Source organism: Lepidothrix coronata, unplaced genomic scaffold (genome assembly GCF_001604755.1).
Source record: "Lepidothrix coronata isolate B3197 unplaced genomic scaffold, Lepidothrix_coronata-1.0 Scaffold5, whole genome shotgun sequence".
Lineage (NCBI taxonomy): Eukaryota > Metazoa > Chordata > Aves > Passeriformes > Pipridae > Lepidothrix > Lepidothrix coronata.
The window spans coordinates 9845401-9989579 of record NW_016690185.1 but is presented as its reverse complement, the minus strand read 5'-3'; the positions used below and the strand labels follow the sequence as shown (position 1 = coordinate 9989579).

At 38.9% G+C, this 144179-nt stretch overlaps 3 protein-coding genes across 7 annotated transcripts in view; 2 read left to right on the top strand and 1 right to left on the bottom strand.

The window, feature by feature from the left end:
• Positions 1-20971, top strand: part of PTPRK (protein tyrosine phosphatase, receptor type K) — a 397810-nt gene extending 376839 nt beyond the window's left edge. For 3 of the 5 annotated variants that reach the window (XM_017829151.1, XM_017829132.1, XM_017829123.1), the window contains 13 exons: positions 419-495; positions 3152-3188; positions 5009-5106; positions 5797-5913; positions 6679-6833; positions 7956-8091; positions 9918-10067; positions 10639-10812; positions 13533-13664; positions 13886-14011; positions 15969-16132; positions 17363-17498; positions 20680-20971. In XM_017829151.1, the coding sequence (XP_017684640.1) occupies positions 419-495; positions 3152-3188; positions 5009-5106; positions 5797-5913; positions 6679-6833; positions 7956-8091; positions 9918-10067; positions 10639-10812; positions 13533-13664; positions 13886-14011; positions 15969-16132; positions 17363-17498; positions 20680-20733 (1556 nt within the window). In that variant the 3' untranslated portion in view covers positions 20734-20971. Of the gene's footprint in view, positions 1-418; positions 496-688; positions 707-3151; positions 3189-5008; positions 5107-5796; positions 5914-6678; positions 6834-7955; positions 8092-9917; positions 10068-10638; positions 10813-13532; positions 13665-13885; positions 14012-15968; positions 16133-17362; positions 17499-20679 lie in introns of all 5 variants that reach the window. The other 2 variants (XM_017829141.1, XM_017829117.1) reach the window with 1 other exon arrangement.
• Positions 20972-41192: 20221 nt separating this feature from the next.
• On the top strand, positions 41193-119849 carry THEMIS (thymocyte selection associated). The gene is made up of 7 exons (XM_017827563.1): positions 41193-41283; positions 57219-57377; positions 65023-65481; positions 68166-69211; positions 104699-104849; positions 113760-113904; positions 118104-119849. The coding sequence occupies exons 1-7, from the start codon at positions 41193-41195 to the stop codon at positions 118111-118113; spliced, it is 2061 nt and encodes a 686-aa protein (XP_017683052.1). The 3' UTR covers positions 118114-119849.
• Positions 119850-127600: 7751 nt separating this feature from the next.
• Positions 127601-139881, bottom strand: CUNH6orf58 (chromosome unknown C6orf58 homolog). The gene is made up of 6 exons (XM_017827635.1): positions 139560-139881; positions 135300-135386; positions 132218-132402; positions 130896-131029; positions 130206-130444; positions 127601-127719 (listed from the first exon to the last, which is right to left on the bottom strand). The coding sequence occupies exons 1-6, from the start codon at positions 139879-139881 to the stop codon at positions 127601-127603; spliced, it is 1086 nt and encodes a 361-aa protein (XP_017683124.1).
• Between the last annotated feature and the right edge of the window lie 4298 nt (positions 139882-144179).

The window sequence follows — 144179 nt, the reverse complement described above, 5'->3', positions numbered from 1 at the left end:
ATTGCTAACCCCCATGTTTTGACTTCATTAATGTCTCAATATGAACTTGACTAGGCTTGGGTTGGAAGTGAGGAAACAGTAATCAGCATTTTTGGTTTTCTAGATTGCCCGCAGTGGAGTTGATATTGAAAGGGACTTTGAGCAAGTAACCATTTTTCTTTGTGTCTTTTTAACCACGTGTAACAGTGACAACACCTTTCAGCTACACTTAATGAAATAAGTGAATGTTTTTTGAAATAATTGGAGACCTCAAACAAAACGGTTCTTTGTAATTCTGTATGAACACTTCATATTTAAAGATTGTAAATTGTGAGGTGCTTATGCCGGCTGATTTTGGTTTTCTAGATGACTTACCATTAGTATCTTACTTAAAAAAATCACACTTCAAAAAGGCTCCGTAACCACTTGGTTTTTACAGATGACCACTCCAGGGTGATTTTGCAACCTGTTGAAGATGATCCATCTTCAGATTACATTAATGCCAACTACATAGATGTGAGTGGAATGCACAGCTTTCTCCCTCTCAATTTGCCAGCTTCTCTATGTGAAATTATTGCATGCTATGCCTACAAATTTATTGAAAGCTTTCTTTTATTAAGAACAAATGTACACTTTCCTTGTTCTACGTCCTAGTACTCACTGACATTGTTGTGCTTTCTTTCACATCTGACTTTGGTTTGGGCTGTAGATTTGGCTGTACAGGGATGTAAGTACCACTATATGTGAATAACAGCATCCTATTGTAAATATTTAATATAGATATTGTTATTAATTACTTTCCTCTTCTATTTCTATCAGTTGATAACTATGCATGCCTCATCTAATTTACCTCATCTGTTCCTTTAAAAAATTTCTTTTTTGTGTGAATATTTTTTGTACCTGTTTTGAAAAAATAATTTAGCCTTTTAGCATAATTATGCCTTTTAGCATATTATTGGATGTTAGATAACTCAGGTGAGCCTATCTATTAAAGAGAACTTGCTGTTCTCATTTTTTAGTGATGATTTTCGCCACTAGCTTTTCTTTTTCCCTTCCCATTTATATGTGAGAAACTAGATAGTATGCTGTACTGTAATTGTCTGAAAATGTACCTGTGGAGTAGCCATAATGTATGTTTGGCAAAAAGGGAGGGATTATGACATTTGTGGGCTAGGTTGGGTTTTGCAGGGGGGGGGTTGTTTGTTTTTAACAACGGTTTAGACAAACAATATTTAGGTGTCATTTATCTTAATGTGCTAACTTAGGTATTACAAAGTATATGCACAAACACATTTTATAAAAATATTTTAATGTAGTAGAAATTTTCTCACTTCTGCAGAAAACCTCTAAAGTTCAAAATTCCATACTTTAATCAGAATACAAATTAAATTATAAATTAAAAAAAAAGTGGTACAAATTTTGCCAGATGCTTTGATTAACAACATATAACTTTTCTCTAATTAACACCGTAGGAATAAACAAGATGTTGTATTCAAAGTAATTCCAAAGTAATTTGAAAGGTAGTGGAGTAACTAATACAAATGTTTTTCAAATACGTGGAGTTTGATTACTTTTCTTTATAATTGAACCTTAGCAGTTTTTCCTGACCACTGTTAGTTGATAAATTATTTAAGAGCCCTTGAATTTCCAGGATATAAAGATTTAGCTCTATATATATATATATATATATATATATATGTCTTTTTATTTGGATATTTTAACAAGGCAGTCTCTGTGAAGTGATAGGCCCATGATATTTTGCCTGGGGCCTTAAACAAGAAAACTTTCCCAGATTTGTAAGAATTCCAGTTCCTTGAGAATATTGTTTTTCTGATTTAGGAGTGAATTGAATCTCATTAGAGCCAGACAAGAAAGCTACAAGTTAAAACTGGTACTTGGCAATTTTTAAGTGGCACTTCTATCTTCTGGAAAGCATTACTGAATGTAAACCAGTGTAGCCCAGGTTCCACTTTCAGAATTTGAAACTGGGGCTTGATATTAAGAACTCCAGGAAAAATTTTTTAGTCATTTGATGTGATCTTGGTCTCTTATAAAGCCAAGAGTAAGATACTCAGAAGTTTTTTCATAAGCCCCAGAGGAAGGTATTCTCTCTCTAAACAGGATAATGAAGCAGTCTGTGGAAAAGAATAAAACTTCCTTGGGTTTGTTGAAGTCCTTCAGTTTAGTAGTATCTTGTGAATATCAGGAATCCAAGGGCTTATGCTCCCCTGTAATGCAGTGCTTCAAGCAAGTGGCCTAATAAAACTGTAACCTAGAAAAAAAATTGGAGTTATTAACATTTGCACATCATGAAATTCTGTATTGTCTTCTCACCAACAATACTGAACTCTCCTTCCTCTTTGTAGCTAAGTGCCTAGCTTGCACTGGTCAAAATGTACTGTGAATTATTTCCTTAAGAGCAGCACCTCTTTGTCTTGTAGTTTTTATGTGGGCAATTAGTGCTATATAGTACTGGGTCTAGAACCATAGACCCAGCTATCTGGAAAAGCTTAGTTGTGTAGGGTTACCCATCTACATATCTATATATATCTATATCTATCTATATCTATATATATATATAAACAAGTATGTGTATATACTTGTGTGTATCATGCCCACTATAACTGATGCACACTTTGTGCAGTCAAGCAGAACATTTCACTGCAGTAGGACCTCGATATAGTGCCCACATCAGTGTCCAGCTCTGTCCCCATTAGTTAGAGCTGGGGTATATACCTCTGTGCCTTACAAAGATTCTCTGTTTAGAAGAAGAAAAAAGGTGTATATTTTTTCATATTGGCTAAGTTGGGAACACAGATCAACTACTGAGATAATATAGTAGCAAAGAATTTTTCATAAATTTTAAGTAAATGGCCCAATGTATTCGGCTGGGGAAATAATGTCAATAGATAACTAATTTTTAGGCACAGGGGACCCATCTAGAATACTCCTTCCCAGTACGCTACAATGTCTGTTCAAGTCAGATGTTCTTATTTTCATTTTATCTGTTGTCATTCGAACCTTTTCAATATTAATTGTTTTTTTAGATTTTGAGATTCATGCTGCTCTTAAATATTGGTTTGTTCTGAAAATGTTGTCTAGAATTAAGGCTTTTATTTTCCACTCTCTGTTAGTAATATGGTACTCAAACCAACTTATATTGCTGTTTTAGGGATATCAGAGACCAAGTCACTACATTGCAACCCAAGGTAAGGATCTACCAGCTTTAATCAAATCAAACAAGTGTTCTCTGTAGCATCCTGAAGTGTTTTGGTAAAATGGAAGTAGATGGAAATACAGCATACATAGTATTGTGAGTTGTCATCTTGTGTTATGGTAAAATAACATAGGTTATTTTGTTCAGGTGGAATGTGAATAAATTCAAAAATTGCACTAATTTATCATGTTAATTAGCTATTGAGCAAATCTTTTAGTGATAAATTCAGATGATAAAGTCAGAAGCTACTACCATGATTTCCAATTATGAAGATGAATAGAGAAAAGAGATGTGGACAGAAGAGAACAGTTTCAACCTGCCTTGAGGCATTTTTCTTTCCATATTACAGTGTATTATTTTATTGTCTAGGATTTAGTCCAGGATGCAGTGAAGATAGTAATGATAAATTAAACTCTGTCTCAGAAAATCTGGGTAAAGTAAGTCCAGAGGACAAAGAGGACCCCTCTTTATAGGAAGGAGTGAGGGAAATCTTTGTCATGTAACACCCTACTAATAAAAAGGGGAGTTAGAGAAAAAAACTGAAATTCTATGGAAATTATTAATTTTGTGTTTCTGATAAAAAACAATGTTTTTCCTCACAGTGAGGAAAAACAAATAGATTAGTCTAAGATTGCACTGAAATATCAGAGGATATGAATTAAAGTAAAAATAATTAGATTTAGGTGTGCCATTATTTCATCTCTAAGTATAATCAGATAGCTGTCTGGAAATATCCTGTTATTCGTGCCCTTGGTCGATTGTAGCTGCACACAGGAAAGACAAAATAAAGACTTGTTTTAAAGCAGAATGTTCAAAGTTCTGTCCATGTGTTTAATTTTTGTGTAATTGCTGCCTAAATAGGTCTCTCTATGGTATTTAAGTCTACATTTGCTTTTTTTTTTTTTGTTTTACTATGTAAATCATTGCACATAATAGTGTGTAAAGGAGACAAAAATTTATTGCTGTTTTTGTGTGCAGCCTTTGATCTAACATGAAGGAATATGTTTTAGTCTTCAAATGTGGCACTTAGGTTTAGTGGTGCGCTCAGCAGTGCTAGGTTTGCAGTTGGACTTAATGATCTTAAAGGCCTTTTCCAACCTAAATAATGCTATGATATGTGTGTTATATACAGTAATATTTATATTACTGCTGGATTGTCAGGAAGCTGTTTCTAAGGTTATTGTATCACTGTAAAAGCCTCTGTCACTCAGCATGTCTCTGCAGCAGAGCAGGAGGCAAAGCTTAAATTAGTGCTCTTCATCTGCCTCACAGAAAAGTAGTTAAGTTAGTTTATATACACTGCAGTGGGAAGTTTACGGCTCAGCACCTACTTGTGTTTCTGAGCTTTGCCAGCATCCGGATGGTAAGTGCACAGTATCTGTACCAGCAGCCCTCCTGCCTGATACTTCACTCTGGCATGGGCATCTTGGTGAGCACCCGAAGAAACTGACTCTTAACACATTGCATTGAACAAATGGAAAACAGGTCTGGAAGTGTAACTATAGATGTAGTTACACACTGCTGTGTCCTTGTAGTTTTCAAGCAACTTCTGGCATTTTGGTACATGAGACACCTGCTATTAATTTCTTTCAAGTGGTAATTCAGTTAAATTGAGAAGATTCAGCATTGGTTACAAAAAACAATATAGTCTGGAAACTGTCACAATGTTACGATGATGTGGTTTTGCTAAGCTTTCATCTCTGAGCAAGTGTGCTCATGTACATCAGCTCTGAAAACCACTGGATTTTATTTTTAGCACTTGCTTTGACTATTATTTTTTTGCAGAATATTATCTGGATTTTTTTCTTACAGGTCCAGTTCATGAGACTGTATATGACTTTTGGAGAATGATTTGGCAGGAGCAATCTGCTTGTGTTGTGATGGTCACAAATTTAGTGGAAGTTGGGAGAGTAAGTTTTTGGTTTTGTTTTATTTTTAATGCTGCAAGCTTAAAAAACAACCTGCTGACAAGACACACTATCAGCAGAATGTAGAAGGGTCTTGTGAAGGATGATCCTACATCCTGAGAGGGGAAGGGGCAAGAGTCCAGACATTGCTGCCATTATAGCATTGCATAAAAATGACTTCTGAAGGTGTTTGCCTTGTTGCTTTCATGAGTAGTGAAAAATTGTCTAAATCAAAAATTCATATTTCAGCAATATAGATTTGCATATTGTCACTCAAATGAGGAGAGTAAGTGGACTAGTGAGGAAATGAGCTTCAATATCAGTGGCTAGAAATCAGCAAATTATTTATAGTTCAGCAGTAACACATCCCTCAGGGAGTTCTATAAAGTATCTGGGATTACTTGCAACAGTTTGATTATGGATACAAAATACATCCGAGTTTAACCTAAGTGGAAATGTATTCCATAGCTCAGCACTAAAAAAAAATACAAATGCTCATTTAAAAGTGAATTTGGCATCTAAGTACAGCTGTGTAAAGCAGTGGAAACTCCTTGTAGCTAGTGCTTAACTTAACAGCCATTAGCCATGACAAGCCACATGAGTGCATGGTCATTTTGGAAATAAATGTGGTGTCATTTATCCTCAAGCTTTTCTTTTCCATTGGTGTAAAATACATACCTATTTTGTATTTAGGTCAAGTGTTACAAGTACTGGCCTGATGACACAGAAGTTTATGGGGACTTCAAAGTGACCTGTGTAGAGATGGAGCCCCTTGCGGAGTACGTCGTCAGGACATTCACTTTGGGAAGGGTGAGCAGTGAGCACATTTTGAAAGGGCTCAGCAAAATACTGTTCCCTGGTAGCAAGTAGGATGAAAGAGGCTATGCTGACATGTTCCTATTCCTGTAGAATACCAAATCCCTCTGGCTCATTAGCAGGCCCACAGTATAGGCACCCTTACCTCACCATGGGAGTTTTGCATTGCATCAACACTATCCAAACATGTATCTCACTGTGGGACATTGAATTTCCCCAGAAACGTCAACTGCTGCCCTCCCCTCTCTGATAGTCACCTCTTCTCCATAGCCATGCTTCTGAGCTAAGCTCAAGTACCAGGTTATGAGTCATGCCTGCTGTTCGCCTCCATTCACTCTGTTTTGACTGCCGCTGAGTCAATCTCAATCAAAGGACAAACTCTGTGAAGTGCAATATATGTGACACAGTTGTGGTCTTATGGTAAATCATTTTACTTGCCTTTAAAGGTATCAGACCATTGTCTTAATTAGCAAAACTTCTGAAAATCAATATAAAATGCATCTAAGTCTATAACAAACAAAAAAAAATCTAACGCAGCAAAACTAGCATACTTAATGTTGAAAGTAAAAATACAAACTTCAAAATTAAAAAAACCCCAGTAACATCTGTAAGCTTCCTGTGGGTCTTTGCTTTAAATAGTGAAAGGATGAAAACTGCATCTAGATTCTATCAGTATGTGTGATCGTTATTTGAGTCAGATAAAATCTAGTCTATGAAATACTTTGAATGTCATAACCTTTGGTTTTTTGCCTTTTTCAGAGGGGCTACAATGAAATCCGTGAAGTTAAACAGTTTCATTTCACTGGCTGGCCAGATCATGGAGTTCCTTACAATGCCACAGGCCTGCTTTCCTTTATACGGAGAGTCAAATTATCTAACCCTCCTAGTGCAGGGCCTATTGTTGTCCATTGCAGGTGTGTACAGAAGGGGCAAGATTGATTTTTTCGACAAATGTGTATATGATTATTTTCAGTAGTCTACTCTGGAGCATTCATCATTTTGAATTGTTTTGGTTTTGTTGTTCCATTTTTGAATTGCCTAATTCACACTAATTCAGCAGTAGGATTTGGCTGTCTAAAGCAATGTCTGGAAATAACCAGATTCTAGTACACTTTTCCTAAAAGCAATAGCCAGAGAATTTCTTTTTCCTGCAACATCTGCACCAGCTAAATCATATAATACTTTAGGCTATCATTTTAGGTAGCCTACAACAATTTTGTGACAACATTCGAGAATGAGCGTAGATATATCTGCTCTGATAGTTTGGTGTTGCATATAATGTCTGAACAGATTATTAATTTAAATCAAAGTAAGCAACTAGATGAAGGAAGATGGAATGAGGTTAATGGCAACAAATACAGAACGTTGTTTTTCCTGTGCAGGTTTTGCAAGCTTTTGTTGTTGGGACACAGTCCTTTGACAAATAGAATTTGTTTTCAGTAAATGTGTGATTTTCTTAAACATTTTCATCAAATGTTTAATTACATTTTGTACATAAAGTTGCTTGGCCTTTACAGATTTTAATAATTCAGTGTGCAAAAACTGTCCATAGCTTTATGTAAAACCAAAATAAATCATGAGTGAATCTTCTGAATACTGTGTTAAATGTGCTGTCTGAACTAGCTTGGAACTTGGCCGGTAAAACATACATTTGAGTTTCTGGTTGCAATATATATCACTTAAAATCATCCTTAGTCTTATTAACGAAAAGATCTGTCATATTCTGAAGTGCATAAGCTTAATCATGCTCCAGATTTCAGTTAAACTAATTTTTTTTCCTTAAGTATTGACCTGGATGATAAAAGGAAGTTCTTTTTTTTTTTTTTACTGTTACTTAGTGGCTAAAATCTGGTGGGAAAAGGTTGTTTTGGACACATCAAAAGATTTAAAGAACATTATGATGAGAAGATAAAAATTAGATAGTGTTTGTGATGGCAAAACTGAATGTCGTTATAAAAATGCCCTCAGTAATAGTTATAAAGTTTGTAGATGTTTTTCTGGGGATATTCCTAACAGTATTTACTGGTTCTTTTTAGTGCTGGTGCTGGACGGACAGGTTGTTATATTGTGATCGATATCATGTTAGATATGGCAGAAAGAGAAGGTGTTGTGGATATCTACAATTGTGTCAAAGCTTTACGGTCCCGTCGCATCAACATGGTACAGACTGAGGTATGGCAGTTCGCCTTCAAAGCCTTTTGAAACAGACTACGTCAGAATTTCACTGTGGCTGTGAAAAGAGCAGGCAGTGGCCTTCTTGAGGGTTTATCTCCATCAGGGAGCATTGCTTAGTGTTAACAGTGCCCAGAACAAGGGTGGTGCAACAAACGTGACAACTCTTTTAGTCTTCACACAAACAAGTGCCCACCTCACTGGGTAACAAAAGGAAAGCAAGGAGGATTTTTTTAGGGAAGACCTTACGTAAGACCTGTCTGGGACATTTCTCCCCAGCTCTGGTATCAGCAATTCCAGGAACCCACAGGTGGAATTTCAGCGGTTTGCCACTGGTTTTAGACCGTCTCCAATCACTTTATCTATTGACTGTTGCACTTTATGTCTATTTCTCTCTCCCTTTTCAACTCTGTTTTTGTTTGCTTTATTAACCTTGCTGCCAATCTTTTACCATTTTTTACCCTTTTGTTTTTTCAACATGTCTTCAGCAGCTTCACAGTAAAAACCATTGCCTTAGTAATGAAGCTTAGTAATGAAGTTCCCATTCTGCCACCAGAGTACCATTAAGCTTCCACGGAAACATAGGTTATTGGTTTATATTAAGACAGGCGACCCGAAGTGGTTTGCCTTTTCTCTCCATAGGGACATCTACCTGAGAAGTTATTTCATCTGTGACCGCATGGAAATCTCTGCAGTTGGCAGCCAGGCATATCAGTGTAATTTGGTGCAGTTTTTATTCCATGCTTCAACCTGTGTCAGTTGAACAAATAAATGTTCATGGTCAGCTAGTCCTGCTACAGGACCATTAACCTTTGGGAAGTGCCTGGGATGTAGTGTTTCAGTCTGACTGCTTCAACTATCCCACCTGAGTCTGCATGTGAATTAACACCTCTATTATTATTCCTTTCTCTTTCTCTCCTTTTTACCTCTTACCTTCTCTCAGAGGTTCATACTTACATAGAAAAATAAAGCTGTAATTGCAGCAAGTTCTTGTTATATAGGCAACCGTGATGCCAATAGCTCTATACCTGTGTGGGTAAGGCAGCAAAGGCTGTAGAGACAGAACATGACCATGGTCCCTGGACACGTGCTGTTTCTACAGGCACATATTAAAGTATGTGCTGTTAGAACCTCATTTGTATACACAGTAACTAGGTGAGGCTGGCACAGTTCTAGACATGGTTTACATCTATTACTCTAGGGGTGAGTAAATATAATGGGCATTGTGTAAAAATTGACAGAAGACTTAATTGAAATAGTAGTGCAGTTATCTAGGACTCAGGCTATCTCAAGGCAAGTCGGAAAAAAATGGGAAGAAATGGTGCTTTTGTTGGAACATACTTGTATTTATTACTGGCCTAGAGCTGGCTATGAGGCAATTGGGGTACTAGCTTGCACATGCATGAGGAGAGTGCAGTGTGCCAAATACTGGCTAATCACACTAGTAGTGCTTGAAGCAATTTACTCTTTCTGTTATTATCAGAAGTCTGAAACCTATTAAAAAAATTAGTATTGCCAACAAGTCATTGGCATATGCACAGAAACCCATAAGCACTGCAAGAAAACTAAAAACCTCATGTTAAATAAATTGCTATCCCCGCTTTGTTAAATTTTACTGAATTTAAATTGGTCATGAAGAAAATGTCCTTGTTAACTGCACCTCAATAAGAACAAGACTGTGTTTGTATTAAAACATTATTTAATGTACTGATGGACACTACCTTGATGAGTTTTACAGTGTGCAGTAAATCTGTTTATCCTAAAAGAAGGAAAGATCTATTGTTTTTAAATGGCTATAATTTTTGTTTCTTTTCCTGATTTGATAGGAGCAGTACATCTTTATTCATGATGCCATTCTAGAAGCTTGTCTGTGTGGAGAAACTGCCATTCCTGTCTGTGAATTCAAAGCTGCTTATTTTGATATGATTAGAATTGACTCTCAGACAAACTCTTCGCATCTCAAAGATGAGTTTCAGGTATTCACAGTCCCTACTAACTCTTGATGCAACAACAATTTTTTTGCCTCTAGATGCATTTAATTTATTTCAATGAAAAGGCTTTTCAAATAACTTTAATAGCATTTGGTCTCTAGCTTTTGTACACAAAATAAAGCACCCACATTTATGTGCTTTGCAAAGTTGTTTTAAATATGGAATATCCTTTCTTTAATAAAATAGCTTAGAAATATCTGTCTGGAATAATGAGCAGTGAGTAGGAACCAGCAGAGAGTTTTGACTTGCATTTGCACAGCTAAGGAATAGCTCTTTAGGGCTCCAAAGGATCTTGATTTTTTATTCCTTTCGGAAAGGATGCTGTCATGCGGAATGTGTCCAGTGGTATGCGGAGTGCCTTTCATACCCGCAGCTTAACCTCCCTTGAAAAGCACCAGCATGTCCAACAAATGGATAGGAGCTCATATTTGCTAATGTCTTCTCGCTAGCGCCTCACGTTTTCTCATATTGCAATATTTTACATTAAAACTTGCGGAATCTTGAGTCCATTTTGTGTTGATTCAGCGCACTAAAGCAAGCATCCTCTTTCCCTTAGACCCTGAATTCTGTGACCCCTCGCCTGCAAGCGGAGGACTGCAGCATAGCCTGCTTGCCAAGGAACCATGACAAGAACCGCTTCATGGATATGCTGCCACCTGACAGATGTCTGCCTTTCTTAATTACTATTGATGGGGACAGCAGCAACTACATCAATGCAGCTCTTATGGATGTAAGATACTATCTTCTTTGTCTGCACAGTTTGCCATGAAAAGCTCTGTAATATAAGAGAGAGCACTTGCTGGTTTAAGAAAGGGTAATTCTTTGTTACTGCAGTGCCCAGTAAAACGGTCCTAATGAAGAAGTTTGGGGGGGAATGGGTAAGAAGCTCCACTAGCTTGTGTTGTTTGTTCAGAAGGTTTGTTATCTTTAGCCTTTTGCATCTTTGTGGGACCCACTGGAAATCTCATGTTTTTAACAGCATTATATAAAGCTCGAGTCTCTAGATGTCCAAATCTCAAATCCCAGCAGGATCTCAAAAATCTGCTGTTTGTCAGATAACCTGTCTGAGCATGAGGTTACTATCACTATTTCATAAAAAAAAGTTTTCTATATTGAGGCAGGAGTGACAGAGGAAGAAAAAAAATTGTTTCTTTGGCATGTTTGGGTATAGACTTGGGGGTTTTGTTGTTCATATTTTGAGTTGCAACTCTTTAAAGTTTAACTTTGAGTGACAGAAGTACATGTCAGGGGAAAAGGTGAATTAACAGGAAAAATGGAGTTGAACCTGCTTATACAGGTCTAATCGATAAATCTGTTCATCACACATGCTGCCATATGCCTGCTTGTGCCTCCCATTGGCATTTCCAACAATAGGTCCCTAAAGCTACCTTTTCAGTAAATAATTAAACAAGTGGCCTGATTTCCAGGGACACCTCACCTTCCTCAAAAATAAAGTGGTGTCAGAAACTACCATGTCAAGGAGAGATGCTGGAATAAAATAGCAAATAGCAGCAGAAATCGTTAGCACTGAATGATGTAGCCATCTTTGAGTTCTGCCTGAGCTAGTGCAGGAAACATTTGAACTGATAGCAAAATGCAGTCCCTAATCTCAGAAATAGCTATTGTGCCAAAAGGATTAGAGGAGCAGCATATGTAAGACCAATGTATGAGGGAGTCACTGGGTGACTGAGTCAATGGATGAATAAAAGCAGTGAGCAGAATTTTGGTAGCAATCAAAACTGCTTAGAATTGCAGTTAAAATTACATTAAGTACATGGATAAAATTGATGGACTATGGACCAACCAACACAGCTGCACGGAGGAGTGTAGTCTGGGGTGAAAGGAAGACAACACAGGCTGTGGGTGGCAAGAGGACTCTGAGTGTGCAACAGTATGTGGCAGCAGGGACAAGAACCAAGCAATGTATTAATGGATCAGAAATCAGAGACAAGTAAGGAAAGGCAGAAATTTTTAAGACTGATTTGTTCACAGGGGGGGAATTACTCCTGGACAAGGAAAGAGAACTTTCAATAGCAAAATAGAAACGGAAACTTTCCCCTTATCTTTCTCTTATCTCAAGAAAGACTAGAAATTATGGGTAAGAGGGATAGGAAAACATCAGCTAGGACATGTTCTGTTTCTTAAAAATACTGGGGAAGAATCAAAATTGGTTGTTCCTGTGTTCTCCCTGGGCAGATCTAGGAAGGAAGACACAAGCTGCTACTACCCCAACATGATTCCTGCATTAGAAAAGGATAGGAAAAATTTAGATTAAAAAAACTGGCAGCCTCCTTACTCTCTTGTCAAACAAGTACTGATCATAAAGACAAGTTACAGTACAATAATAACAAGTTATTGGAGGGTATGTCAGTATATTGCACATGAAGATCCCTTATATCAATCTTCAAACAAGTAAGCTTCCATACTGGAAGCGGTTTATCTATGGTACTAGGTCTTTCTCTTAAGTTAATTTACTTAATTCAGTAAAAAAAGAGCCAGACTGCTTTTGTTACCAGCATTGGTGCTAAACATGGGGCTCTCTGTGTTGCATATAGTAGTCCCAGCAACTTCTTTTTCAAACTGGTGACTTAAAATCCCATCCACCTCCAAGAACATTCACCACCTTATTCCATTTCTCGGATCAACCTCTTGATGCTTCCTTACTACCTCATATCTGTATTCCTTCACTGCAGAACTTTTCCATGCATGGTTGCAAATTGCCTGCAAAAGACTTCTGATCTCTCCTCTTCTGCTTGATGCTTGTAATAAATGTACATCATCAAATGAGCCCGTCAACTGTTAGTTGTGTCTCAGTTAATCTATGCAAAGCTGGAAATCCCTATTTGCAGTTGTGTATAACACAGCATACAGAAAATGGAACCTGCGGTCATGACAGGAAATAGTACTTTGCTGTTTAACTTACGCTTTCTGCTGGAAATGGGCCCCAGTAATCCTGAAAGTGGTTCTGTGGGTGACCCTGTGGGTGTGCAGTGTGAAACAGAGTTTGGGATTGAGCTTAGTCCCTGGTTCAGTCACGGAGTTCACCTATAGCCTGCTGTGGATAGGGTGACTTTCTGAGACCTCTGCACCCCTCCCTGTAACGTGGGGTGAAGGTTTCCTGCTTGGTCTCCTGGACACAGTGCCTGGAGCAGAGTTGCCTGAGCCTCAGTTCAGCAGAGCCCTGAAGAGCACCATCAGTGCCCAGAGCATATCTGAACTGAGAAAACAGGGCTTGGTCTGTAACCGAGCAGAAGGCAGACCTGAGCAGAGTCAACCTCTTTGTTCTTACTGGAAATGATAATGTATTTTTAACTGTAACATCTTTGGTGAAATCTGGTGTAGTTGATGTTATAGCTTTGTTCTATTTTTATGGTTTTTTTCTGTTGCAGTGTTTCAGTAGAAGTTAAGTACTTCCCCTACAGGTACTAATAAAATTATTTGCCTTTACAGAGCTACAGGCAACCAGCAGCTTTTATTGTCACACAACATCCTTTACCAAACACTGTGAAAGATTTCTGGAGATTAGTGTATGACTATGGCTGTACTTCTCTTGTGATGTTAAATGAAGTCGACTTAGCACAGGTTAGTTTGGAGCTTGAATTTTCCATGTACCGTTGCATGCTTTAATCACTCTGTATTCACTACATGATGAAAAGGTAGAGGAGTGCAGTGATTTTACAGTTATTCTCTACTTTACAGAAACTAATCAACACTAGTTGTTCACTGAAGGTCTGCAGTGGAATAAGGCAATGCTCAAGGTGTAACTTACATCATTTAATTATGTCCATTTTGTTCTGGTGCAGGGCTGCCCACAATACTGGCCCGAGGAAGGGATACTGCGGTACGGTCCCATCCAAGTGGAATGCATGTCGTGTTCAATGGACTGCGATGTCATAAACCGAATTTTCAGGATATGCAACCTAACAAGAGTAAGCATTATCATAACAATATGTGACAGAAAAATATGTTATTTTTAATGCTCTCTAGGCTGTTCTACTTTTTAATTTTGAAAAACAGTAGAATACTAATGTTCTTAAGACATTAACCAGAAAACAGTCAGACAAACATCACTGTCTAATACTAATTTCTAGTGCTTTTCTTTAGCTACGCACTAAACAGAGAGAGACTTAGGGAGAATGAGTGTTTTTCTGTGACATTTTCCCTCATGAGTAGATGTATGAGAAGTATTCTGTAGTCTGCTTGTTTGGTGTACAGTAAAAGAAATATCCCTGTAATGAACATGTAGTGACAAGTATTTAGTTCATAGGTTTGATAAGATGTTTTCCATGGTAAATCAGGAACAGGAAAGCTGAGGCTGGTTATACAGCCAGGACCTTCTCAGCCTAAGATGTGAGAACCACAACATAAAAGGAAGATTGTGGCACCCTGTAAAGCAGGGCGTGAAAAAAGTCTGAAAGCTCCTCTGCCTCTGAAGGGTTCTTCACCACTGTGCCTCGACCTACATTTATCATCTTTTTCTCAAGCTCAGTAGCAGTGCCAGTCTTGCATTCTTGTCAGCTCTTTCATACCTTGCACCATCTTGTCTTTTTACTATCCCACAGTGTTTCACACTATTGAAGCATCTTCTCAGACCCTGTTTGCCACACAGCATTTCCTCCTTTGTCTCACCTCTGTGCATCACTTATTTATGTTGCCTGCCATTAAAGAGTTACAGATACTTGTGCCACCATTCTATGTACAATTAACCAGCAATCCCTATTTTACTTACCAAGACTGCTTTGTATTTTTCATCCAATACTGACTTTACCACTGACTGCTACTTGGAGTATATGTTTAACTTTCATTAATGTTGAAGGATAGCTGTGGGGAAAACTGATTACTGTGTATACACAAAGATTTTTCTTTTTATTTGATTTTTATTTTCATTTTTCAGAGAGCAGAGGTCAGTTTTCATGTGGCCAGTGTTTTACTCAAACTTTTATTTTGCTTATATTCAGAACTATGAAAAACATTTTCAGCTTTTCATGCCTTGTTTGAAAACTACAGGAGGGTGTGGGTGTGGGCACACTGGCAAATATTACATCATAGCACTTTTTTGTTGTATTTTGAGACTTCCTCTTTTTTTTCTATTTTTTTTGGTTCATTTCTTATTTTTGTTTTTTCCATTTCTTCTTTTTTTATGATGTTTTGATTTTCTACTCCTCTACTCACTCTCTCCTGTGGCTTTTTTGCCTATACGTCTTGTTTTTAAATATCTCTCTGCTCTGTTCTTCCTTTTCTAAAATCCACAGTCCTACTCCTTTTCGTCATCTTCAGCTGCAAGAAAGTGAATAGACTATTTATTCTTCCTGTTATTGAGGCCTTTCTTGTGACAGTCTAATTGTATTCAAAGCTCTCCCTCTATCGCATCTAGCATATGGAAAGCTCAGAGACTGGCAGCAAGGCTGTCATGATTATCATCTGGCAAAAAGAGAAGATTTCAAGGACAGTAGTTGCATTTGTGCACCAATATTACTTCTTGTTTATTTGTAATGGAATCAGTTCATGCTTAGGAGTCAGAGATCTGTCTTCATATCTGTGGGTCTAAGAACTTAACAGTGATTTTTTTATTGATTATTGATGTTAAACCAGCTTGGCACTTAGAATCTAGGGAATTTGTCCATTTAAAAGTCAGAATAGGGTACATTAGTGATTGATAAACTGTGATGATGTCTTCAATGTAGTCCTCTTTTTTTTCCCTTTTTTGAAATCTTCCTTGAGCTCAAGTGGTACAATTTAATGGAGAGCCTACCATGCAATGTATATACTTGTTGGTATCTGTTCATAATATAAACACTTAGGTTTCATGTTAGTTTTATATTTTTGTTTTCTAAACTAAGATGTAAAGGTGTCGTTTTGACCTAAAGCTCTTTGGTTTTCCCTCAGCCACAGGAGGGCTATCTGATGGTGCAGCAATTCCAGTATTTGGGATGGGCTTCTCACAGAGATGTACCAGCTTCCAAGAGATCCTTCTTGAAGTTAATTCTGCAGGTCGAAAAATGGCAAGAGGAATGTGAAGAAGGGGAGGGCCGGACCATCATCCATTGCCTGTGAGTAACTTGGAGAAAGTCAATTGCTGTTCTTCAAATAAATGGTTATAAATTACTTCTTGTTTTAAATTCAAGCAGTATTCTTATGGATACCTTCTTTTTCACATGCCCTTGTTACTTTTATTAAAAGAAAGTAAGTACCACTGCTTTTGGTCAACTTTTGGATTTGTCTGTATTAGGTCAAGGTACCATGGGAACATGATACTACTGTGATACTGTGTATTTGCCTTCTTCTGTACATAATAGCATGTTTTTCAGGTACTAGACCTTTACAGATAAACAACTTCTGCCTGGTTTCAGAAGGAAGTCTTTTTTGCTGAGTGCCAAACAGTTATTTTTTTGTGCCACTCTTGCATGTAGTGTGCTGCATTTTTTCCAGAAGGAATTCCTACAATACTTTGAGGTGTTTAAACTGAAAACTATGGATATATGAAACCAGAGAAAAGTTCTACTACAGTACGTGATCCTACAACTATTGTCAGTAAATGACTGCTGGCTGCTTATCTGGACCTGATGCTTAAATGGGAGCTGGCTTGAGAGTTTTGAAAAGATGGCATCTTTTCCTCCCTAAGCAGAAAATAATTGATCTCTTTCCTACCTTATTTAAATACGAAGTTTTAAATATAGAAATTGAATTATGCATTTTTCCTTAAAAGACTTCTGTTTAAATGTTCAGAATGAACTAGTGACCCCTTTCTGCCTATCCCACCTCAAACTTCATAAGAGGAAATACCTACCCTAATTTCTTTGAAAATAATATTAAAATAGTTCAGAAGTGTGCCTAAAGGTCAACAAGATATTGAATTGCTTATTCTATCTGGCTAGATAATCCTCATATTACAGGATAATTTAAGTGAGTGTCTTTCCAAAACTAAGTGGAAAAATTATTTGCCATTGAACTTGGTTTTTTTTTTATTTCTAGTTCTCTACTTGCCATGGAACTTGTGTTTTGGGGTTTTTTTCTAATACATATATAATTTAGACTTATAGTACAGCTGGGCAGCATGGTTGACTGTAAGGACAGAATTCAAAAGTGGTAATTGAGAGAAAGGTCAGAAAAACCAAATTTCTTAGACCAAACTCACGGGTGCTGCAATGAGATTCCTAAATTCTGATCTCCCTCTGGGACTCATGAATCACTCATGCTTACAGCATGAAAGAAGACAAATGCATTTTGGGTGTTCTCTTAGGTCGTAGTGATATGTAACCATCTGTTTTCCTTGTGTACAGAAATGGTGGTGGCCGGAGCGGGATGTTCTGTGCCATTGGCATTGTGGTTGAGATGGTAAAAAGGCAGAATGTGGTGGACGTTTTCCATGCTGTGAAGACTTTGCGGAACAGCAAGCCCAACATGGTAGAAACTCCGGTAAGTACCAGCCCATCAGGGTTACTGCAAACAGCAAGGGAACCAGAGGCTCTCTTGTGTGAGCTGCTCTCTCAGTCCTGTGCCCACAAAACAGTGCAAACCTATGATGGGCCACAAGAAGAAAGGGACAGATACTGAGTGTACACACAAGTCAGCATCACAAGAGGGGTGACTAAGCATTTTACAGTACTTTTCTTGTACTGGTAGCATGATTTTCACAGAAAATATTCTGAGTTAACAGAATGCACTTTAATCTCCCAAAATAACCCTGTCTGTTTGAAAGGAAGTTGCAGCAGGCTGTGCTCAAACAAGCCATCTTGAAATTTTACAAAGACATTTCTCCTTGATAGGAATAGGCTGTAAAGTATAGATTCGTAGCTAGATATGTGAATATTTTTCTCCTTAGTAACAACTGCTGCTTTGAAAGTTTTATTGAATAACAATTAATCTTTTTTGCTCAGATTTGTAGTAGTCAAAATGATACCTCAGAACTTTAAAATCAAAGACTTGGATCTAGTATGTTGCAAATGAATATATAGAATCTAGAATCATTTAAGCTGGAAAAGACCCTTAAGATCATTGAGACCAACAGTTAAATAATAAACAATATAAACAGTAAACTAATTGTCACGTGAAAAGTGGCAGAAAAGAGAAATTTTCTGTCTAACCTGTGTTAATTTATTTTCTGTCTATCAGTGTCCCCCCCAGGAGATCAAAGCCTTTTAATGTCCAAAAGAGTCTGTTAGCGTCTCACCTAATGAGACCCTTCATTTGACCCTTAACAGATTTGCTAAAGTAAAAGCAACTTACAAAGATGTAAAACAACCTACAAAGAATAAGTAAAGCAAAAACTTAAGCACATGCCCTAAAGCAAAAGTGACTTACAAGTAAGTGAGACAACAAAGAATAAGTATAGCAAAAAACTTAAATACACACTATAAAGCAAAAACAACTTACAATGAAGTAATACATAAAAATTTTAAATTACTATGAAGCAAAAGTGAAATTAGTATATATTAATAAAGCGATCGCTCAGCCCAAGGTGTCCCGAGAAGGTGGAGGTAGAAAAGGTAACCCGTTGGTTACCCCCACAGAGTTGATGGAACTTCTCCCCGATTTTTGCTTATGTCAAATCTCTTTTTATGCCTTTTTTCTTTAGGCAGTTTGAGTGGATATAGTCAATAAACTAATTTTGGGGTGATAGACAGATGAAATAGGCCCAAGGGTCCACTTCCTCAGTTCCTGGCAGCCAGGATGTTCGAGAAAAAAGACCGTGTTGTCTCCACATCACTCCTTCCTTCATTTTAATCCTTTTATTAGTTTCTGGGAATGTCTCCCTAGGTGCTAAGGTTTTCTAGGAAACCATCAGGAGGTTTTATCTCCTTTTGTGTAGCCTTTCTATCACCTTGCACTAATATAAACAATATGAGTCTGAATTAGCGAAACTGCAAGACTAAATATCTGTATGTACATTGCCAGAACTCAAAATAATCTTCACTCTTCTGGATAATCTTTATGCATACAGTATGAGTGCATAGGCATAGGAATTTTTGCTTCAGTCAGAAAAGCTGAGCAGTCCTTAAAAAAATTCTCCCACATGGACATTTTTCCTTTTTATAGGTGAATGTGAAAGCAGCTTGAAAAATAGTGTTTGGGAATTCCTGCCATTTGACTCTCACACTGCCAGCAGCCAGTGTCTTCAGCCAGATGGCTGCCTACAGCATAAAAATCAGGGATGCCAATTGAAATTTAAAACATTTTGCAGTTTATGCATACTGGAAATTGCTTCTGACCTTGTGAACTTGCATATTGAGCAAAATGTCTATAGCTACCTCTCCCCATATTGCCCTTTTTTGCAAGTGTCAGTGCTCACTTAGTATCAAGTAGCTTTTGTGGCATGATTTTCTTAATTATTGTGCGTCAGTTCCATGCCTTGCCATCACATGAATTAAGATAGTTAACATGGTAACAAATAGAACGTCCTGTAACAGCAGTGACACTGGGCTAGGTATTGCTGGTTTTGCCACAAATACTTTGCATTCTCCTGCGCCACAGACATCTGAGACACAACATATTAAATTGCTGCCTGGATTTTAGTTGACTGCTGTGAAGAAAACAGGTCAGATCTCATGGAAAATTATTTGTGTCACAGTAAAGGGAGGCCAAGGTAAATTGTGTGTGTTTCTGATAAACGCTCTGCAAAATAATATTTCATTTCAAAATAGACCTGAATTCCACTGTAGCTTTAAAGTGAAGTTACAAAATTTTTGTAGTTATGTATTTCTGTTGTGTGGGGTTTTATTCAGAACTCCTGAACAACAGCAGATGTTGAGTCGTTAGTTAGAAAACAAACCAGGGAAACCAACATATAACACTGTCATGTGCCCTACATTCAGCAACATGATCAGATAACAACAATGAGCAGCACAACAAAGCCTTTAAGATATCCCCACAACTTCCTGCTAATGGATCACGCTGTCTTCCTTTGCAAACAAAAATAAATCACAAAAGCAGATTTCTTTTGTTAAGTCACAAGGGCAATAGAGATCGCATTAATTTTCTTGTTTTTTTCTTCTTCTTCACCTCTCCTCTCTCTTTCCTCCTCCCTTTCCCCCAGTATCAGCTCTCGACAGCAGCCTTGTTGAGGGAAAATACTAACCACAATGAAGTTTTAGCTTTACCTTCTTTTTTAAATGTGTATCTGATCTCTTGGATGTTACATCAACACGACTGTACAAAGGGGCTGTGAACCCTGAGCAGCCTTGTATCATGGCTCAGTATTCCCCATCCATTCACAAGCAGCAGGCATTAGTTACTGCTCAGTATCAGCTAACTCAAGTATAAGTGATCAAGTGTAAGAGTTGAGGTGCTTTCACTGCAAGAATGCTCTGACTGAGAGGAGAGCTTTTCGTGTTTGATAAACCAGTTTAGAAGCTGAAAAAATCAGAGAAGCACATAATTGCATTCCATGGTCAGGGATTTTTTCCACTTCATTGATTAGGGTGAGTTTTTAAATCGGAGCTGGTAACGTACTTTACTTGTGTAATAGGGGAAAAAAAATAGAAAATCCAAGCATGTCTGGCTTACTAGTTAGCAAACAGTGTTCTTGGTTGTAGATGCTGCTGCTAAGATTTTAGAATCTTTATTTAACTTCAGTTTTTGTTTCTGTTTCCCCTTAAAGGAGCAATATCGCTTCTGCTACGATGTGGCGCTGGAGTACCTGGAATCCTCTTAGTTGGAAGGGATATGGCAAAGTTCACCAAATACATGAATCTCAATAAGCTGTTTTGACAACAGTTCTTGATCCTGTGAAGAAAGATTTTAGGGAAAGAGGGGGGTGGGAGGGATTTTAAATTTTAAATGCAAAGTATTTTTCTTATGAAGTTGTGTATCTTAATAAAAGAACTCAATCTGTTTCTATGCTTGTATACAGTATCAACATTTAGTGCCACATAAATACTATTTAATGAAAACCAGAGTCAGAAGAGATTTGCGCAAATTAGGACTTTTTAGTGTGTGTATATGCAGCCGTCTCTCAAAACAGTTAGAGCGACCATCTGTTGCATGTATCAATATTTCCTATATGGTATTTTTTTTTCCTTTTGATACATTGTTAAAGTACAATAACAGTGCAAATTGATAGTAAGGTTCATTCTTTATACGTTTCAAGTGTTGCATATATATATTATATATAGTAAAAAAAACTGGCTTATTTTGTTTTAATGTGCAATGATGGCTGGATCACATAAAGATCTTTATAAAGAAACTTAAACATAAGCCAAAGACTCAAGTGTAAATATGTCTATATGGAGAAAGCACATGTATTTATTGTTTACTTGCATTCCTTTTATGATGGCTGAAAAAAAGAAGAATCATTTTTCTTGAAGAAAGCTTTTTTTGCTGAAATCAAGTGTAAACAATTTTTGTAGTTTATTTTTTGTATGTTTTAGTGTAAGTAGAAAACATACTTTTTATGCATAGACCAAGAAACATAGGTATAGTGGTTTTGTTGTGTACATGCTTGTGATTCAAATTCATGTAAACAACTTGATTATAGAAGGTCTTTAAGTACAGGACCAAAATCTAAACATTTTCCTGAAAATGTATAGTTTTTCACAGTTGCATTAGTTAAGTACTGATCAAAAAACTATGTAAGGAAGTACACACTTCAAAATGGCCTTGCCTATGACTTGCACAGTATTGGAAGAAATTTTTAAGCTTCATTAAAATTGTACAGGAACCAATTGTTTCAAAAAAATATTGAAGCACAGGTCAACAGGAGAACTGTGAGACAAATAGATGGGTCTGCATATGCCCTTAAGGGTAAAAAAGTATTTGTTTAGCAAATTGTAAAATTAAGCAATGTTTAATTTGATGTTTACAAACATGTAAGCTTTGCTTCCAAGAAAGCAAAATTTGAATAAACCAATGCGAGATTCTGATTATAGTTGTGGTGTACAAAATATTACTTTGCTTTCACTTAGCTTGCATCCATTTCTTCATGAAGTTTCTTACATATTATTGGCAAAAATCATTCCAGTCTCTTGTTGATCATTTTTAGAACTGACGGTAAAATTCTATGGTACTTTTAAATATTCTGTAAAGTAAGAGTGAATTAAATTTTTATTTAAAGATTATTTTATATTTTTTTCCTACTTTAATACCCTCTCACTTACTGTTCTTGTTAAGGAGTCATTCTTGCCTGGAAGATCAATATATTTGGATAAGGAAAATCTCAAAAGGAAATTGTATTATTTTTCACCCCATTGCTTCAGGGAGTATTTGAAAAGATGCCATGTCATCTGTATGTCCTAAGTTTCTTCTTTTACTTGAGATACATGGTATTACCCATCCAACACTATAAATGGCAGAGAAACGTTTAGAGAAATACTAGTTCTCAGATTTTTTCAGTGCCTCCATCTGTATTGCATAGCTCCACCTCTTCCAGATCTAAGAAATTCCTTTTTGTGGCATCCACTGTTAATTCCTACCTGTGAACAGTAAGGTAAGTAAATGAGGTTTGAAAACATTCACTGGATTTGGCTTCTTAATACTCAAATTGCCCTATTTTTTCTTCTGCCACACTGGAAAGTGGATTATAAGCTGCATGCAACATTTCCAGCTTTTCCTGTGAGGTAACAGCATTTGGCTAACTTTAACAGTCGAAGTGCTGGGTCTGTCACTCAAAGCTAGCTGTCTGGTCACCACATTTTGTGGAAATAACACGCCATCTTCACAGACTGATGCATCCTGCCTGTTTAGTGTCTGTCTGGCACTAAATGGTTTGGACTCTGGAAGAATATTCCTCTGTTGTCTGTAAAGGATGTTGAGAAGATTAGGCTAGAAGTCTAGATTAATTTTTTGACAGATGAGATGTGTAGCTTTTAGGGTAGTGGAAAGCAAAAGCCACATTCTGTACTGCCCAGAATGATATTTATGTTTTGCTTTTTTGGTTCCTGACCAAAAATGTAGATTACCATTAGGCTGACTGAATACTTATTTTCGTGGAGAGCTGCTGTGTATGGGGCAGTGGGGTCCATTCACATCAGAATTTCATAATCCTTGTTAAGACTTTTGTGTCCAGCTTCCCCTGTACATTAAGCATGACTGGTGTAAATGCCATAATGAATTCTGGCATTGCAGCAAAGGAGTCTTCCTTAGGAGAATCCCCCTTAACTGGAAGGTATTATAGTTGCTAGTGGTTATTCTGCAAAGGGGAACTCTACCTATGTTGTTTGAGTACTCTGAGAGTCACATAATTTCTGTAACTGTAGCTGACTGTGGTGACCTAAAGAGCTTTTTTGATAGCTTTTTCAATACAACAGAACTTCCCATCTGTGGGAAGTTCTTCCTAGCAAGATCAGGGGAAAGTATGTAGAGGGAATATTATATGTAAGAAGTAGATCAGAAATATCATTCTCCAATAATAGTACCTTTTGAGGGTCTCTTAGGCAAAAGACAATGTTAGAATCTGCTTTTAAGTGTAAAATCAGAAGAGACAGATTGTTTCATTGTGCAGCTCTTTCTTCTGTCTTATCTCATCCAGTGGCAGCAAATGCCATCTTTGTTTTCTGAGAACACCGGCTCTGTTCCCCCAGATAGATGCTGTGCCAGTGTCCTTTTCTTACACCTGTGCAAGACAGAAAAAAGGGAAGTGAGGGGACTATAGAAACCTGACCCAGAGGGAAAACAAGTATTTCTCATGAAAAGAGTGTGCAGTGGAAGAAGAGAAGTCTTCCTGACCTTGGGCACTTGAAGAGGGAAATATTTCACTCCCTGAGGCAGTGAGACACCACCAGCACCAATATCACAAGGTACCAGCAGCTCCAGCCCTGGAGCGGTCCATAGGTTTCAAGACTCCTTAAAATCTTTCTGCTTGCTATTAGCCTTGAAATATTAGCACAGACTCAGTCAAGTGGCTAAAGCCTGCATGGTACATTGTCTCTGCTTTCTTCAGCAGCATGAAATGAAAACTGGACTCACACATGCAGTAAATACACAGAGAGCAAATGGGCATCAAGTCAGAAAACAGAGAAGCACAAAAAGCTTCATCCATAGAGGTGTGTGAGGTGATTCAAATTTAAAAGGAATGAAGCTGAAAGTGGTTTAATATCACGTAATGAAAGGAACCAAAGGAATGTATAAGTTCCAAAAAACATGATTGCTGTGTACAAGAAGGTATTCTTTGCTCTAAAACTGGGAAGTGATGACTCCAGTGTTCTAGTCTGTGTAGTTGGCAGTGGAAGGAGTTCTGTGAGTTGCTTTGATGGCTTTGGTTCATTTTCTGTAAAACGGTAATCAAAGAGGTAACTTAGGGATGTGTTCAAACTATCTGAATTTTCCCAGAATAACCAGATCTTAGGATCCAGCACTGAAGAGCCGTAAATCCTTGGACATATCTAAAGCAGTTTCATGGAGACTGAAGAGTCTGCAAACCTCAGCATTCTGTATAGAGAGAGGCTTTGCTCTTTTTTTTTCCTCTTTTTTTTAGCCCTTTCAATTTGCCTTCCCTGATCATAGTGACCCAACTCCAGCAGAAGGAGGTGTGAAGAGACTCAGGTTTTGACCTTTTGTCTGGGTCCAGAGAGATCAGACCCCAGCTGGTAAATGAGATCCTAGTATTTACATTTCATGCTTCCTGGGTAAATGCTGCCACCGGGAAAAAAACAGCTTTGGAAGAGACTTTGCCTCCTGGAAAAGAGTCACAGGCATATGAGTTAGAAGCTTGTAGCTTAGTATTCTCACTATATACAAGCAGTTACTGAGATTTATTTCATTTGGGAAGTTGCTCAGATAATATATTTTCTTAGTTTATGCTATGTCCTACATACTACATTAAGAAACACAATATTCCTTCAAGAAACATGAAAACCAAAGCTACTGAAGGAGCATACTCTTTCAAATGAGTTAACAATTTCAAAATCAAAAGTCTAAGAAAAGCAGACTAGGGGAGCAATGGTAGGCAAGTGCTCTGTCATCGAGTCTCAAGCTTGAATTGAAATGTTAAAGTACAAGGAAGGGGCAGCCTGAGCAAAAATGTTGCAGGATCACTGCGTGGCCAGGCCACCTGGACTGGCAAATGACTGTATAAAGGGCCTCTTTTAAATTTCACTCTGCTGCTGTGTCTGAAGAAACCCTGAGATCTTGAAATAATTGTAAAAGCTGCTTTTATAGTGCTCTGCTCTCTACTGAAAAGTAACTCATTTTCAGCTGTACTTTCCTGTGTCATGTAGAGGTCTGAATTAAGTGATCATAATCTCACAAAAGAATCTTTGTGGTGGTTTATTGCTTGTACTCTTCTTTTGTTAAATAGTCAAAGATCTTGTAACCTCTGCAAATCCAGGATAGTCAAGGGTATCTGTGAACATTTATGGCTTTAGTTTCTGGGTTTGAGTAATCTGCTAGGATTAGATTATATATACTAAGGATAAGACTTTCAGAATATGCAGAAGTTTAGTCCCATAAATTTTCCTTCAACTTTATTCAGAAAAACCTTTGTTAATTTTTTAATTAGAGGCTCTGTTTGAGCAAAATTTTGAGATACAGATAATATAGAAGTGTTGTTAAATTATTTTGGGCTTGCTAGATGTTTTTTCTTTAAGCCTGAGTAAAAGGATGTTGTTGATTGTGGTGGTGGTTGACAGGCATGAATGTTATTTTGGCCCACGCTTCTTAGAAATTAATTCTTTCCCTGCTGTTGGGTTTAGAGTCCTAATTTATGCAGAAATTGACATATATGATGACAGGCACAATAGGATGCTTACCTAATAATAATGTTTGTTAACTGTGTCTTGGCCAACAAAGAACAGATGTTTTTGTGCCCTGTTGAGATACAACAGCTTGATTTCAATAGTCTCTTGTAATGCCTTCTAGCTTCCATCTGGATTAGAAAATAGTCCCAACTTCACAAATTACATCAAGATAAGTTTGAAATCCCCATATGCTCAGAAATTTTTTCAAATCTCCACTAAGTAAAACAGAAAAATAGCAGTCTATGTTAAAAAGAAAAATCAGCAACAAACTCTGTCTTCTGCATGGCAGAAAAACATGATCTTTCTGCAAGCTTTCAAGTACCCTGGAGTTCTTTGGTAATGAGCACAAAAATGGCATCTGGCAAAACACAGTACCTCCAGATTTTGATAATATCTGTGCATTTTCCTGCCAGGTGTAAAACCATGTGAGCTCTTTTAATTTCACAGCACAAAACTTTTGTCTTTCTTTTGTGTATCTAATCTTCTAGAATAATATCTGAAACAACACCGTATTTTGCCGAATCCTGAAATGTTGAAGAAAGTTACCTTTTGTGCTCTGATAGAAAATGTGAAACCAAATATTATAGAATTGGAGTTTCTCTCTCAAGATAACCAGAGTGAGCTGGTTTTTGTAGTAGCCATAAAGTCAAACTATGATAAGTTTCAGAAAAGTTTTGGAAATCATTTGTTTTGTTTAAGTCCCAGCAGGGGAAATCTCATTTCATTTGTTATCAAGGACATTAAGTCTCTCTACTTAATATTTTGTTAGTCTTTCTGGTCCACTTGCTGTATCTATGAGCAGTACAATAAACAGCCCACCTGGACCCACAGTTGGAACTATCTTCAGCACAGAACCTGGTCCTGTAGCCTTTTTCCCCAGTTTTAGGATGAAGTTGTTATGAAATTTGCTGATCATACAGATTAACAATGCAAAATTGCCTCTGTTTACTGAAAATGTTTGAAACCACCTGCTGAAGAGGTGTATGCCTTCATTTTAAATTAGGTGGAAATCACAGAAAGCTATGACACTGCTGCAACCTTTTCTGTTGCACAAAAGTCGTATCATTGAAGCTTCAGTTGGTGCCTTTTAAACTGTGTAAATAGGTTGCTGCTTAGTTTCATCTCTTGAAAGGATCAAGGTTTCCAGCTTCCCTTGCAGTAAGAAATACAGCAGCGTTTGAACAGTAGTTCTCACAGGTCAGACTACTTCAGGGATAAGGATAAAAATGGAGCATAAAAGCACTAGGCATAATATAGGTTCTAATATTTCTTCTCCAGCAAGACGAGCTGGTTCAGCTAGTGTGACAGTGAGCTGTAATTACAGCTGTGAGAAAATAGCTGTGTGGTTTTGTCTGTGGCAGAGGCTTCTAAAAATTTCTTTAAAAAAAAAACAGGGAAGAAGTGCAGGCTTTGTTTCTACTTCAATGTGCCTTCCTTTAAGGCACTCGTTTACTTCAAATAATAGCCTTCCTTAACACAGACCCCTTCTAAGATGATAGTTCTTTAAGCAGTCAGCATCACAGCCTGCAGCGGTCTCTGTCCTTAAATACAAGTAAACTGTTGGTATGTGGATTAAAGGTAGCAGAGATAGGTATGATGGATCTTATAGTGCATTCAGGGGGCAACTGCAGTGCGCAAAGGCTGGAGGAATAGGCCTTTAGTTTTTCCACTAGAGGATTTATAAACTTTGTGCAAGAGACAGAGAAAAAAAAGTATTTAGTGAACTGACCAGGACCAGTATGAAGACTGGAATCTTATTCACTTGTTATTTGGGCAACAGCATAGAAAGCACTAGCTTTGGATATAGGAACTGGGAGGATGGAGAGTATAATGAATCTAGACAAGATTGGAACTTCCCAAAAAGCACGGTTATGAAATGTATGGAAGAATATAAAAATCCTGAATGCTACAGTCAATGAAAAAGTTTTGAATACTGACTAAATGTTGTGTTTGTGGTCAAGAAAGGTTGAACAGTTGATTTGGGCCACTGAGGATAAAAAATGCTGAGCAAGGGACAGTGCCAAGGAAAGAAACAGGCAATTAATGTGAACAGATCCTTCAATAAAGGAGATTTCTGAGTACATATTGTGAAAGATTTAAAAAATAACAATGCCCCCAAACCAGGCTTAGCACAGGCAGGGGACTTGAGGTCACATACCTCATTTTATGAGCTATGAACTACAGTTGGTTTGGGGAGTTAGTCTGCCTTGAAGCCCACAAGGTGCTATCTTTCTGATACCATATTAGTTGATGCCAATCAAGAAAAGGAGAATGCTGCAATACTGAACATGGTCATTCAGATAGTTCTTATCTTAGTTTTGAGGACAAGCAACAAATGAGAAGTAAATGTGATGGGAAGTCGTAGCTCAGATGTGTTTTCACAGGCATGGTCTCAACCCCTACTCCACTGTTAGGTGAGAACCAAATACTACTTCACAGGCTTCTTTTTGATGCTTGATTTTTAGCATAATTATGGCATGGGTTTTTTTTTAATTTCTTAGAAGAAGAAAATTTATACCAAGATGAGCAACTTTAGAGATTGGGGTTGAGAGAGGAGAACATTTTAGGAAAGCACTCTGACAGGCAGCTGCTTGACTGTGGCCTCCAGGGAACCACCGTAAAAGAAGATTTCAAAGACCAAAATGGATTCTGAGTGTTCTGAAAACATAAGCCAACTTGATAAAGGAAATAGCTTTAGAGTCCTACGCCAATTAGCATTTAGAGAAAATTGCAAAAATTGGATAGTGGAGGGGCACATGCTCTGCAATTTTCTGTCTGTGTTTACAGTCCAACATGGCAAAATAAAAATTGAATTAGCAGATGACCTCAGGAAAAATAGAGACTAGAATGTAACAATTATTTTGTTGATATACACATACAAGTCTGCATTTTCCACACACCTCTGTGGTCATGTAAAGACTCCTCACAGTACCATGATGTCCTGATCTTACTTATTACTTTGAATTTGCCAGTGAGGTGTGTACCCTAGACTTGTCACAGGCATGCAAATATTTAAGGAAGACAGATACTCACCTCTTTGCAAGCCTATGTCTTTTTCAGCTTCTATACTCTATACTCCCACCTGATCATTTTTCCTCTTCTTCCAGTGGTCTTTGTACTTGACTGGGATCCAGCAAATGAACACTGTATAGGTTGCTCAGTTTTGTTGGTTTGGTTTGGGGTTCCTTAATTCTTGTTTGCACTGATGTTTTTTTTTACTCAGCACAGGCTGAAGCAAACCAGGCATAGATGGAATATGGTATTATCTCCATAACGTATTTCAACTTTTCAGCAGAAACAATTTCAAGAGTTAGTTTCAAATTTACACTAAATAGCTGGACTAACACATCCCACGCTCTAATCTCACCTGAGCCAGGGTCAGCTGGCATCTCTGAAAGCAAGCTTCATGGAGGTTGTCATTCAAAGTGTGCTGAGTGTTTTCAGCAGGACGAAAATGACTTAATTTCAAATCGAAACAAATGAAAATGCTTTCTTGTTCCTTCCAATGCTTCTCTGGGGTGGGGAGGAGGTGAAAAAGCCTGCTTCCTTCCAATTCTTTTACAGTGCTTCCAAGTCTTTAAAGGTCTATGGACTTTAAAACAGTGCGAAACAACAAAGGAAGAACTTTGGTAAGTGATATGTTTAGGTGTGTTTAATTTGAAAAAGATTAACCCAACAATGTAGGGGGGGGAGGTTGGTTAATTCCACAGAAGATCATAGATATTGAGGGAAAGAAAATGGGAATATCTGTGTATGTGCTCCAGTATGTATGGTGTAACTGGCTTTCTGTCATGGCAGTTCCTGAAATGGGCTGCTGTGAAGTGATTTTTAAATGAGACCTTAAAATTAACTACTAAAGGGAGTGTGGCAAAAATAACTTTCCCACACTCAGCTTTTAACAACATTACTGAGGCTAATGTCCATGTGGAAGTTGGGAGACATTCTCCTGTCTCTTTGCCATGGTGCTGGGTTAGAACACACAGCCCAGGGACAGAAAATAATATTTTATGTATTTAAATTTAAATTTGCTTTAATATGCAGAAATACAATGTTCTGGGAAAGTCATAACTGCCCAAAATGAGGTGAGGCACCCCAAGTTACAAGAATCGCTTAAGTCAATCACTCTTTTTGCTACTGTTCAAGCAAGGAGAGAGGACTGCTACAGGGAACAGCATTATGATGAGCGCCTGTCATAGGGCAGGTCGGATGAGCAAGGGGCTCCTTTTATCTGCTAGTTTTAGGAAGCTGTACCACATCCTCAGCTGCATGTTAAAACAGAAACCAGCAAATTTTCTTCAACCTTTTTTTTTTTAAATCTTGGGGATTTTTTTTTGTTTTGTTTTTGTTTTGGTTTGGTTTTGTTGTTGTTGTTTGGTTGTTGTTTGTTTTTTGGTTTGGTTTTTTCCTTGGGGGGGTGGTGCTGTAACTCTACTTACTTTGATTTTATTATTTCTTCTAGGAAGAGTTTGAGTGTTTGGATTGAATGATTTTTCCTCTTTTTTAAGTACCTTCTCTTATATGATGTATTAAATCTTCCTTGGCAAGCTCATCTTCAGCCATATTGTGTTGGTGGGTTTTGTAGGTGACCAGAAAGCAGAATTCAGAAAAAGAATTAACAAAATATGTTGTTTGTAAAATGGACTTTGGTGCGATAGCTTTGTAGATTTCATCCTCTAGCCTTGGCAAGTCTGAATTAATTTGTTGACATAATTCTACAAAAGCACTTACAAATACATTCCTCAGAGAGATGTGGAAGGAGCTGCAGAATCTCATTTTTCAAAATGTATCTATCTATTTTTGCTGGCTGTTTGTTAAATTTCACAGTGCACTCAGCACCAGAAGGTCCAGGATGCTGTAGTGCCCCACAGGCTCTCAGCATCCCCTGTCTTGGGGTCTCTGGCAGTATGGTGAGGGGAAGGAATGAGCAGGGTCCAACTGCTGTGCTGTATGCTTCATCCAGGAGAACATGTGCTAGGAACACATTGAAGGAGATGCCCAAGGGTCACAAATGCTCTTGGATGTCAAATAAATGTACATGCAACAAACTGAAATCAATATGAAAGGCTGGCAGAAGGACTTAAACTCCAAAGTGAGAGCCCCGGGATATTTCCTTACAGACTGTTTGAAATCTTAGATAATTTACATGAAGTTTGTGGAGAAGGACAAGGTGAAAGGGCCTTGGCTGGATCATAACATGTTCCATATTGCAAAGCTGCCTACAAGAAGAAATGGATGCAGTGTGTGCTACTCAGTGAGTTACCACTTTGCATATGAAGCAATAAGATTTATTTAGCCTTGGAAATGCTGAAAAAGTAAGTAAGAAAACACAAGGTGAACTTTTTGGATTGGGTATTTTAAAAGGAGAAGGGTAAAATACACACTAGAAAAGTTACAATAAATGCTACCTATGAGTTCTTCAAGAAAAAAATCTTTTTGCAGTCTTTTTATAGGTTGTGCTGGAGAGAAGCCCCTGTGCTCTTTCCTCCTCCCCAGCTGGGAAGACAGGCTAATTGAACATTTGATAAGAAAATAAATTTGTTTTCCAGCACTTTTCACAAACGAGTCTCTGAAAGCTTAGCTTCTCATAGCGGTAAGTGTGCTGCATCCTGTTAGTGATTCTCTCTGTTTGTCATAGTCTACCACAGAGATGACGACTGTGCATCACTCAAGAAAGGTGTTGGCCAGCAGCCATTCACTGTACTGCATTTCTCTCTTGTGTGAGGTAGAGGATGGAACACGTGCCACCACTGAGGGCATTAGAGGTGTTTTGGTGACCACACTGTTTATGTTAATGGTACCAGGCATGGCAGAAAAGGCAACATTCTACTCTTCAAAAGGGAGAAACAGGACTGGAAGAGAAAAAGAAGGAGATGCTCATGTTTGCTTGATATGAAGCAAATGTATGTTGCTTATACTTCTCTCAGAATTTTTGATAAAAAACAACCTCTATTTAATTGCATTGAGACCGTTTCCTGAAACCAAATAACTTTATGGCTGATAAGTAAACAAAAAGACATATGATATGAGCATGAAATAAAGCACTAGCTGTATCTGTGCCTGTGATGAAGTGCAGACAGGCCTTATCTCAGCTAGATTCAATACAGCCCCTAACCCACCATTCCTAGGGATGAGGGCAGGCTGAGAACTCCCTGGGCACTCTCTTCTCCCACTGGCTTAAACTCTGGTGAGTGCCAGCCTGAGGGTCTGGTTGCCTCTTCACATAAAATATCTCTCTAGCCTCTTTATTTCAAATCTTAGTTTTTCCACAGCTTTCTCAGACTTTTCAAAATTCCTTTATATATGTTCAGTTTGACTGTGTATTTAAAAAAAAAAAAAAAAAGAAAAAAGAAAAAGCTGACCAGAAAAGGTCCAAGAAAGAAGTCCACTAATCTTCATAGTGCTTCTCCTTAAGAAAGAGCAATGGACACCTGGAACACGACCATAGATTCAAATCATTGAGATAGCAAATACATCTAAGCTTTTGTGTGGTAAATTATAATGATAACCAAAATGCCGTGCAGCAGGGTATCAATACCTTGGGAAAAGTAGGAAATTAAAATCAGTTTAACTGATATGTTGGCAAGTGTTAACTGCATTTTATATGAAGACTTTATCCTTTAATGAAGCACAATTTTCCTGCAGAAACATTTGCTTTTAAATTCAACTTCATACAGACAGTGAAAGTATTTACAATTAAGTTTGTTCTTTCTGTGTACCTTTTAGAGAGGCTCCCACAAATGAAAGAAAGAAAGAAAGAAAGAAAGAAAGAAAGAAAGAAAGAAAGAAAGAAAGAAAGAAAGAAAGAAAGAAAGAAAGAAAAGAAAGAAAAAGAAAAAGAAAGAAAAAAGAAAGAAAGAAAGAAAAAGAAAGAGAAAGAAAAGGAAAGAAAAAGAAAGAAAAAGAAAGAAAGAGAGGGCCGCAGAATGCTTGGGTTTGTATATATTTTAAAATGACAGGTGGTATTTCAGTTCCACTAAAAATGAATAAATACATTCAGTGCAATCAATTCATCATTAATTTGAAAGTCAGACAACAAGTCTGTCATTTAAGATAAATATTAAGGATGACAAAAACTTCAAGGCAACCATTATTAAACTAAATATTTTGTTGATTTCTTTTACTGGCTGTTTAGGCTAAACTGTGGTTTCTAATGCTCACATAAAAAGGAGTTATTAGTGCTTGTTCTTCCAGTAATGTAGACATTAGGGAGGTAAGGTGTGCAAGATGCCAGTTTTCATTCTAGGTCTTTTAAAGCTCTTTGCTGTCAGGAAAAGTCGAAGTGTTTTGCTTCTCTTCTATGGAAAATTGACGGTTGATAGGTGAAACTTCAGGAAAAATTAGGGAAAGTAGATATGTAAATTCCATTGGGGGAATCAATCTTTAACAAATATATTTAAATTAATTCAGTGTCCTTTTCTTTGAAGAGTGGCAGGGTGCAAAAAAATTATTTTGGATTTCTTTAACAGCATCTAGAAACCTACACTGCCTCTTTAAAAATAAATTACTAGCACACCCCACTCAAGAAATCACAAAGGGAGAGAGTGATATTTGAAATGAATTCAAAAATTTCTCCAACATGTCTCCAGCTGTCAAAAATGCATTGAAGATATGCCAAACATATTTCAAAACACTTTCTGTAATTTGAAGATCTCTCAAGTAATTTTTACTCCCAAAGTAGATCTTTAATGGACCCATACTTCTCTCTAAAACTGTGGGATGTCTTTTTATTTAGATCCCTCCCATCTTTTTTCTTTCCCCACAAAAACAAACAAGTGAACAAACAAAACCCAAACAACAATCCACAGAAACCAGATAGATAAGGAAATGTGCCGAGCTGTTTGGGTCTGACTTTTTTCTTTTTCTTGGTTTATTTTTTTTGAGAGAGTAAAAATTAGTTCTGTGGTGAGTGCGCTCAGGCTGGGCTTTGGGGTTCTGTACTCAAGGCCCGTGTAACCCTGGATATGTCGTAAGTTCTTTGCTTTGAGTCTACTCCAACAAAATGATGCCCCAAACTGAGTATATGGAAGATAGAACCCAAATATGCTGAATATTTACTGAGCTATTGGAACACTGAGGGTGCCTGAATAGGTTTTATAGTATGGTGCTACTCACAGAGAGATAAATATTTCCATTAGAATAGTGAATTCACATTCTGTGCTGTCAAATAAAAAGTGGTAACACTAGCTGAGGATCACCTGGTTGGCCCATTTTGTATAAACACTCATTTTGACAGATGCTTCTTTGTACTGGAAAGGCCTAGAACTCCTACTGTATTACACATTTACATTCTACTTTATCTTCAAAATACTTTATAAATGCTTCAGTATCAATCATCTTAATATATTTATAAAGACAGGTAGCATTAATAGACGTCAATAGACAGGGGAATTTTTAGCTTGATAGTCTATACTCCCAAGGCTACTTTTAGCTTTGAGTCTATACTAGCGTAGAGCTTAGAAATCTCAGTGTCCTTTCCTCTTTGGCTGAAAAAAATATTTGCAGAGCTGCCTGTCTATGCAGCACCCGAACCTTTCAGGGTTTTAAGTGTTCCATTCATACACAGTGCTAACATTTTAAATGTATTTATTAAGACCATGATTCTAATCACATTTACCAACAGTTCGAGAGAGATTTCTGGAGATACATTTCCTACAGTTTACTGATGTATGCAAAGCCATACACTTCTTTGTTGAAGAAACTTTGGAAAACTTCATGTCAATATTCTTTGCAAGACTGTAACTTAAAATGCCATTATCAGCAAGGTGTTTCTATGGGAAGCCACAACCAGCTGAAAGCCATAACTCCTCCTTATTAAGAATCCACTCCAACCTCTGTTAAAATCAATGAAAAGATCTTTCTGACTCCAGCAGGTACAGAATTGCTCAATAAAACGTAGAAAATGCCCACAGGTTATTATTGTTCAGTCCATAAAAAGTCAGCCAAAAACTTACTATTTTTCACAATGTAATGTGTGTACACGTACTTTAAAAGCACTGGGGGATCCTGGTTCTTCAATAGACCATTCACTGGAGTCAAACATTGGCAAACAACCCTCTGGGCTCAGGAGCTTTTACTGACAGCCTTTTGTTCATACCTGCTAAGCCATTTAAATTTCATACGATGAACATGTCTAAGATCTCTTTGCCGAACTGTAAGGAAATGTCAAAGAACCCAAAATGTATATCCTGAAAATATAAAGGAATGTTCACAATAAAATCACAAGGCCCTAAAACCAAGATTTTAAAGCCATGAGCCATCACAATTCACAGGGGTGACCAACTGCTTTCTGAAGGTGTTAGCATTTTCAACATGATCATTTTTATACCAAGTCCAAGAACTTGGAGCAGAGCAAGATTGTAACTTTAGAAAGGTATATTTTATTTTTATCTGTGGGCTTCAGCTGATGGTGAAGCAGCATAAAATTCTGTGGAAAATTATCCTTGTTTTTTAACATGGCTCCTAATTTTAAATTCCAGCAGGATCTTTCTGTGCCTTTGTCTGCAGGATTGAAAAGCCCTGTACCCAAAGTGACTCATTCTATGGGGACTATGAGCAGAGGCTGTCCATGGAAGTAGGAAAAAAAAAAAAAAAAAAAAAAGAAAAAATCAAAACAACTTTTTGGGGTCATTGAAATATTCTGTGCAATGAGTGCTTTATATTTTCAGGTGAAGTTATAAGCAATTGTTGGAGTCACATAAATGTTAGGCTAACAAAGTTAGATTTCTTTAGAAGGAATGATTGCAGTGCTTAAGAGCTGATCATCTTTGGCTTTAAGGGGAAATTAATCCCATTCACCCATGCATACCAAAGTAGCAGAAAAAGCTTGTACACAAAGATCCACACACCATGTTGTAACTCATGTTACAACAGCTCATGTTTCAATTAGGTCTTTAGCCTATTCAGCCCCTGTCTCTCCAGGACTAATCCAGGTGTACCATTGTAGAGGTTAGATTTTTTTTCTTATGTTGGGGACAGCTTGCTCAAGATGCTGAGATCATCATCTTACATCCCAAAGACCACTGGAAGTTCAGTGTTGTGCTTCTTGGGTGGGTTGCATAAAACCTGAGTGATGTTACCAGAACCACTGCTGATTGGAAGAGGAAGATCACAGCTCTTGAAAGTCTCTGCAATTTCTTTTTAAGCTCAGTTCGCCTTTGGAGCAGTTTCAGTATACTACTGTTCACTTGACTTAGGTTCCTATAAATGAAAGGTGACACTACAGGTGACCATCAATATATTGTCTCTCCTTTTCTTTATCAGAATTGTTCTTGATGGTGTTTTATAGTCCTATATTTATTCAAGACCAAAACATCCCTGGTGTCCACTTGTTCCCTTGAGAGATTATTTCACAGCTCAATCCACCTGTGTCAGGGAGAATTCCCTACAGTTTAGTATTACTTTATTTTTAATGAAAGGTGGAGTTTCCAACTTTGTCCTGGTTCCATTCAGGGAAGAGTTATTCTTTTTACAGTAGGTGGGAGGAGGTGTGTCTAGGACTCAGAGGTTTTTCTATACCATCTCACGTCATTGCTGGGAGCAGGGAAAAGAGACTCTTGCTTCCAAGGAGAAAGGGTTCCTTCCAATCGAGAAAATGTGGCAGGAGGAGCTGTCCAGAATTCTTTATTGTCGTGGGCTCCATGGCGAGCGTTTTTGCACATGAATCACTCTCTCTTTTGTATACTTATTACTATTGTTGTTACTGTTCCTTTTCTTATCTCGTTGCCACTTCCAGTAAATTGTTCTTATCTCAACCTGTAATCCTTGCCTTTTGTACCTCCAATTGGAGGTGGGTCAGGGGGAGACGTGTATTTTTTATAGTGGGAGTACTAAATTGGAGAATACCATTCCTAAAGCATGACAACATTAATTGGTGCCCAATGTGGGGTATGAAGTGTTGAGATAACAACAGATCTGCCCAGAGTGGACTGGAAACAAATTTGATCTAAGCATTTGTTGTATTAGGTGTGGAGTCACTGGTCATAATATTGCTTGGTCTGTTCCTGTGGATGTGATACCTAACCCTGAACGTACTCCCGTACATACTGCTCATGGGGATCTTTTTCAGAGCAGGGAGAGGGACCAGGATTGCTTTATTGCTGTAGTGTGTGATATCAGTTTATGATACGATAACATCAAGGGCAATGAGAGTCATTTGGGATGCATATTCACTGTTGCTCTCCTACCCTTATCATGGGTGCTACCTTTGAGAGCCCATTACCAGCACATAATGCATCCTGATGCCATCAAGGTACATAGGGGCAGAACCTCATGGTATCTTTATTTCTGGGATGACAGGAGGATCCCAACAGCTGACTGTACTGGAAGCTGAAGTGATCCTGACTGGGAGCAAGTGGCAGAAACACCCCATTATGACTGACCCAGAAGCCCCATGCATCCTTTGCATAGATTACCTCAAGAAAGGGTATTTCAGGGACCCAAAAGGGCTTTTGGGATAGCTGCTTTAGAGACAGGGGAACTTAGTTGAATACGTTGCCTGGTCTCTCAGAGGATCCTTCTGCTGTGGGACTGCTGAGTTCTGAAGAACAACAGGTACTGACTGCTACCTCAACAGTGCACCATCGGCAATACCGCACCAACTGGGACTCTGTGACCCCATCCATGAGATGATTTGTGAACTGGAGAGCCAAGGAGTTGCCAGCAAGACTTGCTCACCCTTTCATAGTCCTATATGGCCAGTGTGTAAGTCCAGCGGTGAGTGGAGACTGACAGTGGACCATCATGGCCTGAACAGAGTCACACCACCACTGAGTGCTGCTGGGCTGGATATGCTGGAACTTCAGTATGAACTGGATTCCGAGGCCTCCCAGGGCCTGGCTGTTCTGAGTTTCCATAAAGCATCTTCCTCTTTGGAATTACAGTTCTGCCAAATCAAGTATCAAATACATTTCCCTTATGTTTATAAACTCAATAAATGGGACATATCTTTCTGTTGACATAATGCCTAGTTTCATATTTATAGGATTGTTTTAAAGTTTACTTTCAACTAGCTCAACTAATGGCTGCATTTATCTAGAGAATGGTCTGAGCTTAAAACATATTGCAAACCTTCACAGGTTCAGAACTGATTTTATTTGGAAACTTGGAACATTTTATTGACTTTCTGAAAACCAATAACTAAACCAAATTAATATTCACCAGCAAGGTAGAAAAATATTCTTGGATATAGCTTTCAAAATTCTTTGTTTTGCCTATGTGTCCATTCTTCTGACTTGTCTGACCATTATTTTTCAGGCATAATCCCCTACAGTTCTTGGCCACCTTCTGGGAGAATAAGCAGGGGCTTTTCCACATGGAGAGATGTGGGTCCCTGTTTGTGTGCATCTTCCAGAGCAGTTGGAGTTGCCAACACCATGGCTGCATGAGGACTCATGGTCGCTTTGGCTCTTGCAGGTGTAGATGCTTGACTTGACCTTCACCCCATTGCTGGCAGTAGGAGATGGAGTGGCGAATGCTACCTGCAGATTCACACAGGACATAGGTAGCACTGAGGTCCAAATAGGCTCTTTGGGAAGAATGCAATAACTCAGAAATGAAGGTGTGGTAAGGAGAGGTTTGTGATCTCTGTTCTTTCAGTATGGGAAGAATAGGCTCAGATATTGCCTCTTCTCAGTACAGTAGATATACATTTTTTAGCAGCATGTCCTAATCTTCAGTATTGAAACTTGGACAAAGCAAAAGGAACTTTTCTAAGTCAAGATCCTCCTAAGAATTTAGTCTGCAATACAATAATCTCCCCAAATGGTCCCTTATTACCAGCAGTCCATGATGATAATGTGATGATTTTCCACTCTGGGATCAAGGATGTTTTGGAGATGGCAAAATATTTTCCTCTGCACTTGGCATTGCACGTCAAACTGGAAAAAGCTCCTGCAGAATATTTGGAGAGCAGATCAGTGGTCCTCATTCACCAGTCTATGTGTTAGCAGAGATGGGCACTCCTCTGATAACATGTGACCAGTGGGTAGCATTCCTGATTTAAATTGCAATCTCAGACAAGTGCATATGTAGTTCCTTCATTGCAACAAAGATGATTGGTTTTGTTAGGTTACATGATAAAAAGCTGGTCTCTGCAACACAGAGGAGCAGAGAGGGACAACAATGGGTGGGGGAACCCCAGAGGTATTTCCACGGTGATTCCAGGCACATCACAGGAGAGCCATCAGCACACTGAGGCTCATCTCCCCACTGAGGCATGAGGCATGAGCCTTGAGGGCTGTTTGCATGCCCCAGTGACAGCAGGATCAGAGGCCAGTTACTGGGTGGACTGTGCCTAAGTCCAGCTACTGCAGGGATCCTCACTGCATACATATATATATATATATATATATATATCCCACTAGTACATCAATCAGCCAGAGAAGGGAACAGGATGAGGCTGTTGGTGCTTGCTGTGGTTTCTGTCTAGGTTTTCCTGTGTGTACTTATGTGTATAGGTGCTGTATATGTCTACGTGAGTGTCTGTGCCTATTGGGAACACATACTTGTGGTTGACCATGAGAGCACAGAGCTGCAGCTGCCTTCTTCACACTGCTCAGCTTCTGGATTCACCAACATAAAACAGGTTTTGTGCTGAATTTTTCTTGTATGAAATCCATGTCTGTTTGTACATTTACTCTGTTGGATTCAAGCGATTTTGAAAGCCTTTATTAATTTGTATGTGCACTTGCCATTCATGTTAGATGTTCTTTTGTGGTGTTGTTCCTGGCAGTCTTATCAAAGTGAAGAGCCAAATACAAGTGAATTGACGAACTGTAGAAATAGCTTTAGGGGTTCTTTACCTGTCCACATTGTTTTGGTCTATGGATAAAGTCCAGCCGCTGGCACTGACACAATACCTCACAGCCTTGGGAGCTGGTACCAAGAAAATTGGCTTTGATTTCCTAGAATTGCACATAATCTTTAAACATATAAAGATGTCCCACTGAAAAAACTGAAACTACTCATACATTTCAATGCTTTATGCCTGTAAGAACCAGTTTTTTACAATATGGGTCTTTTGACTACCACTGAATGCATGTGATTTTCCCAGCTCATTACTAAATCAATTATATTTGTTTAATTTCAAATGCATTTTGTTGGGAGGGGAGAATAAGGAATTGTTGTATTAAAATAGTTGATGAGTGGTTGGCTGTGCATGTCCTCTACTTTGGCTTTTACTAATACCTGTCACTCCTAGATCCAAAGTCCTGTTATTGCTCTGCACCTGCAGGCTCCCCACTTAGAAAACCTATTTCATGTTCTCTGGAGAAATATTTGTTAAGACCAAGGTAAGAAACTCTTCAAACTCCATAGTTAGCATGGCAGCTCAAAGGCCTGTGCACCCACAATAAGAATTTGGGAGTTTCATATGTGAAGTTTTTAGTTTGTGAGTAATATTGCCTCCTGTAAAATATTACATATTGGTGAAATGAAGCTAATAACCTTTTTGAAAATAAATAGTCAATTATTTTGCTCATTGTTTTGTCACAATGTCATGCTTTCTACTTTCCCTGACCTCTCAGGGAGACAGGAGAACAGAGTAAGGAAACATGAAATCACAGTCACTTCAGCCTTCCTCATGACCTGAGTCTACTGCTTATTTACTATGGCCTTGTTCTTCAGACGAGTAATCCAGCAATAACGATGCTCGATCAAGCTCAGAATAGCAGAGTTGGAACCAGTGCTGGGGGTTTGTCATCAAAGCAGTCTGATTTTCCCTTGGTACTGGGCTGTAGTCTCTTAAAATCCTTTCCCAGTTACAGCATCTCAAATTCAAATTCCCACAAATTGCTGGTGGCATTAAAAAATGTTGGCCATTTTGCACAACAGCATTGTCTCTTAATGTCCATTTACATGATGAAGTCATTTGTATTCTATTTGTATGTCTTAAATCCAGACAAAATATTTAAGACAGCAAAATGGTTAATTTCTTTTCTTCAAAGGCTGTTTTTAATTTTGAAGTGAACAAACACTAAACTGTTTTGCCATGCTCCAGGTGGAAAAATAAACCACAACAAAACCCCACCCAGACATGGTGTTTTTCTCCCACTTTAGGCAGGGCTGATATTAAGTATCTTCTTTTCACAGGTTCGATAACCATCACTGACAAAATGAAGTTTTGTAGCAGATCGCCCTGCCTCCTCCCAAGCCCAGTACCCACAGCAACACACCCCCCCCCTCCTTCTCCCAGCCTGGCATGGACTCTGGGTGCGTGTGGGTGAGGGGACCACCAGTTGTCTCACCCCAGTCCAGCTGCACCCACGGGAGGAAGCAGCCACAGAGGGAAGGAAGCAGAAGTACCTCCCCGTGCCACTCCTCCCCTCCGCCGGGGAGCCCCACAGCGTACCCTAGCACGGCATGCACCAGCCGGCAAGTGTTACTGCCTCGAAAGCTTTTCAGTGGTCTTTACGTGCCAAGCCCACATGCTGCCTTGCTGCGGACCATGGCCTCTACCCTGGAGAATTTCATTCATTCTCTGGACCCCAGAGCCCTTCCCAGGGTCCTCGAAATCCAATCAGGCGTCTATTTCCAAGGTGAGCATCGAGTGCTTTCTGTCAAGGCTTTGTGTTTGACATCAGGCCCCCCTCCTGACGAGAATGTGGGGGAGGCAGAGGGAAGATGCTGATGGAGTTGTCTCCTAGCAGTTTCCCAGTTTTCACTTTGAAGAATGAGTGTTTGATCAGTGGCTTTGAAAATGTCTTTGGTAGGGTGCGCATTTGGTCTTCTCACTGGCAGTGAAGAAGAAAATTTAGTTAGTCCTCATTGTATCCTGGAAAGAGTAGGGGAATGAGACATGAATTTGCTTTGCTCTTACACAGAGCCATCAATCCAGCAACCACAAATCGCTTCACAGAGTTTATTTGATTAAAGCTAGCTTGCACTTCTAGAGCTGCCATGAAGAGGTGCTTTCTGGCTCAGGGAGTCTGGAAAGTGACCGTGAGGTTATCCTCAAGTTCTGTCCTGCATTTGGCGATACTTCAGGTGGTGCAATAATACGAAGTGGTGGGTATGAGTAACACAAGTGACATATTTTACTGTGTTTTCCTGCTGCAGATCTTTTTTATGGTTTTTTTAGTGCTGGGCTCTGCTTGCATACAAAACACAGTGGAAAGGTGGTAAAGAGGCTTGCATTGGAAGGAAAAATCCTTATCTTGGTCAGGGCATGGGCTTTGTTCCATGACAGTGAAAACATCATGTCAAGCTCATGTATCAGTCTAGGAAAAGAAAATTACCGCCATGCCACTGCAAGGGGAAACTCGGGCTCCAGCTAAATAAAACAGAGAGAGTTTCATGACACGAGCTGAAGTCTGATTCAGCTTCAGCCAAATACCCACTTCAGGATCCACAATATCTGTCTTTACACCAATCTAAAAATCCTCATGCTGGTCCTTAGTAGGAGGAGACAGGAGGTGGCCATGGAACATCTGAACAGCAATTAGTAGCTGTGGCTGGAGTGGACGATTATTCCCTCCATGAGAACAGCCTTTTGGGGCAGAAAGAAAATGGAAAAGGGCATACTGAGTCTGTGATCGTAGTGTCAACAACAACTGTCCATGTTGTCCCAGTTGCCCATTCTGGCTGCTCTGGAAACTGCCTAGGACACATGAATAGTATTAATATACAAAAAGGCATTTTGGAAAATACACATAACTAAAAATACCAGAAACTTTTGAAAATACACTTTTTCTGATCTTTGCTATGTGGCCTGTTCAAGTTTTATGTTTTAAACTGGTCTGACAGCTGGGACTGAATTAAATTCCTGATAAGGAAGCTACTACCTAAGTGATGAAGAGTGGAACTGAAATTAAAAAAGGGAAAATCGCATCCTTAAGTTGGAGTAGCCACTATATTTGTCCCTTTCCACACACCTAGGAAACATAAGTGATATGAAAACAATTTGTATATATATGTACATCTATGTACGTGTACATGTACATATATATGTATTATATGTGTACACAAAATATTGTGAGATATGTATATATATGTAAAAAATGCAGTGATGAAATGATAGTAGCCCAGCTGTCTGCATATTTCTGAGTTCCAACTTGCTGCTCATGGATGGTAAAATTCATATCAGTTAATCTTTGTAGCTGGGGTATTTCAATTTGTGCTTCCACCTACTGTGTAAACCCATCTACATGAGGAGGAAAAACCAATGGCAACTTAGCCCACAGCCCATTCTGCAGCTGTGTTCTCACATGTGAGACAAAAAAGCTATTAGCTGACTGTGATAAAAGTGCCTGCACAGCCTTGGGAGGGGGTGGTATGTGCTCTAAAGACCCGGGAATATTTGCATTAAAAAGTGTGCTGCTCTGATGCTTTTTTTGATCTTCAGCAGCACCACCTCTTCCTGTCCTCTGCTCCTGGTGGTTTCTCAGCTGTACTCATACATGTTCCACCTGCAGAGTAGATGCAGCACTAGCATAGGTTCATGTGTCTCTTGCTTAATACAACATGCAAGACTGATACAGACATTCTACTTGTCTCCTTCCCCCCACAGTCAACATATCCCAAGAATACTTGTAAGTACCTAGAACACCAATATCCCATAGCACACTTATGGTGGTTCCTCTTCCTTGCTTCAGAGGAAGTCTGAGATTCTCAAGACACTTGGTGCCTGATAGGCTTGCAGGATCAAGGGCTACAAAAGATCTTCTCAGGCCAGACCCTCTCTTCCTCTCTCTCCCTCCATGAGCTCTCTGTCCCTGTCAGATCTCTCCTGAATATTTTGCTCCTTTCTGTACCTGGCAGCAGGGGTGAACATACTGTTCTGTGATTGCATTGTGTTTTATGTTGCATTTTCTGAAGCAAGAGTAGTGCTTCAAAGAGAGTCTGAAGTCACTCCTGTTATATTGCTAAACAGGAGAATAAACTACTTTGAGCACTTCAAGCTTCCATTAGGGCAAGCATTCTTCAGCCCTTCCTCAGGCAGATTCCCCCACCCCTGTGACAGCTTTTTTGATCTCTCTTACCCCATGCGGTACACCAGCAATCACAGTGTGGGTAATGGCAGGTCCATCAGCCGGGATGGGTTTATTACTATGGTTGCAGGGACCAAATCTGAGCATTTGTGCATTGATTGTAGTAGCTCCCAAATGACTACGCAGTCAGCCTGGTCAGCTGAGTGGTTTTATGGAGTGGGATTTCCCGAATCTGTAATCATTCTCAGCACAACAGGCAGATAGTAAAGGAGAAGATCTATTTTTAAAGCATTGCATATGATTGTTTGAAACTGATCAATCACAAGGCATAATTAATTTTCCTGTGGAAGAATTTAAAATAGCAATAATTTGTATATATGTAAACATTAATATATATTCTTCTCTCTACAACCTCTGAAAAAAAAGGCAAAATTTCTTAATGTCAGCTTAACCAGGTACACAGAATGGCTAATGGAGTAAATAATAGTCTACTAAATCCATTAGAGCTGTCACATCAAAGTTGTAGCAGCCAAACAAAGAAGGCTACCAGCAAGCTATGCAATAAGAAGACAGCAAAGTGATTCATTTACTGTTCTGTGGTGCCTTGTGTGCTATAGGGATGAAACTCTCCATTTACTCTGTCTGGAAGCAGCGTTTTTTACACACTACACTTAGGTCTAATGATTTTACAAATTGCAAATTAGCCTTGTGGTGCTTGACAGATTTTCAGGACCTCTGAAAGCATAAAGAAAGCATAGTGCTTTGTAAAGATGGATGTATCTTTTTCCATGTGGTAAGGTACTTTACTTAGAAACTACGAAGTCAGGCTCTAGGAAAAGAGTGTGAATTTTTTTGCCTTGGGCAAAGTAGCATCTCCAAAATAATCCGTTCTGCCTTTATATCCATGTTATACCAAGTACAATCTAGGTCTCTGCTTTCAGACCCAAGCCTGCCTACTACCATTGCTGATGGAGAGTATGTAGAAAACGTATGCTGTGTGCACTCATTCTACCATTAGTCTCTTTACTAGCCTATAAAAAATTATGTTCCTGCTGATAGTAGTGAAATGTTATGTATTTAACTTTAGTTCTCCAAACTGCAAATGGACAGGACTTTATAGACTCTGCTTCCATTCGGAATACTTTCAGCTAGAAAAGCTATAGGCAATTGAACTTTTGCTGTTGGTAGTGAATACTATGAAGTAGACACCTTTCTGAGGAAGTTCTGTTCCTGTTCACATGTCTGTTCCTGGCCTGAAGCAGAGGGAAGGGTTTCCCTGGGGTGATATCAGTAGTTTTCATGCTACACCTGGACCTTGCAGTTGTTTAAAGCCTTACCAGTTTGCCTCTAGGCAGGATACCAAGGTCTGAGGAGATTGTTCATACTCTCATGTTCCTATTCCCCTTTCCCTCCAACCATGTGTGTGGGTGCATAGTCGGAGCCCCAACCTGCAATCATCACCTACCACTGTCCAACACTGTGCAGAGTCAGGAACATGGGGTATTAGTAATAGCCCTGAATTCTTCCAAAGTGCTTTTCATTCATCATACTCAAAAGACCATACAGAAGTAGAAAAATTATTGTCATCCCTGGTTTGAAAACAGAAACCGAAGTGAAAGGAGATGGTAGTTCTGCAAATGCCAGGGATGCCTGTCGGGATAATAATTTTGGACTCTGCAGTCATAATGTCATTGCTACAGAAACTGGACTGTAGTGTTGAATCTCTGAAGGGAATAGGAAGGCTGATTATAAAATGAGAGCAAGTCTGCCAGATACAAATACCTCGGTAATCAGCACTGATTAGAAAAAACTACAGTGCAGACTGAAGTACATGACAATTTAATAGCTCATTAAAATATGTTATTAAAAAAATTAAACTGCTGAAACTCCATTGGGAACTGATTTGATTGATCGACTATCTTTCTGTGAACATTTTAGTAAATATTGATACTTAGTGAGGTAAGTACTGTCTGACCACTGATTTTTACAGATAGCATGCAAGTGTGGGCTTTCATCTTTATGTTGCAAAAATTATGTCTGTTTTAATACTGATATAATTATTTCATGGGTAATTGAATTTAATATTCTGCAGGCTTAATTTAACCAGTGGCAGAACAGTAAAAAGTGTCAAACTTTAATTGTGAAAAATGTAGAACTGCTCAAGGCACCTATTCTGTTGGTGTTTCCTGTCATTAGCCTACCCACAGCCTTCCCATTCTTGCTCCACCTAAACAGAAATCCCACATTGGCTCTTTTTTATTCCCCTAAACTAAATACACACATCAGTGATGGTATTCTCCCATTCCCCCAGGGATTGAGACTTGCCAGAGTGCAGGGAGAGTTGGTAGCTCTGCTCTGCAGCTCAGCTATGTGAAAGCAGCATGTGTGTTGTGTAAATTGCAGTTCCAGGACATCCCCTCTTTTCAATGGACCTGTGAAACAGATTGGGAAAACCTATGTTTCCTGCTCCTTCTCTGAGGAGAAGGGAACTCTAAGCCAGCAGCCAGCCTCCTTTTCTCCAGGCTGAGTGTGCAGTGAAGCAGCATGCTGTAGCTGTGGTGCTCTATGCTTTCTCGGGTTCTGGAAAGTTACAGGTCTCTCTGTGTGGGGAGAAAATGTTGGGAAGAGGCAACTGTGGGGTCACATATACATCCTTGGTTAATGCCCTTCCCGACCTAAGGGATCTAAAGTTGCTCAGTATTGCCAGGTGAGGATCCCTCCTCTGGGCAGCTGCTTCATGCTCTCTGACAGCTGCATGAAAAACAATGCCAGACAAAACCCTTTGGGATTTTCTCCTTCTTTGCTCCATGTGAATAGTTCCATTTCAGAAGTCACTTTGGTGAACTATGAAGAATATGAATGTGTTTAGGCTCATGGTTCCTCTTGCTGACTGTGTATCCACAGTCACTCTGTCTCTGTAGTTTCAATTTCACTCTCTCTGCATCTGTGACTGGGAAGCAGCACCTTTCCAGCATGCACTTCTGCAAGCCTTTCAGGGGAGTGATCGATTCTGCTGGCCATCAACAGAGTGCTGGAACTCTTTGCAAAAAGTCTTCTTAACGCTGTAGCTAGGCAAACTGAACATAAGGGGAGTCCTTGTCTATCAAGTCTCAGCTGCCCCAAGTCCTAATTTAGACAAGAAATGACTCTCAACACTAACAGAAAATGATCACATAGGATAGAATGTTTTTTTACTGTTTCTGAGTCAACCTAGAGGGAACAAATCCTGCTCCCTTGTCAAGTGTGATAAGCTGATGAGTTGATGAAGGCTAGGATATGCAGTCTGTAACATGTATGAATAAAACAAGCAAGCTGCCTCTTCAGGATTAATAAAGCTACTTTTTCTTACAAAAAGCAACATGATAATTTAAAATAGAGGCTGAAACATGGACAGGTTTGATGAAGATAAGGGTTGTATTTCTTAGAGGCGGAGTATCATTAAAAATGATCTGTGCATTTACAGGGTGGACCCCCAGTTGCACATGCAATCAGTGAAATTTGTGGTACAGTGTTTGCACTTACTAATTTGTCTCTTTTTTTTTTTTTTTTACAGAGATAGAAGCCAAACTCTGTAAAAATGGAAGGGTGTTTTCCCTTGAACACAGTTGTTTCCATTCCTCTTGATTGAGCAATTAGGAGCGAGAGCCCTAGGTACAGCCAGAGTAACAGATAGTTTGGATTCTCTGCTGTGGTCAGTAGTCAGCGCATGTTGGTAAATCTTCTCGATTAATATGTACCACCAAAACTCTCCTGCACTTGTTCAAGCTGCTTCAAAAGCAGGTTTTATTCTAAACAAGAAAGAAAATGTCCTTCAGTGAATGCAATGTGAGAACAAATTCTGACTTTTATGGGTCAAATATTGCTCACTTTATTCATACTACTGCCCTAACTGGCATGACTCATTCAGACACAGTGAGAAAAATCTGACCCTGGGTAGCTTCACTCAGGGTGAAGCTGTTTCAAGGATTTCTTTTGTAGGGATTTTCTTTCCATGACATTCAGCTTTGGGTCTCCCTGTTGATGGCACAGGAGGTAGGCAGAATACCCAAATTGCCTTGTTTGTCTCAATGCAGGGGTCAACCTCTTGTCTTGGCTTGCTAAAGCTCCCTCAATGTGCTAGTTTCCTCTAACAAAGAGGGCTCTCCAGCTGTCATTGCACTTGAGCCTCCAAGGGATGTGAAGAGGAAGTCTGCAGCAGGAGGAGCCCTATTTCCCTTCCCATGAACCTATGAAAAGCCTATAAAAATATCAAGACAATTTTCATAAACTCAGGCTCTGGGAAGATAATGGGACAACTATATTAAATAACATGGGAGGGAAGATCCTGAGATAAACATCTCATGATACACAAGCCCATGACCACACATTCTTTCTGAGTTACAGGGCTTTCCTGGGGTAATTTTTCCTTCAAGTACCAGGTGGTCTTTTCATGAAGGAACATGGCATTTGTCCAGGTCCACTGTTTCTGGTTAGCTCTCTTGGACACATGGTAATAGCACAAGGGGAAGAGTGCTGTGATCTCAGTAGGGGAAGATGCTTAAAATTGTTTCCAGTTCTGGCCTGCACCTGTGAAGTGCTCAACACTCTGACCTGAACCTGCAGTTTAACTTAAGCAACCTTATTAATCCTAGTCCAACAAAACATAGTTTTTCTGTTAAACATACACGTCAATAAACACACTTTAATTCTAAGTAGTTTTTCTGCAAAGAAAATTAATTAAACTAAATAAATCATGAACAGCTTTATAAAGCAGTGGCTAATGCTGTTCAAAAGCAAGTTTGGGAATTCTCTTCATTGCTGCAGTATTTTTAACTCATGTGGATAAACCCAAATAAAAGGTGAAAGATACTGCATTGTGCGGTGTGGTTTCCCTTGCTCTTTCCATTATAGTGGATGTTGCAGACAACAAAGCTCCACTGCCACATGCAGAGCATGACTCCTCTGGATAGATGAAAATCATAAGAAAGTATTTATAAAAAAAAAAAGGCCATAAACCTATCTGGAATAAATTAGAAACTGCTGAAGTAATTTTTAAAAAAAGTTCTTTATGATTGAAATGACTTAAAGCATTTGACATTTAAAGTTTGACATTATATGGCAAAAGATAAATCTTACAGCTTTTGTTTTTTGATGGTTTCATGCTGGCAAAAATCAAACCCTTTGCAGCCTAAGAAGGTATGATCAAGACAACATGCATTTTTGCATAGAGCCTTTTGGAGGATTTGTGTCCCAAAATGACCAAACCTGAAAGTTTTTGTTGCATAGAACATGTTAAAGAGAGGAGAGCTGTTAGAAAGCCCAGTAGGTTGCTCTGTCACTTGACAAAGGGTCTTCCACTCAAATTCACACTGCCTTCACGACTGCTGCTATCCTTCGGACTCTGGAATACCATGTGGGCACGGGAGAGCTGGACTCACCCACTCTCCCTGGGGACACCTTCTGAGAGTAGGAAGAGAAAGGTGGATAAAAGCCATAATTTATACTATTTGCAGCCACTCTCACAGCCTAGAGTTAGAGAGAAGCTGGGGCATGCTTCCTTCTTTGCCTGACTTGTGCATATGCTTTTCAGCCTCTTCCCTGCAAGATGGTAGTTTATTTGAGCTTAGTGGGGAAAATCCAGCATGCTGATGAGCATCTTTGGGGCTCAGGAGGTATTTCACTGGGGGAAAAAAAAACCCAAACAACTAATTCACCATCAGGAATTGTTTGCTTTTCCTCTGCTTAATCAGAGTATAAAATGATTAAAATTATCAAGCAAAAGTCTCCTTCCCACAACTTTAAAATAGATCTCTTTTCTTACCATAGAGCATAAACTCTGAACAACTGGCTAGCTGTCAAAAAAATGCCCATAAAGAATGATTTTTTTTTTATTTACTCTAATTATAGATACATCATGCCCTTCATATCACTTTGGGAGCCTTCAGCAGCCTTAATAAAACTGTGATTTCAGCTGAGCGATGTCGTAGGGGAAAGCAGGCTATTGTAATGCTGGCTAAATGGCTGCACCAGGAGATTGAGCCTTTATGTGAATGCAGAACAATTTCACCGGCCCCTGAAACAGTCACCTCTGATCAGGAAAGACAGCACCCATATGGGCAACTGATGACAACTTAATAGTGGAGAAAGGACCACTGGGAAAAGGACATGGGGACAAAGTTCTACTCTTTCAGGAGATGTAGGGAGATCTTTCATCTCCCTGCTAAGCAGCCAGGTTCTCAGTTCTTTGGATCTTCTTTCAAAGACTGCTCAGCCTGCCAGCTGCAATGAATTCAGTAAGTGCTACTAAGAGATGAAAGGGAGAATTTTTTCCTTCAAGGATTGAAACTCATGGGGCTAGGGAGTCAATGCCTAGTGTTTGGCCTCCCAAGTTACTGGGTTTTGTTAAGAAAAAAAAGCTTGGTCTTTGTTTAAAAAAAAAAAAGGAAGAGAAAAGGAAAAAAGAACAGGGGATACTTGGAAGTGCTTAGCAGCACCCTGTAGCAGACAGACTGAGACTGGGAGTCAGCCAGCCTGGGCTTGAGCTTCAGCCCTGCTGAATAATCCTCTGTGCCGCCTTAGTCAAGCCTTTTGTTTTGCTTGCATTGCTCTCCCTGGCCCTCCCTGCTAAACTACCCAGAGGTATGTGATGAAAGAGCGTTACATCCAAGTGATGTATTGTTGCTGTTTAGTCATGGGCCTGATTTTGAGCCATACTTCCTATCAGCATCAGTGAAGTATTCATTCTGAGAGCAGTCACCGAATGGAGCTCTAAGGTGCTGGGAAGAAAAGGGAACATATTACTGAGATATTTTACTGTTTTACATCGTATTATAAAATATTTCTCTCAGTGGTACTGTCACATGTCCTGACATGAAGAATGACATTCTCCATGTCAGGCATTCACTGTATTTATATTTTATATTATTGGTTTTAATAGAAAAATATTCTTCTTGTACCTATAACAAGAAATAAATCAAATAAAGGGCTCATATTAGGGAGGATGGTGGTGTGGTTTCTTAACATTTTAGGAAAGATGAAGGAAAAAGATATTGAACCAGTTGTGGTGGTTTCTTTTATGTGATCACAGTGGTTGCTAATACAGATTGTCAACTAGAGATGAGTTTATGAAAGGGTATAAATGTGGTTTTTATTGAACAAAGTAACATTCCATAAAAGGTGATTTCAAAGGCAACAAGCTCTTTAATTACAGCCTTCAGGGGCATTATTTGATCACTGTAAATAAGCTGCTTTATTGTGGGTTCTGCTAAAATGTTGGGAGGGTTTTTTGGATTATTATGCACACATCTTTCTCAAATCAAAAGATTCTGTTCTTTAGGTTACTTGATTTACATTCTCAAAGTGTTACATTTTCTTTGTGACTTGAGTGGGAAAAATGAAGTTATTGTTGTGCAACAACAAATCGATGTACTAAAAGGTCCATTTTAATTTTATTTTTAGAGATATTGTGTGATGGGGTCCACATCACACAGCTGAAGTAAAATCTTGCAGGGTCACATTGTAACACAGGGGGGAATTTTCATAATGTTTTAAGATTAGTTATGATGGCTTTCGCAGGAAAAAAGAACTTTTATTATCCCTTTTGAAATCTGTGCAGTTTCCCTCTCTCCCTTTTATCAGCACAAATATTTGCTGGAAATGCCTAGGTAACATTTTTCTTGTCTGAATATAATCTACATTGTCTTATTCCAGGCAAACTGCCAAGCAAGGGCTAAAATCAGGGCCAAAGCAATCCAGTTGCAGACAAATATGTAATTACAATCAATACTGCATGTGCAATTGCACCCCCAAAATTGAGTCTGTGTGTGGCTGGCAGATTTTCATTTTTAATTTTTTTTTAATCCTTGTATCAATAAAAATGAGGCTTCTGCAATCATGATTTCAGTCTGTTAGCCATCATCCTCCCAGCCTCTCACCCTCATAATCTTTCAACCTCTTGGCCTATTTCAAATTAATCTGGTAAAGGAGGATGTAATTAAACTCCTACAAGTTGTCCATGAAAATGGTCATCTATGTAGATATCTATCTACATACATATATACATATCTTTATATCTGTCTATCCACTCATATATATGTTTTCCTACTGATAAGCTGCTGAAGGTTGGCCTCTGACTTCCTTAATCGGATGGAAAATGTGGTGGCATACCTCCATGATTCACTAGTTATATGAGCTATTTATCCAACATCTCTTCTGCAGTGAAAGGTACCATCCTATGGTGATGAGTACTGGGATTCTTGGGGACTCTTTGCTTCTACTCTGCTAAAGCTTTCCTATCTTCTAGAAGACTTAAATCATCTTTCTTAGATGCTTAATACCCTTTCTCTTCTTGATGATGCCCAAAAAAAAAAATCTTTTCTTTCTTCCTCTTTTTTAATTCAAGAAGAGGTTCACTTTCACTGGTATTATTACAAAGCATTTTCTTTGCCAGTGGATTATGTACCCATGTTTATTTCTTTGATGGTAGGACCACAGGTTTCCTTGATTTTAATTTTCTTGGGGTTCTTAGTTTGTTTTCTTGTTTGTTTTTTTTTTTTTTTAAATTAAAGCCATGGTTTTTTTTCTTTAAGTATTAATTTTCATCTCAATATTTCCTAGAATGGATGCTCTTAAATGAATGATCCGTTTTTTTTCCACAGCAGTGCTATGTTACATTCTGATGCAATATTCTGAGAGGTAAGGTGCTATGGCAGCCCTGCTCAGCTATTCTGTGCACATTCTTTTGTGGTTTGCACTGTGGCATTTATAATCCATTTTTTTTTCTGAATGCATTATCTTGGCCCTTGATGTTTCGAGCAGAGCCTGCAGCTCCATGTAATGCTTTTTGTAGGCTCCAGCTTGTACTACATATGCTTGTCTGCCTTAGGTACTTTCTCTCTTTTATGAGTGCAGATTTTCTTTCCTTGTGTATTTTACCCTTTTCTTGTAGTGTTTTAGATTGTCTGCCATCTCCACAGTGCTAGGCCACCACTTACCTGTTTTTCTCCTGGTTTGCAAATTTTGAGTGCTTTGTCAAAAGCTAATTTTTGTGTCATCAAATCATCTCTTTTTGAGTGTTTGGTAGAACAACTCTCTTCATAGAATCATAGAATCACAGAATCCTAGAATGTTTTGGGTTGGAAGGGGACCTTGAAGATTTTCTAGTTCCAACGCCCCTGCCAGAGCAGGAGTTTAACTAAATGATGTTGCTCACAGCTCCATCCAACCTGGCCTTGAACATCTTCAGGGATGGGGCATCCACTGCTTCCCTGGGCAACATATTCCAGTGCCTCACCACCCTCACAGTAATATCTAACAAATCTTTCTAATATCTAATCTAAACCTACTGTCTTTCAATTTGAACCCATTCCCCCTTGTCCTGTCACTACATGCTCTTGTAAATAGTCTTACCCTATTTTTCCTGTAAGATCCGTTCACAAAAAGTTTCTTATGGGTATTGCCCAACTGGACCTTCAGCCTCAGACCCATCACTAATTGATCCATGTTTTCACTTTCTTTCAAGCTGTTTATACTTCTTATTTTGCAGGACTTCTCAAACTCTGTCATAAAATTTGTAGCTAAGCTACTATGTCTGAGGAAAAGTAAACCTGATAAAAGTAGTAAGTCCCTCAGAACTAGCCATAGTCTGAAAAAGAATTTTCCTCTGACTCCCCTCTTTATTTTTCAGTGGCACCACTCTTGCAGTTACAAACTGAAGTAGTGGTTAAATATTTCTCAATCACACCATTTTTTTGAGAGCTTTAGCCCCTTAACTGCTCCATTTAGTGGATGAGGGAAAGGCTGTGGATGTTGTCTACCAAGACTTCAGTGAAGTCTTTGACACTGTCTCCCACAGCATTGTCTTGGAGAAGCTGGCAGCCCATGGCTTGAACAGGTACACTCTTCACTGGTTAAAAAGCTGGCTGGATGGCCAAACCCAGAGAGTTGTGGTAAATGAATGACAAGAAAGATCTTGGGGTGCTGGAGCATGTCCAGAGCAGGGCAACAGAGCTGGTGAGGGGGCTTGAACATAAATCCTATGAGGAGAGACTGAGGGAGCTGAGGTTGTTTAGTCAGGAGAAAAGAAGTCTCAGGGGAGACCTTATTGCTCTCTAAAACTACCTGAAAGGAGGTTATGGCAATGTGGGGGTCGCTCTCTTCCCCCAGGTAACTAGCAAAAGGACAAGGGAAAAGGGCTTCAAGCAGTGTAGGGGAGGCTTGTGTTGGATATTAGGAAAAGTTTCTTCACTGAAAGAGTAGTTAAGCATTGGAACAGGTTGCCCAGGGAAATGGTGGCGTCACCATACCTGGAGGTATTAAAAACGTGAGTAGACATGGCACTTCGTAATATGTATTAGTGGGCATGATGGTGCTCAGTTGAAGGTTAGACTTGATGATCTTAGGGGTCTCTTCCAACCTTGATGATTCTATGATTCTTTGCCTCGGGGACAGTTTGGACAGCTCTACTCCAGATACCATGTTGTTAGCAAACCAGCTGCAGCCGGTGAGGACACCGAACCTGTATGGTTCAGTGTCTGTGCTCCTATGGAGGAGCACTGCTGGTGTGTGAGTGAACATCCAGGGATGACACTTGCGAAGGCTGTCTAGCAGAGATGAAAACAAATGTGCCCAAAGCCCCTAATTAGTCTGTGTAGTTGCTTTCATGTGTTAACTGGCTTCTAGGAGCTTGTTTTCAAGTGAGGTAATCTGGAGAAGCTGGATCTAAATCTATGCTGAAGAAAAAAAAGCCTCTATAAGCCACAAGCTCCCATTTTGAGTAGGTTTTCACAAATATTTGTTCAGAAGTGGGAATATTGGAATTCTTTGCTCATCTTTCCATGTTTCTGAAATGCAGAGCTCATCACACTGGGTCCTTTGGGATTCTCTGTATCTAATAATATCTCGTTTACTTGTAATCTCTACTGTGTCTGATGTGAGGAGTGAGGTGGTTCAGCACAAAGGGAATATTACCCTCTTCACAGCTGCTCAATCTTTCTCTCCCTCTCACTCTGATATGAAATAAGTAATGCACATACACTTTTCCAACTGTCATAAAATATCCTATGGAGCTCACCTAAAGTAATGAGACGTATAATAATTTCTCATGTGTTTATTACAGCAGCAGCCAGCCTAGTGATGGTAGCTATAGCAATATCCAGTGGAGACAGCTGAGGTAGTCTATGCTGAATTGCTCAGGGACTGGAGGGAGTGCAAACAACTATGCACTATTCTTACAAGAAGAATACTAGATTGTTCTTTTTCAGTTAAAGGACAGCAGCTTTCTTATTCTTCTGCTGAGTAGCAGAATTGTTGAAAGCATGCATAAACAACATGTTTCTTCACCTGGCTCTGGTTGATACTTGTGTGGCATTGTAATCCAGAATTTCTGTGTTAATCATCATCCCAGTGTGCAACAGAAAGGCAGTAGCCTGCTGGGTGAGTTCAGAGCCTAAGTACAGCAGACCCCTTGAGCCTACGTAGGGTTCTTAGCAAGAGAAACCAGGGGATGTTGTCTCATCCAGCCCATCAAAAGCATCTGACAGATGGTTTTTTACTTTTTTTTTTAAACTGAGATTCCTTCTCCAAAGAGTTAAAAACCTACATCTTCTTTAGAGGAGCAGCTGGGGTTCTTCTGGTGTCCATCTCAATTGTGAGAGCATTGCACAAGCAAATGATGGTTTTGCCTGAATGTGTGTTCACAACAGAGCACACAACCAGCTGCTGTCATTACTCTCACTCATTCTCCTGTATTCACACTAACCTGTTGTTCTGTGGTGCTCTACAGAGGCTTTGGGTTTAGGCTAAAATGAGAGTAAGTTATGCTCAGGCTGGGCTCCCAATGACTTCCAGTGAGGTCAAAGTGATAGCCAAGTGCTTGCCGCTTGCGAGTGCTTCAGCGGAGTCGATAAATATATCCCAGACTCAGTAAGAGATGCTTATTAGCCCAGGCTGGAATTGTTCTTGAGTGAACATTAGGAAGATCAGTCAGCTAATAATTGGTTTTTTTATGTGGCATCTGGTAAAAGAAAAAAAATTAACTGTTTTTTTTCTTTTTCTCCCCTATCCCCACCAACTATAAGGAAAACTGTGAAGTAAAGAGTGTTACTCTCTGTGGGAAGTGAGTTCTGCAGGCAATGGCAATATTTCAGTACAGGCCAACTCAATTATTGATTACAACTATGTAGCCAAAGGTCAGGTTTTAAATATCTCTCATTGCCTGAGACCATTCTGGTTACCTAGGTTAAAAAAAAAAAAAAAAAAAAAAGGTGACTTTGAACAAGATGCAAGAAGGGGCTTAGAGTGATTGTGAGAAGGAAAATCCATCTTCTCAGAGGTGATAAAGAGAAGGGCAAAATTAACATTGCAAACCCCTTGGGGAAGGGAGAAATGGAAATGAGAGAAAAAGTATTTTAAGTAGCAGAACAATGTTAGTAGGAGAGCAAATGAATACACTCACCAATGCACTGAGAGTGGAAATGACAACAAGGTTTCTCACCACAAGGGAAATGAAATTTTGAGATGAAACTTCAGAAAGGGTATGTCCACACCACTTCAGGACAGATTTTGGTAAGTTCTTGGGAGGAAATGTGTAGAAGACTTGAAGCTAGCATTAAAGACAGCATTTCTGATGTTCTGTGTTCAATGCAATTCTATCTACAAATGGGACACCATGTGTCTCCTGCATTGCATTTATATATAGTTAATTGATCCCATGCCTGAAAGCTTCTGCTAATCTCCTGCAGAGACCAAGAAGAATTTGCCTTCTGCATAACTTGGCTTTTGGTTATCCTTCTCCCCCTGCACCTACTTCTGAAACAGCAAAGGTTTGACCACAGCTCAAATGGAAGGCTGTTTTTGGCAGGGCAAGATGCAGTTCCATGTTTTGCTGAGGAAATGCTGAAACGCTTGGCTGGATTGCCTTGTTCCTGTTCTCAAAATTCTGAACATCACAGCCAAAAAAGGAATTTTTTTGCTGCCAGGTCAGAATCAGTAGGATTGTTTCAGCATGGGACAGAAGTTGCCATGGTTAATTTGCCAGTTTTCCAATTTCTTGTACTTTCTTCAGGTCTTCTGTTACTCCAGGAAGCTCAAATGCTGGTTGCACATTGATGTCTCCTGTCCTTTCCCTGGGCACTTTCTAGGGTCTGTGGGTTTTTATCTTCTGCTATAGTCTGTTGTTTCCTACACCCTGTGCTGTCCAGAGGCACCTTGTCTGCCTGAACTCCATTGCCTGCTGATTTCAGAAGACAACTGCTGACAACTCAGCCAATCCTATGCTCTACCTCGTTACATTTTGGTCTGGTTATTCAGAAATGTAGATTCTTCAGACCTTGTTCTCCTTACAAGCATCTAAGAGCGGTGTACATATAGAGCTGATATAGAGGTCACTGAAGTCACAAAATGGATTTTCTCGTGACCCTAAGGAAGAAAATTAAAATTATGTCAATTATCACAGGATAAGTATTATTTTCTATAGTTTAAGTATTGTTTTTGCTTTCACTCAAGACTCTTGACAAAGTGAGAAAAAGCTGAATAAAGTTTTTCTTTCTTTTTGCGTTTCTTTTTAGGCTCCATCTATGAGATGTTTGGAAATGAATGCTGCCTGTCAACAGGAGAAGTCATTAAAGTTATTGGCTTCAAAATTAATAAGCTCATAGCAAGTATCTGTGAGAATAATGAAGTCAGCCGGTTTTCAGCCAAAGTGGAATTACCACTAAATTTCCCCGGTATAGTATTTCATGCAAACATGTTTTTGAGGAATTATAGTCCTGAGTAATCACCTTTGTTCATTTTATTGATTTGCTGTCTTGATTGATATTTGAGGTTGCGACTGCTGAGTTGGATGCTGTCAAGGACACAGTTTTATCAGAAGATACGAGACACAATCAACTAATTTTTAAATTTTAACTCTTACAGTTAATTTTTAAACCTGAATAGAAATGATTAATATTATAATATTTGGTAGTAATGCTTTCTATACTTGGAGTCACTCAGTCTAAGAATTACAACAAAAATTTTCTTTTCATTTACTTCCAACTTTGCTGAACTTCGTCTGAGCTGAAATTTTCCTTGCTGTGTGCTCAAACTATAATTTATTTACCATTACTACATGTGTACTTTATTATTTTTGGATGCAATATTTTCAATACTTTGTTACATTCTGCTTCTATTTTAATTATTTATTTTAATTCCAATAGTCAAAGTGGCTGTTCCATGCCTGGAAACAGGATTAGAGGGAAATTATGTGTTTTTCTCCTTAAAAAATACTTTAACTGTTCTATAGATAAATCCAAATATAGTCATATTTTGGAAGAAAGACTTGAAATTTGGCATGTGATACTGACTTGTTATTTGAAATATATTTTCCTCTGTCCATGATGACTTGTTAGGGAGAGCTGGCCAAGTACTGAACCCAGGGTACCTAGTTCATCACACGTTATATTTATTAAGTTTTGCATTCTGCTCTCATCTCAATTTCTCTACTATTAGGGCCCAGCAGTGTTAAAAAGGGAAATGAATGGAGTGCAGAGGTAGAAGTGATGGACTGTGAGTATCCCATGTGTGGGAAGTAGAGGAGACAAACTAGGTTGGGAAAATGATGGAAAAAGATTGGACCCCTCAGAGCAGAACAGAAGGATCAAGACTTGCCATGCAAAGGTCAGGGACTGGAGACAGAGGTGCAGGTGATTTCAGCAGCAGAGGAATATCTCACCCACACACGAAAATATATAAGTAGGGAAATTCCTATACTGAGACTCTTGCAGGCAGCAGAGGTAATGGGAGCTGCTCGAAGAGAAGAGATGAGCAGACTGGAAAACAGCATAAGGCCAGTGGGATATGGGAAGAAGTCTGTTTAGGTCTGGAGAGAAGTTAGGGTCACCTGCAGGTAGGAAACACTGGGACAGAGCACACACAGGACACAGCAGACTTCAAGAGTCTGAGATCACATCCAGGACTCACTTTTGCCTTTAGTCTAGCTAATGAACTGAATGAGACTACAGTTTTGTAGAAAAAAAAAATGTAAACATTTAATTAGCACTGTATTGTACTGCAAGCACATGGGAGAATAAGTTGATGCTGCATGGGGAACATGATATGAATGTTTTCTGGTGTTTGAGTGCTTGACTTAATAACTTCATTGATGCTCTAATGTCTTGCTGAGCATGTGAGTGTGTGCATGCAAGGGTTTAGGTTATGACAGCGTCCAAACTGGTATGTGCTTTTTCTGCAGAGGGAGACAGGACATGCTTCTTGAAGCAAATAAAATGTAAAAGTGCATGGGAATGCAATGTTTTATCTGATTTCCATATAAAAATATCTTCTGCCATGACTTTATTTCAGATTTCTCTCTGAAATAGTTGTATATATATCGTATTTGCCCCTCAAGTAGATGTTGAATTTACTTTCACGTATTTCTTTCTCAGTGAATCAGAACTCTTTATATGACCACTTATCAAAAAACTTTTTCTGGAATGCCATTTTCAAGCACTAGTAGGGCCCAAATGTAGGATCAAAGTCATTTTAATTGTCTGTGGCTATCTAGAGGTATTGAAATATGACTCTCCTGTGAACTCTCAAGATACTTGGTATTTTTCTTGAAATCCAAGCTTCCTTACTATTATTAAAATTTCTCCTATCTCTAAAATATATATACCTATAGGAAGTCATATTCTAAATCCTGATTGGCAGATGGGGTCCAATCCTAAAATATCCAACACAACAGAGCGATAAAAGTAATCCTACATTTGTTGATGTCTGGTCTTTAGAACAGAATGACTTGTGATTTCATACGCTTGAACCTAGAGAATCAGGATTTGTTTGCATTCAAGTGATCATTTTTACAACTTGGCATTTGGATGTTGTTGCCCTATTGAGCACATTTTCAAATTTGATCTAATCATCACAATTTGCATACATAGTTACGAACTCTCGCAACCAGTGTTCTAGAAAACTGTGTTATTTCACTTGAAAAATAGATTCAGAGTTCATTTTGCTGAAATTTATCATCATTATACTCCACGTGACAGGTATTGCTGAATAGCAGCACTGAAGAGGTGTATAATGACACTTCTTATTAGCCCAACAGGGAGCACCTCTTTCCTATTTCTCTCTGTATACGTACTCTTATGCATTCAAGAGCTATTTGGTAAGATGTAAATCTGTCATTTCTCTAATTTAGTTCTTAGCTGAAGAATTATTCTGCTCTGCAGAGTCAAGATTTCCCCGTCTCTGCTTCTTCTTGACCTTCCTTTTCACTTTATTAAGTGCACATGCTAAATTCTAATTGAAACATTATACGTGAAACATGGCTTTCCCTTATCTCCTGAACAAAGCACAGAACTGAATTACAGATGATCTTTTTCACACTGACATTGACTTAATTCAATAAAAATATCCACAGGTCTTTAGGAGGCTGACACTGTATTTACATTGTACGTGCAGTGCTCTCTTGCCAGTGTTGATGCAGAGAAATCTTTTGCTTTGATACTATTTTTTTTCTGCTCTGGCAAATCAGATCCTTGATAAAGGCCTAATCTGCCCTTTGCATTAGAGAAACCACTGCAACTGCAAGTTCACTAACTGTGTTACATTGTTTTATCCTCATTCTGATTTTTTCTTTTTCATGCCTCAGAGGGCCAGGCTATTCTTTCTGTGCTTATACACTGGGTAAAAAAAAAAAAGAAGTCTGCTGTTACTCTAGACACTTCAACGGCTACATCTAACCACATTTCGAACTACAATTTTCACTGCTAGCAAATTAGCAGACAGATAATTTGCAGAACATCTGAACTGTGTGCCAGCGCAAACAATTACATTTCATTCTGTTGTATTCCTTCTTCTGCAAAAATATTTCTGGACTGACCTCGTTCTCATGAGGTCCCTGGCTGTTGGCTGCTGCTCGTTCCTATGTGGTCTGACAGATAACTGAGCACAACTGTCCCCTTTGAGTGCTCAGCCTCTGCGAGTCACAAGACAGAAGACTCGTCTGTGGACGTGCAGCACATCTGTGGAAGAACAGGGACTAGGAACTAGGAGGCTCATCTGAACAAGAGATGATGTAGAGCTGGCCTTTGGAATAGGATGGGGAGAGGAGAATGCTGGAGCAGAGGGGGTAGAGAGTGGGTGGTGGAGGTGAGGGAAAAGAGGGATAGCAATTAAGTCAGCTCCAGAGAAGTTAGGAACTGTGCTCTACCCAGTCTTTTGCATTACCTTGGGGAACAGAAACTGGCAGTCTGGGACAGATAATCTTTCTGCTCTTCTTGAAGATTACCTGCTGCTCTACTAGGAAAGCCTAACTACTGGTTTTCTCAGTTTTCTGTGAGGAAAAGAGAGTAAAAAGGATAGTCCTTTCCTTCAGGACTCTAATTAAGACCGAAAATCAGAAGTCTGGAAGGCTACAGTGTGGTAAAAGTATCCTTCTGTCAAAACACGCTTTCCCATAGCACATTTAATCTTGTGATCCTCAGGCTATGTTTTGTCTCCCATACCGAAGAAAATAATTTTCTCAAATTCTCAAACTCGCTATCAATCTGTACATCAATTAGTAAAACTTCTCTTGAAAATGATGGTCTGATTAGGTTTGGGTCTTATTAATTATAATGTTGTAGCTAGGCTGACATTTCACCTAGTGAAATTTCGTTAGGTACAGAGGCTTCATGGAAAAGAACAGTTATATATTCCTGTAGTTATTGTATGTGTGTAGCCAAAACCATTGGGCATCAGCGCACTTTGATTGTAGGCCAGATTACGTTTAGAAAGTAGATCTGTAGGAGCAGTAATGCCAGATCTTGATAAACCAGATGGACTTTTTTCCAGGTTTGCTATTTCCATCTGTTTTACCCCTTAATAGTCCACCAAGATCTCTTAGGAAAGTCTAAGTGAATTTGATTTATTCATTTTATGCTTTATGAAAAAATACAAAAATATTTTTGTTTGACCTCAAAATGTCCAAACTTTACTATCTCAAACTTACCATATGTCTCCTCCTCCTGGAGATTTCCTTGTTATCTTAGGTTTGGAAAACATTTGGTTTTGCAATTTGATTCATAATGATTTTAATAAGATTGCGAGTGGTTCCAGATAATACTGTTTGGGTTTCTTGTGGTTTTGTTTTGTTTTTATATATATATATAGTAGCAAAGAGAGCATTTATAAGAGGATACCATGGTAGATTATGAGAGTTACATAGGAACCACAGTCACTTTCACCCAACATACCTAAATAACTTTATATATATTTACCTATTTTCTAGAGAGAGAGAAGCATATGGAACTTTGCATACTCATAGCCACTCATAGGTGGCTATTAGGTGCCTCCACTTCAGGAATCTCATCAATGCAAAGCTAAGTATGCAAGGCCACGTGGCTCTTTACTTGCCTAAACCAGCATTCTGTTACCAAAATTAAGAACACCAGTAGAACAGAAGGTGAAGATTTCTCTGCTCCCAGCCTTGACAAAATCAGTCTGCCTGGACCCAAGAGGATAATCAGTTGTCTAGTTTTGTATGAAATTGGATAATTATGCTTCCTGTGAAACCTACTTTCTAATTCAGAATGCTCATTGGTTTGCTGCTGAAATAGCTGGCTTACAAATAACTCTGTAGTCCCAGCAAAATTAGTAGAGCCTGAGACTACTGTCAGACTCATAGAGGAAAAGAATGTTCCTTGTACCTGTACATTGCAAAATATTTTCAACTGGAAGTGTTTTTTAAGCACAGTTTATGGAGGCATTTTAATGCAAATCTAGAGGTTTTGTGAGGGAAAATATGCGTGCTCCTGTATCACAGATGGGTAAGCATAGTTACTGCCTTTGGGACACATCATAACTACTTTGAATATATTTTTTAATTGAGAATATTTGTATTTGCTTTCTCCCAGCACTTCCAGGAGATGATACCCATCTTGTGCTTGCAAAGCAAGAAACTGGAACACTGAGGGATACTGTCTTTTCCACAGTTTCAGTTTGTCATTGGTGCTTCCCACACTGTGCTACTTTCTAAATGCTGATGAACCTGTTTGTGTTCATCTGCACTGACAGCTTTAGTAGTGATTAGGACTGGGGTGGATAGCTTCCTTGCTAATAATTGTGTTAAAAATGGCTATGAGAAATATTACAACTACCAGTGGGAAAGAAAAGTGTGTCGCAGTTGTACTTTGTACTTGTGCAGCTACATTCATGGATGTGGCTTCCTTGCAGCCCAGGAAAAAGCCTGGAGTTTTTCCTGCAGTGCTGCAGTAAGGACATATATGTATGTATGTCCTTGGGGAACAGGACATACAGAGGATGTATGTACACAGGGGTACTAATTTTACACAGGAAAAGCTGGCTTTCATACAGACAACTGTGAAGGCACAGAACTGCAGAAAGCAGTGACATAGGCACAACTAGTGACTATTTCTGCAGAAGATCAAATAGACTATTAGTCTTCAGGCTGCTAACAGGCCCTCAGAGCTGCTAGTTCCCACAGTTACTAGTGGCCTCATGGGACACCCAGAACCAAACATGCCCAATCAGGTGATAAATTCAGTTAAAAGCAACTCAACAGACAGAATCTTAATAACATCTCCTTTAACAAGGACGGTGCTAGAATTATGAAGTGAAAGCAGTGGGTTTTGTTCCTCTAAAGCCAGAATCACATTTATTTTGTAGCCAAAATAAAAACAAAACAAACAAAAAAAATCCAAAACAAACAAAACAAACAAAAAAGAAAAAAGAAAGGAAAAAAATGTCTGTTGTGTTGGAGTTAATGGTTTGATATTCTTTTTAAGGAATACAATCTTAGGGAGACCCTGCTTCCATGCAGGCCCCTCAGTTGTGTTGATTGTGGTCAGTAGTAAGGGAACAGGTGTGGGAGGAAATAAACAAATTGCTTATTTTTAACCAAAGCAATCCCCTAATCTAATTTTTTAAACAATCACACAATCAGGGAAGGTGTAAAGAAGGGAGTGATTTTTTTTCCCAAGATCTTGCAGCAACTGTGTGTTTTGCAGCATCCCACCTTGCTGAGATTTCAGTATTTGCTGGGACATCTTGCACTTTTCTCACATTCTGGTTCCCACAAGAAGGGAGTCATGGCTAGTGTGAACCCAGTTCCCACACTAAGTGGCTGCAGGCAGTCGGATTTAAAACCTTATAGACATGGCTTAAACTAACTACTCCTGAGATGTGGAGCTGCTGTGAAAGAGTCTCTGGTGGTACCAATCAGGACTCCTTGATTCCTCATCCCATACTTCCTCCTTAACAGCCAAAGTAAAGTGCCCTCTGTGTAGTCCAGAGGAGCAGAAGTGTGGAGAAGTGGGTTAATGGGATTTTTGCTAGTTGGCTTTGGGAGATAAAAGGGAGAAAAGGTGCAGTATCTCCAAGGGAGCTTGGCTTCTTTATCACTGTACATGTAGCTGTTGGTTAAGTTGTGGTCAGCAAACTTGGCCTAACAATAACCTCTGTGCTCAGTTATATTCACTCAGAAGAGAGTCTTTGTCTCAGGAAGCTGCACTATAATTCCATGAGGCAGCATTCACAATGCTGCCACGCCTTGTGAAGAAGACAGCTGAATCACACAGTTCAGCTAAGCCCTGCATTTTAGTCTTCTAAACCCTCCAGTTCATCTTCCTTCATGAAAACACTCACACAAATATAGAAATGTACACATTTTTCTTGCAATGCAAACTCCTAATGAGACAGCTCCAAGGGGCGTGATTAACATGAAATAATAATGTCCCTAGGGGATAGGGAAGCTCAGATACGGCTTCTGCTTTGCAGAACTTCAACATTTTAATTGCGTTGTGATGGTTGGAGTGCTGCAACACTCAGCCTTTGAATTAATCCAGCTGGTGCACTGAGCTATCAGATATGCTAAAATCTGTTTGCTTTTTCTTATCTGTAGGTGCTACTTTTTCATTTGTGTTGTATCTTTAAGCATACTTTGTCTAGGAATCCCCAGTCTGTGTGTGGAAGGTTATATAGTACTGATGTTTAGGCAGAAATTTATCCTGCATTCACTGATCACTTTAATGTTGCTCTTCCTTGTACCGTATCTGCATTTAACTCTTAAAGGTTGGCTTTCTGAGAAGACAGATAAAAATTTAAGATAATTTTTCTTTATTCTGTGGCAAAGAAAAAATTAACTGTGGACAAAAAAATGTTGTATGTCAGAAATTAGATGCAGAGTAGAAAGGGTTAATGCCAGCTGCCTGTACCTTGTACCATGCAGCCGATATTATCTTTGTAGAGTCAGATTTCTAGCAACTGAACTGTCATCTGTGAATTGTCTGATGTGCTTTGCTCCCCATTTTTATTATGCTCACAGTCTAAAATTTGGCGTGACTTGCTTTGTATATTTCCCTTTTTATAATGCAAGTTTTCTGCTCTTAGGTCTTTATAAGGTTGTGGCAGATAAAACTCCATATGTCAGCATTGAAGAAATCACTAGAAAAGTCTCTATTGGGCCAACAAGATTTGGCCATCCATGTTTCTACAGCCCTGAGGATATAAAACTGGCAAACTTCACAATCAAACATGGTGAACAGATCACCTTCAACTCGGTGGAAGAGGTCAATGGAACAATGGCTGTGAACTGTGTCTTGGTCAGAAATAACCAGATTCATTCCTTTACTTTGCCTCTTTCGCAAGAAGGAAAATTCTACGAGTGCGAAGATGGCCAGATATACACCCTAAAAGAAATTGCAGAATGGAAAATCCCTAAGTGCAGAAAACGGATTGTCAAACTTTCCAATACTTTACATATGTGGGATTCCTCTAATCCACTTCCTGAGAATTTTGATGGCTGCTTGATTCTCATGCCTGTCTATGAAGTGCAGGCAGTAATGAAATGTAAGTAGGAATCAAAATCATGTTGTGTTAAACTTGGTATAGCACAGTACCCTTAAATACACATTTGCTTAAAATAGCCAGGAAAGATTCAGTTTATCAAAAATTCCTGATCCATATTTGACACTGATGATAGTTTCAAGATGAAGAAAGTTAAAAACAATATTGCTTTTATTATTCCTTTATCATCTGTTAATTCAGATTGTTACCTTGAATTTTTTTCTGTTATCATTTTACTGATCACTACAATTAAATCCTCACTGCAAATAAAATATATCACATGGTGAAAAGGTGGAGCTTAGGAATTCTGTTCGGTTGTCTGATTCTCTTTCTTTGCATCTCAGACTTTGGCCATGGAGAAGCCAAATAAACATTTATGGCTATGGCTAAGGAGGTAGAAAAAGAATATAGACATATATGTTGCAATACACTTAATCACCATTTATTTTTCAGAATGAGGATGCCACAGAAAGAAAAATCATATTACTTTACTTTATTGCGGAAACAAATATCAATAGAATATAAACAGAAGAAACTCATGGACAATTTCTGAAACCTCTAGGTTTGAGGAAACAGAAAGATTACAAACCCAATATATTTAAAAGCTGTAATTTGTGTTATGAGTTTTTATTTAAAAAACCAAAAAATATCCATGGCACATTGGATATTGTTGTTCTAGTTGTTCCACCAAAACACTGAAACAGCTGAGTTCTAATTGCAGGATAGTAGCTTAGCTTTTGGAAGGGTTTTGCTACCTGTTGTATTTGCTAGAACCAAACTAGTGAGCTGCGTAGAAATTAAATCCTAACAGAAATATGTAATTCGTGAGGATATTAAGTAGGAAATCTTTTCATAATTGAGCTTTCTCTGTTGAATGATGTAAGAAAATGGATAAAAGAAAAAGAAATGAAGGTGGGCAGAGACTGTTAACACACTATAGTGTAGTTGTTATATGCTTATCATACAATATGTGCTTGCTATGTGATTTAATGTGTGAGTTTGGAAAACATACTTCACAAGATAAAGTACTCCATTTGCTATAACTCCAGCTAGATTCAGGAATCTAGCTCATCTCCTGAAGCTGCATTCACTTAGGTATGTTTCTATACCCATTTAAATATTTGTGCAGAATTAATATGAATTTAATGTCCCTAAAAACTTTCAGAAGATGCAGAATGTTTGGTATTCACTTGTCTTCCAATGAGTTATTCCAGTGAAAGTTGTATTTGTTGTTTTTATTTTATATTTCGTAGTGTTCTCAACCTTTAAGAAGCATGAAATGTGTCCTAAATAACTGTTTAATACAAACTTGAAGAGTAGGCTTCATGGTACATGATTAACTACTTTCTTGTGGACCATGAAAAATGGATTTTCACCATTTTTAGAAGAACTATAAATAGACACAAGATAAAGTATGAGAAATACTATCCACTATTCAATAAAAAGGATTCCTGATAAGTGGGATAACTGATTACATTTTCACAGACTGTGAGCAGGAATCCTCTATACTTCTCATTCTTAATAATGAACAAGTTATGTGTGGGGAACTCCCTCAAATGCTCCTAGAAAACTTTCATTTTCACTAGCCATTTCTCCTTTGTTATCTTTCCCTTGAAGTGCTTAGGATGTTTGTCACCTGAAGGTGTCAAAAGCAGGTCCTGAATCACTGCCACAGAACTCTCTCATATAAAATACACTTTATACCAACTTTACAGTATAAAATATCAGTATATCCTGCTACAAGGAAATGTGAACCCAGGGTATACTATCCATGTGTGTAGGTCTATGCAGAATAAGTATTATTGAAGAAAGTAATTAAATATTATTTGCTTGTTAAATTTTACTGCCCTGGTCAGAGATCTGTGGAGTCACTGATTTGGAGCCAAATTCTTAAACAAGCCTTAATTTCATAGTCAGCTTTATGCTTGGAAGTTTTGCATTAAAAATTTTGCAAGTTCAATTGTGATAAAAGTGCTGTTGTTCCCTGACAGATGGTCAAATTCAATGGCTCAGTTCTGGTAGTGAATAAAACCGGGTGATGCAGACAAGGATTTCCACAGAGGAGAATTATAGTAGAATGTCCTAATTCGTAAACCATAACCTTAGACTTTGTTACAGAAAGGTTTTGCCTTCTTTTTTTTTTTTTTTTGTGACATTATTTCCTAGTAATTACAGATGTTTTTATTAGTTTTATAAATATCAAAACACCTTATTTCTCCCAGACTGGCCATAGCAACAACATGTGCTAAAGGATTCAAATGTATTTATTTATTAAGCATGTTTTCCCACTCTCTTCTTTATAGAAACCATAAGTTACTATGAAATGAAAGAATAGAAATAGTACCCAAGAAAGATATCTTTGATAAGATAAACAACTGATTAAATTTGGAAGTGCTGTGGGTAAAATAGTAAACTAGATATTTTTCCCATTCCTCTTCCTTAAGCTTTTCTTTCACTCATATACCTTATTCTCTCTCTTCCTTTGTGTGGTCTTATGCATATCTGATAACCATATATCTCAAATTACAACGGTTAGACTTTCTGGCCTTATTCATGGTGCATGTTTACACATGGGGCAGCACATCTCAGGGAAGGTACTTTTAGTATCTGGCCAACAGGATGTGTATTTTATCCCAATGTCAGTTTGAAAACAAACCCCAATGTATTTATTTTCTTTTCCTTTGCAGTTCGAAAGGACATAGTTCATATCCTCTCAGATCTAGATGTTGAGGTCAAGGATATAACAGACTGTTATGATATTAGCTCTTTCCTTCAGCCACTGTCTTTGGAAGATGTATTTGAGAGAACAAGCATGGAATTTCCTATGGTTGCTGAGATAATGGAAGGGCCTTCAGGAAGCCAAAACCCTTATAATTTATTGTCTACAGGGAAAGAGATTATCATCTACAAAAAGTACCAGGCAGCAAGAGTCCTAGCGTCTGAGATCAGAAGTGATTCTCCCAAAAGACATTTTTTAATCCCTATGAGCTACAAAGGAAAGTTCAAGAGAAGACCTCGTGAGCTTCCAACTGCCTATGACTTAGAGATAGCAAGAAGTGAAAAGGAACAGCTTCATGTTGTGGCAACTAAAGCCTTTACTTCCCCTCATAGAGAGTTTTTTTCTGTTTCGGTTGGAGATCAATTTCTAGTTCAGCAGTGCCAGACTAGTGAAATTCTTTACGAGGGAAGAAAGAAACTTGTAGATGTTTTAGCTTGTGAGCAAATACTAAGTGATACGTATAAAAAAGTGCTCCTCCCTATGTACATGGAAGGCAGCTTTGTGGAAGTGATTCATGACAAGAAACGGTACCACCTTTCTGAGATTTGCAAAGAATTCCGTTTGCCTTTTAATGTCAAAGTGTCCATGAGGGACCTTTCCATTGAGGAAGATGTCTTGGCTGCAGTGCCTGGTCTGCAGTTTGAAGAGGAAATCACAGACTCTTACTTGCTGATCAGTAGTGCCACCAATCCAGTGGAGAGCTGGGAGATTCCCGTATATCGCTTAAACATGTTGGTCCATTTGCTCAGCAAAGATGTCCAGGTAGTTGTACCACCTGTGACTAAGACAACAGTGGAAGAGATCAGTGAAGAGCAATACTATATGGTGCGAAGATATGAAAACCAAACCCTTCATCCACCACCTAGGCCTCCCAAAAAGCCAACAACACTTGCCCCCAAACTTGCTTTTGCAGTAACTAAACAAGATGTGTCTGATGTACTACATGCTCCAAAGGTAAGGTATCACAGCTTGTCTTTGAATGTCTTATAATCACAGGTCATGTTCTGTGGGTTTCAAGTCTTCATTTCTCTGTTGAATCCTTACAGCATGCACACAGATGTCTCTCAGCTCCCAGTAATAGGCAAATTAGCCATTATAGACAAGAATGGCTAAAATCTCCAGTGTGTGTTAATTGATCCATGAAAAACAACAGAACCATGCCAGCTCACAGCAGAGATATTGGCTGTATAGTTTTGCATGGATAATCCTTTACTGCACCACTGTAGAACTGAAGGGAGAGACTTGAAGTGCCTGTATTTAAATCTTCATTAAGGGGAAGCATATGTTTTCATGATGTAAAGAGAATTTTGCTCAGCTGGAAATGGCAGAATTAAGTTCAAGTTCCCATAAGGACAGGTCGTATAGAAATTTTTGAATTCATTGTTTGCACTTACCTAAGTGGCAAATAGGTTTGGGAAAGGAAAAAAAAAAAGGCAGTCATTTTAGAAGCACTTGATGTTAAGAAAGAAGTGTCCCTTCTAGGACAATTTTATTCATGTTTAACCCAAGGGAACACATTGTGTTTTGGATTTGTCACTGAATCAGGGTTGACAACATCAATCTTTTGGCTATTGCACAGCAGTGCACCCACAGCATCAAGACCTATTTCCTGGGCTTCCCCCAGAAAGTTGGCTGGGGTTGGACAAGAGGTTGGGAGGGGACACAGATGGGACAGCTGACCCCAGTGACCAAAGGGATATTCCATGGCATATAATGCCATGCTCAGAAATAAAAACTGAGGGGGTGATTGGTCTAGGAAGTTAGCCTAACTCAGAGACTGGCCAGACATCAGTCTACTTGTGGGAAGTGGTGAGTGACTGCCTTTGCATCACTGTTTTTGTGGGTTTTTTCCTCTTTCCTTAATTTATTAAAGTCTTTATCTCAACCTATGACTTTTCTTGCTTTTGCTCTTACTCTTCTCTCTTCTGATGAGATCATCATCCTGATGTCATGGTGGAGTGAGCAAGCACGTGGATGAATGCTTAGCTGCTGGCTGGGGTTAACCCACCACAATTTTCTTGCTTGTATTGAAAGAATCAAAGGCTGGTTGATGGGCTTTAATGAGAGACACTGTCTAGGAGGTATTTAACTTAGGTTGCAGTTGACCTCATGTGCAAATAAAAATTCCCTACAGGGGAAGAGGGAAAAACTTTCAGGTCTCTGGGTTGTGTTTGTGCTATACTTTAAATGCAATGTAACTCATGTAATTATATTTTGAGGGGTTCATAGAAAGTGGGGGTTTTTTTGTTGCTATCAAACTAAAGTCCAGTTGGAGTCCCTCTGAAAGTGCAGCATTTGTGAGTACCTCTCTGCCTGCTGGAGGTTTTCCTCCCCTCATGCCAATTCCAAGACTACATGCAAGTCCAAAGCTCCACATAGATCCTGGAAGATGGTTACAACACACCATAGGAGAAGTGAATGGATAAGGGGGTCCCTCAGATAAGGGTAATACAACAAAAACCCATATCATTTTCTCCCATCTTTCATGCAGAAACTTCTTTTCTATTAATTTGTTCAATGAACATTGCAGCAGCTTAAATAAGCCATCCTGTTAAGCGAGGCAGGATACATGAGAAACTGGTCTCTGAGCTAATAGGCAAGCAATCAGCCTGGTACTGTTCTGGAGTACAGAACTGGGGAAAAATTCCCTGAAGTTGTGTTTCTGGTAGACCTGTACCCTTGTCAGGAGAACTTAGACCTCCTGCAGTTAGTGATGGCTGTGTGTGAAGCAAAGCAGGGGGATGCTGCTTCCAGATCAGGTGCATGCAGAAGATATGTTCCTGAAGTGAGGAGAGAGCAAAATGAGCAGGAGATAGATGAGCTGAGGTTCCTTCGCATATGAGGTTCCTCCTCGTGCATTCATGAGTGAGAGCAACCTTAGACTGCAGCTGTCCAGATGAAGGAGATAATTTAAACACTATTTCAGAAGACCTTTTTTTTTTTGTCACATATTTGTTATAAATAAATAATAAACTGCAATCAGAATGCTTAGATTATGCAGATTTGCAAATCTCCTTCCCTGGGAAAGTGAAACAAATAGAGATCCCTTATTCATTAGATTAAGCATTCTGAGCTGTAACATATTGGGTTTAAAGTCACACGGAATGCATTATCTTTTCTATCCCAAGCACCATGAGTCCTCTGAGAGGACGTGGATGGTAGCAGCTAGGCTCTGCCTTGGCCCCTCTGCAGCGTTAGGGGAGACTACATTTTCTTATACATGCATCAGGAATGTCTGAAGTTGGAAATTGTGCCAAACTGATAAACAGCCCTCTTTGCATATTTGTGACTATGCATAGGCTTATTTACATAAATAACAGATGAGCGTCCTAATGAGCTGAACTTAAGCCTGACAAGGTGGCAGCCTGGAATAAGCTTTAGTGCTGCATGAGTTGCTCCTCCTGCAGGCAGCTCCCTGCCTGGTGCCTGGGGAGCTCTGGCTGCTTGCTGGAGGGTGGTAAATGGCTTCCTTGCCCACCAGTTGGGAAGCTCTGCTTGGCTTGGAGCTCCAGGATTTAATGCTGCTGCTGCATGAGTCCTCAGAGGACTAAGATCTGTCTGTTTTATGCCAATACCTGAGGATAATCTGCAAGAGTGGGTCACCTTTAGCTGCAGCTTGTGCTCTGATTGCCTCTTAGCTCAGAGCAAGGCCATGAGGGCAGAGAGGCTCCAGCTGTCTCTTCCTGCTGTTCTCTGACCTTGGTAGGGGAACCCTAGGGCCAGAGCAGGACTGTATGCTTCACTGTGTACTTTTGGTCATGTTAGTCACTGAATTGTACGAGATTAACAGCCAACACAGACTGGAACCTCAGGTGCAATGCTACAGAGAAATGGATGTTTGCACAGTTCAGCAAAGTCCAGAGATAACACATGAATTCTCAAACATAATATAGCTGCATTAACCAAGCACTCTGCTGAGTTTTTTCACAGTGGTAATTAAGTTGGCTCAGGTCCTGCTGATACAGCTTTCCCTTCCAGAGCCTGGGGATCTCTCCTCTCCCCTCCACAGTACATCATAGACTTTCCCTTTCTCTCTCATACAAACATTGTTTGAGTAAGAAACATACAGATCACGTATGTTTGCAATTTTGTATTACTTGCTAATCGAATAAACAAACCACAAGCAAATATGTGTAAACTAAACAAATGAAACAAAACAGCTTGTACTGAATGATGAAATTAATCTGATCTCATATAGCAGATATCAATTTAATATGGATAGAAGATAGAAGATATTATCCAATAACCAATATCACCTCTACCTACAAGCAGCCCCAACTGAGGACAAGGATGATAAAGCAACTTGTACCCTTTGTCTTATTGTAAAATATGGGGTACAAGCAGTAATTCACCAGAAATCCACATTTTCCTTGCTGGAATAAAGTTCACAAGGGGATCTAACTGACATGTTGAATTAAATGGTTTAAGTCATTCAGTTCCTAATTTGTGAGCTTATCTAGAAAGTGAGAATGATCAAACAAAACCCTAGAAGTTAATGCTACTGATTTGAGAATGGAGCATCTCACTTTCTTGCCAAATTGGTCCTGGAGAGAAGTTCCTTGGAGAGGAACCAGTCAGGGCCTCACTTTCTTGAAATGAAAATTCATTTAAAGGGAACAAGACAGATGTGTCTATTCTGTCTCCACAGTTACAACCACCACTATGAATATTACAAAACCAAGTTTTCACTTAGTAACTCCATTGAAAATTGTTTTTTAAATTTCCTTTTTACCTGCTACCTGTTTTCCTCCCATTCAAGCAGCAAAAGTTTTCTGGCTTTCTCTTTGCCTATTAGTTGAAGCTGTAAATATCCTAGAGATTTAAGAAGGTGCTAATATATGCCCCTCAGTGGTTTGTATTAAATTGAAACAAGAAGAGCCCACACCAAATTTTGATAAATGCAATCTTAATGCATGAAAAGCCACAGTTTAGTCCTAGTACTTCTAGTACCCTGAGTGCACTAAGTGCACTACTTAAGGGACAAAAAAAGGCAGTATTTCACTCCTGATAAAGAGAGGTTAGCTCCATCCAATGTTATTTTCAATGGTATGTTTAGTCATGTATCTAACCTGAGCAACAATAGAATCAGTAAAATACTCAGCAGCTGGATTGTTCCTAAATACCTTTATGAATGTGGTACTGGAAAAGTCAGTTTCAGGCAGTAATCTGCTCGTCTCTGGCAGGAGAGAATTCTAACCAGGGAAACTGGATTTTAATAAAATAGGAGTATCAGGGCATGATAGTTAATCGTCATTTTGTGCTAGGGTCCATTATCCTTCCAAAAGTCATTACAGTGTTATGATATCAGGAACTTTCTTGCTTTCTTGCTTTTTATTTCAAAATTAAAATGAAAGAAAAATTATCACTTCCATCTGGCTTTGCAATTCTACAAACTGAACTATCAAAATCTGCCATTAACATATTTATCGCTTCTGTCTTCACAGCAAAATGAAGACTTATCTGGAATTAAGTTGATAAGACATAAGCTGCATTTCTCAGCAAATGAGTTTTCCTGCAGTGTCTCCTTTCCTTCCTCATAACTATTTCTTTTCTGCTTCCAGAACATTTTTGACGTTTTTGGGGCCTTTATGGAGTAGATTTAACACAAATATTTCTGCTGTGTAACAAGAAACTAACCTTCCTAAACAAATGCATGTTTGAAAATGCACACTGGAAAGCCAGGAAGAAATAGGTAACAACAGACTTTAGGAATTAACAATCTTTTGGCTCTGGAAGTGAAGAAAAATGTAGTTCATTAGCAGATGCAGAAATGTGCATATGCAAACATAAGAAGGAGGGTTTTTCTCTGACACTGTGGCTGCTGAGGCAGCAGCTGTGGTCCCTCTTCCTCTCTTTTTCTCTGTCCGCACTTAAGAGGAGGTTTCCCTCTCCCTGGAATCTCACCTTCCACACTCTCTCTCCTTCCCCACATTCGATGCATTGCTTCTCCTTGTCACTTTCTAGTACCTTTGTAAGTCCCTAATAAGGAGCATGTGAAGTTTGGAAGCACAGCCCTAGAGACAGAGGGCCACCCCATGCTGTCACTGTGGTCAAGTTCCTAAAGCCTCTCAAAATTCCATCCCCACAGCAGCTTCACCTGGTGAATCAGGCCCCAGATCCCTCAAAGTCCTTGTGCTGCAGCTTCTCGCTTCTCTGAGCACCATGTCAACACTGTGCCATGGGTTCCTTTTCCTCCTAACACCCATCCTGTGCCACATATGCCTGATTTCCCCCAGACCCACATACCTTGGGCCCCCTGTACTACAGTTTTCATGTAGCCTTTCACTCCCCCTAACTTACATGACATTGGTTGTCCAGTCCACTTTACTGCTTTCAACAGGCTTGCCTTTTCCTGTTCCTTGTTTCTTCCCAACACATCTCCACTGCTTTCTCTTCTCTCATGCAGTGAGCTGAAGCCAAGGTCACAGGCATAATGGAGAAGGGGTTGCAGGGATATCGCAAGTTACACACAGGCTTTTGTTGCGTTCCCCAGCAGCACGTATTCCAAACCTCAGCAGAGCATCAGTCTCCAGCTAGGTTCTTAGGAGCAAAACTGGAGCAGGATGTAGGTGCTGACAAGTGTCAAGCAATTTAATTCTCTTGTTGGCTGGACAGTCCAATCTGAAGGATTTTGCATTGGTGCTCTGTTGGAGAGATACTTATAGCTATGTTCAGACACTGGGGGCCCATGACAATTTTCTGGAAAGCCTACATGCATCCTGATACCATGCTGGGCTGAAGTCTACATGTGCACCATCCCACTTCATGTCCTGGGTTTTTCTGCAGAAGAAACCAAGCAATGCTGTCTGTAGAAGCATTCTAATCTGGATGGTGAGGGACCAGGACTGCTGGGTACCCTATGGACTCTGTATGAACCAACAGGAAGGAGTTAGAAGAGCAGTAAACTAAATCCCTAGCTAATAAATGACTGGAGTTTTCCTGATATTTTCAGTATGGAGACCAGGCATTAAGACCTCTTTCTTTTTTAAACAATAATAAAAGCTTAACATTTTCACAGAGAATCATCACGTCTGTAGGCACTTGCAGTGGCATGATGTGTCTCAAAAACTAAATACAGTAGGGAAGATAGCAATGTGCCTGCTAGAAGGACAGGCAGTACATAATTGCCTAGATAAACAGCAAGGCAATCTGAGGTGTGTCATTGCAGAAAGGCATTACTGCTACAGGAAATGCTGATATAGTACATGAAATTAAGGAAGGTACAGATGAACATTTGGATATGCTGATGGATGAAAGTGCCAACTGGTTAAAAGCAAATTGCTTAATTTAGAGCTAAAAATTAATTACTTTGAGAACAAAGAGAAAAGAAATACAAAAAATAAAGAGGATGCCCAGAAGAAATAAAAAATTGAACCACATGAAAATATGGAACCTTTGATAAGAAGGAAAATCCTGCAAAGAGTGTGTGAGCCAAAAGCCACTGATGTCAGTAAGATGAGAATTGGCTGGCACATTTTTTTTCTTGCCTCACAGAAAGTATATAACATAATAAAGCACATAACAAAATCATACAATTATGTATAATTATAAAGCAGGAAAAAAAAGTAAAAAAATAAATCCAAAATTCAAGGATGCACTGCAGCAGAATAACTCTTCAAAATAGAAAATAGAATTTTTTTTTTTCAACTGGGGTTCCAAGAAGCCTGACTTCCCACGAGACTGTTCTGCAGGCTGCATCCTACTGTTTGCCCTTCTCACAGCAAGAAGATTGGAAAATTAAGTTCATGGGTAGCTAACACTACCTCTTATGGCCTGTATTTTGGTCTGTTCGGAAGTCACCAAAGAGTTTTTCAATTTACAATGACCAGAGATAAACTACACCACAGTGAATTTCCAGCAGGAAGGACAGTCCCCATGCTCCTCAAAAGGCTGTGTGGAACAGTGGCAGTGACCTACCAGGCAGCTCACAAGGATCTCACAGAGCTAGCTGCTGAAGCTCTGGACAACTGCCAGGCTCTCTGACTCCATCTCTGCTTAAACACCTTCAGGGACTTTTCTGGGTTCTGAAGGCCAACTGGCATCTCTGTTAGTAACCCTTTGGTCTCCGTATTTTTGGGAGTGGGCCTTGGTGGTGCTCTAACCCCCAGATCATGCCTGGGAGTTGTTTGGGAAAGTGCTAGTTGGCACAGGTTGAAATGAAATCCAAGGATGTTTATAGGCACTGTGTAATCAACTAGTGTTGATATAGCCACTGCTAAAAAAAGATGGGAAAAAAAAGAAAAGAAGGATGCTCACCAAAGTCATTAAAGTGTTGTATGTGATCAGTGTAAAAGACAACACTGACATTGCCCATTTACATTATGCCTTCTTTCATGAAATTCAAGCTTTCGCAGTACTATCAGCTGGGCATTCTGGAAGTGAAAGCACCTCAGAAGGTTGGGATTATGCTTTGAAAAATATGCCCTGTGAAAGGAAATGAGAAACTTGTTGTCAGTGTGACAGCAGGGTCAAATCCCAAAAGACCTATGGGCATGTCTCATATTTTCCAGAGAGTCCTTGCAGTAAGGAATTGAGTGATTATCAAGAAACAGAGAATGCTGTGGAAACAGTCATCAAATCCATTAAAATTTGTCATGACAGTCTGTCGTGGGCTTTCACTCTTTACTTTTTGAATGTGTTAGTCCATACACCTGGTAAAAAAAGTATGGTGAGGGAGCTTTTGAGGATTGAAAAATAATGTACTTCATGTCTTTACCAAGAAAATTAATTTTCCTTCTTTATGCATAGATATGTATAATGTACACCAAACCTTTTCGAGGTATTTAACAACATTATGTTCTTGTTTTGCCTTAGGACACAAAACAGTTTTACTGGTAAATATGTTGTGATGACAATGTTGTGGTGTTGTAGTTCAGATTTTTCTCCCACTTCTCTTTTTTCTTTTGTTAATATAAAATGACAAGGGGATTGAGGATGCACAGGGTATTCAATTCTGTTGGGATTCCTGTAGTGCCACTGAAAACCAGAGCAATGATCCCAGGCTTGCAATGCCTGTAGGCAGTGGCTTGTATCAGTGGTCCATCTGAACTAGTGCGATGGAGTCTACGCAAAGTATCACTTCATAGGAGTCACTGGAGAAAAAAAGGAAAAGAAGGAAAGCTCTTTGCTAGTTTGTGGCATGCCATGCACCACCATGATGGATAACACTGGTGATGAACCACTTAGATTATGCCCTGGTTTGGACTCGAAATTAGCTAGAGTTGAAATCTGCTTAATAAAGTAGAATAAGGCTATTCCCAAAGCATTACTTTTAAGCTTTAAATTTAAGAGTATTTGAAAAAGTAAATAATATTTTATGTGTGAAATTAAGAAACTGTATCTGGAAGCTACTTTTACGGATTCATCTGTTTTGCATAAGTGGTAAATGCATGCTCTGCAGTATTAATAAGGGAAAGAATGGTTGAGTTTGCTTGTGAATTATTTGAAAGGAAATGTACCAAGCAATTGAACAGTATCTCTACAAGAAAATTCTGGCCATGAGAGGAGTAGGGTTCATAGGAGCTCAGTAGGTCTGGTTTACATTGCCACTTCTGTCACATGCTGCTTCACCAGGCAAATCACATAAATATCATTGCCTCCAGATACATGAAGAAACTGCCAAGTGTGAAGAGGGAGTGTGGATTTACAGCTCATTAGTTAATTTATATGGTTGCTTAAATCTCAGGTAACTGCAAGATACATTGCCTCATTTTCAGTAAGGGTCAGAGCTACCTCACATTTACTCTGGAGCACTAACCACACTGACAGTTGCCATGGAGTATTAAATGAGCTGTAAATCCATGGTCATTTACTAGGTGGCGACTTGTTCATGTAGCTGTCTCCTCTGTCTATGAAATGGGACACAATATTTCATTTTCCTATCTTGGATATTTGTATAGACAAGCATAATTTTCATATGTATACAGCATTTTGTGCATTGGCTACTGCAATAGGAACAACAATAACAACATAAAAATAATATCAACAATGAAATTACTAGTACCTTTTATCCTTGTTTAAAAGTTTTTATCTGGAAGTTAATCTACAGAAGAGGTGAAAAAGGCAAGTGACAGTTGTCTAGGACAGATGGATTCTGAAGTGTGGGTATTTGAAAGAGGAAGAAACAAGAAAGAAGAACTTGTTTAAGAACTTACGTCACTGCAAGGTGTTAACCCTGAGGCTTGCCAACACTTTTGTGAGCTCAGTCTTTTGTTAACCAGTTCACAATTTATTGTAATAGTAGACACTGGTCTTTGTGCTTGCCTTCTGCATCTGCTGTGGTATATCCTGTGTCTTAATCCTTGTCTGCACCTGCTGGCTTACAGAAGGTAGCAGTTAGTTTCAAGACATGAAGACTTATGGATGGAAACTCAGATGTTTCCAGATGTTACAATGCTCGGATGTTATAACGCCTCTGTAAATTTTCACAACTTGTGGAACTTTGGCAGATAATAACATTAAACTAAGAAATCCATGTTAAAGGTTAGTTTGTGCAAGCATGAAAGGTGTCAGCAAGGGAAGAAAGTGAGAAAGAGGCTGCTACAATATGGGTTATATAAATATATATATATTATATTGATAGATCATACTTGGATAAAAAGTAATGGGACATAACTGATCATATATAAATGAATGCTGGACGAAAAGGTAATTTTTCGAAGTCAACTCTAGCACACAGATTTTACAGACACATCATTTATACTACTTACAATGGTGGAGCAGCACCACCATTTGGATGGAAAAGTGGATTAAGCAGCTAAGCTAGGAAGGTAAAATTGAGAACTAGTGAAACAGTAAAATGGAATATCCGGTTACATTCTATCAAACTGTGAAATGGGATGGGAAAAGAGAATTTATGTAGGATGGAGGGAATTGCATTTTTGCTACAAAGAGGCTTTTTTCAGGGGAGGATTTTTCTTTTTAAGTATGTTTGTTTCCTCTTTTGAATATCCTAATTCATAACTATCCCACCTTCATTGTCTCTCACATAAATATGAAAAGTAGTGTACTGTAAAAAAAAAAAATGCTCTGCTTGAGCCAACCACATGCATACATACATTGTGGTTAACATTAAATATCTGCTCTTCATCTGTCACTTTGCACCTTGTGGACCAGACAGACCAAAGAGGTCTTGGTTTGCCTCCTATTTATACTGTATATAGTCAACATTTGATGGTGCAAATACCCAGGCTACCAACCCCCTACACTACTGATACTCCCTCTCTGTTCTCATGGCTCGAGCTATAGGAGTATGGATGAAAAAACATGGGAGCTAGAAGGAAAACAGAACCTAAATCCTTAAACAGCAGGCTTAGATTTTGCATAAGGCTTTTCATTAGTTTGCATCTTCAGAAAATATAAAGATAAAATCATCTCATGAAATATTGAAACCACTTCTGCCCATACGAATAGCTGAATGTGAGGCATCTCCCTCTCTCCTCCGAAACAGAAAATAAACCTTCTTTGAATGTTATGAGTTATTGAATAATAATATGGCAGTAGTCTAATGCTGCTATTGTTGAACCTAAATGAAAAACCTTATTAATCATGGATTTGACAGCTCATTCAGTTATAATAATGTTTCCTGTCAATCCAAGCTCTCATTATAATTGGATCTTACTTAGAAAGGAAGATGCTCCATTGACTGCTCAGATGGAGAAAAATATAGGTTTGAAAATGAAAATACCAGTCTGAATTCTGTTTCCAGGGAGCCTGCTTATGCATTTACAAGTTGGATAACACTTTAATCCTTGCTGTGTGTCACATTTGGATGTTGCTATAATAAGATTCTCTCACTGACTAGACACCAGCTCTACAGTCATGACAGTCAAAGTGAAAGCTGGAAGAGTAAATGAAACTTCTTTTCGGGGATGCTGGTATATCATCACTACGACCTAGTTGCAAAGAATTAACTGACATAGATGGCTTTTCTACGTAAAGAAGTGTGTTAGGCTGTGAATTTACAGCTAATTTGGTTTTCTACATCGCCTCTTTTGTGGTTACTCAGTATGAAGAAAGTATTAGATATTTCACGTGGCATTGAGAGGAGATTAAATTGCTTTGAACCAAGGAAATTGTTCAAGGAAACTCTCTGTAAGGGAGTTTACAGAGAGAGTTAGTGGCAAGAAACTGTAAATTCATATCCTAACTTACTGCACAATATCTTTATAAACAAGGGCAGAGACAGAACAAGCATAGGCAGCTGAGGTGGTTATCAAAGCAGATGAATATTCAGGCTGAGACTGGAAGCACTTTGAAAATCATTTCAGATAAATGTCATTTAGAAGGCACTTTGTGGGGAAAACCCACAAACTGCATCTTGGAGGCCCCAGTTCTGTGGGTGTAACAGAGGGAGGTGATGCAGTCTATGCAGGTCACAATTCATTAAGGACACAGAAGCCACAGAGAAGGTAAAACTTAGACTCACTTTAAAAAATAAAGGTCTTGAAAACACTTTTCTAGGGCAGCCAAAACAGTAATTCCCAGAAAGTGTTCTTGTTCTGATAAATCAGTGTGGTTACAATAAAGGGGAACTTAGAGTAGATTCTAATAGTACTATAATGCCAACCAGCATAGGGACACTGGATTGTTTTCACTGCTTTGCAGGTCAAGTAGCAAATAATCTGGTAGCATCAGTAATCTTTGCATGAGTATAAGGGCTTACTGGTTGTGTGTTGAACCTACAGCAGATATACACACTGAGAAGAGAGTAAGTAATCTTTTCTCCCTCCATGGCTCAACTGGATGAAGCACAGATGGGAGAATAGGATGTAATCAACACCAGAATGTGTTAGCTGTATTGAGACAATATGCTTTCTTCTATTATTTGTCTTCAATCACTGCACCTTAGCACTATCTTTTATTTTGCTTTGTGCCAAGCGGAGACAACTTAGTCTTCACTAAAATTGCAGTGCCTGAGAGAAATAAGGGCAAGGCTAAGAACAAAGGTGTTACAAATGTGAACAGGAATAAAAATCAAGGCAAAGTGGAAAATGCTTGTTTTGGTTTTATTGCTGTACATTCATTTTTAATGCGCAGTAGCTGAATGATTTCTCATCTCTGAATGAATAAATGTCAAGATTTGTTTCAGGGGAAGAGTTGATATCAGAGGGGATTTCTTGTATTGTTACAGTGCAAAGATCATCCAGTCATAGACCAGAAGCTGTCATATGCCTCTACAGCCACACATGTCGTGTAAATTTGTGGAGTTTATGCAATGGTTTGTAAAGTGCCTATTAGCATAAAATGCCCATACAGTTTGTCATGGAACTATGTAATTTGAATGGTGGAGTAATAATTCAAGCAATACTATTCACAATATGTAACTTGATCAGCAGTTATTGAATGCATAAAATAAATATTTATATTCATGAGATAGTTCTGAAAAGGTCAAGTAGGAGACATTTTAATCCGTGCTTTCAATTTATGGCTATGTGTTTAGAGTAATAAATCATAGCAGCTTTCAGAAATAACAAAGGCAAGAGTAACATATGACTCTCAAATGTCTGTGGACTGTAGATTAAACAAATTTGTTTTTCCTTAGCACCTAAGCACAATTTCTTTATTTGTTCGTTGTGATCTCTTCTGTAATTACAAAAAGAGATTTGATACCTAATGGCATAAAACATTATGCTAACAATTTCAAATAAATGGGAGCTTCCAGCTTATTTCAAAAGACACACTGCCAAGTCCTGCCATCGTATTTTTCATAACTTTTTCAAATGTAAATACATTTTCAAATGTACAAATGTAATTTGTATTTGCAATTTTCAAGTGTAAATGCAACTTCCTCACCCTGTCTGCAGGAACAGCACAACTGTAATAACATGACAGTCTGAGACGCTAATTTGTTGATTTAAAAAATCCTTTATAGATGTTTTACATACTTATACATTGCATGCATCCCTAACCAAAACATCACGCTTGGGTTTCTCTCAACATATAGTGTCATTCAGATGTAACCACAGAGAAACTTCCTCCCCAGTATGAAGATTCCTGACAGAGCATTTGGTTTTTCTAGCTTTGGTTTTGCTAATGACTCTGGTCATTAGGCACTGCTAAATAGTTTCCTTACTGAAACCCGTACTATAAGCAAACTTTTTATTGCTCTACTGTTTGACTAGCTTCTCAGCTCTGTCTGTATTTTAATGTGTTCTGTCTTCGGCTGGCTGTGCTGGGATAGATGGACCTCATGGGGCGTGTGCAGGCGTGGTTTAAAGAAATAGAGCTCCATTTGCTTTAGTGGGATCAAAACATTTTCCAAGTGTGAATTTGGAATATTTGTTTTGGGAGAGAAAAATGGCATGCGTGTTTCTTTAGAGCTGGGCCAGCATGGTTCCGTGACTGATGGCCTGGTACAGCCTAACTACAGAGAAAGGCACCTTTGCTTAGGTAGCCACATGTTAGAGATGTGAGCTACATCTCTAAGCTTCCACTATGGTCTGTACTCTCAGAGGCTCATTTAATGGGATTGCTTAGTAGGACTGGGAAAATTTTGTGTTTCTCAGATTTGCTTTTCTTAATAAAACTAAATATTGTCATGGTAATTCTTTCTGGACAAAGAGACAAAGTAAGAATTCAAATGTAAGCTAGTCCTCCTGTTTCCATAGCTCTTGCAATGCCAGTAATTGAACGGGCACATTGGGTTCTGGGATCTCTAAGATGTTTGTTTTCATCCACCACTTTGCTTTTGCAGCATTTTTTTTAAACTGTAGCTCAGGGCACAGATGAGAAGATCCATACATGTTTCAAAGACATAGAAACACTGACCCCTCAGGTGTGACTGTTTTTCTTCAAACCCTTATTTAAAACTGGTTGTATTTGCTTAGTGGTCAAATCTTTCTTTGAAGTCTTGAAATGAATAATGGGGATTTTTGAAGATATCATCTTTACTGCTGATGAAGATGTAAAGTATCATCTAGAATTAAAAAATTAATAATTCCAGTAAGTTTTTAATGCCTTTGTTGTGACAAAGAAAACTTTAATTACATGACTTTACATGTGAAAAAATCAATTTACATTGAAAGAAAAGAGTATGGTTTGTAGTCCTGCCATAAATTTTGATTCCTACATACTGAAACATTGCACACGTGAATGTATCAGTTCAGTTTCTATTTCAGGTAAAACAGCATATACATGTGTCGTGGCTTTCCTTTCCTCACTGGTACATAAACTAACAATTTGCTAAAACTGTGACCCCCCCCACACAGGGTTATTTAATTGAACGGGTCCTCTCCCTCTTCATCTCCATCTCCTTCTCCCTCTCCCTCCTCACTGCATGTTGTCAATGTAACACGACAGAAATACACTATTTTTTAGCTCTCCTTTTCTTTTTGAATTTTATGAATCCATTTAATTCATGTTTATTACACAAGCATCTCAGTGTATTAAATGTCTGTCCTAGACAATTTTCAATGGCAGATAAAAGAAATCATCCACAGAAAAATTTTTTACTGAAATTCTTTTTTTCATAGGTGTTTAATAAATGTGTCCCCAGCTACTAAGCACACAGGGTCCATATTTTCATTAATAGGTGCAATAAAATAAATTTATTTCTTTTTCATATCACTTTCTGATTTTTAGTTCAGTAGCATTTCTCTTTCATCTAGCAGATGTATGTGAATAGATTTAATTTATAGAGAATTATGTTTTACAAAACACCACACCATTATTGAGAGCCCTTGCCTAAAACACAGTAAATGGTTTTTCTATTAATTTATCTCATATAGCCATAGCTTACAGACAGATAACCTTGGACAAGGTATTTTTTCCAAATCTGAGAAAACTATCTACTGATATACAACAACTATGAGCCTTTTTGTGCACCTATGTTCATTACATTTAAAAGCTTGTTCAGTTAAGGAAAGATGCCATCTCTACTGTTTCAAAGAAAGAAACCAAATGCATGAAAAGTACAGCTTTTCACATTAGAATTTTATTTACTATGGCCTAGTCTAATAATAAATGCCATATTCATCTTAATTATCTGTAAAATTTTTTTTTAGCCATTTAGGCCGTGTTCTACATTTTACAATAAATGGGGTGATATAAATTCCCCATTTAATAAATTGATCATTCTGGAAAAACATCACTGTCATTCAACTTGCAGAATATAACTGATGAGTAAAATGTTCCTAGTAAAGCATATTCAGTAGAAGTTCAGAGCACAAAGCCCTTGCTAATGCCTCCTACTGTCACAAACCTTTTTCTTTTTAAGTAAGTAAATGTATATTTTTAACATCACATACTTCTTGTTTTATTTGCCCTTTGTGGGCCCATTTGGATATATTCTTTGAGAAGAGAGAATGCATCAGCAGTCCTTTGCAATAAATGGAATAAGAGGTGAGAAAATAGGAGCACAGTTGTTAGCTTTCCAACATTCCCAAGGAAAATTTCACAAGAGAACCCTCTTGATGCACGTGAGCATCACATAATGCCTCCTGAGAAGAAAAAGAAAAGAAAAAAAAAGCAATATTGTATCACATTTGAAGCACCATCAATGTATCACAGAAAGATGAATAGCCCAGTTGTAGTACCTCTGTTTGAAGGGGTCATAACCAGTTGCAATAATGTACAAATGCTTTGGCTCCAAGGCAATGCTGAATGCAGCCATGCGATTGAGTCCAGTGATCTTGATGTATAGTGTCTTGCATTCCCTTCTCCGAGAGTTCAGAGGCATGATTCCTTCTGGCCGTAATTTGCACTACTTCAATTTCTTCTGGACAAGGCTTTAATTCCTATTATAGAAAAGTTAGATTTTTACCACTCTTCTGTGATTGGTACGCATTCAAGCAGGAGATTACTTCCCATGTGTGGATACTAACAGTATGTACCATTGGCACGAGGAGCATGCTCTACTGCTTGTAGAGCAGTATAAAAAAGTTTAAGTTGTTCACCAAGAGACCTGAAAGCTCAGATAATAAATTGGCTCTGACAATAATTACTAGTAAAGGAATTCTTTTTCTATAAATGTGATCATATCTAATTTTTATGTCCCTTTTCCCTGTTGGTGTTTGTGACCTTTTAAGCCAAAATTTGCAGGAGTTTTGCGTAAGAAGCCTAGAAGCTTGATTATAGAATTCCCTTGTTCTATATGTTTCTTCAGTTTTGAGAACTGAAAGGCTTATCCTATCAATTTATGAATCTATATATGCATTCTCTAGATCTACAAATGTTGTAAAATCAATTCACTGGAAATGCCTGGAGTATTAATAATTTAAATTAAAACAACCAGGACTGAGCTGGTGTTTTATAGTCAAAAAATATCTTTTCCCTATACTATTTCCCCTTCTGGTGCATAAATGATTCCTCTAGCATTAGTGGAGCTATGCTAATTTATATCCACAGAGGACTTGGTCTCAAAAGTCTAATTTAGATGACAAAACTGAAGTGCAAGGACTTGCCATTTTTATTTGTATGTAAAGTACCAGGCACTCAAGTAGTTGCGTGTCATTAAATTATTTCTACAAAATAAATTGCCGTTTGGAAGGCTTGCTGTTGGGTGAAATTATATCTTTTTGTATGACTTTAGACAGATGCAATGAGTTAATTTGAACAGCTGCTCTTCACTTCCGTAATTTTGTTCTCTCTTATATCTCCCATCTCTCCTCTGCTGAGCATGCCTTCTTCACTACATCAAACTGAAATAAATACATCCTTGGACAGTAGCTCACATACTTCGTTGCATTGTTCCCTCTGTTCTGAAAGGCCTTGGTAAAAAATGAGGTAGTAGGACACAAAACTGGCCAAATCATCTATAGCTCCTGGGACAGCTAAAAGTTGAATGATAAGAAGACTATTTTAAGCCATCAAAGCTCCCTCTTCCTCAGCTGTAATTTTTTTGTTGCACAGCACAAAATTTCGCCCTAGGGTTTTTGACTGAATAGTGATGGATTTGACAACAGTCTCACCTGTACAGTGGACATGTAGCCGTTAATGGGGCACTTCATTTCAGAGGAACCACACAATTAAGATAGCTAATGTGCTTCTAGTTTTCAAGCCTCATGTTAGTAATTTCATAAAGGCTGTGTTCTGTTTTCAGCAGTCAGTTTTGTCTGCATTCATTGCTGGAGTATTTGCCTTAGTGGTACCTGAGGCATGCTTCCATGTAGCTCTGGTCCAGCTCCGATGCTGTCATTTTTACATGTTAGTGTTCCCTTGTGACAAAATTAATTTGAAGTCAGCAGGACAGCTACGAACATACATAAATGCTGCTAAACATGAGAGAGGGCTGCCTTGTTTACAAACAGTGAAGAAGAGATGATCCTTGCTGAAAGAGCTTGCCATCTGCAGGGAAAAAAAAAAAACCTGCAGAAAAAGCCTGTATCAAGGTTAAGGCTGGAGTTATAGTTGATATAACTGAAATGAAAACCTTATGTGGTCTGAAAAGACATTATGGGCATTGAGGGAAGCTATGAACTGAGCCTGTTGCTTTCTAGTATATTTTCCTGTGCCTGTCATTTCATCAGTGCTTACCTGCCTTACAGCCCAGTGGAGTACAGTGTCCTGCATTCTGCTTTCTATTTTCGTGTAAGTCAGGTCCCCCTGGTGTCTCAGGTAACACTGTGAGCTGATTGGTAATTATTGTCATAGTGACCAGAATACATGGTGAATGTTCACAAAAGGCAGCTCTTTGTTTTGAGGGATCAGGTTCACGTTTTCTCAGTGGTTTTAAGACAACTAACACATTTATGTAAGATACCATTTTTTATGATAAAAAAGTTAATTAGAGACTATTTTCTTTATTGGCAGACTATGTTTAAATCAACTCATCTTTGTACCCTTAACCATAACTTCAGGGAAGTTTTCTGACCTTAGACCTTCATTTAGAGGGTTTCCATCATTCAAAAGGTTTCCATATTCAAAATATATATGTCATAAATATATCAATATTTGTTATGTGTGCATGTTTCTATTTTGTCAAGAGTAAGGCAACCTTGATTTTTTTCCACATTTTTCGTGTTACTATTAGCTGTACAAGAGAACTGTATAAGGGTAATATGAAGAGAGATGAGAACAAAAGGCTACTGCTTGCTATAAGGATCCTGGGGAGGTATCTAATACTATTGCAGCTGTCTGTAGCTTCAGTTTCTAGGCAGCTGGAGGGCTTCTTACACCTGGGGACTTGCCTTGGCCAATCACTGGAATATAAGAGTGGGATATTTGGATGAATAGAATTCCACTAGGAAATGGTGTGATGGTGAAGATTCGTTGTGCGGATATATTTACAGCCACTGTATCACCTACAGGCCCATGCAGAGCGAGGGGTTTGGGGTCTCTGAGCCCTGCAGAAACATGCAGTGAGTGGCAATCCCAGCAGATATCCTTCTGCTCTAAATAGCTGGAGAACTCTTGTCAGAGGGAACAGACAGCAGATGACTGGCCTGCAGTCACTCAGCAGGTTAGTGGCTGGGTTTCTTGGCTAGCAGACCTGTTTTGTCTTAACTAAATCTCTGGGCAGAATTTTTTCTCTGCAGTTTTTGAGGAGAAAAATAAACTGAGATCCCAGATACAAAGTTTGTCAGACAGTCAGCCTACAAAATTAATTCAAAACAACCATAGTATTTTTTAAGTCAGCATTGTTGTTCAAGTTGAATTAATACTACACTTGGAAGGATGCACTTGTCACAAGTCTGTAATGTGTCCCTATACATCTACACCAAAGTCTAGCATGAGGTTCTGTGTTAGAATAGCCTTGTGAAGTAATATTAGGTATTAGTTTTGCATAATAATTCTGAACTAGTTGGAAATCATCACCAGACATCTCTTTCTTGAATGATGTCCCCTTTTGTAGTGACAACCAGAATAAGTTTGCCACCTTACTCTCCTGGAAGTCCCTCATGTTCTTATCTTTATAGTGTAAAGACGAAATATAGGCAGCTAAGAAAAAATACTGAAGCAAGTGACTATTGTATTTAGCTCTCCTCTGAAGCAAAATCCTCAAGAAACTCTTTTGTGCCTATATGTGTTACTGTTTCCCTGGTCCAAAACATTAAATTCTACCATAGCCATGAGAGACCTGAAGTCAGAGGACTGCCAGAAATGAAGGATTTTGGTCAGGTATGAAATAAATGTTTTTGAAGAGGTAATTTTGAAAGAAAGCATTTGAGATGGGCAAAAGAGGCTATTTTAACAGAGAGTGAAGTCCACTCTCCTATATTACTGCTTTCAATCTTTAAATCACTTTGCAGCCATTGATACTGAGCAGCAGTGAAAAAGCACGTGGCTCCATTTCTACCTCTGTGCATTCATTAACAAAATCTGATAAATTGTTTAAGATCAATACTGATATTTGATTTGCCTCCTGATTTTGTGCCTCTGTAATGCTACCATGTTCAGTAAAGGAACACCTGCCTACCCTGGAAATCAAACCTTTAGTTTTGCTTTGTCTTCCACTTAGGGCTGTGACCTAATAATTACTAAGCAAAAGCAGAAGGATGCTGCTTGATTTTATTAAATGCCCATGCGATACATTTCTAGCAAATAATAAATCACTAAATGAGTCTTTTAGTCTATAAGAGGAAAAGTAACACTAATCCTGATGTATTTACTTGAACCTAGGCTGATTTCCAACTTTTGTCATAAGCAAGAGAAAAGTAGCCATTGGGAGCAAGACGTGCAAGACTGGAAGAAAACATGGCATGTTAATGAAATGTACTCAGCAGAGAGCCTATTACAGTATCTGTCCTCTCTCCTATGCCACTGCAGAGCTAAAAGTGATTGATAGTAACCTTGTAGTTACAGTACAATTTGCCTACAATTTTATCATTGCAGTCATGGCATTGATCTACAGTTAAGTGAGATAATTCCTGTGTGCTATCTTGCCAGTCTGCCAGGAGCAATGTACCAGTGGTATCTGTAAAATCACAAAAAAATGAATACCTGTTTGAATCCGCTGCTTAATATAGAAGTTTTAGATAGCTACATTATGAAATTGCTATAAAGAATATTTTTTAAGTTGGTAGGAGAAATTTGATGAGGACTACTTAAACCTAAAAATTTCTATCAGTAATACTGCTTTTCTCAGAAGAGTATTTGATAGCCCCTGCTTTTCTCCTTTCACCATATGAATGCAAACCATTTTTTCAGGGGAAAAACATACGAAACTTCATAACTGCAGTCTTACTTATATCAAGTTCTAAGACATTAGAAAATGTTTATGCAACAAACAATCTGCAAAAGTGTTAGACTATTACAAATATCGAAATAAGCTGGTTTAAAATACAAGACCCTTTATTTCTGCCTTTTTTGTTGTTTTGGGTTTTTTTGTTTGTTTGTTTGTTAAATCTCATAATACATGGTGGATCAAAAGTCAAGCTCTTGGAAATTTTACCGGAAAATTCCAGTGAAATCCTGGACTAGAAACCAGGCAGTTCAGTGAAAACTTTCTGAAACTTTCAAAGATATGTGTAAATCTTTCACCCGGTTTCTTCAAAAATGTTGTCTTTCACCTAACCCCCCAAACTTAGGATGAAACTTTTGGGATACAAACCCTCACAGACCACCTCCTGCAAAGGTTTGCTAAAACCAGTACATAGTTAAAACTCACTGACCTCAAAGAGCTCTACACTTTAAGCGTGGCTTCTTACTCCTCCCTGGATCTACCTCTCACTTGCATTAAAGCCTCTTTTTGCTATGGCAATGCAAAATGGGGCCTCAAAAAGGAGACAGTTACTGTCACAGGAGTTACGTTTCCCTGTTGCTAACATGCCAGTTATAGAGGTGGCCACATGGGCTAGGAGGAGTCACAAATTGCTAACCCTGTAAAGTCTGTCTCAAAAGGAGGTATTGGGGGTGCCCTCAGGTTGCCTATGACACAGCTTTTTAATTCACAGCAATTTTTTTTCCACAGTTTCAGTCAAGATTGCAAAATTTGAGACTTTATGTCTTAGAATAGTAAGTAATACTGAAGGGAAGGCTTTTGTTGGCAAGCAGGGTTGTGCCGTCCACAAACTGTTGCTACCTCACAGATGCTCTTTGATGATCCATGTGAAATTAATGAGAGAATTCAGTCCAGCTCCAGGTAGATTAGAGAATTTTCTCCCTAGAGCCATTTTCACATGCAGTGTCACCTGCTGTTGATCTTATTAGTTATCTAAGAAATCAAAATAAGTGTTGGGGGGTGAGGCTAACCTGAGATCCGCATGATTTTTGTAAGCTTTCAAATGTCACCAGGCACCCAGAAAGCATAGATGGATTTGTAAGTTTTGAAGTTTTCTACATCTAAGTAAATAGAAAACTATTAAACCACAGAATTAATGAAAACACACTGTACATTCTTCCTTTTTTCTTGTCAGTCTTTTCATATATCCACAAAGAAGCAAGTAAATAAATGATGCCAAGTTATTTTCTCATTTTTTTGTTTGAATTTTGGTAGCACCCACAATACATTAAAGACTGTCTCTATACAGTTTCTTCCCTGAATACTTTTTTGTTTAAGACATACTAGATTTATATATCTGATAGATTATTCAGCTTCCTTTATGCCAAAAAATACGCATAGCTGTAGAAAACACTGTTTCCAAGGTCCTGACTTTGCCAACTGTTAGGCTTGTTCAATACCACACTGAGATTTTCCACTTGCCAAGTGGGATTGTTCACCATAGTAAACTTCAGTATGTGTGAATGTGTTGGCCTCTAAGGCTCTGCTCTTGCAGTTAAACATGTGCATAGCAATACTCACACAAGGATGCACACTCATTGTAACAGACTAATTTACTCCAGCTGATAAGATATTTTTCTTGCATTAATCTGTTTCTCACTGGGTCAAGAACACAACAATAGCCGAAACCAGCCAAATTATTTTGAGAATTTGTGTTGCTTTTATTAAACTCTCAACAAGCCATTTTTCAACCAGCTTGAAACAAGTACCAGCGACTTCTGACACCACCTGTGACTTGGCCAGGCTCATTTCAGGCTTTCCATTTTGTTTCAGCTTGGACAACTTCATTTCTGCCACATACCTCTTTATTTGCATGATCTACAGCAGTCTTGATATGCTCATGGTGGCTTGCAGAAGGCACTGGTTGGAGGTAACCTTGTTTTCCCACAGTTGGAATATTTTTGCATCTGCTCAGTGCCATGCCCCTATACAGCACTGTACTTCCACAATCTATGTTTTTGGTGAAATCAAAGAAAATAACAGCTCTGGGGAGATAAATGTCTTCTCACATCTGGCTGTGGTGAGTCTTTCTTCACAGGCCTGCTGTGCCAGACAGTTTCCTGAGGCAGCAATGGCTAACTCCTGGCACTGCAGCCAAGAGCCTCTTCCTCTTATGCCTGCCACCATTTTGCAAAACAGATGAAGGAAATGAGAGAAGGTTGGAGATCAGCAGTCATTTCAGCTGGAATTTCAAAGGAAAAAAAGTCCTGCTGCTGGCAACGCTGCCAGTTTGATTAGACATGCTCACCCTTTTGCTTCTGGAGCCAAAGCACGAGGGCCAAGTTCATAGATCTGGGAGACCAGCCTGCAATGTTGCTTGCAAACTTTGCTGCAACGTAGGGCATAAAAACTACACTGATAATCTGACACGTAACACATATCATTGAGGGAAGGCCTAGTGTGCATGTTTGGACCACTTACTGTCAGTAAGTATAAGAAAGTTGTCTTTCTTGTGCACTAAATAGGACTGCCAATATTACTGCTAAAGAGTGGCATAAGATTCATGTGATAATAATCTCTTTTAAAACCTTCTGTGATCTTGTATTTCCACCTCCTGGACCCACCTGACCATCTGAATGTTGAGCATGGAACCTCAGGAGAAGACAGCATTATATTTTAAAGGCTAGCTGCTGAATCGAGAAGCAAATAAATACTTAAACTTGGCTCAAAGACTGAATGATATGAAATTGTAGGCTGCAGAGATAAAACCTTTTCTAAATTCCCAAGGTAATTCAGTGGACTAAGGAAACCAAAGCAGTCCTATTGTTGAAACTCATGAGAGTTACACAGCTCTTTACCCTTGTCAGTACTTTGAAGTATTGTCCACCAAGCAAGTATTTATTTGCTCGAAGAATGTTCTATCTGGTGTATATATGTGGTCACTGTGGCAAAGCACTCTGAAAATGTATGTGGATACACTGACAGGTCAGAATGTAACAGCTGTGTGTGTGCCTAGACATAGGATACAGCAGAGCATGCCAACAGCTCTTTAATGCATTAGTCAGCTGCAGCGGTGCTTAAAACTCCAATGTGGATGTCTTCTTGGGTTTTGTAAATGTAGTACAGGAATTATTTACTTCATTATTTTGGTTAGGAAATGCAGATATTTACCTCTTAGACTGTATTCTGCACATAGAGTCTTCCAGAAAAATATTAAACAAGCGGTTATAAGACCTAGTTTAGTATGTTGAAACTACCTGCAAAGTTCAGACACTATTTCATGAAGACGTACACATGCAGAACATGAATGAATATGAGCAGGGGATAAGCAACATCCACTTTCAAGATTGCACCATCATCAGTGTCATCTACAGAATGGTGGAACTAGCAACCAAGATTTTATCAGGATATCTTTGGTTTTATGAAAAAATGCATATTTAACATGGATGAAATTTCATGATCTCCTTTTGAGCTACAACACTCAATGAAGAGATGGGAAAACAAATCTTTAGTGAGATTAATGAAATCCATATTCTCCCATTTTTAACCCAAGAAAGCCAACCACTATTATACCTAAAGTATAATTCTATAATGAAGAAATTGTCCCATATTAAAAAGAGAAAAACAGTGAAAGGAGACCTATTTGTCAAGCATGATATCTGACTGAGAATAAAATCTGCCTTAAAGATCTAAAAATTACCTAAATATTTAAATACCTTAGAAGACTTTATCACAGACTTTTCTGTGTCTTACAAAAATAAACCACAGGTGTTCACTCATCTTTTTAATAGCATCCCAAATAAATGGAACATATTGAGAATGAGTAACTACTGTCTCCAGATTAGTTCCTTTGGGAGCAACAGGAATGAGTGTCAAGATACCATCACAATCAAGCAAGAGAAGAAAACATCTAATTGCCACATAACTCCTGTGAAGAAAATACAGGAGGCAAGGCACAGGGGTGTTTGCTGGAAGAAGCCTGTGGTATGACACATCCATCTCTGTCCTTTGGACAAACTCATAATGCACTAATATGAACACGTATGGGACGGCCTTGACTTCCATAACATAAAGTAAAATGGCTGAATATGAACCTTCTTCTGCTATTCGACATTTTTTAGTGTATGAGGGAAGTACCATCATCACTGTTTTCCATGCTTATTAGGATGACTTTTCAGTTGTTATTCTGAAAGCCAAGAAATAATGGGTTGAGATTTGTGCAGATCCTCTCTTCTCACTTATCTCTTTTTGAATGGGCTTAAAAGGCTTTCCTTATAAATGCCACTGAGGCATAGCTCTGAACATTGTTGGAGTGCCAGGTCTGTCCTACAAACCCAGCTCTCTGGAGAGAACTTAGAAAGGGAGTGGATTTAACAAAAGCAATGGAAAACAGTTATGAGCAGAGGAGGATATTTAATTCTCATTCTCACAGCTTGCTATTGAGGCAGATCAGGCTACAGCCTGGCTCTGAAGTGAGCTGGTTATCAGGGCCTGCTGTTTGCCATAGAGATAACCCAGGGAGATCTCTCAGACCTCCAGTAGCTCCAGTGCCCAGGAGGGAGGGTGGTTCAGCATGGGGGGCAGGAAGCAGAAGTGGGCACATCGCATTACAGAGTTTCATTTTGATACTGGGGAGCAAACGCCCTTGAAAGCCTTTCCACCTCTTACTTTTTGTTCCCTGTAGTGAACTGAGGAAATCAAAATCTAAAATGCCAACAGACAGAAACAGACCAAAAAGTCTCCTTTTAATAGTTTTGATAAGTACTTGTAATTAGAAGTGAATTTTTTTCAGGGGGTGAGCACTTCCCAATTTGCCAGAAGTTCCAGGATGTGAACATCCTTTCTGATGAGGAAAAATCCAGATCCTCTACAGGACATGGTTCAATGTTACCAACAAATCAAAATCCCCTGTGACTTAGCCAGGTTTGCTAACTACCAATATGCAGCTTAACACAACTGCTAGGGAATTCATTTTCAGAGCTTTGAAATTATGTTGGAGAAAAAAGAATAAAAAGGGAATTGAAAATGGGGCAGAATAGTTTCTTTCTGACAAAACAGGCTGGCTTCTAGTGGGCAAACTAAAATATTTATATACTCATATTTTTATATACATTTTTATGTGCATATGTGTGCAAGAAGGCAAAATTTTCTTGAAGGAATCGAAACATTGCAGAAATACCTGTTAGAATAGAAATGCATTTTACTAATAAAATAACCCATTTTCTTTTCACTCCTGCTGTTACATTTCCTGCTGTGGCCTGGAAACTGGATGATTTTGAAAAACAAGAAGCCTGATGCTGGACTCGGCCATGACTGAGTAAATCCAGAATAATGCTTTCAAACTACAGGGAGTTACTCCAGATTTACAGTTTCTGAGGTCCGAGTCCAGTCTGAAGTATTTAATTCCTACCAACACAGTGCCCTGCTGCTTTCCTGAGGCTGCTGTCTGCCACGCACAGCATTTTCTGTCATGCAGTAAGAGGAAGCACAGTGTGAGCTCTGCAGCTGGACTTGCAGACTTATGCTAGGAAAGGCAGCACAGCAGTAAGAATTGAAAACAATTTATTTTAAAAATCTTGCCCCCCTACTCCTTCCCTTCCCCAGTCTCTGCAGGACCACAATTAGAGGAAATGGGGCAGGATACATTCAGATTAAGGGGAGCCCAAACAAGGCTGGAAGAAGATCAGGAGTTCAAGGGGAGACTGAGCAGATACTTGGAAGAGAGACTCTTTAAGGGTTACTAATAGACAAACCACATCAAACTCAGGAAATTCCCCGAGCTGAAAATAATAAAAGGCTGAGAGTGTATTTCAATATAGCAGGTCACCTTGCTCAGTTCTCACTCTTCCTTGCTGTCTGCATAAGGCAACGGTGAAGAAAAAACACTGTGTGAGATGCATTTTGACCTGAACTAGTATGGTTTTTATTTCATTTTTTAGGGACAGAGAAGATCTGAGGACTCAGAGAGAGACAGCTGAGACAACGGTGCCATGAGGGCTGCCTCATTTGAGGTTCCGTGTCAGGAGTTACAGGAAATTTCATTCTTCTTTTCATTTAGTTTCAATTCAATTTTTCAGCACACTAAACTGCACTTATGTTCACATCAGCTTCAGCATTCAGATTTCATTCTGTTGAGTAGATTCCATCTGCAGTTTGGCAAACCTGCAGGTAATTAGCTCTCCCTTGTAATTATATTTCAAGTTAATGTCCTATTAAAGATAAATGAGAAGAATTCGCATCTCCTGCTTAAGTGGTGATTGCACAAAATGCAACATTTCATAGTCGTTGAACAAACAAGCACTTCCATTTGCCAAGGTGAGGTGCATTTGTAATATAGAAGCAGATCTCAGTAATTTACTTCTTCAGGTGTACACTTTTTTTCTCCCAAGAACTTCAGTGCTGAGTGGGTGAGTAGCCCAGGAGAAGAGCAAAGCCTCCTTGGGGTTAAGACAGCGGACTCGCCAGGAAACTATGGGGTCCTCTTTTTGCTTTCTTTCACAGTTGCCATGAGTGCCATGGAAACCAGGATTTTCACAGGTTGCTACTAATGGTGTTTCATTGCCCAATCTGAAACAGTCCAGGCCTAATTTCTTTAGCTGAGAGCTCACAAGTGTGGCTGCAGTTGCTGTGCCTGCTGGCAGTGAAGGCAGAGTGGTGAAGAGTCAGTGTGTATGGAAAGGTGACAGCTTGTGGCACCTCCCTGGCTCCTACCCACTTTTTGAATCTATGTAGAAAAAAGCACATTTCAATTTGCCAGCATGTAAAATGCAGAAAACAGTATTTACCTTTCACTGCATACTGTGCTGAAGAAAGAAAGTGCTGTTTAAGACTAAGTACTCGGAAAAAAATCCAAGCCTTAAGATAAAGACATAGCTGCAAAAATAAATGCAATATTATTATCACCCACATTATAGTAAAGATGAAAAAACTGCTCTTTGCTCCAAGGCACTGAGGATCAAGCACTCCCACCTTTATGCATTTATCAGGCAGAGAAGAGGGGAGAGATGGAGCTGGGAAGGCAAAATGCAGATATGCACTTTGCATTTGAACTATTGCTTAAAGATTTTCAAATACCCTTTTTGATTTGTAACACCAAGAGCTGAAGGTGTAAGCCTCGTGATTTTGAGCTGGCTAATAGGGCATTGTTTCATCCCAGGCCACTCATGGGTGCACAACATCATTTTCTGTTCTCTTTTGCTTGTACACACACAGAGCAGGAAAAAATTGTCTGGGAAAAGAGGCTGACAGCTTCAGTTACCCAGAGACATAAAAGACCCTTTGGTAGCAAAACTTCATTTTAAAGTCTCTTGAGACGTAAATTGTCTTATTCTGGGATAGATTTTGGGAAAGAAAAAGATCTCATTCAACAAATGATTAAACGAGTACTGTGAGCAGTGAATGAGTACATGAAAGTCATTGGACTAAGAACAAAAAGCTTTGGGCTCTGAATTTCTGGAGCAAGCAAAGAATTTTAGTAGAATGAAATATCAGTACACTCTTGTGTGATTTTTATTGATGACTTAATGCAATTTATTTTGTCTCAGTCAGCTGTAGAAAATTTACCTGAACTGTGGGAACTGTCGGTAAAGAGTGGCACTATTTCATTAGCTCGTTAAAGCCCTCCCAACATTTCCTATAAAAGCATGGACAATTCATGCACAACAGCTCTTCTTTAAAGGCCGTTCTATCGGCTGGATCCCTTTTTTCCGTCTGTTCGCTACTCCCCCTGCAATTAATGAAACCTCATCCTGCTAAATTACAAGATTTTAACATTTCGCCATATTTCATCCCCCCAAAAATCATCAAATCCGATCAGGCATATTTTCTTTCTGCCTAGTCCCAGACAGAACCACGGAATTTGCTGTGCTTGTCGTTTTAAACAGGCGGAAAGGGGGTGAACCAGAAGGAGAATCTTTGTCAGAGGAGAGTTCGGATGCCAGGTCTTCCTTGTGTTGCCGCGGCAGCCCCGATCCGGCGGGAGCGCCCGGCGGAGCGGCGGGATGCGGCGGCGGACGGAGCCCCCTAGCGGTGCCCGCCGCCCGCTGCCCCGTTTATTCCTTTTAGTCGGTATGTCAGGGGAATCCCAGCTCGCGGACAAACTGCGTGTCGGGCAGGGCTCGGTGCCGCTGATTTTTCCAAGACCTTTCGGTTTGGTACATTATTTTTGTAGAAATGGACCCGGCTAGAACATGGCTCTCTGCTCTGGTTTGTTTTGGTTTTAAATACAAATATTCTTATTCAAGCCCTGAACAAGGATTAACTAATACTGTCCCTACTGTTAGGAAAACACCACTTTTTAAATACGGTGTTTGAACCCTTAGAATGAGCCTACAGCAGCATCTGCCTGTGACCGAGCATGACTTTATTTATAATCTCACCCTTTTTAACTTTGGGAAAAGAACCAGGAGCAAGCTGGTCTAGTGGAAGGTGTCCCTGTCTGTGGCAGTGGAGATGCAACAAGATGATCTTTAAGGGCCTTTCCAACCCAAACTATTCTATGATTCTATGATAAAACCCATACTGCTGACAATGAAATTCAAATTAATGGTGTTCTTGTTGGTATGTACAGAAAGTACCTTGTGAGGAAGAAACCTATCAAGTGCTTGAACCTGGATCAAAGAAACCTAATGTGATCACATGTTCTGTGTCTCTTTTAGGCAGAGAAGAACTCACAAACTAATGTAATTTTGTTCCTGTCTTTGAGATGATATAACCTTGACCCTTTCTTTGTCAAAAATAGCTCATCTGCAGTTTATAGTACCTTATGAGTCCTGCAGGCAAATAATAATTCTCCAAAGTGCTCTTGTCCTGTATGTTAATAAGGCTAAATGAGGATCCTTTTTATTGCCCATGGCCTTTCTGAAGTATCTTCTAACTAGCTCTTCTCCTTTTCCACACTCCAGTGGACTGTGGAAAATGAAGACTTGATATCATGTACTGGAATCAGTGCAATGGAGAAAACCATTAAAATTCTTTGCTACAAAATCATAGACCCTTGTCAGTACCCTTTGCTATGGGTACACTGTGCCCTTGCAAAAATTACCTTGATGTGCAAGATAAGTTGGCTTGCCAATAGATCATGCAAGAAGGCTACCTTGGGATACAAATGAGTAATAATCTAAAGGTAATTGTTTCTTTTCAAGTGGAATAAATCAATCCTGTCTGCCGTAATAATACAGATTTTGAGAGGTGTCAGCAATTTGCATGCGTGTGTTCCCATTATTCAAATTTGTCTTTCCCATCTGTTAGGTGGGAGCACCGATTCCTACTTCTAGTCATGCAGTGGATGAAATATATTTTCACAGAATCATAGAATGGTTTGGGTTGGAAGGGACTTAGAGATCATCTGGTTCCAACTCCGCTACCATGGTCAGGGACACCTTCCACTAGACCAGCTTGCTCAAAGACTCATCCCACTTGGCCTTGAACCCATCACTTCTCTGTGCCAGTGCCTCACCACCCTCACAGTAAAGAATTTCTTCCTAATATCTAATCTACTTCCTACTTTCAGTTTAAAACTATGCCCCCCTTGTCCTATCACTACAGTACCTAATAGAGTTCCTTCTTATCTTTACTGTAGGCCCCCTTTAGGTACTGGAAGGCCACTATAAGGTCTCCCCAGAGCCTTCTTCAGGCTGAACAACTCCAGCTCCCTCAGTCTGTTTTCATAGGAGAGGTGCTCCAGATCATGTTTGCAGCCATCCTCTGGACCCACTCCAACAGATCCATGTCCTTGTTATGTTGGGGTCCTCAGAGCAGAGGGACAGAATCACCTAATGATGAACATTGGTGTAAATCTGATCAATGAAGTTACTCTAGAATGTAGTTACTCCAGAATGTATTTACTCCAGTTTATGTTTTTGCAAACTGAAAAACTATTCGGATCTGTGTTTCAGGATGGTCTGAGGTTCTGATTGTGATAGCGTTTACACCGGTTGATATGATATGGGAATCGAAATCTGTAATTCTTCTCTAGTTCACTGTAGTTCCAAACTGCCCCTGCAGAAACTCATGCAGTTGAAGCAAAATTATATAAGTAGGTTGTAATTCTGCTCAGAAATTCATGAAGTCTTCTCTATAAATCAGCAACTATGAATAACCTTAGATTGACATGACTCTTTCACAATTTCCTTAAAATGTTCTCTAAAATATTGAAAACTAAATCTTCTTTCAGTCTGGTTTGGGCTTTCCCATGAATAAAGTGCTGTGTGACTCTTGCAGAATCATCATATACAGCTTTTGGGGATCAACTGTCTTTCTTGTTTGTGTTTTGACTGTGAAATCATTCCTCACACTTTCATTCTATGTATACAGCTTTTTTTTCTGGCAGAAAGGTGCATCCAGCAATTAAGCATTTTGCAGATAAATATATCCATGCGGTATATGCCAAAGCAAAAAATATGTATCTAGAGCTTTGGCTTGGGTTTGTGCAAGCAGTAGACAGTGCCACTCCAAGCTGTCTTTAAAGACTGCAGTAAAAGGTTTATGATCTGTATTTACTAGCGTGGGTGACTTGTAATAAATGTACTCCAATGGTGTAGTGCCATGTCCAGCACAGATTACTCCAACAAATGAGTACTCCTCTTCACTAGAGTCATTTGTAATCATGTAACAGTTTGACTTTCTGTCTGGAAAAGCATAGTTTTGTCACACTGGTTTATGCCACTACATCTCTCACAGCATTTTCAGAGACCATGACAGCTGTTGGTTTCGTATTTACTCCCACATTATTCTGTACTTTAAACAAATGTTTCTCCTTCTTTACTCTGAATGTTCTAGATGCTGTTGAGGCTTTGTTTCCTTAAAAAAAACCAACCAAACAATAATGTGTATTATGAATACGTGTATTATTTTCTTTTTTTTTGTAAACGGATTTAACAGCCTGTTTTCTTACTTGCTGTAAGAGCTTCTCTTTCTTCTGTTCTATCTCAGAGGTTACAATAATTTTGCTGGGCAGCTCCAGAGTTGATAATTGTTTTTTTGTTGTTTGTTTGTTCTGTGTTTTTGTTATTGGGTGGTGGTGGTGGTGTTTATGGATAGTTTTTTGTAAGAACTTCTGTGCTATTTTATGGGCTTACTGAGTAGTTGTGACCAAATACTGCTGTCTGATGTATGTGTGGAATATGGATTGCCTTCAGTAGCTTTGGGTTGTATCTTGCAAAGGAGCAGGAATTTCCAGTCATGTAACCATCCTGGGTTACAATTCGGTTCCTGTAAGAAGAAAGCTTAAATAGATCAGAAATTCTTCAACCCGAGGAAGAGACAGTTCAAGAAAAAAGAGTAAAAACCTGAATGCAGGGAGAAAATTAATAGAGAGGGATTACAGCAACAGCATGAAATTATGAGGTGGGGCAGCAAAAAAACCCCACAACGCAAAGTAAATTTCAATGCAGAAGTAAATTCTGGAACTCCTTGCCACATGATATTGATAACAGAAATGTAAATGAGTTGAAGAAAACAATTAGACACAGTAATGAAAGAAATATTCATATGGAAACAATTGTTGATATCCCAATTTTTTAAGTGAGAGGAGAACACACCTTGGAGCTATGAGAAGAAGATGATTGCCTACACTTATATTGCAGGGGAAACTGGCATTTTGGGAACAGGTTTTGCACAACTGGGACTGTAGATAGGGAAAGCATTACTATTTGTGCAGTGCCATTCATAAAATTAAGAACTACTGTCAGATTTCACTGCTTCTGCAGAGAGGCAGAGGGAAGCCTTGCCTGCAGAAGAGAGCTCACATACACACACACACACATACATGTAGTGCATTAAACTTCTTCAGGTAATCAAGGGAAATTAATTCAAACCATTTAGTCCGAAAGTCAGTTTGCTACTGCAGTGTTTTCAGTTTGAGCACCTTCGGTAAACTGCACTCGCTTACAGCTTCTGCAGAATGTTGACACTTCTGTTCTTACTAAAATGATACATCTCTGCCTCTTTAGGTCTCACCTTAGCACCCACACTTTTTTGTATCCTGTTTGACATAACACCTCCTATTTCCTGAGAGGAACTGTGTACGTTTAGACTACCTTACCTTTACGGCTTTGTGCTTTGTCTCCTGAGTTGTTCCTGGACAATGAGCAAGCCTAGAGATGTAGCAGGCAGTGCTTCGCCACTGGGGTAAAATTTTTAGTTCATGGACGTGTTGCTGTTGGTTGTATTTTCCAGATGCTGAGATTTGGTGTTTCCTCATGAGTAGTCTCTTATAACAAGTGACTGTAGTTCTGATCATGAGTTTTTAATTGAATTAGTGTTTCTTCTGGCAGTAACTACTGAAAACCATGGCTGATATCTAAATTAGTGGAGGGGCCTCTGGTGGTCTAGTGGTTAGGGTGCAGGACTCTCACCGCTGCGACCCGGGTTCGATTCCCAGCCCCCCAGGCAGATGGAGCTCGTCAGCCTTGTAAGGCAATCCATCTAAGAGAAGGTCACTCTAAACAAACCTACGTCCTGGGGACCTCACTGCCACTGTCCAAGCTTGCTTGGCCCCGGCAGATGAACCTCAGGATTAAAGGTTGGGCTCAGTTCAGCGCACGCCGTGTCTCACCTAAAAAATCCACTGCGCAGGCTCGAAGGGTCAATGACCTTTCCCAAATCTTTGCTCGCGAAGACTGGCCATTATTAAATTAGTGGAATAATAACTGCATAGATGAAAACCCTGTGCTGTTAAGTACACCAAGTATTTGAAAGACAACTGTAAGACTTCACTCTTACATAGTTTAAAAAAAAAATCTTATCTCTATGGGTCTCTAATATAATTGTTATCTATAGTGCTATTAAGGATGTTAAAAAGGCTATCAGATTTCAGCATAAAGTGATGTGACAGTTCACTCTCCGTAATTATATTAGTTTTTAAATATTTGAATTCTGCATATTTTAATTGGTTTGCAAGGTGCCCCAGGTAACTATTGTTTCACAGCATGTGGTTTTACTGAGGAATTATAAGATTAGCACAAATTTCAGCTACATTTTTCCAGATGAGAGGATCTTTCTATTTTGATTCCAAGACTTGTTTTTAGTTAGTTAAGGCAATACAAAAATAAATAAACTCAACATACTTATTCATCATATTGATTGCTAGTATTAATATGTTAAATAAGGTGCTGACTAGAAAATAAAAGAATTTATAATTTTTAAAAAAATCTTGTTTTTTCTTTGTTTAACGTGTGCTATTTAAATTAAGGATCCATTTTCACCTGAAAGCTGATTACTAAGTGAAAGTTTTCTGTGTGTTAAGTATGCCAAATAACTTGAACATAGAAATAATCGGCCTGTAAATAATAAAGTTACCCTACTCTGCCCAAGACCTTTCATTTGTGATAAACAAGTATGACTGATACAAAGGATGGGACTAGTTTAGTGGCAGCTCTGAAACATGGTTATTCAAGCATTTATTTTCCCCAAGCAGAAGGTGGACATTTCTCAATAACTATCTGTAAAGTGTGTGTGTTAGGGAAGGTTTAGGTTGGATATCAGAAAAAGGTTCTTCACCCAGAGAGTGTTTGGGCACTGGAACAGGCTCCTCAGGGAAGTCGCCACAGCACCAAACCTGACAGAGCTTGAGAAGTGTTTGGACAATGCTCTCAGGCACATGGTATGATTCCTGGGGATGGTCCTATGAGTTGGACTCAATGATTCTTGTAGTTTCCTTCCAACACAGCATATTCTATGATTCTGGGATTTGTTTTATTGGGACAGTCCGACAACAAACAGGTGGTGCATACAGGCATGTTTAGGTGCAGATGATCAAGAAAAGAACTGGAGATGAAAGAAAGGTCATGCCATGCTGGTGAAAGAAAGTTAAAGATCCTGTAGCCTCAGTGAAGCTATTCCATAACGCACCAGCCGAGCATGATCCCAGTTTGAACAGTGCCATTTCCATTGGGTTAATTCTCTGCTGTGAAGAACTTATTCTGATGTTTCTGTCCTCTTTGCAAAATATTGCTTAGCTGAATTTATTTTTGTACAAGTCCTTGAGGTTTTTTTTAATTATTACATCACTGCTTAAAGCTTTGCTTGGCCTCAGTGGCAGTTTTGCAATCAAGGAGAGCACTGTCAAGCGTTGTAGAGCCTGTAGTGCACAAACATGCATTGAATACTGTAACTCAACTGCCCCCTGCAGATTCAGCTGGCAGTATTGCTTTTAGAAAATAGAGAAAAGTACCATAGATTCCTCTAACTGAAAAATGAGGGTCTTCCACTTACGCAATATCGTGACCCACCCACTGAGGAAAATCATCCCTATGTGTTACACGTTTCATCCTCGTCTGGTCTTCTTAATATACTCTATCAAATTTTCTATTTCAATTACCTGTGACTTTCTTGTTGCTAGATAATATCTTTTTTTCAGAAAGGGCAGATTGTCATAAAATGTGGGCTTGTGTTGTGCCTTCACAAATTGTGGGTTGATTCTGAAAAGATCAGATACTATTACTGTATGGCTACTGTCAATTTTACCAACATGACCTTATCTCTCTGAATAGGATGGGCTTTGTCATTGCTGAGGAAAAATCTACATTTGATTTTGAATGGAAAGTATATACTGATTATTTCTTAAAATATATACTCTCTGGTATAATGATCGCAATTGGTTTGTACCTATACTGCCACTTCACCAAAGATACACCTTTTGACACTTTAATTGACTGTTATTTACACAGCAAAAAATAGGTATTTGACTGAAAGTATTTATGACATAAATAACTCTGAATTAAAAATAAAACAAACAACGGAATTATGGAAATGTACGTATCAAACCTGAATTTCAAGGGATGCAAATATTGCAACCATATAACTTATTTTCTGCAATGTAGTAAAACTATAATTAATTACTCCATAATTGTCTGTTCCCATCATCCATCTATACTTACTATGCTATGAATGCTACTGGGTAAATGGAATTGAAATGTCAGACTTTATATGAATTTGTGATGTAATATCTAACAGAACACATTAAATGAACAATTGATACAATAAAAATAGTTAATCAGAAAGTAATCTGTGTCAGCCAAAAGGATAGATAAACCTCCTGTTGTTTGTGTGACTCCATATAGCCAAAAAAAACCCAAAACACAACAAAAAAAAGAAAGACTGAATATAAGTTTTAGAGGTAATTTCTTCACCTAGAGTGCCTTCTGGTCATGTTATTTTGTGATGTACATGCCTCAAAGACAAGCATTGTGGTAAATGTGATCCACGACTTTGACAAACAGATCTGTGGTTAAAACTCACAGAAGCAACTCAAAGGATGTTGCGCTTACATGTCACATCTCTGAACGCATCAGTTAGGAATAACAATTTACATGTAAAGTTAATGTACTCTTCTGTTTCAGAAATTTTGTGTAGATACCATGAAGAAATTGTGCTCAAGTCAAGCTGCTGATGTTTCGGAATTGCAAGTTAGTTGTCAAAATGATTTGGTGCATTGTGAGAATAAGGACAAGACTGGGAAAGCTCCACTAGTGGAACCTACTATGATTAAAGGTCAGTTAAACCTTATGGTTTGAACTATTAATATAACAAAGCTTAACCCCAGCCCTGATGAAAGATTGACATACAGGAGTATCTTGTGTTATTTCACTTGGAATCTGTGGCTTAGTCAAAAGGGATGAAAAGTGAACATTTCTGTTCTTCCTCCATAAATGCCATAAGGCAAATTCATCCAAGCTCTCAACAGCAGCATGGTATTAAACTCTGTTTGACACTCCAGCATGAATATTCAGTGGGTTTGAGGAACAGACGTTTGGAAAAGATGTGCTTTCCTTTAGCTTTAGGGTGATGCTTACACATAATCTGTTAGAAAAGAATACCTATCCCAAAAGGTTTTAAGATGAACAACATTTTGCATAAAGATATGAGGATGTCTTCAACTCACATTTTTGTATTTTGAAGAAAAAATAATATTGAGCAAATTGCTTGACTGATAATGGGTTTTAAAGTCACCATTTGTTTGCATTTCCCATATTTTTTGATAGATAGTTAATTTTTCTACTTATCTTTCAAGTTTTTCCTTTTGCAGAAAGGAACCGTACTGAAGTTGAGAAGCAAGATGACAAGAGGACAAATCCAAATTATATTTATTATATAGATATAATAACTTTGCAGTTAATAGAAAAAAATATTTCATTACTCTGTCAGTCACAGGTTATATCTGAAATACAATCATATCACATTAATTACAACACTGGAACATTTGGAAGACTAAAGCACAAATACTAATCCTCACAGCATTTGTTAACTGATAATTGATATTGATATAAGAACCTCCCATAAGATTTCTCTTTATTTTCTTGTCATTCAGTGTGTCAGACTCTTAAAAAGGATTGTCTATTTGAAACTATGTATATTGAAACTTCTAAAAGCAATATAATTTTTATAGAGAAGAATTACAGTGTCATGCTGAATATTCATTAATCCTTATTGCTGTGGAAGTTGATTATTTGAGGACTGATTTTTGAAAGCGCCATGGTTTCACGCCAGCTGGCAACCAAGCAGCCACCCGCTCACTCCCCCCAGTGGGATCGGGAACAAAATTGGAAGGGTAAAAGCTAGAAAACTCATGGGTTGAGGTTAAGACAGTTTAATAGGGAAAGCAAAAGCAACATACACAAACAAAGAAAACCAAATAATCATCAGGCAGGTGTTCAGCCATCTCCAGGAGAGCAGAGCCCCATCACGCATAACCTTTACTTGGGAAAACAAACACCATCACTCCAAATGTCTCACCATTCTTCCTTCTTCCTCCCACTTTATATGCTTAGTATGATATCAGATGGTATGGAACTTCAGACTTTGGTCAGTTTGAATCACCTATCCTGACTGTGTCTCCTCCCAGTTTGCCATGCGCTCCCAACTTCCCTTGCCAGTGTGGCATTATAGAAGCAGAAGAGGCCTTGGCTCTGTGTAAGCACTGCTCAGCAATAGCAAAAACATCTCTATATTATCAACCCTGTGTTCAGCACAAATCCAAAACATAGCCCCATAGAGGCCACTATGAAGACAATTAATTCTACCCCAGCCAAAACCAGCACAGAAAGGTATTTTAATATCTGGCTGCTTTGAAATACAATTCCACATATGTTATTTTGTGACTTTGAACAATCTCCCTTCAGGCTTCATTTTGTCAATGTTTAATGAATTGATTAGATTTTGTAGGGGTAAATGGTGAAGCTTATATATTGGTAGCTACAAAGGACAGTATCTCTGTTTAAACCTCACCAAAAAAAAAAAAAAAAAAAGAGTACCAACATGGGTTAATGTGGTACTGATTTTTGTCAGGGGGACTACCTGCAAATCACTGAGGCTTGAGTTTGAAAACCGCTGTCCATGCTACAGGGATCAGTTGGATCACGTGCATGGGTTAATCTCTGTGGGGTGAGGCAGGCATGGGAAGCAGAGGGAACACACCTGAAGAAAACATGACCAAAGCTTCCTTACTGAAGTAAGCCAGACATAAAGCTTATGCTGAGGACACAGAAGTTAATGCTTGTGTAGGTGCTTTACTTCATAGGTCTAGACTCCTCACAGACATGGAAAGTCACACAGGCTAAAGTTTCAAAATGGCTTTACAGTCAAGATTCTTCAAATATTTTTCTAAACACAGCTGCTTGGTTCATGCAGTGAGAAGTGGAGTCGTTCAGTCACTTCCTATGTCTCTTACCTGCCCTAGAAAGAGGGCTGCCTCTGTCAGCCATGCTACCAGCAAAGTTTCTTCCTTCTCCTTCATGTTGCTTGTCAGCTAATGCAGTTAGTGGTTCTGGACACTAGAAAACAGACTTGGATTTTCTGCAACAGTTCATTATTTGGACCTTCTACTGAACATGTTTCAGCACTATGTTGAAACAAAACAATATTGCTGACTGTCTGAGCTGCCCTGCTCGAAGTCTGTCTGCCACCTCTCTCTATATTCACTCAGAGGCACTAGCATATAGTCTTTTGTCCACCCCATTAAGCCTTATTTATATGTCCTTGATAAACCTTTTTCAGACTCTTGAACAGCACTTGATTTTTATTGTAATTTTTCACTTTCTAGCAAAAGTCTATTTGTCCCAGCCAATTCTCCATTTGTTTTTAATTCTGAAACAATCTGATTGAGAAGAAAGCCTTTTCTAGAGGCTTTTTAAAGTTTGGAAATATCTTCTCTTAGCTATTCTTGCTCTATTTCCTTTGCTCCTCATTCCATCAAGATCCTAATGTTTGTTGTAACATCCCTTCTGAGAAAGCAGAGTTTACTTTCTGCTGGTTGAGATTCACATATCAACTGTCATGGTAGATTTCTGACTTAACTGTTCCTGTGTCCAGTAGACATATTTTTTTAAAAACTTAAAGTATCAGTCAGGCTCATTTTTTTCCTATCTATTCATTTCCCTGAGTTTATGACTAGAGACCTGTGCTTTGAAGGTAGCTTTGTGTGTATGACCAAGAGTATTAGAGAAAAGTGATGTTAGAACCGCTAAATGTTTGTGGGCCTCTGCTACTGCAAAGATTCACAGCACTTAACTTTTGCCTGCTAGCACAGTTCTTTGCCATGTATCTGATTCAAAAGCTCATCAGTCACGTCTCCTGCCTCCCTTATCATGAAAGTGGCCATTAGATAATTTGAAGTTCATCCTATATACTGTATTTTCTTAGACTACTCACGGAACACTAGATAAAGAATAACCTTTGTTACTGAAGGTTTCAAACAAACTCCTGGTACTTCAGTTCAGTACACACATAGAAAATCAAGAAGTAGTATCATAATGATTCTTTTTTTGCAAGACTAGGAAAATACTAGGAAATTGCCTTGGAATATATCCCTTTACAAACTCTGTCTGAATTGGAGCATAGTGTGTATTTGAGCAGGGCAGATTGAACCTTGTCCAAAGAACAGTGATGGATTGTACACTGACATACCCAAATTAAAGCTAAAGGTTTTTCTGAAAAATGTATGTTCGTATAGCCCAAAATTATTTGGCTTTATTCAAATAGGACTGTAGAATTATACAGGAGATTGGATTAGATGATAAAACAGTTCTTCCTGGCCAGCCAAGGGATCCCCATGAGTCCATTGTTGCATGCAGCAAGCTCGCCTGTTCCAGAGAGTATGCTCTGCTAATTCACAAGATAATGGATTTAGAAAATATGTCAAGACTAATAACACAGACTCACTCCTGTGGGTTTTGAGTGGGAGGAAATGCACCATTCACTGACTAATCTTTAAACTTCTACTGATGAATGTTAAGCCACCCTCCAAAGCACCAACCTATTTCAAATTCCTAATAAGGATATTGAATATGTACTCTCAAAAAAAAAAACTAGTTACAGAGACAATTAGTTTTTCTTACCAAAGGCCAGATAGTTCTGAAAGGAAAAGCAACATGTTTTTCTTTCAGTTTTAAAGCCTCTATTGTCTTTCCTAGCGGAGTTCATGTTAATAAAGGTAGGAAAGGTTGAACCTTTTTCCTCTGTTGCAATTAAATCTCAATAGGCCACTAAAAATATTATTTTTTAATATTTGACTGAGTTTAAATCCATTAGAAATAGTAGCAATATCTGCAGGATAACTCTCAACAGAAATCTGCTGCATCAGCTTCTCTTTAACCTTGAAAGTTATTCTATGTGGAGTTTCTGAAACATTGCATAATCTTCTTGCTCATGGCTTAGTTTCTGGAATTGTTACAGTCTGCAGTAAAACAGTATTTATGTTGATTTTATTTATTGATGTTAGGATATTTTAGGGAAGGTATTTATTTATACTGTCTTTAGGCACTTAATTTAGGAGGCTAGTGGCCTTGAGAAAGAAAAAGAGAAATGGGCCTTCTGATTGTACTTTAGGATACACATATAATGTCTAATAAATTTGGCAGCAAAGATGGTTTAAGAAATTTTATCCCTGTGCTGTAACTTGCTGTCCCATTAGTTAAGACAATACATGAGGCTATGTCACTGCACTCTAAAACCAGTATTAAAATGAATTAAACATAGCAAACCCAAAAACTTAAAAAGCAAAACATAGAATTCTAAATTATTTTGAAAATAAGTTGCTCTTTCTTTTTGATGTCATCACAGAGATTTTGCATTAATGTTCTGAATTGGGTGCAGGGGATAAGCAATATGAATTAGGAATCCTTTACTCTATGCATGTGTGACAACTCTCTCCAGCTTCCACACTCAGCTCAGGCTTTGATTAGAGCAAACCTGTTATTAGATTCTTTGGCTCCTCTGGTCTTGTAACCATCTTAAAAAAAAAAAAAAAGACTCTTGGGTTTTGGGCTGTAAACACAAAACTTATTCTTGGCTGCCACATCTTCTGAGCTCAGTATAAAAAAAGGCAAGAAAATTGCTTAAAATACGGAGATCATCTAATTTCATAGGATGGTGAGTACATTTTAGTAAATTATATTTAAACATTTTCAGTCAGCTTTGCCCTTAACCAAACTCTAAGTTGCTGTACAGCAGGGGCAAGAAAGCATAGGCTTCCACATTTTACTGATTTATTAGATATGACTGGTTTTAATTGCAGTAATATGCAGAGGTTCCAGGCAGGAGCTCATGGATATGGTTGCAAAGAGGGGGTATCGCAGTGTTATATGTAGGTGTAACTAAAGGGTACATCATGTCAGTCCTCTCTCCCACTCTCTGGCAAGTTCTGCTCCTCCAGCCTCATGACGAGCAGCACTTCAGAGCCTGGGAAAGTGTGGTTCATGGTGCCCTGGGCCTTTTCCCTTATCCTCTTGCAGGAACGTGTGATGAGGCAAGAAATATGTGATTGTTTAAAACTTATGGCAACCATTTCTGATCTGCAAGAGCTGTTGATACACTGGAGATTTATTTCATACAAGGCAGTGGCACAACAGTGGAAATTAGATCTCAAAAAGTTCAATAAAACCATCAAGATAGACTAGAAAAAAAAACTGAGAAAGAAAAAAAATTAAAGGACAGTGAAAGAGGTGAACAGTTGTGTCTCTCAGGAAACTTAAGATTTTTTTAAGAAATTAAATTTAAGATTAAACTTTTCCAAACAATAGGTTAGTAGATTCCAGAGGGAGATAAACATTACCCGTACATGAATTGCAGCTCTACAGTTTATATGAAATATTTGGACTGTAGCACTTAACAGTTTTTAACGATACACTACATCATCACATGAAGCAACAGTTGATGGATATCAGCTCAAGGAACAATCCATTAGTTTTATGGGCTCAGATTCTGCTGTCACTGAACGACTTTCAGTAGCAGTCCCTAAGGAATTAGTTCTCATTAGCACTGAGGAGCATTAGAACCAGGCTCACAGCAAATAAAATGCTACTGTTCATAAAAACACTTTGGTTTATGCATATACCTTCAGTTCTGTGCATTTTCACTTATGTGATGCGCAGAAATAAAGATGTGGTTCTACCATGTTGAATTCATAATATCATTATGCAGAATATTTCACAATTACTTTTTTCAAGTTAGGCATAAATAAACAATAAATGCTATGTGGTTGAATGTTAATTTATGCACTGTAAATACTGATCTGAAATATTTACCATAGCTATAAAAATGTATTATGGTCACACAGCCAAAGGCATTTAGGTGTGCAGCCAGACTTGTATGTACATGAGTTGAGGCCTCTAGCACTTGTTTCATCCAACCAAGGGTTTTGATGGGTTGGGTTGCTTCTGTTGCCTACATTTTGAATAAGGCCAAAATGGAGAGTTATGACAACCATTTCTGATCCTGAAATTTGTGAAAAACAGCAAGTATATTCTGAGAAAAAAAAAACCAAACTCAAATCCTATTCACTTGAAGATACAAGTGAGATAAATGGAAAATTTTAGTCTGCAGAGCACTACCCTTCCACTGTAAAGGCAAACGTAATTATACAAATTGTTCCAGGAAGAGCAGAATTAATTAAATTTGGTTTAATAAGTATTCAGGTCTGTTGTCCCCTACTGCTCCTCTCTGCCTTTCCTGATAATAACCAAAACTCTCTTTATGGTGCTCCTATCAAATGAAAAAGAGCAGGTCTGGAGCTATGTGTGTGTTGAATGGCCAACCAATATGCACACGCTGACTTATCCTGCTGTCTGCCGCCAAACGGAGTGTATAAGAGCTGTGTTCTGCGTCTTTCTCTTTCAGTGGAGGAACTAATTCAAATCTTGCTTTTGTAACCACGGTAAGACTTCTGCCCCCTTTTCAAATCTGACTGAAATTGGCAGAAATAAACTTGTAAAAGTACCAAAGAGATTGACGAATGGATAGACAGCATGATGACATAAGCCTTGTTTTCTTGGCAGGCTGACATGACCTATCTGATTAGGTAATTCAGTGTTGAGGGTAATAGATTTTTTTTTTCCAAACAGGGAAGTAAATTGCATTGATTTCAATATTCAGAATCCCCTTGGGATTGTTCAGCTTGTCTATTCATTGCTTAATGCTTTATTGAAGTGTAAATATATACATTTGAGAAGGCATCCTGCACAAGTTTGGTACTGGGGACAGCTGTGATTTAGTCTGGCCTGATGACATTAATTTTCTTTCTCCTTGAGCTGTCTTACTTAGAACCGTATAATTTTGTTTGCACATGTTTGGGAAAGAAGAAAGTCTAGCTATGCCACCCATGAGCAATCTGTACCTTATATCCGTATTAGCAAGTCTAAGTGCACAAACAATATTTCCCTTGCTGAATCACAGGGATTAGCTTATTCTTTCAGTGCCTGTTTTATTCATTAGTTTACTTTTACTGATATCAAACATAGCCAAATTGCAAATGAACTACAAACCTGGAAATGCTTATTAACAAGATAGTGGCCATATGCGTGAATGAGATCTTCAATACATTTGTAATCATATGTTTGGGATTTTGTTTTGGTTTTTTCCTTTTGATGCCTAGATCTGGAAATATTTTGCTAATTTAGTAGCAGGGGACTTGTGGATAAATTGGTCTGTGATAGACTGTGTACTGGTGTGGCCAGACAGCTGCTTGATTAATTTGGTGTTTATTTCTAGCCTTGAAAAAAACCTATAAAGGAAAGGATCGCAACTTCAGAAAGAAATTATTACTAACCAGTTTTTCAGGGAGAGACACGCCAGCCATGGAGAGTCTCAGGAGGAACACAATGGGATTTGGAGACTGCTGAGAGATTATACAATTGTCTTGGTGAAGGGGTATACGGTGGTTGCAAGAGTAAACTTGGCAGGATTCGTGTTTGAGAAGCTTGGTCCCATAAAGAAGGACATGTTTGACAGGCACAGCCTTGCTGGGAGGTCAGTTAGTGCACTACTGTAGGTTGTTTCAGGTTGTGTCGTAGCAAGTTAAACAACCAGAAACAGCTGTACCCAAAGTGGTGTTTCACACGGTTTTGCAATTTCAGGTGAAACTTTTTGCTGTAGAAATACAGTATCCTCTCAGCTCTATTAAATTATAGTCTTCCTGATAAACTTCAAGGGTGAGCTGCTCTTGGCAGGGAGACTTTGGTGATGCCTCCACCACCACCTCAGCTCCATCTGGTCCCACTGCCACTACTTCAGCCCTGGCTGGTCTTATTGCTACCTGGCTTTTCCCCAGCACAGCCTGAGCTGAGGGATGGGGTGGCTCTAGAGGAGGGATATGGGGCACTCACTGACTGATCCTTATGGGGTTCTGCAGGAGACCAGTGGTCCCATGTGTCTTGTAGAGCTTCCTCTAGCTTCAGGAAAGTGGTAGCACCACCCAAGCATGGGAGGAGACTGGGGCCTCCTGACAGCAGTCTGTAGCTCATCAGTGTGAGCTGTAATGTGAAACTGTTGCTGTGCCCAGATAAAAAGCAGGGGCTGCCCCAGCCCTTGAACTCCCAAGAGGCCTCCAGTGAGGGTCTCTGCCCTTTTGGAAAAAGGCTGCTGCTTTCTGAAAGATTTGTCCTCAGTGTTACTTCAAGCTAGTTTAGGTGGACATAAAGAAATGTACTTCAACACTTTTCATTTTAACCTCAAGCCACTTTCAAGACTATGTCTCTGTTATTCCCTTCAGAATAAGCAGCAAGTGGGTTTTCTGGCTCTAGGAAATCCCGAGGTAGCACCATGGTTTCCTAGCTGCAGTGGCTCGTTTTGTCAGGCAATGAAACACAGGAGCATGGGAGCACATCTGCGGTAAGGATGGTATGTGTGGCTCATGGCAAGTGGACTACTCTTCTCTTACTATGGTCAGATAATTTTATCCGTCTGCTTTTATGCTGTTAGTGATTATATCATTTAAACATTTCAATAAACCTTAGTTATATGTGCATAGGTAGCAGGGAGTGGTCAAATTAGAGGTATTAGTACTATGCGAAAAATGAAACATTGTTTTCTTTGCTTTTATGATTGCCTGTTTGAATTGTACTTTTTTTTTTTTTCAGGCCAAGGGCAGAGTCTTCCATTTCCTACAGTTATTTTTTGTTAATTTTTCAGGCTTAACAAGTAACTATGAGGCAGAAAAAGAAGAGGAAGAAGAGCATGACTACAGCTACGTGGATGAAAACATAATTGAAAACATAAGAAAAGCATTTCATGACAGCAGCATTGGAAATAAGCCCACAATCTCTGAAGGAAGAAGGTGAGCATAACCTATGGTCACTTATGCAAACAAGAGCAGGCAGAGTGATTTTTCAGACTGGACAGTAATCTTCACTCCCTGAAACAAGAGAAGTTTTTCCCTTGGGGCTGCTGCTGTTACCCCAAACGTCCTGTGAATATGGCAGGAAAGGCACCTCTGAGCTGCCGCCTGTGACCCCCTGTCACTCTTAGCCGTGTCACCTTTGTTAAAGCGGTACCTATCATTGTTCTGGGGATAGAAGTGCACAGGCATTTCTTCTGATTTGTGCCAGTTTGCTGTAACAAATTATAATACTCTGAATTCAATCCTTTTCCTCTTTTTGGAAATGGATGCCTTGTGACTAAGTTTAGTCACTTTAAAAACTTTCAGGAATAATCTGTGTTTTCATTTAAACCACAAGGTTCTGCTCCATCAATCTGCAGAGGCTTTAGATGCTAATGAGGAGAGTCTTTGCTTCTAAAGATCTCTAGGCATCATTTCCAGCTAAACAGAGATGAGACTTTTTCTAGGTATGAGTGAAACTATGTGATCCCAGCTCTTTTCACTCACATCTAAACCTTGTATGAACTTCACTTGATTCAGCTGAATGGCTTCTTTTGTGAAGAGAAACCCATGAAAACACAGAGAAACTTGAAATTTTTTGTTTCAGAGATTTAAAAAAAAAATTGTTTATAAAGCAGTATTTTATTTCAAAATGTAATTTCTATTTATTTTTAACTGGCATGCAATGTTAATTTGTATTTGAGTTAAGCAATATCATGAATCTGAAATAAGCTGTTATTTTTTTTCTGAAATGCTCAAACCCCTCAGAAACATGACATTCAGGGCAGTGTGTGGTATACGTGAGACCATCTATTCCCCTGCTCACAGCTGCAGAAAGTCCAAAGTTACAGAAAAGACTGAAAAATGAAACAAAGTAGTATGTTTCACATAACACATTATTTCCTCAGTCCACATACCACTGAGGGTGGGGTCTTGCTCTATCATGTAAAGAAGCTGAGAAAGAGAGAATTAAATTTTCTTTTGTCTAAAATACCCCTTGCAGCTATAGGCATTAAAGGAAAAGCATGCTCTCAAGAAACAGGCCAGGTAGAGGATCAGCATCTGATTATAGTACTTACTGTTATGGCATCAGCTCCTTTAAGTCTTTATCCACCTACCACTTTAAACTCCCTATCAGTGGAGGTAAGGTTTCACTTTATTAGTTGTCTTCTAGTGGGGCTCTAGCAAAACATGAAAGAAAGGACCTTTGCCACCTTGAGGGAGATCATTGTCTGGATTATAAAGCAGTCTCATAAATTATCATCCTTGATGGCTCATACAAGTATCCACACTCTGAAATTATTAGCTAAGGAGCATGTGGCTCCTCCAGCTGCTGGTCTCCCCCAGCCATCAGAAATCCTCCATTATGGCTTTTTTCTAGCACTTAAAATTTCTATTAAACTTCCTCACATGTGAGCATTGAGAGAAATACAGATTTGATGTGGGCATATACAATTAACCTTTAATGTGGGCGGAAGTCTTATAAAATATCTAGCCAGATAAAGTAACCAAACTAGCTCTTTTAGGCTTATACGTAGAGAAATAATGCACAAAAATATGTTGTCTCTTTCACCTGTGCCAATACTTAATATCTGAGCATGTTAGTTCTTCAAGAATTCATCAGTCAACTATTTCCTACCCATAGTCCCTTCTTTCCTCAGGATATTTATGCTATTTTTTAATGTCCACTTTTAATTATTTGGTATGTATGATCTATCAAAATTAAATCTATTGATCTAAATTACTTTTAAATAGAATCATTAGGGGGAAAATAGTTTTAATGAAATAAAGAAGTAAACCTCAACAGTAGGTCTACTTAAAAAAACCCAGTATTTATTATTTGCAGTGCTTCACCAGTGTCACCCTCAAAATCTTTCCACAGTCAGGGCTGAAGCATGCCAGGATGATACTACTAAGAGCTAGTCCTCATCCTAAGCAACAGTGAGAAAGAAAGAGCAGAGACTTGCCTCAGGTCATTACTATGTTAATTTTGATAGAAAAAATGTGCCCAGTGGGTCAAAGATGTTCATATGACCTCATCACTCCAGAACAATAAGCAATTAAGCAAGGGACTTCACTAGAGATGCCTGAGCTTGCTATAGCAACAACCATCATTAACATATTTTATTTAACCTTTCATTAAAGATTCAAGAGAAATTAAGAAAAAAACACACCACCCTGGAAGCATTTAAAATGTGTGGCTTTCCTTTTAACAAGACAAGTTTCTCTTCTTTTACTGCCATGAGTTGTTTTTGCTTTTTTAAGGAGGAAAGCCTTCAGTTTGACAGTCTTTTAGGTGGTATTAAAGATGTCAACAGTGGCTTTTCTTGGGTGTGAGAAAATTGGAAGAGAAAAGGTTCATTGCATTGGATTGGAATACCAATGGTGCTGCTGTAATGTCTCCTCCTATGTCCCTGCAGACAAAAATGAGAGGCATACATGCAGGAACAGCAGTAACAACAAAAGAATAGCAGCAAAACCAGAGAAGGCAGCTTCTGTCTCCAGTCCTGATAGCTCCTTGTAATCTCATGGCTGAAAAAGGATCAAAACAACATGGTCCAGCTGCCTGGAGAGCTGAAAATGAGTACTAGTGTCAGACTGTTTCAGGACATTGCTTTCTGGACTCGAACTGCACATAAGTGCCGGAAAACGAATGGTCTCAGCTGACTAACCTTCTGTGCTTATTAAATAGGAGACAAAAAAAAGAAAGAGTAGAAAAGATAGAGTAATGCAGTAGGGAATTAAAAAAATACACAGCTGTGTTTTCCTGTCATGAACTGAACAGCTGAGGAGGTTTTGTTTAGGCAAAGTAGATTTTTGTATTTTCAATTTGTACCAAATTTTTAAAGTAATTGTATGAAACAGATTGAGGAGCAACTTTTTTTTTTTTTTTACCTTGGTTGTGCTGAGATTCAGGTTCCTTCATAATTGAAATGTAGAGCCAGTACTACAAATGAAAACCAGCCTTTCTGACCCCGCCACGTCTTCATTAGTCCTTTTGTACTGTTTTTCTAAGACATTTCTCTGGAGCTTTTGTACCACTGACCCTCTAAGTTAGCTGATTCTGTCTTAGAAAAGCCTCTGGCTGAAAGGCTGAGGCAAACTTTGTAGCCTTGGGGATGTTGGAGTGAGGAACCCAAATCCATGAATGTAGTTGTGTGTTCTCAGCACTTTTGAAAGTCTCCCTCCTGAGTAACTTTCAGTGCAGATTTGGGGGCATCATCTACTTTGCTCATTTTCATTGTTAGGTAATTTTTCAACTGCCACTTTCCCCTAATATGTGAAGTGGAGCTTTTTTCTACGTTGCAACCAATGGTGATTCCAGAAGGAAGAAAGAATCAAGAGGGAGCAAATAAAGGGTGTGCTACTCTTAGAGCTGCAGATCAGTTCTTAGCTTTGATACAAGCAGGACTTCAAACAGTTTGTCTCAAAGCAGTTGTGGGTTCAGAGACTCTAAGGGCAGGGGAGACTACCACGATTATTTAGATGTTCTAGATGTTCTTCCTACACGCACAAGCACTGCTGTTCCCCCAGACAGCAGATTCAAACGTTTTTATAGTGTGACAGAGCTGAGAACAGAGCCCACTAGTGAAGTCTTAGTACACTGGCGTATTGCCATTAAATATTAATTAAATTATTAATTAACTTCCCTCCAGGCCTACACCTCTGTTACATCAGCCCCAGGGCATACCTCTTGGAAGCCGCTCTCCAAAAGGGAGGTATCTCTTCTCCCATGTCTGCCAGACCAGCAACATGACACAGGCACCATGGTTGTAATCATACTGGAGAAACACTAGGAAAAGTTTTTGCTGGAGTCACAGTTTATACTGACTAGATAAGTTCTTTGGCCCCATGTAGGTAAAATATTTCCCTAAACTGCATAAGCTAAAAGAAAAATTTACTGGTATGAGTTTCACTTATTTAGGCAAAGTTGCTGGCATAGCTGTGTTGGAGTCATATATTAGCTTTATTTTTTGCTATAGTCTTGGGATTGCTGGTGTAATGATACTGACAAACCATTTTACAGCACAGACAAGCCCTAACTTGTAGCCATTAATTTGACTTGAGAGCTCATTCACCTGTACTCTCTGTGCAATTTTTAGATCCAAAAGTAAATTTCTCATTTCACCTTGTCATTTTGTTTTGTTTGTTTTCAGAAACATCTGAAGCAAAATAATTCTGAAATTAACTGGAAACAAGTAGGAAGCTCTGTCCTTCACACATTAAGATTGACCACAACTGTAAGAAAAAGCTACTCATGAAAGTGTCTTTCTTGTCTCATGAAGAGCAATGTGGCTGTAATTTAGCTGTAATAATCCCCCATGAAAATAAACTGCTTAGTTGTCCTGAAGAAGTCAAACCAGCTAATGTCTCATAATCCTTTGAAGGGACAGAGTTCTTCTGTACATATTTATTAATGAATTCAGATAATAATGCCAAGTCCAATTCTTCATTCTCATTGCACCTGAAATTCCAGTTATTTCCTGAATCACTGTAGGGTATAAGCAAAAGGAACATCCCTTACTGAAACAGCTGCATGGTTGTTTCCTTAGGTTTTTTTGAGAAGGGAAAGGTAGAAAGGGAAGGGATGTCTTAGGTGAACAATTGGCCAATTTCTTTGGCCAATCTTACATGCTTCAGGTTAAGGCTCAAAACTGGAAATTACCAGATTCTGCCACTCTTTCGGATGATGAACAATGTACAAGTAATACTGTTGCAAAACATTTAATTTTTCCTGGAAAGCAATACCACTCCTCTCAGTGGGAAGTGCTACTCAGAAGGCCCAGGAACGCCCAACTTAGATAGCATTGCCATCTCTATAACCCCTTGCACAGCTAATATTTAGAATCACACTAGAACTACTATATTCAGCAATGTTCTGAAAATGCAGCCAGGAAGGATGGACAGAAGCTGGAGCTGAAAGGTTAGTGTTCGTGCCGACTCTACAAACTGAGATAAAGGCACATGCTACCCTCCTTAAGAAGTCTGAGAAAAGCAATGCTGAAGAACTTCACCTACACCTTGTGGTACCTCATATTCCCACACAGGGGTTGGGGGAAGAGGCAGCCCCAGATGCCTCTCTGCAACACCCATGAATGGCCAACGTCACCCCACTGGAGAAAAGGTACAGGAAGGGCATCACAACCTCTTCTTTTTTAAATTAAACAAGTGTTTGTTTTGAAGAATTTCATTTTACTTTATACATCTGAAAATGAAAATGAGAGCAAAATGGTTGCATGATATCTGAAAGGATACAGGACCTCCTTGGCCCAGATGGAGGGACCTCCCTTTGTGTCCTGCCCCCCTAACCTGTGAGTGCTGAGCAGGGACAGAGAGACCCTCTGCTTACATGAATGAGTATCTCAGTGGGCTTAGCAGGGAGCATGTAATCGATGCTGATATTAGACCTGCCACATTCCTGTCGGGGATTGATTTGGGCAAGCACACGAGCTGCGCAGGTAGGATGTGCTTAACATCTTTGGGTGGTACTGAACCTAGTCCTTGTATGCAGCTCATGCATAGTGAGTGCTGTGTATCCAAAAGTGTTAGACCTAGGAGAGGTGCATAACCCTCTGGAAGTGATTTGACTTCCAGGGAAAACTATCGAGAACTGATGTGTAAGCACAGAGTTGATGTGCCAGCAGTTTCCAGACTCAACAGCAACTTGATCAGAGTGACCTATCCAGAAATCCCAGACAGCAGGGTGGAAAAAGAGAACATTTTCACAAAGCCTAGGCATACCTATTTTTAGTCCTACTGAGGAGTTAAAAAGCAAAAGCTCACAAAAATGCCTTAAAATACTTTCTTGTCTGCTTGAAAAGACTTTTTCTTTGTAGTGTCTTCAGACTTGTCTACTAAAATGCTACTGAATGATTAATTTGCCGTAATGCAAATTGATTTAGGATTTCTTAACAGTCTCACATTAATTTATTCAAGACAAATTGTAACTGATTTTAATGAGGATGAACATTTAAGTATTAAAAGTATCACTCAGAGTACTCTAATTCTATGCATATCACTAGTTAATACGGTTTGCAGGTGTGTACAGAACTTGTAAGTGGCTGACACATCACTTTTGGATATTTTAAATAAATTTTAAGCATTTTTTCACAAAAATCTGTATTTCTCTTCTAGCAGCTCAAAACAGCCCTGTTTGTTTCACTGGCAAGTACAGCCTGGTATTTGAATAAAATAAATTTGTTGTGCATTTTACTGATTTTCTTTTTCTCTTTTCCTACTTTTCTACTGAATGTGATGATGTCACCTGCTGAATGTTTGAAAGGTATGATACATTACTACCACAATTTTTCTTCACTAAAGTACCAGAAGCCAGGCTTCTGCAGATAGAAAGGAGAGGAAAGCCAACAGCCTCTTGGGCTACAGTGGTGGAATGGTGCCAGCAGGTCAAGGGTGATGACTCTTCCCTCTGCTCAGCACTGGTGAGGCCACATCTGGACTACTGTGTTCAGTTCTGGACCATGAAGATGACTGAGGACTTGGAGCATTTGACATACAAGGAGAGCATGAGACAGTCTAGAAAAAACAAGGTGCTTATTAGTTGCTCTAAGTGTTAGGATGAGTGTGAACGAGGTGGGATGCAGTAACTTTCCCAACAAACCTAGCCTTTTTTCAGACATTCTACATCAGCATTTTGGATCTAGTTTGTGAACAAAACCAAGGCTCATCAGTCCTTTTTGCAAATTCTTCCCTTTAAAATGCTTTCAAAGGAGCAATTTCTCTTCTTTGCATAGATCCTGTCACATAAGGAGTCTGGTTCTAACACCCTTGTCCCACGCTATAATCCTGTCTTGTATGTTCAACCTCACTGAGTTGAATGAGTTTTATTGATCTGAGTGAAGGCCTGTATCTTTTCCTCAGGCACATGAGCCAGCATCGTGTCCTGTCACGGAAATGAGAACTAGCCTGGCTGTTCAGTTTACATGACACAGAGGGACAGCGCTTCTTGCATTCAGTTCTGGCATAGAGGAGAGGCCGTGGTGCTGTGCTGTGCTGTGAGGAAAGGGCATCCAGTCTTGCTGAGGAAAGCAGAGGGGAGGGAGGAGGCACAAAGTAAGGTCCTAATAAAAGGCTTGTGTTTGATATTTAAGACTTAATAAGTATTGTGATTCCCTTATGCCATACAGATGACCACAGTGATTTCATACTGTTTGCTAATACATGTTTGACAAAGCTATAATGTCATTGCAGTCCTTGAGGGACATGGTTATCATTCCCATACACTAATGCTCAAGAAGACTGCATTCAAGAGGAGAAAGCCATTTTCAGCTAAACACAGACCACAATCACTATGCCTGAAGAGAATACAAGTGTATTTAAATAATAAGATATTTGCTTTGCAAAAGATTGGCATAAGCTTTTGCACAGACTTGTTAGCTTAAAGGCTTATCTCTTTTAATGCTAAGAAGTATTTCCAGTGTGTTCTCGCTGAGGACCTGATCAGAAGCAGCTGCTTCCACAGCACTCCATGTGTACATAAGCCCTTAGTGAGATGGCATTTTCTGTTTGGATGATCAATATGCACATTTTTTATATATCCAGCCTTTGTGCCTGGGAAGATAAGAAGAATCTTCTCCCTGCATTCTTCTTTAAATGCCAAAAGCTCTTTTGTTTAAATGACACATGTCACAGGAACACTTATCTACCACAATGCTCCCAATAAGAAATTGCCTTTTATTCTTGCTATCTCTTCACTTAACTGATATGATACCTTTCCTACCTCTCCTAAGACTGCCCAAGTGTCTTCCTAACATTTTTCCGCTTTGGTGCACCTTAAATTTTCAGCTTTTTGACACTATATTAAAACTGATAGTCTCTGAAGAGAAAGTTTTCTTGCTTCTGCTTCATGTATTAGTGGCAGGTTTTTGCTGGTTTGTTTTTTTGTTGTTGTTGTTTTGTTTTGTTTTTTTCTTTTTTTTTTTTTTAATGCATCTGTGTGCTAGGAAGAGTTCTTGTGCTTTGCAATAACACATCTCTTTGATAAGCTTACTTCATATATTTTCATAGGGTTTTTTTATTTTCTAGGATAGCCTTTTACAACTCTTTCTCTAGGACTGATAAACTATGTGGGTCTGATGTAAGTGCAGACTGCCAGCTGCTGGCAGGCTGGGTAGGAGGAGAGATTACCCTGCCTTTGCCTTGCTGCTGCTGCTCTTGTCCCAGTTCACTGCTGTCAGCCCCAGCAGAGAGAGGTTACTGGGATGGATAACTCAGTCTGACCCTTTAAATTTTCTCATGCAACTTTAAATTCCTCATGTTTATTAAGATTTGGGAGTATGTGGAGAAGGTTACATGATGTCTCAAGGGGCTGATCCCATCAGGATCTAATAAGTGCCTGTACATGTGCATGCCTTGTTCCCATGTCCTCTTGTGACATTGTCCCTGAGGCTCTGGACGCAGCAGTGCCAGCAGCTGGAGGCTCAGGCCAACCTCAGAAAGCAGTAACTCTTCCTAGGGCAGCCTCGCATGTTATGATCTTTCTTTCTAGGAAATAGTGTTCCTCTGTAATCCCCCTGGTCCCCATGGTGCAGAGGAACGGTCCGAGTGGAGGTCAGAGGATTGCCCCTCATGGGGCACTGCAGCTACTTTGTTAGCAAAAAGATTCTTCTGCTTTCCCCCCTTATTTCAGCTGCCTGTTCTTCTTAGCTTCAGTGATCACATCTGTTAGTATTTTGAGATCTAACATCGCACAAAAGGAGAGGTAGAAGGAGCCTTTCTTTCTAAAATGACTTTTCTAGTCCAGAAAGCTGGTTTATACTGCCACTATTTGTCCACCGTACTTGCTGCAGCCCCTTCCTGCAAACATGCACATAAACAGTTCATGCAAATTTTCACACAGCTACGAACAGTTTGTAGAAGGAAGTGAAAGACATTAAGGATTTTATTTTATTGCATTTTCTGTCCTGGAGAGTTTGATTAGGCATGAATCAGTTAAAAAGCGTTTTTAAAGTATCATGTTTTTTTCCTAGAATCACATTTTAAGTAGGTATAAATGCTTTTTAGCAAATCTTTATGTGATTCTGTCTCCATTTCTCATCCTCTGAACCCTGTTTTGAGTGACTGTCTATGCTTTCCAGCTCGAGCAGCCCTTTCCAGTTGGTGCAGTCAGGCAGATCTGCAGTCCCAGGCTCCCTTATGCCCTCCAGGGATCCTTGCCACCGCTGCCTGTGGCAGCACAGTACTTCAATGCCATGCACTTTGCTCTTGAAATACCTCATGGCCAATTGTATCTCTTTGTAGAACAGAGAATTAAATCCAAAAGGAGCTTAGACTCAGATTTACAAGCATCAAAAATGTCCTATTAGGTGTTAGGAGCCCAAATGCCACTGTGGATATAGGCTGTAAGCACTTCAAACTTAAATAGAACAGAGCCCAGGAAGTGCTCTGGTGTCCAGCATTTGTGCAAAAATGAAGTGGCAGTGGGAGAGGTGGTATCAAGCTGGAATTTTTCTTCAAAAATTAAACTGAAGGAAATATCATACCTTTTTCAGTTGCCAGCTCTTTGCACTCAGTATATCAAGGTTCAGTATGAGCTCTGGAAAAGACAACATGCTCCTTCTGAAGCCACCGATGTTAGGATGAGGGAAATGTTATGACTGCATCATCTCGAACCTCACTACCTTTGGTAGTGGGAACTGAAGGTCCGCAGCTCATAACACCTGGTGAGAGGGGCAGGCAGCATTCCCTGGTCTAAAAAAGTAATGGAACAGTTTAGGTTTGGGAAATGCAGGAGTTTTTTAATGTTGTGCACTACAGTTAGAGTACTTACATAAGGTCATTTTGTTTTCTGTCAGAGTGCAAATCTACATCTGCTTCCCAGCAAAACCTCCTAGCTGCCAGATCAGAGGCTGCCCTGGGCAAGAATGTCTTTGCTCTCCTCCACACCTGGCAGGTGTGTGGAGAGTACTTTTTCCCACCAGAAAAAATGCAGTAGGGAGCATAGTCTGGGAAGGAATGCCCAAGTAATTCTGCACAGGTTAGGGATCATAGGGAAGGGGAAATCTAGGGTTCCAACTCCTCCTTGAAAAAAAAATAGATTTTTTTTTTGACATCTTTGGGAATGACCTCCTTGAGTGTAGGCCCTGTGACCTCTGTGTCTTGATATCTAAGAAACTTCTGTTTGCAGTTTTGTGAAGAGAGAAGTATCTTTCCTAGAGAAGGACAAGGGTGCCATTCGCCTTATGGAACAAAAAAGGGAGATTGCTGGAGAGGTCAGCCCTTACACATATCTATTAGGTAATAGTTTAGGACAGTATTTGTAAAGCACAGGTCCATTTTACCATGACTGTATGCCTAGTTCCAAAGAGTAGGCAAGGACAAGAACCTCATTTCTCACCATTCCTCAGAAATGTGATCATTCCTGTAGAAAGGGCACTGAAAACTGCTCAGCTCTCAGACATAAGGAGCTGATCCACCTAAAATGAGCCTGGGTGACCTTGGGTGCAAGTAGGTGCCTGAGGAGGCAAAGGCGGTGGTTCCCCATCAACCCCATAGAGGAGGTGGGGCAGAGCACTGCATGGTGTTCAGCACTATTATCCAAGTTTCGAGGATGGACAGGCTGTTTTCTGGTGGGCTTTTATTCTCCCCCGTTCTTCCTTTATCACATGCTACATTTCATTTCTAAACCTCCCTTCTTCACTCACAGATGTTTTTTCTAGTCCTCTTAGGTTTGCTATTTGTAGGCACATATGGAAATTTATCTTGCTGGCTTTCTGGAGATGCAGCCAACTGTAGTTATGCTTTCTTCTAACAGCACCTCTGTCAAACAGAAACTAGTCCTGTGTAATGCCAGGCATTCCTCAGTAAAGAGATTACATGTGTAACAGGTATGAGAACAGAGCTGCAAACCCCAGACTAATGCTGAGTAAGAAAAACCCGTATGCTTTGTGAGTCCTTCTTGCTGGACAAACCCCTGCTTTGGTAGTTATCAGCTTTTGCTAGCTCTAACTAGCAAGCAGGCTCCTCCAGTGCTCTCCCATTCCTCTCCAAGGACACCTACCGTACCTCTAAGGCTTTCTGTTGCTGCTTTTCTCTGTTTCTATCTGTTTCTGATACCCAGATGTTTTCTTACAAGAATACATCTATTCCGTTTCAAGGTAATGAGCTCTGCTCTACTTGTAAGAATCTCCCATCCCATATTTTATCAAAACTTTTATACATTCCTCAACCTCCAAAGTGCAATCATTGGCCAATATTTAAAGTCTTTACCTAACTAGTTACTGGATTAGGACAAAGTGTCTAAAATACACAAGTGTTTGATGCTGTATTAGAAAGATGACTCTTTTTCAAAAATCTGAAATATTTCTTAATGTTGTCATAAATTCAGGTAAGGAGTTATTTGCTTTTTTAAAACGTGCTTTAAAAATATTCTCCCAAGTGCAGTTTGTAAGTTTGTATTAATGGCTCTTTTTGTTTTCTCAAAGCGAGCCTTAGGTTAAATCTAAGTTAACCACAGAAAAGGTCAAAAATTTTTTTCAAAGTTTTTGGGAGCACAACTAGCTTAATATTTTAGCAGCTGGCAGCTGTGGTGACCTAAAGTCTGTTGGAATCTAATTACTCTGATATATGAACCAGGTAATTAAGGTAAAAACTCCCACATTTTCGTAGACCTTATTAATGTATTTCCTTTGAAAATTGTTAGCTAATGATGGTACATTAAGAGTTTATCCATTAAGTGACAATGAATAATTAAAACCTTTGTCCTGGGACATTAAAGGACAGAATAGTGTTTAACTGCTCAATGTGTTGGTAATTATTTCTTAATTTGCAGTGCAAATATCGTGCAAGTTTGGGGAGAAAGGACCAGTCAAACTGGGAAAGTGGAAGAGAAAGACAGAAATAATTTCCTTTTCATAGAATCATAGAAAGGTTTGGATTGGAAAGAACCTTAAAGGTCATCTAGTTCCAACCCCATTGCCATGTGCATGGACACCTTTCATTCATTTCCTTGGCATATGGCTAATAATTTAGGAGACATGGAGCCTCCTGAGGAGCTGATGTTTCTCCTGCTGCCTGAAGCTGAATCAGCAGTACAAAGAGACAGCAAGGACTTGTGTCTGGCAGGCATGCAGAGGGGGCTGCTCTCCCACCTCAGGGTCAACCTGCTGGGAGGGTGGGCTCCTAAGGGCAGCCTCAGAGGGTCCCTGCTGGAAGGGCCTTTGCTCAGTGGCCAGCCAGGCTGTGAGAGCTTCTTTCAGTCACTCTACTGGTGGAGGAAAAGTTCAAATGTCACCTCTAATGTCCACGGAAAATCCTGGACTGTTGCTCATGGCAGAAAGGCCATCTCTGCAATGGCTACAAATGAAACGTGGTGTGTGAGTGCAATAGAATGAAACTCTGTGCTCCAGCAGAAGAGCAAGTGGCACATGCTTTTCTTCTTCTGATTGAGTGTTGTGGGAGTGGGTTACCAACTGACATGTTGGGTGAAACCAAAACTATGAGGCAGACCTAAAATGGTGTCAGAAGAAATCTGCTTTTCCTGATTTTGACTTATGAGTCTAAGACTTGTGTTATCTTTGACTACACTGTAGTGCAGGCTATAACCTGATACGATACAGCGGGCAGTGGTCCTGCACTCCACCATGGAAAGGGAGCTCCAGCTATGCCTGCTCTCCAGGTGGAGTTTCCATAAAGATGGAGGATCCAAGCCAGCAGATTTTCCAAGAAACTTCCCTGTCCCACCTCCTCACAACCTCTGTTTCCAAGTTATGATTGATTCCCAGTATGTGTTATCACCATGAAGACTGCGATCAGCACTTGGGTTTGAGTGTGCCAAGCACTGAGATTACAAACATTGCAAATATTTCTCTTCCTCAGTAATCAAATCTAACATATGACACACTGCAACAAGAGGATTAGACATGGGAGAATGGAAAAGCAACCTGTGCTTATACAGGATACATAATCACATAAATCAATATATAGATCAAAGTTTTCTTGAAGTAAGTATAATGAATCAAAAACCAGAAATCTCTGTTGTCATGTAAAAGTAGCTACAGAATGAGGTAATTTGCTTCAGGACTTCTTTGGATGGGCTCTGCACTACCACGAGGCATTTACTTGTTGCAAAGCAGCCTACCGAGGGAATCCGTCTGTACTCTAGTATTTAACCTGAAAAGCCTGAAAGCTTCAAATTTGATTGCAGCTGGTCTGCAAAATAACAGCTTTGGTGGGAGTCAAGACATTGGTTTTTGATCAGAACTTCAAAGAAAAGTTTCTGGTGATCATCTCTTAGACCATCAAGGACCTGAGTAATTCCATATCTGGTGGAATCCCTGTCTACAGGGACAAAGAAACCCAGTCTGAAACAGAATATAATTTGCCTGCATTTAATTTTGTGTCCAATAATGATACACTATTTATAAAGTCAAAAAAGTAGTAAAGTAATATTAAGTGTGAGGCCTTTTATTTATAAGGAATTGAGTTAAAAAAATGAGATAATTAGAAAAATTAAGGATAAAAATATTGATTCAATATGAGAGAGATGCACACATGGTTTCTCAGGAAATCTTGCTGTAAAAAATTACCAAAGCCAGTATACCAGACACATGTCTGCTAAAAGATAAAATCAAACAATGTTGGAACTGCTCTTTCTCAAGAAACTGGGCACTGTCAAATCATCTCCTTCCAAATCATTCTAAATTCCCACTAGGTCAAGCTGTTGGCTCAAAGTCAAGCTTTCAAGCAGTTCTCGGCCCATTTTTCTTCCTGCTTCGTTAGACATAGCCTTTTGCCAGAGCTTCAGCAGCAATCCTCCTTGGAAAGAAACACAACATGACATTGTCAAATTAGCATGGAGCACATGCAGCTTGCAGCATACAAGGGATGAAATACATGCCTGCACTTGTCTCTCCTGTGGACAGTGAGAAGTAGACAAAGCCGGAGCTTGCTGATGGGGTAATAATTGCCTACAAATGCGTAGGGAGACACAGGCCATTCATTCAGCTCAGGATCCTTTGTACTGAGAGACAACTGGGCTTGTTCCCTTGTCACAAGTGTTGCAAGTCAAGATGATTGAAGACTCATGTTAAGGTCTTGGTCTGCACTTGCACATACCTTCATGGTTTATGAAGTAGTAGTGTGGTAGTTATAACTAGGCCTGTCTTTCTTTTCACTCTATAACAAAGAATTTGTGCTTTCTGCCAGCTAAGGCCTCAAGCTAATGAAGAAAATAATCCCCAGTATTTATGTCCAGGCAATAAGATGTGGCCCTCTAGGAAGTGTGCCTGGCCAGCCCAACCTAACATTAGCACCAGTTTGCAGGATAGTCATTGTTTGCTCCTCACTGATCAGTACTGATCTTTATAGTAGATAAAGAGTCTATAGAGGAAATTTGAGGGTAAAAAGTCTACTAGAAAACAAAGAAGAGTTATTCTCCTGCAAAACATGCTTTTGTATAAAACTGGCAACGTTGAAGAATTGAATTTGCACAGTATTGTACTGGGGGAATGAATTAGGAGGAGAGGGAAGCAAACAGTCCTCTTGCCTAGGAGGACCATAAGAGGACTGCAGAAAAGGTGAGGACAGCAGGAAAGGTTTTGGATAACGTGGCATATGCTGCTCTACCTTTGGGTATCAGTGAGGGGCAGAGCATAAAAAATAAAGATTCTGACTGTCCATGGATTGAGAAGCTTTAGAGGTAGCACAGCACTCTCTCAGTACAGTTCCTGCTGGACTAGCAGAGGCAACTAGAAGAAAATAAAGAGTAATCAAAGTCTAAATCAAGAAATGAAGTCTCACTCTTGGTTGGATGGAGTCCCATCCTAGGAGGTACTATCTGCTCTAGTCTATCCCTCTATCTGCTGTTGAAGTTTGCAGTACCAGAAGAGGACTCTGTATCTCACAGAATGTACTCAAAATTTTGGGGAATCTGACTCTACAAAAACAGTATGTCACATTTTGTCACCTGAGGTTTTTAGCAATAATGTAGGGTCTTTCAGGTTCCTGCTGATGCTGTGGATCCAGACAAAATATATTTCAAAACTTCTTTTTCTCATCTGCAAATCAGTCACCAGACTGAGTTAGCTGGCCTTTAATTCTCAGCTGAATTCAAAGCTCATCCCTTAGAGCAGAGTCAGGGAAACCTTTTCCCTGCAAAGCAATTTCAGGATTTCAGCTATGAACTTTATTTTGGCTGCACCTGCATGAAACTTCATCTCTCTCTTTCCTTCCATCTACCATATTCAACACTGATATCTCCTTTCCTCTATCTCTGCATTGTTATCCTCACCTGCTGTGCTGCCCTGGTGCTCTTCTCCCTCCCTGCCATCCTGCCAGTCATGCTTTTCTTTGCTCTGCCCCTTTTTCCCTCTGGAGGTAAGTCAAGAAACCCTGAGCTGTGGCATAGACTACCAGGCAGGGGATAGAGCTGTTAAGACCCTTATTCAGATTCTGAGGAATAATGCTATATGGAAAGTGGGAGGGAAGCACTCTGTGATGGGAGGGTGCTCTTTTGTAACACTCCAGAGCTTCATTTCACATCTTTTTCAGCTGCAAATGCAACTGGTGAGAGAATTTTCACTGAAATATATGGACAGAAGAGAATCACAAATGCCATAACTAGGCATACTAATTTTTCAGTGCATTTTTATGTTCTATTTCCATTTAAAGATTCGAAATAACTTTGCTTCATAAAGGTCAAACAAAAATAGCCAACCCAGCAGTATCTTTGCATGAATTGAATCCTCAGAAGAGTGTAATTCTATGTCACACCACTGGATGGTGATGCATGACTTATTTTGGTGAAGATGATGAAGCCAGCATTGTCTAAGGATACAGTTTTACTGGGACAAATTATGTTCTCTCAAAAATGAAAACCAGAACACTTGTGAACTCACAAACTCTTGCTCATGATCGTTTAGTTTTTGTTGTTGTTGTTCAACTGATCTATTAACTTCATTAACAGCTTTAATGTTTCCAGATTCAACTGATGAAACACAAATTAGTGTCTGTGTTTTTAAAGTTCCTATGAAAACCGGGGGGAAAAAAGTAAGATCATCTGCTTAAGAAATGCATTTGTCTCACTGAAATCCCATATGTAGTCAGTGTTATCCCATTGCTGCATTTGCTCTCTGGTGTGTTGTTTGTTTATGGTTGTATTTTTAACTGTTTTACTGTTAGTCTCTAAGTGTTTATAGTACTTTATATAAAAAATTCACCGTATTCATATGGAGAAAGGTATGTAGAGAGAACAAGATATTAAATATCTATGGACTGCAGACATTTGTAGGTCAGTCTCATACCTGTTAATTTATTTGCTTTATGAAGAGCTCTCACTGAAACCAGAACTTTATTTTGCCGTGGACTGAAGTCACTAATGGATGGGGGAACATCCCCTTCAACAAGCATCCTCGGGGGCAGGAAAGCCTGGAAGTTGTTTGTGGTTGGTAAATCTGTAGGGAAGTGTGTGGCCGCAATGAAATCTACAGCATTAGACCAGCCTTCACCAAAATTTGCTTCTGGATCAGAGAGATATTTTAAGCTGAAAGAGATGAAGATAAAAAATGTAACAAATAATTGAAATCTCCTGTAGAACACATTATTTGATCATTTATCCCAAATGTTTTTGTTCAGTATAAGATCCTGAGTGGTCTTAGTGCCACAGTGACCTAAAGCCTCCTTCAGTACTTTACACCTAATTTCTCCTGGTATTACTGCCTCTGCCCAGACTCAAAACAGCTCCTGAATGAGACCCTGGCTCCCAGTGGGGAATCAACATCTCATTTTAAGGGCACAGCCTGCTTGCCCATCACAGTCTGGGCAGCCATCTCTCACTGGTCATCCCATACTCCGAGAGAGTGGAAAGAAGAGCAGAACCTAAAGAGTAGATGCCTAAAGTAAGAAAGCTCATGCAGACTTTGTTAGGATACTATCCTTCCAAAGAGGCATGAAGGTGGGAAGATCCTCCTTGGCCACCTTTCTCATCCCCTTACCTGTCCTGGAACTTGGGGAGTGCATAAGCAATGGAGCTAACATGTGCCTTCCACATAAGACCAAGGGCATCATCCAGTTTGAAGGAGGAGAAGGTTGCAGAGCTCACAGCTTTGTGTTCTGTAGATAGTAGATACTACAGCAATAGGGAGGAAAAAAGGCAGAGAATGAGAGGGGGGATCGAAACACAATGAATTTTTTTTATTTGTGCACATACTTCACAAAATAAGGAGTTTGCAAGCTAAGGAAAATTGCTTTTGAGTAGTTAGAATGTGCTGCTTTGTATGTAAATATAATGTCTGACATAGAGACAAAAAGATGATTAATATAAATTTTTAAAATGAATATGTATCCACGCTGGAGTTAATAGGAGCTGCTGTTCTTTGATATCAACAGAGCAAGGGTTTTATCCACATACTTTAGGTATTCTGTCAGTGGACTTTTGTATCCAACTTCCGTGGAAGCTACTGCAATGAAATACTGGATTCCTTAAAAACTTGTCTCTATCCTTTTGGCAACAACTTTCTGGAGATTTTCAGAAAACAAGAAAATTATCCTTAATTGTTATCATTACGGTTACTTGAGGAGTTGATATTTTATAATAATTTCTGAAACATGCTGCGTAGAAAAAATGATCTTATGAAGACAAATCCAGTCTTTCAAAAACTCTCAAAGTCTCTCAAACCCTCTACCTTCACTCAGAGGTGCCAAAAGGAACTTATAGTTATTATAAATTATTTGACTACCAACAATAATGTTGACTGTAGTAGTCTAACTATAAAAAATAGTTATTAAATCTATGAAATAAGAAATATTGTCATCTTTGGGATTAGGGAACAGCTGAATGTGGAGGAAAGACAATATCTACTTGCATGAATAAGTGTCCCTCTGAATGAAGTTTCACATTTTCAGGTTTTTAGATGTCTAAAGGAATAAATGAACCCTATAAAACCAACCCAAGGCCATTTCTTAATGGCAGTGTTCCATCTCACATGCTTATTTTGCATTGCTAACATAAGCAGTATTGGAAGAATACAAATATAATTGTTAACAAAGCAGTTCTTGGGAGAGGCCAAATTACAGAAATTATCTTAAAGGAAGAAAAGAAAAATCCATAACTAGTAAAAATCATGGCCTTCTTATCTCTGACTCAATTTATGTTATGCTTTTCATTTTTCCTGCTTCTTGCTTTTATATGAAGCTGTTATTGAAAGAAAACTAAGCTCTCTGAGTCTTACAAGTGACAGTAATAATAGTTTTTAAAGGTAATATTCTGGTCTCATTTCTAAAACTATGTGGGGGGGGGGAAAGTAACATTATTTACTTCAAAAAAGGCCTTCCAGTCATCCATGAGCTTGGGCATGCGAGACCTGCAGTCTGCAACACTGTAACAGAAATCATCTTTTCGCTCCTCTGGTGGCAATATTTCTACTTCGAACGGCAGCTGCCCGAAGAGGCCAGCCTCCACTGCCCCCAGAAAGGGTATGACAGCCAGGTAGTAATTCATACCTGTAACAACAATTAAAAAAGAGGAAGTGTTAATCACAAGGAAATGAAAAATTCCTGCATAGAAAAGTGAACTCTGTCCCACACCAAATTCAACCGTTTCAAATTGCCCTGATACAACTGTGTTCAGCAGTGGGACATATTTACTGAAATGCACTAATGGTGTCATCTGTATTAATTTAGATATGATTTGTAATGTTCATTTATATATTGTCCTTTAAGAGCCTTGCATGAGCTTACAGAGGGCTTGACTTTACCAGAAATGAAGACACTACTGAAAAAAAAGTTAGATCTTTGTAGACTGTCACAGACAGGACAAGAAAAACCTCTCAAATATTAATTGCAAACTAAGTAAGAAAGACTAAAGGGTACCCCACAAGTATTGTTTTCATTAAAAAATCCCCTTCTTTGCATCCTAGACATAAGAAATGAAAAGGCAAATACTAGCAATATTTTACTGGAAAATAATAATTTTGCTTTTAAAAAATATTTCACGCACTGAAAACTGCTTAAAAACTACCTCACTTTTTCTGTCCAGTTTTATTTTAGGGTGATGGCTTCCTTTGGTCTGATCCATAATTTGGAGCAGTCAGATCCAGCATGTAGGAAACTCAGGCTCATTTCTCACCTCTGCCAAATCATGTCTGCAGTGAGAGTGCCCATAGGGCTATTTGATATTCCACATTTGAAAGGAGAATTTTAAATTCTCCTTTTAATTGTGTCCCCTTTGTAGAAATAAAGTTTAATAACTTTCAGTGAAGTAAAGCCTGGAAATCAGTTATTCTCTTTTTTGTGTGGGTGCCTCTGAGCTGCTGTGCTGAAAAGTCATTTGCTTATGGTCTCCGGGCCATGGGCTGCCCTGGTATGTTTTATACAATCACAGCAGTGAGGACCAAAATTACCAAAACCTGACGACCAACCATGTATCCCTGTCCTACTAATGGGAAACCGTCATTCCACCTTTTGGGGAGAAGACCATAAAACACAGTTCAGCAAAAAGGAGTGTATACCTTGGCTATAATTCACCGGGGACTATCTGTACAGGAACACTGAGGGAGCTTGGTGTATTTCTCTAAGGATGAGATGAGAAGAAGGATGGAGTGGCAAGTATGAAACAAAGGATAGAGCAACACAGTGGTATTGAGATTATGCTCCTTCAAAAACAATGCAGCTCAAAAATACATATTACTTTTGATGCCCTATATATATTAATGACTAAAGTCACTCAAACTCCACCTCAACATGAAATGTCATCAACTCTAACTTCAGCTTCTCCCTTCCCTCAAAGAAATTAATATAAATATCACTTAAGTAGGGAGGGAGGTCACCGAAGACTCAATCGTAACTTCTGGGATCAGTCGACAGGCTGAACCTGTCTTCTCCCCTATAGGGATGCTTATTGAGTAAGAATCTCATTTTATGCAAGCTAAATTATTATCTCTAGCTAGCTTAGTGGTTAGAGCTTGTCTATATATTGCTTCAAATTCATTTCTGCAGTCTGTTACTATCAACAGCAATCTCTGAACATTAACCTGTCACAGTCTTCTACTATCAGTGTGTTTGTTAATAAAGTGTGTTATTCTGTAAACTATTTGGTGTGAGTCCTTCAAGGGCACTAGGAGTGGCTGGCAGCAATATCATACTTGACAAAACTAGTCATACATACAGAGCGGGAATGCTCTTGGTGTATGAACCTGAATAGGTTGGTTGAACCACCCTCCAAAACAGTGAGCTAAAAAGACTGATGTTCTTAAGTAGGGAGTTTCCCATCCACCTAGGGGTGTATTTAAATGTGAGTTTCTTCTTTAAACTCATTCCTGGCTTCTTATGATTACTTGTGCCAGAGAGGGCAGCTCTGAAGGACAGCTGAAAGCACTGATACACTCAGAACAGTAAGAGACATTTCCATGCAGTCTCAAAGACTTTTTACATGTTCTTGCTGCAATAGGCTAAATCAAGGCTGAGTTTATACATTTTTGGAGGCAACAAAATTGATATTGAGCAAACATGCAATATTTAGAAGTAAGTGAAGAGCAGGAATGCAAACACTGAGAAGGTAAAGGTGGTGGTTTCTATTCCAGAAGGGTACCCTGCTTGCACAGGGCTATGAAGTGACTCTTATTACTTGTCACTTCATGGGACGCCTTCCCACAGAGCACGTAGTGCTATCCAACCACAGAGATGGGAAACTGAAGCTGGAGTGAGTATCGCAGTCGGCTTTGGTTTTACTCTAGATTTACATTTTAAATTTTCTCTGTGCTTGTACCTTTGTTCACTTGAAGACATATACATTTAATTGCTGGCTCACAGCCAGAAGCTTCATTCAACAAAGCATTCCTGTGGCAGGGAAGGGACAGAGCTGCTCGCTGAAACCTTCTGGCAGGTCTGGTGGAAAGGACAGGACAGCAAGAAAGCTGAGGGAGCAAGGGACAGAAGTGATGGAGGGAGAACATGCTATGGGAAAAAGAACCAAAGGTGATTGCAAGAACCACAAAGATTCCTGCTTGACATTCTCACACAAGGTTTTAGTTTGAAGTGCTAGCATCTAAACTGAACAAATCTGCTGTTGAGTAATTGAAAACTGCAAATATCTACAAATATCTACAAATACAGGTAACTGTCAAGGTGTTTCCCACTTATTTAACATAAATTTTTGCAGTGTAAACATTTTTAAAGCTGCAAGTTTGGGGTTTTTTTCTCCTTCCTCAAATATATTATCAAAATCAACTAACTTTCATTAACTCACACTTAGGTGTCTTACTGCAAGTTTGCAATGGAGCATCACATAACATGGAAATTACATTGTAATAGGGACTTCTAAGGGGAAGAAAGATTTAGAAATAGCCTTCTAGGACACTAATCTTATTCTGGAGAAGAACAGTGTATTAGCATATACTTACAGGACCACCAGCTTCTTACAGATAGGCACAGGAGGTCTCCATGTTCATAGCCACAGGAAGTTGCACCAGAAGGATCTGCTAACCTACCTGAATAAATCAAATGAAATAACACAACAAATACTTATCAAACTTTTCACACAAGAAATCCTACTGAGATGAAAAAAATATGTAGGAGTAAAGCACAGAATTTTGCTCAGAGAAGCAAAACAATTACTGTTGCTTTGTTTCATAAACTACTCTTCCTAGAGTAGTTGAATCTCTCGGTGCATAGTAATTTGATTGTGTTGTACAGTTTGATTTATACCTCACTGTGAATTTATGGAGCTGTTTGAAATCATGACACCACAGTGATATTTTTACAGAGGTGTAAATATATATTCACATAGAGAGGTAAACACGTGCACAGCTGATGCATAATTTCCAATAGATGTAGGGCTTACTAGTGCAGGAGAGCTGCTTAATGAGCAGAATAGCACCAATTAAGTGTACTAGTAATTGTCTCACCTAATTGGGTTGTGTGATACAGAATCCCTTTCAGTTTAATCATGCATACAAACATGGCCTTACTGTGAAGCCAAGCATGCAAATGTTGTTGTAACTGATTAGGAAGGTTTTCAAGCATCTATGCTGTAGCAAACATGCAAGACATTTCACAATTATTCGTGACAGCATGTAAGGCATATTTTACTTTAAGCATGTGATGTGAAGAAACAGCCCAAGTATTAAAAGAATAACGTACATGTATATGAAGTGGTAAGTAGTCATGTAGTGTGTCAGGAAGTCTGCTTGAATTGCATGATGTGAAATTACCATGGTCTAGTCCAATGACTTGAGCTATTCCAGAAGCTCTCAAACTCTGCCCTGCAGAGCACTTACTCTCTGACAAGTCAGCTGAATGAAGACAGCATCATTTCTGTCAGATTAGAACTAAACCTCGTTACCAAATCAAATTTTCTGATACTTTTTGCTCAAGAAGAAGAGATGATCATGAACAATGTGGATACAAATTATCCTAATTATCTTCCCTAGATGACTGGACAGAGCTTGTGCTCTGGGGCATGCTAGGTGCTCAAACTCATATCTTTCATTAGCAGAGCACATGAACTTGCAGTGATGAGGATTGCAGTTCAACTGGATTATTTTTTTAATGAAAAATTATAATTTTTAATATTAACAGAAAGATTATATTTTTTGATGTTCTACTTCAACAGAGAGTGCCAAAAATAGGCACAATAGATCACTGGTATGCAAAGGAGATGAATGGGAAGGATAAAGGATAAGAAGAAAAGAAGACAAAATGTTGCAAAGGAGTTGTATATGAGGTTTATGAAAGATTGTTAGCCTTGGTGTTTTGGGAAAATGAAGAGTCCCAGGCAGTATCAGTGATAATTATAAGATATGTAGTAATTACTAGCTGTGCTTACAGGTCTATACTCCATTTTTGTTGTTTCTGCTCCCTCCTATTCCCTGTACTTAACATGATCGTTATTTCAGTCTACCCAAGCTAAACTGTCTCTCTGTATTGACAGTGTCCCCAGCTGTATGTTATCCCATCAGCAAGATCTTTTCACTATTTTTTGTGGAAAGGTTGTTACTGAAAATGCTAAATGCAGTTGTTCTTATCTTGCTGAGGAAGAACTCTGAGCACATCCTCCATTTAGTTGTGTAATTCTCTTAGCAACACTCATCACTAAATTCTCCTTCAGGTGTTCCTTTACCAAATTTACAGTTCCCTGTTTCATTCTTATCTTGTAAAGTATCATTAAAAATTTTCATCCTATGCTTTGCTTTTACAAAGCGAGGAAATACATTTCTGGACTTCGATAAAACAACATTCATATAATGAAAGAAAATATCAAGTTAGCCTGACACAATCTACCTTTGATTCTTGTAAGCTGTGCTTTATCCCTTTTTCTGTTTAGTTCTATGTCTTTAATTATTCTTTCCTCTATACTTATTCTAATGTCTCATCTACTGCTGATGTAAGACAAATGTTTTTGTGTTCTTATCCCACTTTTCCTTCTTCTTAAATATAAGTACAATCTATCCTGCTCTTCAGACATACAATGGTGCCTGAATCTTTCTTGAAGTTCTTGCTCCTGAATTTGTGCTTCACATATGTGAAGTGGGGGTAGAGACTACCCAGTTTCCTCAGTTTGTGTAGGTAGGACTCCCAGTCTAGCTTCATCTCCCAAGTGACAAATTGTGCTTCCACAGTCTCATTCCTAACATCCATTTTGTCTCAACATAATTTTCTCTACTGTAAATTTAGGGAAATTACTGATTTCATTTTATGTCCATGAGTAGATTATTGCAAATCTTTGTACCGCTCTTATTAAGTAGCAGCTTTGCTTCCTCTTTATGGCTTATACAGAACTATATCCATAAAAATATTTTCTCAGTAACATAACTTTCAAGACCAGACAGAACTGTTAATTCAACAATTTTTGTAGCATTTTTAAAGATCTGTTTTCTTGCACTCTGGACTCAAATCCTGCTTTTGTATGTCCAAGTTTATTAAGTCAATGTACAAACACTTCAGCCATTCCTCACTAGTTTATCCCAGCTGCCTATCTCAGTTAGGTTTAGCCTTTTGCTAACCTCAATGCTGAATACAGCAGAATTATGTCGTTCTTTGTCCCTTATCTATTTATTTTTCAACTTCTCATTTTTTTTACTGTAAAACCTTCTAGTAGTTTTTTAACCTTCTGGTCATGTAATTTCAAAAATATATCTCCTTATCTAAGGACCAGTCCTATGACTCTTTAGGTACATCTTTACCTATCTATGCAACAAGATGCAAATCTTCCTCTCATCTACTACGTCCCTCATCTCTACTTGGAAATCCTCACTGCAACAAGGCACATCCTCACTTTGTGGAAGAGGCCATTCTACATAACTAGATCCTTTCCAGCAGGTAACCACTGAAGTGTAGCTTCTGCATCCAGTCATCTTTGCCTCACAGTGGGTCAATTCTCCTGCTGCACCAGCCTCTCCCCTTCTTGTATACATAAAAAAGGGAAAGAGGAAAAAGATTGACTAAACTCCAACCAAATTCTTCTTGTTGCTGTCTGTTTGCCAGCTAGTTTCCTGCTTGGATTTTGCTTACTATGTTGTTTTCCTAATTTTTACTTAGGAGTTAATTTTCCATTAGTTGTGACTAAATGCTGGCAGCCTTGCTTCACCGCCAGCTGCAGCACCTCTAGCTTCTTCCAAACATACAGCTTCAGCCAAACCACCACTACAGATTATATCCAATAAAAAAAAAAACCAGGCAGACAGATACATTTGCTTACATCTTGTTACCACCAGGCACAAGTTTGTGAAAACATCCTTGACTTTTATTCCCCTCTTCCCCTCTTTTTTTGATTGCTAGAACAAGGTGAGTTCAGCTCTGGCTTTGAAAGGAAAGCTTCACTGACTGCTGTGTGTGAAACAGCCTCTGAGAGAATGCATTCTCTGATAAAGCCCCCAGTAAGATATTACAGCCTTAGCCTTAAGGGACCTTTCGCATGTGTTTCTGCGTCTGCTTCCCTGTCATGAACAGGCAAATAAGAATGACTGCCCTAGATAAAAACAAGCTTTTAGGGGATAAACCATTAGAATTTGGACAAAATTGAAAACACCACAAAAACAAATCAACAACAACAGAAAAACAAACTCACAACCCCCACAAACAAACAAAACAACCTCAACAAACAGAACAAGCTTTAATTTTTGTAAAAAGTATATCTGGAAAATAATGAGGCTACTTCTAAACTGATCATAAAGAGCAAATGGAAATAAATTCTCACAGGGACAGGTGGACTTTTAACTATCTGTATTAGAAATTAAGCTAAAACTACCTATAGAAGATCATAACATTAACAGCCATTAACAAAAAATAAAAGCTTATTAGTTAACAAATTAAGAGCAACCCTGCACAGTGCAGGCCCTGAAATCTATCGACTATAAACTGGAACAACTGGGAATGCCTTTTCAAAGATTTTCTGCTAGCTGAAATATTACCCATCTAAACCACAGATCTTCTGTATTCTGACCTCTTCCTATTAGGAATTTTAATAGCTATTGCTCAACAAGGCAAGGGTGTTCTCTTTGTTCAGCATTTCTTTTTCAAATTGGCAGCTTAGCTCAGCATGTCAAAGTTTACACATACTGAGGCTACGCTGGGCTTTCGGGGCAAAAACCTTGGAAAGGAAGACTCAAAGCAGATCCAGTAAATACTTTGCTAATCTAACATTTTAAGGACATAACTCATACCTGTACGAAATTGCCATCCATGCTGCAGTGGTAATCCCCAGAGAATGTTGCCAGTGTTTTGGAGTCCAAAGGCACTAAAATATTCGGCTGAAGAATTTAGCAAGCTCTTATACACTCCCAGTCTTTCTTGATAGTTCCAAACATTAATGACAATTTTGTTGTCCTTTACTGGGAAATCCAGCAGGTTTTTAGGGGCAAGGTCCCACAGAGGGGGATATTCATCTTCTCCAGGGACTTTGTTTTCACTCCATGCTGCAGCCGTCACAGGACTCAGGGTAATAGTCACTATAAAAAGAGTATATATGCCAAGGCAGGGCCACATTGTGAAGGTTTGTAACCCAGGTGTTTGTGGCTGCAGGGCTTTTATCAGGAAAGGTGAGGGCTGCGCAAAAAAGGGTGACTCAAACACAGAGGTCTCCGTTGTCGCCCTTCCCTCTTCCCAGTGACCCTGACGTGGAGTTGCCAGATTAGCAACTGTGTGAGTAATGCTCTGTCCTTTCCATGGAATCTAGGGAGCAGCAACAGATGTTTAAGAAGAATCAACCTAATCAGAAGATGTCCAAGTCTGCGCTGCCCATGACATATACCCACCCTTCCATATGGCTGAGGTGCTATAATACTGACTGTAGAGTTGCATTATCAAAATTTTTGTTGCAGTGTTTCTTACTAGTTGTCAGCTTCCCTTTCCCAGCCTAGTTCCTTCAGGTAAAAAAGGGACAGCAATGCCATAAAGCTCACCCCAGCACACACGCAAGGCAGAGTGGGGCTAGGGCTGAGGTACTCTGAGGAGGGCTCAAAGCGCTGACAAAGGAACAGCAGTGACATATGGCCGGCATTGCCATTGGCACCTTTGTCTTTTGGCCTCGAGAAAACTGCCTGCAGCCTTCAGGTCATAAGAGTGTTGGAAATAGCCAAATCAGCCTGTCTGCAAGTACTGACTTGTCTTGTGTGGAAATGGTCATCATTGTAAAGTCCTAAAGTCTCCTACTAAACCTCCATGATCTTGTAGCCTGCAAAGGGAATACAAAGACCAAACCTCCACTGATAAAAGGGGTGTCTAAGTTACACTCCAAAAAAAGTGAAACTGTCCAGCTGCCTTCCTCTCACCTACTTCTAGGAATTCTGGGACTTTATAATCTTCAGCTGCTTTTTCTCAGATAAGCAATGGTTGCAAAAGAACACTCAGCAAACACATGGTTTGTTATCTCCGTAGTCTTTTATTTGCATGAGAAGAATTGCAAATGCCCCTTTTCTTTGAAGTAATTCTGTGAGTTTCGGTTGGGCTTTGTGTGCCTAAAGTACCTTAAACTGTGGATGGAACAAGTCAAAAGTGGCTGCAAACTTTTCACAGTAAATTTTAAAAAAATTTATCAGTTCAATTCAAAATTTTTCCATTTTCTCTATGTATTAAAGAGACTTTCTAGTCTCTAAATATCTAAATAGTATGATTTTTCAATGATCATTTATTATTTTTGGCTCCACTACTGAGAAAGAAACAAAGGCTTTTGAAATACATAGATCGGAGAACGCTTTTTCTAATCATGCTGCCTTGCAGAGGTTACAAATAATCAAGCTGTTCTTTCATTAACTTTCTGTGAATGGGATTTATCTAACCTCACTGTGGACATTTAAATACTAACCTAGCTATGAAGATTCCCTCGATAGCCAAACCAGAGAATGAGGCATGTCCAGAATGTAACTCATTTAAAACACACCACTGAGAGGAGTATTGCTCCTGACTGGCTGTAGAGGGAGTAGAAATTACAAGTTTACCTTTAGACAGAGAAAAAATATTTTAGATTGAATAAGATCAATATTGTTTTACCTACTTTTCTGAAATAATTCTTTCAGAAATGTTTTCAAAGGTACTTTTTATTTCCTTGAAATAAGACATTCTGTGAAATAATACTGAGGATAAATGCCAAGAACTGTGTTGATTTCATACATACATACATATATATATATATCTATATATATATATATATTAGGGTCTAATTGAGACAATTGGCAGTAAGGCTCACCTAAAAAGGAATAATGCTGAAAGGCATTAACTAGGTCACAAGACTTACAGAGGAAACCTGTGACTCAATGAAATAAAAGGCATAAATTTCATAATTGCACTAGGGCAAAAATTTTATTTGGGAACATGAAGGAGTGAGTAAGAGTGGCTGGCTTTTTGTTTTTTACCATCACTGAAGGAAGTGTCCAAATCAGGAGCCTAAATTCTTTCTGGTTTTCTATAGTCAAGGGGGAGAGTTTGAATTTGCTAGTGAGAGATACCAGCCATTTGTATTACAAATTATTTTGCTTCAGGTAATTAAGGTAAAGAGAGGTGAATAAACTTCTTCACTTTTTTTTGCAGAGGTACAGTATATTTAAATCCTCATGACAGATTACATATAGTAAATTGATTGGTTCCATGTTTGTGTGGAACTTTATTGTGCATGAAAAACTGTCCTCCTGCTCTGCCATCTGGAAAAGTAAACCCTATTAACACTGGTCTGGGCAGGCGTAAAAATATTAATTACTAGTCTGAATGCAAAAATGTACTTTCTCAAAAGACTTATAATACAGAATTAAGAGAAATTAATGACATAATGCTTGTCTTATATCAATTTTTGAGCTATTTTATAGAAAAAAAATTGTGTTGTATGCTAAATGGTAAAAAACAAAACTTGAATACATCTACTTAGACAAACTCTGCTGAGTTCGTTCACTTTTAGGAGTTTCAGCCTTTTGCTTACTATGGTAATAAAAGGACTTCAACAACCCAATTCATCTTTAAAGAGTCAACAATAATTTTTCCGTAGTACAATAAAAAATTCTTTCTGAAAAATATTATAATTAATTTTATAGCTCTTACTCCATTTTTGCATTTATCTGTGTCAGCAAATATGTTGCTGAAGTTTCTTTAAGTCTTTAGGGACAATGGTTTTCCTTTGAGAAATATCTGGCGTTTCCAGTTTGGAATCCAGGCCTGTTGGTTTTGCTGTCCTGAGGGGGGGACGGACAAGGGTGTGCTTCATGTGATATCAATTGGACTTGAGTGGTGGTGATGTTGGGTGTTGAGTCATAGCACCCCTTCAGGGCTGTCAGCATTTTAAATAAGTGGAAGATTAAGGAAGACTATTAGTAATGTCAGCACCTCTGTTCTTTTCACAACTCTCTTAATAAGCACCCTACCAGTTACTCAGTAAGGATGTGCTCATACAGACATTGCAATAGAAGCACATGCTGGAAAAGACTGTAGATTATGATAGATGGTAATTTCAGGTCTGATATGTAATTGTTTTCAAGTTTCAAGAGACAACTCTATAGTTTTCAGATGGGCTACAGATTTTGCTTCAAGATAACAGCAGAAAAGCTGGTAAGCATCAATTAGACTGGTTGAGGTGACTGCAAGAAAAGATGGCAGCCTTAAGTCCTCAGACTATCAAAACATAAAGTTCTGTAGTCCTGGTGGGATACTCTGAGGAAGGAACTGGAAAGCGAGTGAGGAAGAAGCATCAGTACTCCCACGGGAGTGAAATCAGAAGCATGTGAGAAATCTTTAGATTATCTGGTGCTCTCGCTACCCTTCAATCACATAAAATAGCACTGAAAAGAAGGGTTCCCACACTTCATATGAGGGCAACTGTCCTAAGAAAAAGAAGAATGAGTTTTCATTTAGATGGGATGTTGTTCTGGATGAGCCTCCCTATCACCTGGCACATTTTTTCATGCCCTGACATTTCCACCAGTAATTGTGAGTGCTCCTTGACTGTGATCTGTTCCAGGGAAAACAAGACCACATTGTAGCTGAAGGTATTCTTCATGTATTTCACTGGATAAACTTAGAACAGTGGATATATTTAGGTTACTTACTCATATTAGTTGTTATTGACTGCAGCTATCGTTTTGAACAGACTTTCTTTTTGTCACAGGCAGGGATATTTGGCAAGGGAGGATCTCTCTGGCTTCAGTGGCCTCCAGCAAAACCCCTTAACAGGGCTATAAAAGAGATTATAAATTGCTACTGGTGTGGTTGTGAGTAAAGGTCATCAGCTAAACCTCATGACCATGAGTGGGCTCTGCCACTAATGCTACAACACACGTGGTAAGACTGTCAGGCATCTGAGGGGCAACTACATTGCGTATGTAGTGGACCTAGCAGCAGGTGCTGCATCATCATATCCTGTCTTCTCCATATGTCCTTGGACCTAACATTTCTCCTTCTTTGGAAAACATCATTCTCATGTTGTTCTCCCCTCTCCAAAAGACTTCCCATATTACCTGCTGATCTTGCATCACCAGAAAGAGTAACCTATGCTGCAGAGCTGCAGATCCTGACAATCCAGACTATAAATTGTGCTGATAAATGTTGGTGAAGTGTGGTCATAATAATATATTCACTTTATCTCTCTCTCGCTTTCTTTCTTTTTTTTTTTAACAGAAGCAAACTATTGAATTGGCCATACAGAGTAGCACAAAAAAAATCCCAACCAAACCAACCAAACAAAAAAAGAAATAAAAACAAACAAAACCACAAACAAACAAACAAAAACCCCAAAACCAAACAAAAAACCTCAACCCCCCCAAACCTAATAATCAAATCAAATCCAATCACTCCTATTTTAGGAA

Bases quoted from the DNA above. Each gene is read 5' to 3' on its own strand.
- CUNH6orf58 (XM_017827635.1), bottom strand. From the start codon at position 139,881: ATGTGGCCCTGCCTTGGCATATATACTCTTTTTATAGTGACTATTACC. The intron at 132,403-135,299 runs GTAAGTATATGC...TTGTTGTTACAG, and splicing joins TGTAAGAAGCTGGTGGTCCT to GTATGAATTACTACCTGGCT. The intron at 130,445-130,895 runs GTAAGGGGATGA...CATCTCTTTCAG, and splicing joins CTCCCCAAGTTCCAGGACAG to CTTAAAATATCTCTCTGATC.
- THEMIS (XM_017827563.1), top strand. From the start codon at position 41,193: ATGGCCTCTACCCTGGAGAATTTCATTCATTCTCTGGACCCCAGAGCC. The intron at 69,212-104,698 runs GTAAGGTATCAC...CTTCTGTTTCAG, and splicing joins ATGTACTACATGCTCCAAAG to AAATTTTGTGTAGATACCAT. The intron at 104,850-113,759 runs GTCAGTTAAACC...TTAATTTTTCAG, and splicing joins GGAACCTACTATGATTAAAG to GCTTAACAAGTAACTATGAG.